The sequence below is a fragment of the Larus michahellis genome, chromosome 12 (genome assembly GCF_964199755.1).
Source record: "Larus michahellis chromosome 12, bLarMic1.1, whole genome shotgun sequence".
Classification (NCBI taxonomy): Eukaryota; Metazoa; Chordata; class Aves; order Charadriiformes; family Laridae; genus Larus; species Larus michahellis.
This window is the reverse complement of record NC_133907.1, coordinates 13,453,770-13,594,090: the sequence shown is the minus strand read 5'-3', so window position 1 is coordinate 13,594,090 and position 140,321 is coordinate 13,453,770. Positions and strand designations below refer to the sequence as shown.

General features: G+C 51.2%; 5 protein-coding genes across 31 annotated transcripts; 1 reads left to right on the top strand and 4 right to left on the bottom strand.

Moving 5' to 3' along the window:
- Window positions 1-62,080: 62,080 nt before the first annotated feature.
- Window positions 62,081-76,509, bottom strand: MYBL2 (MYB proto-oncogene like 2). 2 transcript variants are annotated; one of them, XM_074605785.1, is made up of 14 exons: window positions 76,429-76,463; window positions 75,595-75,688; window positions 74,164-74,235; window positions 73,702-73,794; window positions 71,732-71,952; window positions 71,415-71,571; window positions 70,366-70,635; window positions 68,706-69,092; window positions 66,903-67,042; window positions 65,975-66,074; window positions 65,307-65,420; window positions 64,654-64,770; window positions 64,276-64,422; window positions 62,081-62,861 (listed from the first exon to the last, which is right to left on the bottom strand). In XM_074605785.1, the coding sequence occupies exons 1-14, from the start codon at window positions 76,446-76,448 to the stop codon at window positions 62,733-62,735; spliced, it is 2,061 nt and encodes a 686-aa protein (XP_074461886.1). In that variant the 5' UTR covers window positions 76,449-76,463; the 3' UTR covers window positions 62,081-62,732. The 2 variants fall into 2 exon arrangements, with proteins under 2 accessions (XP_074461886.1, XP_074461888.1); XM_074605787.1 differs by having other exon boundaries at window positions 62,082-62,861; window positions 70,366-70,593; window positions 76,429-76,509.
- A 1,176-nt stretch (window positions 76,510-77,685) lies between these two features.
- On the top strand, window positions 77,686-79,801 carry LOC141750401 (uncharacterized). Its single transcript, XM_074605410.1, has 2 exons — window positions 77,686-77,776; window positions 78,698-79,801. The coding sequence occupies exon 2, from the start codon at window positions 78,744-78,746 to the stop codon at window positions 79,494-79,496; it is 753 nt and encodes a 250-aa protein (XP_074461511.1). The 5' UTR covers window positions 77,686-77,776; window positions 78,698-78,743; the 3' UTR covers window positions 79,497-79,801.
- A 2,103-nt stretch (window positions 79,802-81,904) lies between these two features.
- Window positions 81,905-94,716, bottom strand: IFT52 (intraflagellar transport 52). Of its 21 annotated transcripts, none has more exons than XM_074605790.1 (16): window positions 94,389-94,708; window positions 93,300-93,387; window positions 92,904-93,033; window positions 91,984-92,059; window positions 91,825-91,896; window positions 90,863-90,989; window positions 89,707-89,862; window positions 88,776-88,862; window positions 88,015-88,083; window positions 87,097-87,251; window positions 85,975-86,062; window positions 84,756-84,864; window positions 84,102-84,247; window positions 83,477-83,516; window positions 82,617-82,748; window positions 81,907-82,052 (listed from the first exon to the last, which is right to left on the bottom strand). In XM_074605790.1, exons 1-15 carry the CDS (start codon window positions 94,505-94,507, stop codon window positions 82,741-82,743), a joined length of 1,470 nt encoding a protein of 489 aa, XP_074461891.1. In that variant the 5' UTR covers window positions 94,508-94,708; the 3' UTR covers window positions 81,907-82,052; window positions 82,617-82,740. The 21 variants fall into 21 exon arrangements, with proteins under 21 accessions (XP_074461897.1, XP_074461891.1, XP_074461910.1 ...); XM_074605791.1 differs by having other exon boundaries at window positions 81,910-82,052; window positions 83,426-83,516; XM_074605788.1 differs by lacking the exon at window positions 81,907-82,052 and adding an exon at window positions 82,973-83,155 and having other exon boundaries at window positions 82,563-82,748.
- Window positions 94,717-95,111: 395 nt separating this feature from the next.
- SGK2 (serum/glucocorticoid regulated kinase 2) lies at window positions 95,112-114,866 on the bottom strand. Of its 5 annotated transcripts, none has more exons than XM_074605811.1 (15): window positions 114,745-114,866; window positions 110,513-110,672; window positions 105,294-105,363; window positions 103,997-104,054; window positions 103,110-103,159; window positions 102,439-102,496; window positions 101,792-101,875; window positions 101,370-101,501; window positions 100,431-100,543; window positions 99,703-99,739; window positions 99,030-99,116; window positions 97,550-97,645; window positions 97,120-97,275; window positions 96,640-96,729; window positions 95,112-96,412 (listed from the first exon to the last, which is right to left on the bottom strand). In XM_074605811.1, exons 2-15 carry the CDS (start codon window positions 110,562-110,564, stop codon window positions 96,257-96,259), a joined length of 1,239 nt encoding a protein of 412 aa, XP_074461912.1. In that variant the 5' UTR covers window positions 110,565-110,672; window positions 114,745-114,866; the 3' UTR covers window positions 95,112-96,256. The 5 variants fall into 5 exon arrangements, with proteins under 5 accessions (XP_074461912.1, XP_074461914.1, XP_074461916.1 ...); XM_074605813.1 differs by having other exon boundaries at window positions 110,563-110,672; XM_074605815.1 differs by lacking the exon at window positions 110,513-110,672 and having other exon boundaries at window positions 114,745-114,810.
- A 4,909-nt stretch (window positions 114,867-119,775) lies between these two features.
- Window positions 119,776-128,184, bottom strand: SLC32A1 (solute carrier family 32 member 1). Of its 2 annotated transcripts, none has more exons than XM_074605408.1 (3): window positions 127,707-128,184; window positions 122,979-123,783; window positions 119,776-121,966 (listed from the first exon to the last, which is right to left on the bottom strand). In XM_074605408.1, the coding sequence occupies exons 2-3, from the start codon at window positions 123,354-123,356 to the stop codon at window positions 120,779-120,781; spliced, it is 1,566 nt and encodes a 521-aa protein (XP_074461509.1). In that variant the 5' UTR covers window positions 123,357-123,783; window positions 127,707-128,184; the 3' UTR covers window positions 119,776-120,778. The 2 variants fall into 2 exon arrangements, with proteins under 2 accessions (XP_074461509.1, XP_074461508.1); XM_074605407.1 differs by lacking the exon at window positions 127,707-128,184 and adding an exon at window positions 126,792-126,961.
- Between the last annotated feature and the right edge of the window lie 12,137 nt (window positions 128,185-140,321).

Below are 140,321 nucleotides of genomic sequence, written 5' to 3'. Positions count from 1 at the left end.
GAAACATGTAACAGAAGAATAAACTAGATTTTGCTCCTGTGTCCACCGGGTGGTGTTTCCACATCTTCAGCAGTCACCTCACAGGTCTTGTACACCCTGAGGACCCCTTCAGCTGCTCTGCAGAAGGGGAGACCGTGCTGGCCTCTCTGCTCTGCTACGAACTTCAGCCCTTCTCCCAACAGCCCACCTGCTAAACAGGAGCCAGGATGAGACTTCAGTGCCTCTCTGCCCTGGGTACGCCCCTCAGTACTTCCCTCATTTAACCCTGCTGGGGATTTCAAACACTCCGCAGCAAACAGCCAACACCTGCCATATACGCCAAGTAATAATATGTTGGAAAAAAGATATCAAGTCTAGCTCCACTCTGAGAAGCCTTTTTTTTTTTAAGTGCACATTAAATTATAACTTCTATAGCAGCTATAATAAGGAACATAACACTTTCATACTGGGAAGTCTGCTGTTCTTCTTTAACTGTTGAATGGCTGCTTGGATTGAACAAGCCTCCCAGCCTGGCTCTGCACCCAAGAGCCTGACCCTGCGGCGCAGGGGGACGATTTGTCCCATTTTGGCCCCTGATCTCTGCAGAAGAGCCAGAAATGCACAATTCGGCCTCTTATTCTTTAAAAGACACCTCTGTCATGATAGATGCACAACCTATAATGTCTCATCACAGGCGTCAAATGGTTAATTATATTAATTGGTCAGCAGAATTAAGTTGGACTAGCTGAGGTCCATCTAGCCGCGTCTCTCACCCCTGTGTCAGAGGACTAAGTGTCCTGCCCAATTTGTACCCACTCCTGCAGTATCTTGCTGAGCAAGGCTGCCATGTGTTTTGCAACAGGAATTGGTGTCTTTGGTTGATCTACTTTACTGCAAGATACGCTCCCAGGCTGGAGAGGAACGAGCCAGCTGCTTGCAGGACCTCAACACTTAAGTTTTATTTGTTAACTCTGAAAATTAACCTACTGCTAGTACAAACTAATGCCTTGACCACCTGGAAGAGATGGCTCAGGGAGAGGTTTCCCCAGCTTCCAGTGGCAGAAGAAAACAGTGACAGTGCTCCCTTCTGGCCCAGGCCATGGAGCACAACCTCCTGGGACAGCCAGCACCTAATTTCAGAGAGCTTCAGTGGAAGAAAATGGGAACCAGGAGGTGAGAACTCAGGACAGCTCATTTTTGTCATGAACCAACTGGTCAGAAAAAAAAAGTTTGAAAAAAACTGAAGTCCCTGCTCTCACCTCCTCCAAAAAGCCAATAAACCTGGAGCTTTAGTCCTGTTAATTTTCAGTGAAATGTCCCAAAACCCCAGCTCCCCCAGTAAGCCATTTAGTGGGGTGTCTGGAGCTGTTAAAGCCAACCTCCAGTGCTTTTTTTTATGCTAAATCTGCTCTGCCCCAGGTAACCCAGCGCTGTATTAAGGCACAGCTATCAGATCATGCACCACATGCCAGCCTCCGCTCCCTTTTCAGGGTTGCCATTCTAGTCCATAGGATCACTTTTGGGGGGCTTTGCGGTGGCCGAGCAGGGTTGGTCACCATGGGCATTGTATAGAATGATGGGGGTTAGAAGGGACTCTGGAGATCGCCCCGTCCAACCCCCTGCCAGAGCAGGGTCACCCAGAGCAGGTTCCACAGGAACGCCTCCAGGCGGAGTTGGAATGTCTCCAGAGATGGAGACTCCACCACCTCTCTGGGCAGCCTGTGCCAGGGCTCTGCCACCCTCACAGTGAAGAAGTTCCTCCCCATGTTTAGGTGGAACTTCCTATGCTCGAGTTCGTGCCCGTTACCTCTTGTCCTGTCACTGGGCACCACTGAAAAGAGCCTGGCCCCATCCTCCTGACACCTGCCCACCCTGCACCAGCTGCCCCCCACTCCTCAAAAATGAGCACAGGCACCTGAGAAAGGGACCTTTGCATCACTGCACAATCTCCATAAGAGAGGTGGAAACCTGTGGTTTAGGTAAGATTTTACATAAATGTTCAAAGCAGGGAATATTTTGGAAGGAAATAAAAATTAACTCCTCCCTGCCCACCAGGCAAGGAGCCTGCTCTTCAGGCAGAAACAACCTTGGGCTCAGTAGCTACTTGGTCCTTTCCTGAGCTGTCCCAGTTTTCCAAAATTGTCTTGAATTTTGTACAAAAGAAAAAAGTGCAAATTCTCCTCCATTTCTTGACCTACATTCATTTATCAAATTGTAACTAAAAATAGAGCAAACTATGCAGAAATGGTATAAACTGTTTGCGCACTTTCTCTCTTTTACCAGCTATTTTAAGGCTGTTCTAGCACTTTTCAAAGCTATGGGTAAAACAGAGGAGGGCGGCGTGGTGGGTGGAGGAGGACATTGCCATCACATCAGTGAGGCCACTGGTGGCCCAGACCACAGCTGCTCCTCCAGCTCAGAGCCTGATCCCCAGCTAGAAGTGGATCAACATGACCTCCGCTCATATCCCAGAGACAGGGTTGAGGTGAACACCTGCAGTTTGGAAGTGCTCAGGTTTGGTTTAGATGGTGACCCTGCTTGTCTCCAGGCTCAGCTTGAGCTGAAGCATTTCTCCACCCCTTGTCTCCACCAGGGGCAGGAGAAGTCTGTTGTCACCTTGGTGTTCACTCATGGCAACCTTGAGCAAACATCATTTCCCTCTTACTGCCTCTTTCAGTGGCAGGGGAACTCCACAGCTAGCAGAGAGCCACGGGAGGCAGGAATCCCTCAAGTCACAGGGCAAAGCATCCCTCAGCCCCAACAACTTTGTAACATCTCCAGCAACACCCCGGACACCTCTTGAGCTCTTCATGGTGGAACACCCTTTCCCCACCCTTAGCAAACTTATGGGTGAAGCCCTTGGGAGCATTTGTTTGGATTTTAGATGAAGGGAGGAACGTTTTCTGCCTGCCTAGCTCTTAGAGGCCAGTTGACAGCACATTTGCAACCCATGAACAGCTCAGCTTGCCAACCATTTTCTGACAGCAGAAACCTGCATTATTTCCACACAAAAAATTAGCACTCTAAGAGGAGCAGAAAAGGGAGAATGACCACCTAACCTTGCTCAGGGAAGAAAAACCAGTGAGCATTTGGCCACAAAGGCTAGAGAGAAACTACCAAAGAAGTAGGTTAAAAACAAGTACTCCGCATGGAAAGAATCACAGAATTACTTTTGAGCAAGGCAGCTGCTGAGCTGAAGCGGAGGAGCTCTGGCAGGTCCATTACTGATCTCCCAGGTCCTCACACCCCTTACTTTTGCCGATGGTTTTGCAGCTGGTGGCAGCGCACAGGAGAAGGATCTCAGCCTGCAACAGGGCCTGGAGGAGCCATAAAACCTGGAATGATCTTACGCTTGCACTGCAGCAAAGTGCTTGGCATGCCTGTTATTACAGCTGTGCAGCTGGGACTTTTAACCTTTTCCTTTGGTTTCAATCACCTGGCCGCTATTCCCAGCTCTTCATCTTCCTTGAAAGCTCCGGACTGTGCCAGAGGAGCAGAGGGAATCTGCCAACCTGCCGCTTCTGAGGGAAGGGATTTGCCCTGCTGTTAAGCACGGGAGCTTCAGCCAGTCCCGAGTCTGGTTACAAGCACTGGTCAGCACCTTGGTGCATCCATAAAAACCACAGCAAGTTTCACCAAAAAGCGACTCAGCATCCCAGTTAAGAACACCGGTGTCTCATCTAAAGGTCTGAATTTGTGTTCCAGAGTGGTATTGGCCTTATCACACACTCGTCACCCCAGGTTTCATCACAAACACCCACAGCCCAGCCCTGCCCATCAAACCTTCATTTCCCTCCTCCTCTCCAGTCCCTCCCCAGCTCAGTGACACCAGCATCCCAGGCTCTCATAGGCGCCCAGCCAGTGCAGAAAGCAGCCGCAGCCCCAACAGCAGCCAGATTTGGCAACTAATCATCAGGCCAGCACAAGAGAGAGCAAACTAAAGTGCATTTCAGGGCCAGGTCTGGGCCGATAAAAGCAACTGTGGGCATCATTCAAGGCTACATGCATCTGAGGCCAGACACTGGAGGGACAACCACACATCTGACCAGGAGAGGAGCTCATGGAGGTGCAGCAACCCACAGGCCTGCCCAGGGTCCATGCCCAGCCCTTGTTTTGCACAAATCCCACCTGGCCAAGATGTGTCCAGGCAGCCTGCCCGAACCTTCCTCCTTCAGGGCCACAGCCCAACTCCACAGGAGCGGGCAGGACCAGTGCTCCCAGCAGCAGACATCTCTCCACAGCCCAAACCTCCGGCGCTGGACTGGGAGCTCAGCTGGTCACAGAAAGTAGCCACAGTGTGTGGGCAAACAGGGGGTTCGATAGAGCACTGTCAGGTGAGACAGGGAGAGCTGGGGGGGACTAAGCACTCTATCAGAGCAATCTCCCACATATTATAATACTTATTTAAAGAAACCAACCCTTTCAGTTAGCAGCTGGCAGCATCTCATTAAATGTGTCGGGTTACTGGGTGCACCGACCGCCTGCTGAACTGTTAGCTTCGTGTCACCTTATTACAATCCTCCGCCAGCTGCTTCCAGCTCTCCTTCCTTCCCCTCTGTTCATCTTTATTTTCACACTCTCTGCTTCCTCAGCTCTTTTCCCTCATTGTACCCATCCCTCCATGCCCCCATCAGTAGCTGTGCTGCAGAACGCGTCGCAGGCAGCCGCTGGTGCTTTAAAACTCTGCCAGCAGCTGGAAGAAGAGAGAGGGATCTCGCTCTGAGCCCTTAAAATCAGCTCCTAAATCCTGCAGCAGCCTGGCACTGCCAAGCCCTCAGCCTTCAGTGGGTGGGAACAGCAGGAAGGAAATATGGGGCGGGGGGAAAGCTAAGGAAAAACATTTCTTTACTCTGGGCAACTTCCACGTCCCACAGAGCGGGGTCTGCAGAGCACAGCAAGCATTGCTCACCTGGAAACGGTCCTGAGGGCACCAGGAGCTGCCAGAGTCACGGCAGTAACACATGGACCTCACAAGAGCCCCTTCCACCTACACAAACCCCACTCCTCCCCTCTCCCCAGGGTCTGCGCTGATGTTTGCCCTGCTGGCGGGTGGGTGCTCTCCCGGCCAAGCAGCGGATGAGACAACTTCAGGGAGAAACCGCACTGTATCTTGAAAGCGGCTCTTCCATTAATTAAAAAAAGCATTAAACAAAAACAAAATAAAACAAAAGCTGACCTACCTGGGGATGAAGCGTCAAGAAGCAGCAAGAGGAAGCAGCTCTGCAAAGCAAGATGCGCCAGGAGCCGAGGGCGACAGCAATCTCACCAACATGGGGCTCAGCGCCAGAGCAAGGAGAGACAGTTTTGGGGCAGTGATTGCCACCATGCAGGTCTGTAACAACAAAGAAGGTCCAAGGGCAACCCTGAAGCCAGGGCCAAGGGATAAGGTACAGCACCCACACAGCCCAGCCAAGGGAAGGCAGAAGGGCCAAGAGCCTGAGCTTAAATGCAGCCCCTGGCTAATGGCTGGAGGTGTGGGTGGGTGGGAACAGGCCCCAGGTGAGGCTGGTCAGGGTGATTAGAGCCTGGAGGTGCATGCAGACCTCCAGGAGAGCTTTCCTTCCTGGTCCTGGGGGTTTGGCCCTACCCCATTAGTGCTGATGCTGGGGCTTCACTGCTCTGCTCCCAGAGCAGCACAAGGCACCCCCCACGCGATGTGTAACCTCCCCCCTCCCGTCTTTGACTCCCTCCATAAAACTCATTTAGGGGTGATATTACAGAAGGCCCCCACAGCTGTACAGACCAGATGGGGTTTTACACTTGTACCTTCTCCTAGGAGCCAGGGTCCCACAGCCACCACAGTGGGAGGCTCCAGGACACCATTAAGCTCCTTCTATACCTAGAGAGTTGGTGTGCTCGGTCCCTGTGGTTAATTACAACCTATGTGCCCTAATTACACACCCAAATTCCAGGTTTGGGAGCTGAGTAATTATCAGTGCATTCCCTGCATAAGCTGTGCCCCGAGTCCTGCCTGGACAGGAGCGTGTCCCTCTGCTGCTCCCCAGACGCTGCTGTCACCCGGGAGCCACCAGCGTTTCCAGCCAAGAGCCATGGACAAATGCTGCTGTTAAATGAACAGAGGGGACGGTCCCCAGGCACCTTTTTAGTCCTTTTGCTGCCCTTGTGTGTTGCTGGAGGAATCGCTCTCCCTGCCCATGCATGGCCAGATGCAAAACCACAATTTTCCCAAATCCAGATGTCCTCTCCCAGCCCAGACGGGAGAGAGCACAGACCCACGGGTCGTGTGAGGGGGACGAGGGGACCAGCAGAGCATCCCCAGGGCTGGCAGTTGCCTCGGCAGAGGTTTAAATGTCCCCCACTGTCCCAGAATGGGGGGGTCAGTGTGAGCACCCCCGTCCCCCCTTCACCACGGCCATACATCCCGTTGCGCAGGGCTCTGAAATGTTGCTGAAACCCTTCTCCTCTGGCCACCTCTCCCCCGGCAGGTTTGTATTCATGCTGATTGTTTCCACTTGTGCTAAGCTTCGCTCCTTTACATTTCTTCTCTCCTTCGCTTTCTGGGCCCCCGTGAAACTCATCCACAATAAGCAGCTGTTAGTTTTCAGGCTGCACGTTTGAAATACAAACAGTCCAAACTCTCCCTCTTCCTTTAACAGAAAATAAGTAAATAAAAGGAAACAAACCCCTCCAAGCCCAGAACAAAATAGCTTTAACGGGAATGGCAGGTTTCAGGCAGACCCAGAGAAACCACCCCAGTTCTCTGGGTCGGGAGAGGGATAGGGCTGGGGTCCCCACGCTTGGACCAACCACCTTTGAAATGATCCTGCAGCTCTTAATGACGGTATGAGAACATGAGCCTTTGTGTTTAGAGAATTTTCTTTCAAAACCCTTTGGGTGCTTTAAAGGGCTCTAATTCATTAACCTTTCCTTGGCTGACCCCAGCAAATGGATATCCAGAAATACAAAAAAGCAATTAGACAAATTCATGGGGGAGGGGGGGAAAAAAAAGTCCGTCAACATTATTAAACACAGACTCTCAGGAAAGCGCCGGAGCTGCAGGTGGGGAGAGAACTGCGGGCTGGGGAAGTCCAGCCGTTGTTTTCCTTGAATTCAACCCATTCCCTTGTCCGGTTTTGGAGGTGAGGGTGCTGGGGTGGATCAATCTTTTCTCTCACAGGTAACCACCATCCCCCAATTAATATATTATTGATGGAAAAACCTTTCAGAGCCCTCACTCGACACAGAAAATATTAAAATTTTCATGTGGCCACAAGCTAGGTCCTACTGAGAGGGAGACCTGCTGGAGAAGGTCACTTTTGGGGTGGCTGGTCCAGCTCCTGCAGCAGCTCTGCCAGGCACAGCCTGCACATGGGCATCGCGTGTGGGCATGGTTGCCTTCTGTTATTCAGACATAACCATGAGAGATATCTTCAGGCTGGACCTCTGTCTTCCTCCCTACTGGAGAAATTCATGTCCATAAGGACACAGCACCACATGAGCGGTTGCGAGCTTGAAATTCGAGGATGACACAGGTTAACGGTGACAGCATTAATCCCATCTGAAGGAGCTCTCTCTGATGCGCAGCACCTCTCCAAGGAGACCCGCTACAAAGCAATCCATTCGTGGAAATGGGAACAAATGAGCAATGCTTAACATGAACACGAGCCCTCAGCCCTGAGCCAGGGCACGCGACAGCACCAGCTTTGTATGAATTCTCTGTCTTTCTAGGAAAAAATACACCACCTGCAAATGCACAGCCTGCTCTGCTAAAGTAACTCAACTGTGATGGACCTGGGGCGTGCGAAGAGGAGGGGGAGTGAAAATTAGGGGAATTTCTAAGGTCTTTTATGAGGCTTTTTTGAAGCTTGTCTACATGTGATGGTCTCCAGGGAGACCAAGTTATTATTAAACTAGAATGTGGCCTCCTCCTTCCAGGATGCCCACACCGGTTTCAGCTGTTTTTGCGATGCTGCGTAAGCCCAGGCTCTGGATACCATTCACGTCTCGCAGGGGAAAAGTTCCCTAAGTCCAAAAACCCCACTGGGTCCCAGACGGGGACAAACTGGAAGAACAAGTAAAAGGAAACACAAGCCAGAAGGAGGAACAGCTATCAGAAGTCTTTAACAAACAAAATAACCTATGGCAGCAGTGGGCTGTGTTTTCTGGATTTAATACGCCAGGTACCCAGACACCTCTGTGAACTGCCTCCTCTGGCAGTCAGCGCAACGTGGAGGGCATGAACGTGGCCATGACAAAAATGGGGGACACAAAAGCTCCATCTTCAGCCAGCGAGAGTAGGAGATTCCAGCTAAGGTTTCTGAGCTATCGCTTACGGAATTCGCCAGTTCTCTTGCACGATGGGCACAGATTCCTGCCAGCCAGGGCTACCCAATCCTGTCTCCATGAGGAGGGGCTGGCCTGATCCTTCCTGAGACCTCCTTCACTCCTCTTGTCTATACCCCTTATTCCATTTGCATTGCCCTGCAGTTTTCAGGTGGCAATAGCAGACATTCACCTGTTCCATCCAGACCTTTACCCAGAAGGTGAACAGATGAGCAGGCACTTAGGGATGTGAGTGGGAAACTACATCACTGGCTACCCCTGGGGGCTATTTCGGGGGTTGCTAAAAGCTGGTCAAGAGATGTGGATCTCTGCCAAAGGACTTCTGGACCAAACACAATGATTAATAGCCAGCTGGGAAATAATTGACCAGCTCCTTCAGATGAGTTATATCCCTGTAATACCTTAGGGAGATCTATGTAATCATAGCAGGGAGGCTGATGGCCACCAAAGCTGAGGCTGCAGGAGAGGTCTTCTGATTATGAAGGGAAGTCCCTATGTGAAAGGGACTAAAATTGGAGAAAAACAGATCTGTGTGTTCATGGAGGAAAGGCTGTAAGGAAGGAGCTGCTTCCAACAGTGTACAGACACAGAGAGGTGGGCACTGGTGGAGCAGTGGGCGTGAGGAGACATGCAACGGGCTGCAGTCGGTCCATGGGGTCCATGGCAGATATGTCCCCAGGAGCCACAGCTGGATGGATGGAGGCTTTCACCAACCAGCTTTGTTTCACCAACCACACACCCCAGGCGTGTGCTCTGTCCCAGCTGCCCAGCCCTGCTGGAGCACATGGAGGAGGGAGATGTCCACCTTCTCCTCCTGGCTGCTGCCACCGCCTGGGCAGGGGCTGCGGGGACTAAGAGGAAGAGGAGGGCTGATTACAGTCCAAAAACAAGCAGTTAGAAAGCACTAGAAGGGTGTTTTCTGAAAATGTTTGTGTCATTATTTAGCAGACGCAGAAGAAATGAAATCAACCAAAATGAAAACTCGAACTAAAAAATGCTTCGACGTTGAAACGAATTTTTTACAGTTGCAGCAAAAAGGCACTCTGGGAAGGGGTCCATGGCAGTGACAGCCTCTGCTGCCCTGTCCCCCAGCAGCAGTCCCGCTCACACCCCTGCCAGGCTCGGGGCGGGCAGGGGCAAGGTCACGTTCCTGCCTGCCAGCTCCAAAGTGCTCCAGCTTTGCTCAGAGCTCACCGCCAAAGGCTTTCACGTCGTGGCTCGGCTCTACTGCACCTTCGTTACTTTTTTTCCCTTCTTCCTTCCCCATTCCCCACTTTACATATCCCCACTTCATATCGTTCTTACCCCTATTTCTTATAAAAAATTCATGAGTTTAATTTCCCTCAGATACCCTCTTTGTATCACTTCAAAATTTCTTATTACGCATTCGGCATCGTGTGTATCTCAGTGCTGCTCCAGAGCCGACCTCCCTTGGCGCTCTCAGCAGCTGCTCTGTCTAGATACCTTTTTCCAAGTCGAAGCACATGCACATATTGGGTGGGCTGGTGTTCTGGTTGTTGGGGGGGGGTTTATCATAGTTTATGAAACATCTGCTGTCTATAAATTATTTCTTTTGAATGTCATAATCTTCTCAGTTGCGTGAGCCAACAAGCACCTCTGAGCAGCAGAAGAGCGTTGTTTGCACTTGGAATTGGCTTCTATTGCAAACGTTGCACTCGGCTGAGATGCGCAGACCCCCGTCCCCAAGCACACATGTGTGCATGCACACACACACACGCACACCCCTTCTTCATGCCATAGGAAACTCCTCAGAGTCACCTCCAATCCACAAAAAGCCCCAGAGATAACCACAACGTGGACATAAAATACAGCCTACATCAATCCTGACACCCAAGTCAGAGAATCACAGAATCATAGAATGGTTTAGGTCGGAAGGGACATTAAAGATCATCGCATTCCACCCCCCTGCCGTGGGCCGGGACACCTCCCACCAGACCAGGTTGCTCAAAGCCCCGTCCAACCTGGCCTTGAACCCCTCCAGGGATGGGGCAGCCACAGCTTCCCTGGGCAACCTGGGCCAGTGCCTCACCACCCTCACAGCAAAGAATTTCCTCCTGATATCTCATTTAATCTACCCTCCTTCAGTTTGAAACCATTACCCCTCATCCTATCTCTCCACTCCCTGATCAGGAGTCCCTCCCCGTCCTTCCTGTAGGCCCCCTTTAGGTACTGGAAGGCTGCTATAAGGTCTCCCTGGAGCCTTCTCTTCTCCAGTCCAGCATAGGCATACACAGTGAGACAGCGCACAAACACACACATTTTGGGAACTCATCAAAACATAGGTAAAACCTTATCAGATGGACTTGTCCAGGAGGAATGATCCCCCAAAGCAGATCCCCAAAAGCTTCTACGAGAAGTGTCCAGCCAAGAAACAATCCTACCCATACCCAGCCCAGCTCACGCGCCTCCATGCAGGGCTGGAGATGCTCATGGACCATTGAGGAGCTGTGCCTGCTACTGAAATCTGCCTGGGAAAAGTTAGGGAAGTGAACACAGGAAAATTATAAGGAAAAGAACCAAAACAAATAACTGATGCATTTGAACATCAAAGCACTCTCAGCCAGCTCTACCCCATTATTTATGGTTTACTCATGGGTTTAATTTTTCTGCTTTGTTTTTTGTTTATTCGTTGTTGTTATTTCCTTGAGAGAACAAGAGGAACAAGAGAACCCTCTGGGGGATCAGAAGATATTCTTGTTCTGCTTAGTGAAAATTCTCAAATTATTAAAAACAAGTCAAAATCAAGAGAGGATTATTATCTGCAGCGATTCAGCCACTATCTGCCCGAGTGACAGTGGCAGCTTTGCCATACTGTCCCCCCGACATTGGCTCCTAGCTCTGCTACCAAAGTGGAGAGGAAAGAGCAAGCGCTCCTTTTTCACCAAAGGAAGCATATTTTAACTTGCTTTTAACTCTGGACACAACCAGGGGTATTTCAGCCCCAGATCAAAATTTAGACCAGCTCCCTGAACATCGTTGCAGGTGGAGGACGGAAAAGCCAGCTGGAGCTTACACCAGCTGGTAGGAGCTATCTGGAACTAACTGGTTGGAGTTTACACCAGCTGGTAAGCCCAGGGCACGAGGGTCTTGCAGAGGACTCAGCAATTTGGTTGCTTCTTTGGAAGAGCCTCTAAGTCCCTCCGCAAAGGCAGCTGGAATAGGAGAAGAGAATCCATCCCTGCACTTCCAAACATATCCATTCACAGTCACAAAAGGCTGCTCCGTGGGTGATTTCCTTTTTTTATTTGCTTTCTTTTGGGGGGCGGGGGGGGGTGCCCCGTGAACAAAGACCAAGGTGTCAACACACAACAGCTTTTTGGAGGCAGGAGCAGATTTTGCAACTGCAGGTGGATTCTTTAGAGGCAAAGACAAATTCAATTACATAAACACCCACTGAAGGAGAAAAAATCACATTTATGCCCTAACCCTAAAACTCCTGCCAAGGATTTCTCATAGCGCAGCTTCTCTAGAGACACATCCCTTGTGCAGTGCAATATTGTCTCAGAAGCGAGTCAGGCAAGATGAGCACAAGAACAAAAAGGGATTAGAGGCCTTTCATGTAGGCAGAGGGGAGCTGACCCGCTGTAAGGGCCAAACCTCCCAGCCCTTGCTCTCAGGGAGGCTGAGGAGAGGTTTGTGTCAGAAAGGACTCTTCAGACGAGAAACGCATGCAAAAAAAAAAAAAACCAACCCCAAAATAAGTCTCTTGAATGTCTTCAAATAAAAGAGACTAAAGATATTTTACAAATAAAACAAACAACCAATGAATGAGGCATGGGAGGAGAGGGGATATAACGAATAATTAGACAATTAGGCTAATCCTCAGGAAATTAGCTAATTCCCAGGTAGATAGCAGCTGGGGACTGATTAATTGTTGTGCCCCAGGGAGGTACCATGCGGGAGACAAGACCTGCTTCGGATCTTCTGCTATGGGCTGGAAATGAGCTGGGAAAAGTACATCCTGGGGGTTTCTCCTCGCCTCCTCCTTCCTGGGACCCCGGGTGGTCCCTGGGGACCTGCCAGGGCTCAGCCCTCCTGCAGCGGAGGGAGGACGGAGGGGACGATGCTGCAGGAGGCCACCGCATGCCTCTGGAGAAGGAGCAGAGTTGGACTTGAGCAGTCACCCTGCCGAAGCGAATACTCCATGCAGCTGGGGTGAACTTCGCTTCAGTTGAGCTCGGTGGAAGTTATAGGACCAGAAGGCGTGTGCCCGGCAGGGTTGAGGCAACGCTTCCTGTGGACTAATGGCCAGGAAAAACAGCGGGAGCACCATCTTGCCAACAGGCATTGTTTTTATCTCCTCAAGATTAAGATGAAATGTTATTATCGTATTTATCTTGCATCAATGGAGATAAATTATGGACATAATAGAAGTGGAGTCTGGCATTCAGCACGTCAGAGCTGTGTTGTTATTCTTTATCGACTTCTTGTACAACATGATTAAGTAACATTATTTTAGACTCTTACCCTGAACATCCTCTCTGGGACGGATTCTCTGAGCTCTTGTGATTTTTTTTCAGTTAATTTCTGAGGGTCAGCACAGGCACACAAGGAATAGGCTGCCCCAAGTCACTGGGAAATCTGGCAGCTGGGTCTTTTTCTCCATTAGCCCAATCAAGAACACACTGATTAAGGCCCCAGCTCACCCAGCTAGTCATTTCGGATAAACAAAGAGAAGGCCAAATATCTAGAGCAATTCCTGCTAGAGCTGGCAGGCATTCCTCCGCTCCCAGGCGGAGGTACCAAAGCACACCAGGGAGCAGCAAAATGCATGATACAAGCACCAGGGTGAGGTGTTCTGTCCCTTCAGGGAGCCAACAGCTGCCAGTTGATGTGGCTCCTCGTTAAATTGCTCATTAATATGCCAGGCCTGTGCGATGGTCTGACTCCTGCTCACGCTGGCCCCCATTCCTGCTCCAGCGAGACCTCCCAACTCCGCACACCCAGACAGCAATTTTTAGTCTTTTTCAATGTACCCCTCACTATTTTTCCCAGCAGATAGAGTCTCCTGTAAGCAAATTGAAGCTCCTGGCAGTGGTTTTGTTTTGCTGTAGCTCTCATCATGCTCAGCTGCCTCCAGGCCAGAGCGCGGTCTCAAAACCAGAGCCGCAGTGACGGTTTGCTGTGACAGTGATGCCGGAGGCCACTGTGCCACCACCATGTCAGCAGACGCAGCCAAAAGCTTTTCCCAGGCTGGCCATGCAGCTGTAGCAGACAAAAGCCCAGCGTGGAGAGATGTCCTCATTGCAACCCCATCCTCTGCTGGAGCTGCCGACAGTTCAGCTCCTCGCTAAGGTGGAGAAGAAAGGGCTAACATTTCTTGGCTCCATCGTGAGGCTGAGGATTCATTCTAACTCTGATACAAGCTACAAGAACAAATTGTAAATTGGCTGTTTGGAGGAGAGGAATGGGTAAAGCCAAGGACACATTTGCTCATCGCACCTGCTTTGGGCGCGCAATGCCTGGCCATGGGCACAAGCATCCCAGAGTGAGCTCTTGTGTTTGATACAACGATAATGGTTTGAGAGATAACGAACACACCTCTTCCAGGACGGGAGTTCCTACATATTTGATAGTGATGCTGCAACGTTGATTATTTTCCATTTTTCTCTCTCTCCCATTTGAATAGCTTTCCCTTGCACAGCTGCTGAAAGCCTCTCTTGGAAATCTCCAGACACCGTGTGTCAAGAAGTGTGATAGAAATGTCTTTGAGCTAACACTAACACCTGACAAAACAACCAATCCTGTCATTATGTCAATGGCATAGGTCTTGTATTTACATTCATTTGCGTAAGGTCACCCAGAACGCCGAGCGCGGGGTAGTGTTGCCTTTGCCCCACAAGCAGCCAACTGGAAGGCAGCTGAACCCAGGTACCATACAGCTGGTAGGAGGCCAAAAAGCCTCCCTGTGCCTCCACCGCCGGGTCATACGCCCATGAAGACAGCCATGGTTGCTGCCGATGGGTGCTGAGCTGATGCGGGGAGGGTTTTCACAGATTTGGGCAGCTTTGCAAAGGAGCCAGGGTGGCAGGATGCTGGGGCAGGAGAGGGAGCTGGGATCTTGACACAATTGCTGGTGCAAAAAGACTTGCTTAGGGGTGTAACTTTCACTGGGGGCAGCTCTTCCACTTTGCATTCAAGTCCAGAAATAGTCTTTGCTGCCTCAAATCAAACTACATCCAGGCTTGTGACACAAACAAGGCACTCACAGGCCTTCAGCTGGAGCCTGGGACCCCCAAACTCACCTGAGTGTGGTCTCAGTTTGACAAAGGACAACACAGCTCTAGGAAGGGAAAATCAGCTTGTTCTTCAAATACACAAAGACGTCGACATGCTCTCTCCAGCAGCAGTGCCACCAGCTGTACTACTTGGGGCCATTATAGATAACAGTTTGATTAAGAATTTATACATGTGTTTTACCTTGTTTCTATTGCTGCTGGCAGAAGCAGCGCTCAGCTGAGAGCTAAAACCTCACTGCAGAGAAAATTCAGGTTTTAGCTAAAGGTAAACTCATTTCGGTTGGAAATCCCTCCAGGCTGAAGTTTTTGGATCATCTATCCAAGGGGAAGCAAGGTCCGTGCCATGGTGTAAGTTATGGGGAACGCCTTGGGCTCCCGCATCTGTGTGGGGATGGCAAAGCCAGTCTCGGGGGACTTGCCTTGAGTCCTGGGTGGGCAGCAGAGGTGGGATGTCCCTCTCCAGGGCTTACTGGGGACCTCAGAGGCCAGAGTCTCCCTGTCTCGTTCCCCACCTTACCCAGGGAAGGGAAAACCTGGCCCTAACCTGTGCCTGGGTGTGGCAAGGATGCAGCTGGAGAATCAAGAAGCCAAACAGGTGGTTTGACAGCGTGCTTTGTCTTGCCAAGATGAAAAACAAAACCCCAAACACAGCCACATACAAAAAAATTCAATAACCTTTTTTTTCTAATGAATGCCAGTAGGCTTGCTTTTGATTTGGTACTTTAGGCATTTACATATAAATTGCTCTATAATAGCTCTGCCCTCCTCCTCTCCAGCATTTGTTGTTAACGAGCTGTACAAAAGGTCAGGGGGCTGAGCTGAATGCTGCTTGGGGGCTGCAGTGTGGTCCCCTCCATCCAGCTGAGCTGCGGGTCCCTCCTTTCCCTCCCCGCTGGCTTGCTGAGCACTCAGCCTAGCCGGCACCCAAAAAAGCAAAGTCACCTTAAAGATTCAAGATGGGTCCTGTCCCACTAGCAGTTCATTGTGCACCCCATTCCCAGTGAGATTTGGTCCCATCATGTAGCTGACGGTGTGTTGTAGTGGCATGGCTGGTAAAGGGGCTTGGGCTCTGCTGGCATGAGTGACAAGGGGATTAAGGGGACCGGGGGACCCTTAAGGGGACCAGGCTGGATGAGGCTTTGAGCAGCCTGGTCTAGTGGGAGGTGTCCCTGCCCAGGGCAGGGCGTTGGAACTAGATGATCTTTAAGGTCCCTTCCAACCCGAACCATTCTGTGATTCTGTGAATTCAGTTTTTAATGTGCCCTCTCCAGCCCAGCGTGCTCGTTGCTGCCTCCCTGGCGAACCCCACCCGGTCAGGGTCCAGCATGACCTTGAATGACGACTTTTGCCCCAAGACACCTTGGGGCACCCTGAGATAAAAAGGAAAGAGCTGCCGGCCGGGCTCCAGCGCTGGAGGATGCAGGAGGCAGCAAGGGGAGGCTGATGGGTCCAGAACAGGATGCTCACTGGGGTGGGAAGGCTGGGGGGACCCCAGGTGCCTCCAAGCAGAACCTTGCCCCAGGGGATCCCCAAAGGCAGGAGGAGGGCGGCTGGCAGCCCTGTGCTGGCAGGGGAGGCGGGGGGCAGCCCCGTCCGCCCCACGCCGAGCACCGCGGAGCTGACCTAATTTCTGCCATCTCCCCGGGAAGTGCTTGTCTCCGGGACTTGGTAAGGCTCCCTTTGATCAAAGCAGACTTGTGCTAAAGTCAGCTTTTGTCCATAAAGAATTAAGGCGGCGGGCGCGGGAGGGAGAGGGGGGGCCGCAGCGCAATGGGAGAGGTGGGCGGGAAGGGGCTGGTGAGAAATGCCATTAAGGGCGACAGGCTTTGAAGTGACAGAGCCGGAAGGCCCGTGACACTCCCCAAATGCAGAAATGCCTGCAATGACTAGGAAAAAAAGAAATAAAAGGTGAAAAAAATAAGTAGCAGAGCAGCTTCGTCCTAGAGTCTAAGCTGGAGATTGCCTTTGGAGGGGGTAGATGCACCTGCAGGAGCAGGGCCCCCCATTTCACCAGCATCGCCTCATCGAAGATGAGCTGGTGCCTACAGCACATGGAGCCCCGGTGCCTGCCCCCTCATTGGCCAAGGGCTCATCGCAAAGATCCTTCTCTGCACTGTGCTTAAAAAGGGGCAATAATTAGCTGGCAGCCTGGACCGGAGGGAAGGTTTGATGGCACGGGACAGAGCAAGGGTCTATTTAAGAAAAGGCTGTGTTGATACTCAGTGGCTCCAGGACCCTGGGGGCATTGGTGCTTGCCTCACCTTAGGTCTTGCAGATGACTTATAACTTTAAAAGGAGGCAAGAGATAGTGATAGGAAAATCCAAAATTTTGGAATTGCCCTGAACTCTGGCCAATTCTACCACTTAGCCACCCTACCATACCTACGTTCCTGACATGGCCAGCACAACTCCACCACTCATCCATGAATCCCTCCCCAGCCCAGGGAGGACCATGAACCACAAACAAAAACTCTGCCAAAGAAGAGAAAAGAACCCCTCTGCCATTGGGCGAAGACGTTTCTGGGAAAATCCTGCATGGACAAAGTCAGACAGTCCATATGCTTATCTGTATCCCTTGAACACAAGGTGCTGCAATGCATTCGCAAGATACACAGTTGCAGAGTATTGAGAATTTTTGCAGAGAATAAGGGTTTATTTTTATTTTAATTGCAACATTGGTTTAATCTAATGCCTGCATTTTGTCAAAAACACATACCCTGTTCATTTTGATGAGTAAGTCTGAAGACAAAACCCTTAGCGGCAAAGCAGCAAAGGAGAAAGAGCATCCTATATCCTCCACAGGGAACATCTGGCCAAACAGGAAAACTGCAAAAAGGCAGCAAATATCCTTTTCCCTCTGCTCTAAGCCTAATTTAAGCCCCTGGGGGGCTTATGTAGGTGTTTCTGTAAAAACACATGCCAAAATGCTGCTGGCCTCTGCTAGGGAGGCTGTCAGCAGCACAACCAATTCTCCTCCCTCACACTGCGAAGGTTTATAGCAGATGAGCATGGTGCTCTTTGAATCCCACGTTTAGGATCAGAAGTCTAAGAGTGAGCAGGACTGGGGTGTACCTATCTATGGAAAAACTTGGTTGTCACCCTGGCGTTTTCTCCAGGTCACCTGCACTGTTCCCTTCTTCCCAAATGGAAAGATTTTTGCTTAGAGATATGCCCCGGCGGCTAATCAAGAAAAACTATATTCTGAATTCCTCCATACCAAAATATCCAGCTTCGGTACTTAACTGGCAAGGAAAAGAAAAACTCAAACTAAAAAAAAACGCTGGCATTATAATATCAAGACGACAGTCACCCCCACACTGAACAGACTCAACAGGGACGTTCAAAATTTGAGTTGTCTTTTAACAAGAAGATGGAACTAAACCTTATGCCTGAAAAATAGCCTGAAGGGGTGGGGGGGGGTGGGGGAAAGAACGGTTTCTTTTGCTTTCAGAGGGAAGACATACAACTGAGATAAATTTACAATAATAACTGGAAACCTCAACAGAGAGTTGAAAAAAAGAAAAAAAGGCAAGCAGGGAAAAGGCACCTGTGGGTGCTGAAGGCACACACCGCTTCAAGGCTCTGCCTCTCGTTTCCGAGCGAGAGAAACCTGCTGGGATGGGAAGGGAGAGACACCTTGTCCCTGTCCCCCGGCACAGCGCCAGCTGCACTCTCGCCCCGGGGGTGCTGGGGGCGGTTTTGCCCAGTTCCTGGGCTCTCCTTCCCACACAGATGTGCCCTGCACGGGACTTCTTACTCCTGAAGGATTCCTACAGCTACCCAAAGGGCAGTTTGAAGATGATTTTTCACCGTAAGGGCAAACTGTAACTATTGATACATAAAATATAATGTCCAGCTAGATACTAGCTAGGAAAAAAGGTCACCTGGGAGACTGGTGTAGCTTTGGGACAGGTCACCAGAGGTAGTGAAGTCTCCACTCTTGGAGGTTTCCAGGATGTGGCCACAGAGAGCCACGTCTGACCAGACCTAGTGGTGATGATAGTCCTTCTTCAAGCAGGAGATTGGGCTAGAGGCTTCTAGGTGACACTTCATAGAATTATAGAATAGAATCGTAGAATCATTTAGGTTGGAAAAGACCTTTAAGATCATTGAGTCCAACTGTAAACCTAACACTGCCAAGTCCACCACTACACCATGTCCCTCAGCACCACATCTACATGTCTTTTAAATACCTCCAAGGATGGTGACTACACCACTTCCCTGGGCAGCCTGTTACAATGCTTGGCAACCCTTTTGCTGAATAAAATGTTCCTAATATCCAATCTAAACCTCCCTTGGCACAATTTGAGGCTGTTTCCTTCTCATCCTATCACTAGCTACTTGGGAAAAGAGACCAACATCTACCTTGCTACACCCTCCTTTCAGGAAGTTGTAGAGAGCGATAAGGTCTCCCCTCAGCCTCCTTTTCTCCAGACTAAAGAATCCCAGTTCTCTCAGCCTCTCCTCAGAAGACTTGTTCTCCAGACGCTTCACCAGCTCGTTGTTCTTCTTTGGACAAAATTTTAGTTATCTTTTTCTTTTTTCTTCTTTTTTTTTGTTTTTATTTTTCATCTCAGGAAATAAATTCAACCAGGACGTTGGTTAAAAAGTCTGAAAAAATTCATTGCTGCACTACTTAAACCAAGTGGTACCAGGAGGGATCACAGAGATCACAGAATCACAGAATGGTTGGGGTTGGAAAGGACCTCTGGAGATCATCTAGTCCAACCCCCTGCCAGAGCAGCGTCACCCAGAGCAGGTCGCACAGGAACGCGTCAAGGAGGGTTTTGAATGTCTCCAGAGATGGAGACTCCCCCACCTCTCTGGGCAGCCTGTGCCAGGGCTCTGCCACCCTCACAGTGAAGAAGTTCCTCCTCGTGTTTAGGTGGAACTTCCTATGCTCAAGTTTGTGCCCGTTACCTCTTGTCCTGTCACTGGGCACCACTGAAAAGAGCCTGGCCCCATCCTCCTGACACCCATCCTTTAAATATTTATAAGTATTGAGAAGATTCCCCTCAGCTGTCTTTTTTCCAGACTGAAAAGACCCAAATCCCTCAGCCTTTCTTCATAAGAGAGATGTTCCAGTCCCCTAATCATCTTGGTAGCCCTTTGCTGCACCCTCTCCAGCAGTTCCCTGTCCTTCTTGAACCCAGGAGCCCAGAACTGGACACAGCAGAGATGTGGCACTTTATGCAGTGCTTCATTAACTTCACTATGGGTAACTCAGGAGTTCAGGAAAACAGGGAAAGCATGTAGGAAAAAGAAGATAACTTATAATAGATACCTGCTCCTTCTTCCTTGCAAATAAACTGGAGATGCCAGAAGTAGAAGCTCCCCCGGAGCTGCCAGGGAGCCAGACGCACTGGGGAGCAACCAGAGGACAGCAGGGATCAGGTCCCAGGTGCCCAGCCCCCTCAGGGTGCAGAGCTCTGGGGCGCTCTGGTCCCTCCAGGACTGCTCAGCCACAGAGCTGAGCATCCCCAAAAGCAGTCCCCGGCAGGAGGATTTGTAAACATCAAATTGCTACTGTATGAAGTGAGAAATATTACATAAATTACCACCAATTTAGTATAATTTAGAGGACAACCTTGTCCAAGAAGACAATCATTACTCAGAACAAAAAGGGAGGTAAACAGCCCGAACAATAGATTCCCAAAGCTGGCGAGAGTGTGAAATCCCTCTTTTTATCGGTCGTATCATAATATTGCAATTAAAATAGTTGCCTGAAGAAGGGAAAGGGAAGTTTTAACTAGCCCGTTGGATAATCCCACCAGACCTCTGGCAGGACACAGGGTCTCACTGGAAACCCAGACCCCCAAAAAGGCATCGAGGGAGCTGAGTGATGGTGATTTCCATGGAGACCACCAGCAACGTGGCCAAGGAGGTCACAGAAAACCCCAGGAGAAGCAGCCTGTGATGGCCATGGACACTAGAGAAGAGAAGGCTCTGGGGAGACCTTATACCAGCCTTCAGTAACCTAAAGGGGGCCTACAGGAAGGATGGGGAGGGACTCCTGATCAGGGAGTGGAGCGATAGGATGAGGGGTAACGGTTTCAAACTGAAGGAAGGTAGATTTAGATTAGATACTACGAAGAAATTCTTTCCTGTGAGGGTGGTGAGGCACTGGAACAGGTTGCCCAGGGAGGTTGTTTCTGCCCCATCCCTGGGAGTGTTCAAGGCCAGGTTGGATGGGACTTTGAGCAGCCTGGTCTAGTGGGAGGTGTCCCTGCCCAGGGCAGGAGGGTTGGAACTAGGTGGTCTTTAAGGTCCCTTCCAACCCAAACCATTCTATGATTCTATGACACCTCAGCCCTCCCTGACAGCAGGCAGCCAGGGGCCAACTGAGGACCCTAGAGAATGAACCAGAGCACAAACACCCAAGGCAAAGGGGTGCTTTGGATGACCAAGGATGTCCTAGTTAGCGCCTGGTGAGGGACACTCACGTCCCACTCATTACCCGTCTCCTGAACCCTCCCACCTCTCAGCTGATTAACAGAATTAGCAGAAAGCTCGTTTGAGAGGATCAGGGCTTCTCCCTCCCTTGCCCTCCCCCAGCAAACCCTCTTTGCTATAATTGATGGACACAATTCGCTGCAATTAGTATTTCAGCAGCAGGTAGTTAACCCTCAGGGCAGAGCGCGGTTGTCTCTATGTGGCTTGCGCTGCCTGGCCGTGAATGTGAATTTAGAGCAAGTTCTTTAGATTAGCGTTTGCTTGCGGAGCCATCAGAGCAGGCAACCCTCTCTGCTCCTCCAAGCGAAGAAAGCTCACTGGTCAGGGCAGTAAATGCTCCCTCGATCCCCCCTGGATGCCCAGCAAAATCCCTGGGCCACCATCGCCTGCCTGGCCCCGTAAGGAGGCTAAAGTCCTTTCCCTGCTAAAAGGAACCAACACGGGTCATAAAAGCAGGCACTAATGCAAAACACCTTAATAGCCCCGGCCTCCAGGCTGATATTTAGACAAAAAGTTATTTGTTTGTCCTTTAAGTTCCCGATAATCTGCATTTATTTTAATTGGCACTCATGGCAAGAGCATTTACAGACGGCAGCTGGGAAGGTATAATTATGTTGCTATCTTAGGCATACGTACAACCTAAGGCTTTTCTGCTCACAGACAAAAAAGAAAAAAAGAAAAAAAAAAAACAAGAGAAAGGAAAGGGACGGCCATGAAGCCATGGACTTCTTGTGATCTGGACCGGACCCAGGCCAGCACAGAGGGCTTCGCGTGTTGCAAAGGCGGCACGTCCAGTGCTGGGAAGAGAGTGATGTCTGCCAAGACCCCAAGGGCAGTGCTGCTGACGGGGCAGTCCCATCCACAAAACGCCACAAGGGAGGAGAAGACGTGGCAGAGAACCTTGCAGGGATTAAGAAACGCAGGGATTTCCCTGGAAGTGGTAAATGGAGAGTGGGGAATTTGGATCAGAAACAAAAGTCATGGAGAGCATGATCCCATGCTGTAGGATTACAGCAAGGAAGTGAAGTTTTGCAGGCAAAGGGTTGGCTTTGGGGGACTCTGCACGCCCCCCATGCCTGCACGATGCTCTCCTAGAAGATTTGTCACTCCCTGAGACCAGGAACGTGGCATCTACTCTGGGAAAGAGTGGTGGTCAAGGGAGAAAACCCTCTAGCCACGCATCCCCAGATGCAGCTAACTCCCCCACCATCGTCTTGGACCCTACTCCTGCTCTCCAAGACTCCTGCAGCCCTCCCCAGCTTCTCCTCTCCCACATGCTCGGTCGTGAGTCTTTCTGCCCACGCTACCCGCAGGCTGCCTGCAATATTTAAACATGGACACAAAGCCTGGGCTGGTGCTGCTCGCCTGCAATTACAGGAGCTGCACAGGCACTTCAAAAGTTGGGCTGGAAGCACCAGCACAATGTCCAGCCTCATGGCCACCCCCTCCATGCACAGGGCACAAAACCAGCCCTGTTCCTCTGCCAGAGGGGCAGGAAAACACCGGTATGTCCCATTTCTACCTCTGTATTGTGGCTCCTGGGTAGAGATCCCCCCGCTCCCCAACACAAGCCACGGTCCCCCCCCACCACGTAGACATTGTTCTTGTGGCAAAGAAAAACTGCCCGTAGGGAACACGACAGCGGCTGAGAGACGCTGCTGCGTACCCCCACCCCGCACGGCCCTCTGCAGAGGTGGGCTCTGTACCCATCAGGGTATTTCCAGTTATTTGACTAGAAAAAAAAAAATAATAATCTCCAAGCTTTCCAACTCTCATTTTCCAAGACTTTCTGCGTTGGGTGGATGCCTGACGACATGCAAACGCGTTCTGGCATTTCAGCGGGCTGCTGATCATCAGCTGAGCGCTCTCGCTCCAAATACAAGGTGAAGCCTGTTGACTTTCAACTTCAGGGAAGGCAACTTAAGGCAATACCTTGGGTTTTGCAGTTGTGTCAGTCTGAGAGGACCCAGAGCCCACGTGGCAGCTCATTGAGCTGCTGTTATCCAAACCACGTTTAATCGTGGTCATACCTTTCATATTTTAATAAGAGCTTGGATTTCTCTTCCCCCCACCACCACCCTCAGAAAATAAATGGCCTGTCTTCACCAGCTTAACTCTGCCCTAGAAAACTTTTTGCCTGCGAATAATAATTTATATCCACAGATTGTTTTTAACAATATCACAACACGCCTCAACAGCTGTCTTAAATCCTCTCTGTCCTGGATACGTTAACGATGCAGCCGAAAGCTAGCCTGGCCGGGATATTTAAAACTCAAGTGGAAAAAAAGCCCCAGGTTAATCACCAGTAACAAAACCATCACCCTGGACAAAAGCCAGGGGCCAAAAATAAACCACCGCTTGCCCAAATAAATACGAAGTGCCAGAATACAAACGGGGCGGGGGGGGAATTACCTGCATGAATTGCCTCAGACCCAAGGCACTGAACACCGGGGTCAGCCTGTTTGGGGGGTCAGACCGTTGTGTCCCCCCCCCGCCGCCTCCTCCCACCCAGCTCAGGCATCCCTGTGCCGCCACTGCGATGTCAGCCCGGCTCCGCGGAGCTGACTTCTAAAGCGTAATTTGTTATTCTGTTACGGTCATTTTCTATATTAATTTTATGCGGCATCAAAAGCCCTTTCATATGTTAAACTCTAATTCATATGCTAATACCCAATTTATGGCAAGGTAATTATTTTTCGTCAAATGTATTATTTGGCGTTCGCTGAGGAAGGGGGAGGCGGGCAGGGGGTGAATTTTGGCACTAGACGGTGTGGATGGGAAGGACACGGAGCCAGGTACCACCCTCCCACTTCCCGAGTGTCAACCGGAGCGGGCACACCACCACTGCCTCCTGCCGAAACCCACTCCCGAATCCCCACTCCGGGGATACTGGCATCCCACTACCAGCTATTTATTTCCTTACTGGTGGCATCTCTGGCAGACAGCTCAGAAAAGTCTGCTCCAAAGCTGTCCCCCCTCCAGGGCTTGGGCTGAGGACTTGTCTAACGGCTGCAGGGAAGCAGGGATGGGATTGACTGAGACGACGGGATTTTCAAAAGATAAAGTGAGGAGTACCGGAGCGATCCAGGCAGAAAACTAAACAAGCACCCACCTCTGCTCACAGCAGTCACAGTTTTGTGCTGCTTTGTACAATGGCCATGGAATGGGGGCTGTATTTCACCCTGAACAACCGGCTCTCAGCTGCCCGGGACAGGGACAGCCAGGGATGCCCCAGTCCCTGACCTGAGCACGCAGCCCATGTGCAGCACGGTGCTTTACCCTCTCTCTCTCCCACCCCAGGAAGAGTTTTGCTTGTCAGCAAGAGCACCCACACCTCCGCCACCAGCCTGTGATCGGAGCTGCCTTCAACCGGACACGTGGGACACGTGCCCTCGCCAGCTTGTCCCCATGTCGCAGCCTGCCATGGCTGTGACCTGCCGTGGGTGGCATCGCCCGCCCCGGCACCACTCCAAGGGAGGAGATGCACAGAGAGGGCAGCGGAGCAGCGATGGGGAGCATATGCTGTACATAAAAAAAAAAAACCCAACACGATAGCAGTTTAGCCTTCACCAATTTACTTTTTTTTTTTAACAGTCTATTTTCTGCTTGAGGAAGCAGGTGCATTTCCCAGCTTTGCAGCATCCAGAGCCGACAGGCTGTCGGAGGTGTGATGGCTCCAGGACAGTTACACTGCCTCGGATTTCACATTCCTGACACATCCGATAATTATGCCAAATGAGCTCACCTCATCTTCAGCCTTCTGAGCCGCACATATTAAATTAAGCGAAAGCCGTTAGCGGCGCAGTGGTGAAAGGCGGGAGGGGAGAGGCACCAACCCGCCGTGATCAGAGGCTCCCCGGCGCCGCTGCCTTGGCAGACGACCCACCTCAAGGTCCTCAAGGACCGACCCTCTCCTTCCCCCAGCTCAAACCGTCACCAAACAGCTGCCCACAGCAGTGTCGGTGCGGGAACACCACGGTCCCACTCCCCCCTTCCCTGGGAGACAGGCAGCGGCTTCTCCCCATCTCCCCATCTCTCTTTTCAATTAACCCTTTTTCTCAAATCCTGCACTTAATCCCTCACGCCCCCCCATCCAGGGGATTTTGCACATATATATTTTTGGTTCTCTACCTTACATTTTTAGCATAAAAAACAACCACCCTACGATTTATTCCGACGATATGAACGAACTCCACTAGGCAAAATGAAGCTGTAACTCCCTCAAGCTAAACTCCAAATTCATTCCATAATCCTTAGATAAAAGCTTAGAAACCAGAATATTCATTACCAACCCAGGCTCCACGAGCAGCCGGGGTAGTAATGGAATGGAGCAGATTTGACACAGGGGATGTTGCTACAGAAATTAGCCTGTCATAAGATTACAGGGACTAAGTGTTATTGGGTGATAAGGTGTGATGTGTTAATATTAAATTATCTCGCTGGTTTAAAAAAAAAAAATTAAAAAAAAAAAAAAAGGCACTGATGAAACTCCCATTTATTAAAAGCCCTGAATACGATATTAAAAGATCTCAGATAAGCCAGTTTATTTCTGTGCTGGAGACCAAATTGAAAGAATTCTCCAGGAGGGATTTCTTTGAATGGAGCATTACAACTATAAAACAAAAAAAAGAGCCTTTAATAAATGTTGCAACTAAAGAAGCCTTGAAAATTCCAGACTAATCTCTCCGGGGAGGCTTCATTAACCCTTCATTCCCTTTCTCGTTGCATCAAAACAGGGATTAACCGGAGAGTGTTTCCATATGAAATAAAGCTCTGTACGTCCCAAGTTCTCTGCCTACAGCAAGAGGAGATTAACCCTGCTGCTCCGTGTGACACAAGGCTGGGGTAGAACGGTAACAAAGGTTTCTGGCAAAAAAAAAAATAAAATAAAGTGTAAACCACAAGCACAAAGCTTAAGTGATTTGTCCAAGTCACCGGGACCAGCGAGATAACAGTAGGGCCATATAGTAATCTAGAGTTTGCTTAAAAATGTGATTTGTTGCCGTCAGACAGCAACAAATAACACTGACACCCAATGCACATTTGTTCCGAAGCCACCTGGTTACATCCATCACGCACCAGCCGTACTCGCAAACTCGCCGGTTTAAGCCTGGAGTGGGAGGACGGGAGCTAAAGCTCGGCAGAATCCACGGGGGCGTTAGGGACGGGAGGGATTTACGAGGCAGCCGCCGAGCAGCCGGGCTGCGGTGAGGAGGCGGCGTCAACAACCCTGGATGGAGCCTCGGTGGCGGGTTTTAACCCGGATAACCCATAGATAACCACCACGGGCTCTGCGGTGGACCCGCTGCCCCACGGGGGCTGTGGGGCACCAGCCTGGCCTTGCCCGGGGGAGTTCAGCTGGAGTTACATCCAGGTCAGAAATTAGAAGAGGTTCTCTAATCTCTTGGAGCAGTAGAGCGAGAAATGTAATTAGCTTTAAAAGGCTGCTAAGTTCATTAAAATAAAGCATGAATCAGTACGTTCAAGTAGAGGAGATGGCAGCTCCACTGGCAAGGTCCCCAGGTGGCCAGTCCCCACGGGCACTTCCCTGTCCCTCCTGCTAACGGCGAGTTGTCATCCCCTGGGCAGCCGAGGGGTCTCTGGGAGGGGGTCTATAAAGGGGCTCTATAGTCCTAGACCCCCCTAGATCCCCAACAGGGCATCTAGGAAGGGGTCTGTAAAGTTTATAAAAAGTCCTAAATAACCACTTGTTATTTAACCACTTGTTATAATAACCACCTAAATAACAACACCCCCAGTGTTGTTGTGCTTGAGGATGGAGGTGATGGTGCTCACCACGGCGGAGGTTGTCCCCATGAGGGACACAGGGAGCAGCACCCTGCTGGGCGAGGGCAGAGGTGGGCAGAGAGACGGCAACTCCCTCCCTGCCCACCCTCAGCTGTTCCCACCACTCCAGGGGGCCCAGGGGAAGCTGGTTTTCAGGTGGGGGTCCAAATTATTGCATCCACCTCAGTTCCTGAACCTTGAAGTATTTTGTCCTGCTGTCACCACCACCTGATCTCTCCGTCCCATGAAGTTGCCCTCTCTTCTTGTTTAATCGCTTGCCGTTGTAGAGTTGAACTCAAGGCACGGACCCCTCTGCTGAGAGCTAAAACCACGTCGGTGGCACTTCTGCCCCGTCCGCACCCAGCCGGCAGCAGGGGCTGCCTGTGCCTGTGCCAGCATCCCTCCACGCAGGTAAAGGAAAGCCAAGGACCTTCCCCCACCTTCTGCCCCGGGATGAACCGCAGCCCTCCGCCGTTAACACAACTTCACAGGTACCACAAGCGGCACGTTCCGCCCATGACCCAGCCAACTAAATTGTTCAAATCTTTTCAAATCTGGCTGCATTACGTCTCCCTTCTCTTTGCTCTGATGCACTTCAGCACAGCTCTGGCTTCACGTGAGGCAGAGGAGCGGCAGAAACAAGCTCGCACTACTCCTCTGCTGCCTTCTGACCCGCAGATTACGCCATCCTGAGCCGGCAGAGAGCTGTCCTGAAATCAAACCGCTAGGAAAAAGAAGAGAATTTTTCTCCCTGGTTACAGCAAATTTTACAGCAGTGGGATGCTTCTGTTCTCGCCGTACAAAGGATTACGCTTTTTTTTAAATATTCTTTCTGTGAAATCTTTTCTGACCCATGAGCAGTATAAAAATGCAACTCAGGGACGCCGAACAAGGCTATATATCCATTGGGGGATTTGGAAGCGAACACAGTGTCGGCACTTAACAAATAATAAATAACCACCATTAATTATTGATCACAACCCCAGCTAATCAAGTTTCACCCCTGTGGTTACCATGATATCAACAGACCCCTTTGATACAGCCTGCGAACGGCCTTGCAGCCCCCCTCCCCTCCGCCGTGGGAGCCCGATGGCTGCGGAGTGGGGATTCAGGGAGGGGGTGAGAGCTGCTGCCCCCACGCACACACAGCGCGGCCACCGCCGGGATCCCAGAGGATGTCTGCACATCCAGAGCATGCAGAGTTTTTGGGGAAGCGATAGCATCCCAGAGCGCGGCAGGGCTGTAACAGGGTGGGAAAGTCTGGAATTACAGCGGGTGGTCTGCACTGCCGGGCTGAGCGCCGAGCCAGCGCCGGCTTCGGCTGCGATGGGGGATTTGGGTCGCGTAGCCTGGGAATGGGTCCGAGAGCATCCCCATGATCACATCCCGATGACAGCATCCCCATGAAAACATCCCCATGAGAGCACCCTGATGACCGCATCCCCATGAGAGCATCCCCATGACCATGAGGATGCCCAGTCCAGCCTCAACAAACCTCAGCTTCAAAGCCAGGCCCCACCACAGAGCCACAGCCACAGCCACCATGCCGCTTTTGGGTCAGGGCAACTCTCCACACCGGGGCGCGACACGGATTTGGCCCCTCCACTGCCCAGCAAAGCCCCGGCTTGCTCTCGGCACTTCTGTGGCAGCGGGTCCTGCTCCGTCCGGGAGGCAGGCAGGGATGGCATCACGCTCCGTCACCGCCTGACCTTATTTCACAAGCAATTTGTGAAAGTGTAATACAAGAAAACTCTATCTCGCGGTTCTGACAACAGACGACTGCCTGCTCCCTTTACAGGGACGTTAAATCCTGTTATTAAATGCAAGCCGTTATCAGGATGTCACCGGCATCTCTTGATGAAGCTACATACCTGTGTAGACAGCTAGCCCATGTTTGCTTATTTACTATTCATTATAAATGCTCTGGATTGATTTTCTTCACCTTTATCTCTCTGTAGCTCTAAGATTTCTTTTCTCTGTGTGAGTCCAGGGCACTAGACCTTGCTCCCTCCTCCCCAGGGGACACATAGGAACGCAAAGCTCTGCCATCGCCATCCTGCCCTAAAACCTGCCCGGTGTTCAGGCAGGTTGGTGAATCCACTGCCTCTGCTGTTTTGCTGATCCTTTGGTTGTGCAGAACAATGAGGAAACCATGGATCATTGGTTGCTTCCAACCAGTGTTTAAGGGCACTTCTCCCACCTCGTCCTGCAAGTAACTAAGCAGCTGCCACCTGCTCAGTGGAGTGGTGGGACCACCCAAAGGACACGCATCATTTAGGATGACAAGAAAAAAAAAACAACCAAACAAAAAAACCTCTTTTTTGGCTTCCGGAACCTCATGTCTACATGTTTTTTTCCAAGGAGGAGAAAAACCTTGAAAAAAAGAATCCAGAGCTGGAAGTCAGGAGAGCAAACAGGGTCCTACCAGGACCAGAACAGATGGGGACCTGAGCTCCATAGTCCTGCAACAGGACAAGCAGCAAGCCCAGCAACTATTCAGCAAAAAAAGAATAAAAGCCAGAAGCATTCGCTGAAGGAAGAGTTAAATACATACTGCAAGTCCTAAAAGCAACATTTCTGGCAGCTTTGATAACTCTGCAAATAGAAGATAGTGCAAATGTTTTACCCACATTCATATTTCCCAGTAGACGCATCCATCCCCCAGACAATTTATGAGCCCTCATCCAAACCAAACATCCATCTTTCTTTTCAGTGACATCGTGACCCTTCCCAAAATCTTCTTGAAAATGTGCCTTTCAGTGATTCTTGCTCGCTGGAAGCAATAAGGCCGACTCCCAGAGCTAAAAGCCCATCAATCAGACCATCCCAAAGTGCATGGGATGGGGTTAAAAACCAGGGGGATTTCACATGACTTGCTTTTTAGGACACCATGGGTTCCCAAGACAGGATTTAACTTAAATAAATGCTCTCCCCACGCCTGGGCTCCCCTCTGGCCCCCAGCCCTGGTGGAAGGGCAGTGCTGGCCACAGGTACCTGTCGGGGAGATGGGAACCTGCCAGTCCTCATCCTTCCCTCTTACAGGAAAGGGCAAAGGCATCTTTTGCAAGCCATGCGTAGCTTTTTAACCACGCGTCGTTTTTAACCCTCCTCTACTGATTTCTAAGCCCCCACCGCTGCTTCTCACGCTGGGGAGTTCCTCCCGACACACCACCAACCACGAGCGCGGCCATAGGTTTAAATTTGCTGTTTCCCGGGCGTGTTGGGGAAGCTGCTTCAGGGGCACATCCCAGCGAGGGACCCAGACACAGTGACACATCCGTCTCCGAGAAATCGGGACGGGAAGGACGGCAGTCCCGGGGAGAAGAGCTGCTTCCTGCGTTATACAAGTTTCCCAACCGAACTGTATTCCCTCCTGCTCAGGCAGCACGCACTTGCTAATTTGTGCTGGAAAGGAGGGAATTAAGTATTCCCCTCCCTCGCTGCGTAGGGAATAGCCCCAATTTCCCAGAAATCTCCCTTGGCTTGTCCTTTAAATAAAGCTTAAATAATGCCACACTGTCCTTTAGGCAGCTTATGGCTGAATATTAAGTAATACAAACAAATATATACTTACATACGGACAAATATATATACAATACCCTCCTTCAAGCTGCCCAGTAAGTACAGTAGGCAATCTCACCAGTCTTCAAATACCTACAAATGACTACTGTGGGACAGGCCGTTAACCCTTCTTTACCCCCGCAGAATCCCAGACAGACCCCTTGGGCTCCATTGCCGCCCGCTGGCCCTGAGCAGCCCCATCCCCCTTATTATCCACAAGGTCAGGCAAAACGCTATCAAAAATGCTCTGATTATTTCCTAGAAGGGAGCATAAGCAGCCTTTCAGCCTGGGCGACCTTGGGGGCTTTATCTTCCATCAGATAAGTAATCCCCCCTGGCTGGAGGGAGGCAGCGAGGGGCTGAGACCCTCTGGCTCCATGGAGGGGTCCTGGCCAACCCCTCCAGGTCCTGGCCTTTGGGGCCACGACCCTCCTTTCTAGTAGCCATCGGCTGTCAAAGTCCCTGCAGCACCCCATACATCTGGGTCTCTTAATAAAGTCTTCCCCAGTGTCTAACCCCCCGTGGGAAAAGCGCATCCCGGTCCCCACGGGGCAGGAGAAGGGTGCTGGAGGCACAGATGCTGCAGGGAGGGGTTGGGATAGGGATGCACAGGGACGAGGTACCATTTGCGATCCCCCTTCCCACCCAAGCCGTAGCATTTTACCCTCCACAGCAGGAACGGGAATTTTCCCTTTCCTCATGGCTTTGGTCCGTGGTGCATCCCCAAGCTCCACAGATCTCATGTCGCTCCAGGGTTTAAGGCAGATTCTTGCTGCCTGACTCAAGGGATGTGGAAATAAGCATAAAATGGGATTTAAGAGAGCAAAGCTGTTACTAGGGATAACTGAGAGCAGAACAGGGGATGCCTCTCGAAGCCAAGGATCCTGCCCGGGTGCACACTGTGCTGCCGCCTTCCCGTGCAGGGGATTTCACTTTGGCACAACATGGATGTGGGGAAGGAAGAAGGCATCCAGGAGGGCATTTTCCCCAGCCCACAGACCAGCAGCCTCCTGCCCCGGTGTCCCCGCTCAGCTCAGACCCAGGGGACAGGCACCCACCAAGCCCTGGCTCCCGCAGGAGGAGAGCGGGGAAGCGCCCGGCGTGAGCAGGCACTTTTCTCTCAACGGCATCGATTACTTCTGTAATCAGCACCTCGCTGCCGAAACCGAACATCCATTATTACAGGATTCCAAAACAAAAATAACCCAAGGGAGGGGAACAAGATATAATTCAGAAGCTGTCCTGCTCCCGAGCCGTGCACGTTGGGTCAGTGCCATCTAGAGGCAGCAAACCAGCCAAAAGCACCCAAAAGCACCCACAGCCCGGGGTTCACTTAGCACCCAGTGGCCCCAACATGTCGGGGATGGAGAACCAAGAGGGGATGCTGTGTCTTGCCCCGGGGCTGCCGAGCCACCGGCCCCGCTGGCCGCTGCCCCATGGGACACGCAGGCGGGGAGCCACGCCGCAGCCTGGCAGCCCTGGGGAGCAGCCAGCACTGCATCCATCCCGCGTCCCGCATCCCGCATCCCTGCCCCGCACGGCATGGCAGCGGGGCAGCCACAGCCCCGCGCCACCAAGGCATGGCCGAACGCTCGCAAGCAGCCCGGTATTAATGTGCACGCAGCTGTATTAATAGAGCTGGCTAAACACCGCCTCGGGCCAGAGGAATATTTCAGCATTTTGTTTTCATCCCAAATTAGACTGAAACAGCTAAACAGGAACTTTTTTTTTTCCCCCCTCACCACCGATGGAAAGTTCAGGAAAAATATCAAATGAGAAAATGAGAGATGAGAAAATATCACGTCTTTCCCGTTGGTGGGATCCAGGCTGGGGGTGTATCTGCCCCATGGGTCGGCTCCTGCTCGTGCTCACACACTTTTACGGCTGATGCCCTTCTTTCAGTCTGACAAATCTGCCCAAGGGACCAAACTGTATCCCCGAGTCTGGCATCGCCCCCCCCGCCAGGTGGCTGCAGCCACCCCCGGAGTTTATAGCCAGGCTGTAGATAAGGCCGGGACAAAGCTCGCACCAAACGCAGATGCAGATGGGGATGGTGACACCAGCTCCAAAACTGGGACCAAACCCTGTGCCGTCACCAAGACCAACGTACCCTCCGTCACGGCCCCGTGGTCCCTGCCTCCGTCCCCCCAGGAGCAGTGAGCGTCTCCGAAAGCGTCTTGGTGGTAGAAACCTTCCCATTCACTTTTGTTTGCTTCCTTTTTTAAAAAAAACATGAATTTCTCTTCAACATACTTAAGGGCGAGCAGCCTGCATAATGAAAGAATAAAATTGCTTTCTATCCCTGGAAACCCTGTCCTATTTTGCAATGATTAACCAACTGTATTTGCATACTGTCCATTCCTGGTTAAAGACTCAGGGGGACCATTTCCCAACACTTTCTAATCTTGCACAGAGCCGGCACGCGGTGTTGTCATTTCCTGACAACCCCCAGCGTGGCTGCATCTGGCAAGCCCCACTTTTAGCTGACTTTTATTAATATTATCTCATATTTCCGTCGCCGGCTTGCCCACAGCCAGGGCCCCGCCGTGCTGGATGCTGGACTAATGAGAAGGATGATGCCTTCCTCGCCGCGGAACGTTGCTACATAAATCAAACGGTGTTTGCGCGAGCAGGAGGCTGCCAGGACCTGCACAGGCACATGAGAACATCACGGGGTTTGCTGAGTTTTTATGCCTGTGCTCCCAGTTGGGGTATTAGGGTCACTGGGAATAACTTCTGCTTTTCTCCCCCCTGGGGTTTGCAGGCTGTCCCAGGACGGGGTCTCGCTGGCACGCACCCAAGCCAACGGGCTCTTCAAACCACCCAAACCCCCCGAGATGGTGCCCATCTACTGGTACCTATGGATGAAGCAGCAATGGGTCAGCCCATACAGCCCCTAATTAAAGGACATAAACCCTAGACTGTACCTCAAGGCAAACGCAGAAACTTTGGTGATTTTGGGGCTGGGGACGCAATCGGAAATCAAAAGGTTTGGGGACTCGGTAATCACCATAGCAGGGTTTTATTAAGCAAATTATTACTGAGCAAGTAAATAAAGCAGCGGGAATCAAAGCGGCGATCGATAGCACAGTTCGATCCAAGGCAGCCTGAGCACGGCCCCGCGCGTGATCCCGCGGTGCCACCAAAGCCGGGGGCCGCAGGCAGCGCTGAGCGGGGGGACACCCCATCCCACAGGTGCTTGAGTGGGAGCCAAGTGGAGACTAAACCAACAAACACCCCAAAAAGCAGCTGGACAAGCACAGGCTGGGATAGGAGTGGCTCGGGAGGGTCTTTGCTCTCTTTTCCATCCCACATTACATGCTGGCCCCATCACGACACAGCCCCCCCCCCGACCCCGCGTCGTGGCAGTGCCATGGGGCAGCATGTGAGCCCCGCAAGTCCTTTTTCTGCTGACAAAAGCACCAGCGGCACGGGTCAGCTGTCCTCTGACGCAGCACCCCTTGGCACAGGGCCCTTCCCGCCTGGGGATAAAGGGAAGGAGCCACGCTGCAGTTTGCAGAGCTTGTCATCTCCCGCAGAGGCTCCCGTGTTGCGCTTTCTCCCCCGTGCACACGCAGTGGCCATCATGGAGCGCTGAAAAAACCTCCCACCGCGGAGGAAAGCGCCCGAGGGAAAAGTTTCCCGTCTCTGGGCAAACTGGACCTCAGCTTCCTCGCGTGGCTGGATGGCGGCGTGGGGCTTTGCTTCCCTGCGCAAACGGCCACCCCACGAGCAAAGAGCATCCCACAGTCACAGCCCCCTCCTGCCCGGTGCCCTCAGGGCTGACCCAAAACCCTCCGCGGAGGCCGGCACCAACGCAACTCCCCTTGGCATGTATTTATGGGACTGAAGGTGATCCAATCCCCAATATCTGTTAATAAAGCACGACAGGAGCGAGAGACGTCTCTCTGCCCTGGCGGGGATACATCATCGCCGGCTCTGACACCTGGAATTTATGCGCTTGATTTGTGCAGGCTGCATTACTCATCGACAGCAACACAAAAGCGCGGCCGAGCCCAAGGACATAAATCTGCGTGGGACTGACCTGTGCCCACGGGGAGCAGTCCTGGACGGGGACTTTGTCACAGCCCGGGAACGTGAGCGTTGGATGTGGACACGTTCACCCTCACAGCCACGTACCCACCACCAGCCCAGCGAGCGGCTGCGATGTTTCCCATCATCATCCTTTTTTTTTTTTTTTTTTCCTATCTGTTATTTTTCCCTACTTCCTTTAGCAAAGGAGACCAGCAGCCATGATCTCAAAGGGAAAGGGTCACCATTTCTCCCAGGACCATACGAACACAAAGAGGTCTCCCGTTCTCCGACACGCACACCGACAGCCACGCACTGCTTGATGCTGTCGGGAAGCGTCGGTGTCCAATATGTCCCGAATTTCCTGCTGCACCAGCCCAGCTGTAATCAGCTTTGGATTACCACAGTCATCTAAAGTACCAGGCTCTGATAACATCCCTTCTGTTACCAAATCTCTAAATCTCCCCAGTCACGCAGATGGTTTCCCCCCAGCAACCCAGCACCAATTGCCAGGAAGTGAAAAGGACCCCAAAATAGGAAAAAACCAGTTAATAATCAGGTGAAAGCCAGACACTGTTGCAACAAGCAGCTGGTGGCTGCTTTTTGGCAGCTGCACAAGGAGATATAGAGTGAAATCAGGCAGCGGTGAAATAAAAACTGACCACTTTCCCATAACGTTACCATTAACCTCTGGGAGATGCTGCCGCAAATTGACTCTGAGGTTTCGGTGGTGCAGGGCTCGAGCTGATCAGATGTTCAGATTGATGGCGAGAGGCCACCTGAAGCACAAGAGAAAAAAATGATGTATAGGTTACAGAGGTTCGTCCTTCAGGACACAGGCCAAGTACTGGCTAAGTACATGAAGAATTTCCCTCTTAATTTCTTAATTTCCCTCACCATTTTTCCCATCCTTTCCTTAAAACTGCTGGCGCTTGCGGCAGCAAGAACATCCTCTATGGTGGCTGGTCCTGCCCCAGGGTTTTGAGCTGCCTGGTGTGTACTTTTCATCTCTGATTTTCCAACAGGTCCCCAGAGGCTCCTCATCTGAGCTCCTTCTTCCACAGCAGGATGCCCTTTTGTCTCCAGCTTTCCAGAAGGCATCGTTTCCTAACGGGGATGTGCTTCGGTGAGGAGCTGCACCTACGCCAGCACAGCCCGTGCACCCACAGGGTCCCGGCACGCCAGGGCCGGCTCTTCTGCCCATCATCTATTGGAAAGTGGAGAACCTGAAAACCAGAGACTGTTGCTTTTTAACAGTGCTCCTCATTCCACCTAATTTTGGGTTTAAACAACCTTGCAGAAGGGTTTTCATCAAGCCGATTGCCTCGAGTGGTAAAACTCAGGTCATGAGAGAAAAAGACGGGGACCAAAAATAACTGCGGCAGCCAGAAAACAGAAATAGGTTAATGAATATTTTTATGAAATCTCTTTCTCCCTGCCAGCACGGTGCCCGGGCTGCATCCCACGCCAGGGGCACGGGGCAGCTCTGCTGCAAACAGCCCCGGCACGGAGGCAAAGCCTGCCATCTCCCACCCACCCAGGACAAGGGCAGCGACAACTGTCCCCAGTGACCACGTTTTGCAGCACAAACTGGTACTTAAAAGCCCCCAAGTGCCTGAATCCCATTGCGACGCGCTGGAGACCAGATCTTCAAGGTGTGGGTATGGCTCATGGTCTCCTGAGCAGAACACAGTCACATGGGGACATGTCGGTCCCCGGGGCTGTAGAAAAGCTTCACCTCCCAGGTCACATCAGTGTCTGTGTGGCTCACAGCGAGCGTCGCAGCCTCCAGGGAGGGTGGCAGGGCCACCCCAGGACACGTGGCAGGGCCACCACTAACAAAGCCCCGGGAAGGCTCCTCCGGTGACCCTGCGCTGGCCACTTGGCATCCTTCTGAGCACCGAGGGCAGAGGGCAGCCGGGAACAAAGAGGACTTCACAGCCCAGCCAAGCGCAAAGGAAATAAACGAGGGGAAAAAAAAAAAGAAAAAGAGCTGACCGAGTGTGGAGAGAGACACTTTACAGGTTCTTGCTTTCATCCCTTTCCTCTTGCTCTACGGTGAATGGGAAAGGACAAAGAGAAAAGCTGGCGCTCGCCGTGACACGGCGGGCATCGGCCCTGCCGCTGCACATCATTTTCCTCGGGGTAAGTCAGCCCCCGGTTTTAAACTCTCTAACATTTTTCAAAAGACCGATAAGATAAATCCTCCAGGCCCCGAGCAAGGCTCCCGCTGGACCCCACAGGAGTTTTGCCTGAATGATGCGGGATTATTATGACGAAAATGTTTCTGTGGATTCAAATCTGAGCCTTTTCTTATACAGCCTGTAGCTGCAAGTTTTGTCAGTGAATGGCCCTGATAAAGCCTTCATGATTTTACCCCCATTTTAATATAATTGGCATTTCTCTCCCTGTAATCCAGACAACAACTTTTCTATGCCATTTCCCACCAGCACCGGGGATTTACTTTTTGCCTTACAAAAGGGAAAAAAAAAAAAATCAGTTTCTCCACCCTGTGCCCCAAAATGCTCCTGAAGGAGCTGCTCTTAAGGTGCCAAGATGGACCCAGGAACCCCAAAGCTGACATGGGGAGAGACCAGCGACCTGATTCCCGCTGCATCGCACCCCCCTGCCCTGCTCCCAGTGGGACGGAAAAAACAGAAGGGAGTTTTGGAGGCACCATCCATGTGTTAAGTCGCTGCCCGACAGAGCCTGGCCATGCCGACGGAGGTGTAGGGGCAGCCCCAGATGGCTTTGTGAGGCTGGGGTGACCCCAGGAGCTGCGTCCATCGCACCCCCTGAGGCTCGGGGCCAGGGCGGTGACAAGCCAGCCCTGCCTGGGAGGACGGCGCTGGGGACAGGGGCTCACTGGTCACACCCTGGCCCAGCTGCTGTGGGTTTTCCAGCCATCAGAATTAAGTCTATCCATTGGGCTTAGTGCCTTGAGCTGCTCAGCGGCTTCGCCAGCTCATTCTGCAGGGCAAGGGGTGAGGACCTTGCCGCCTGGCAAGGGATGCTGAAGCAGCGTCTGGAGGAAGGAATTTCTTCTTGGTGGTTTCTTTTAGGTCATCAGCACTCGTGACACCTCCTCTTAGCGATGCCCTGAGACACGCCATCACCCAGCAAAGAGGGGGAGCTTGGAAGTTTCCTTAAGAAATTCCTGTCCCCTTCAAACCCTTGCTTTCTCTGTGTCTGATTGCAAGGCGGTACTAGGGAGAGGTTGCAGCGGGTGTTCTCTGTCTCCTATGTATTGCCACAGTGGAAAAATCGAGCCTGGAAGGAGGAAAATAAATTTCTCTGCTGGCACAGTGCTGTTCTACACCAGGCTCTGTGAACGAGCTTCACCCTGAAGGTGTGAGCCTGGCCCGGGGGGGCCACACTGCAGCTGCGCCAGCATTTCCCTGCTCCCCTTCCCAGGAAATGAGGGAATAGCTCCTGGAATACAGGCCAGCAGAACCCCAAAGCAAATGGAAAAGAAGAGGAGTGAGGCTGCAAACCTCAGGTGAACGTCTAAATCAGCAATGCAGCAGCTCAATAGCATTTCCCTACAAATCCAGCGGGCCACGCTTACAAACGCCTCCAATTTAAAGGCAGATTTCTCATCAGCTCAGCAACCAGCCCTCGTCAAGGCACAGGCTTGGGCTGAACAGCCTGTGCCTGCCTGGGCTGGGAGAGAAATAGCAGCTGTAGTCGCAGAGATGAAGCCTCAATGGTCCCCAAAGCTACCCAAGTGAGAAGCTGGAGGCAACCCTAATGTTCCTGCCAACATGTATTTTGGTGCCCGACCCTCCCTGGTGCCTCTTAGCCAGGGGCTGCGTGGGGCTCCTTCTGCCCGCATCGCACAGGGCCATCTAGGGACTGCCTACATTAGGGTAGGGGAAAAAAAGGGGTATATACATAGAGGAAATAGCAATTTTGCTAGCAGGTTGTTTCAGCCAGGCTGCTGCTCAGCAGGGTGTATCAGCCCAGACCAGTTGGGCTGCACAGCATCCGATCCCCAAACCTGGTTAAGGTACTGCGCAGCATCGCGCCGAGCAGGACAGCATGTCCCAAGGAGGGGCATCACCTCTGGGTCTGGCACTCTGTCCCCTTGTGTGTGCGGAGCCGGGGCCAGTCCCTGCTCCGGGAGGCCAGCCTGAAGCTGGAGGCTGGCGCTCGGCTCCCGGGGCAGCCGGCATCCCTCCCTCCCTCCTGCCAACCGCTCCTCCTTGCCGCCGCTCCCCAGCTTCTTAAAAACACATTAACCTTCTGGGTTCAATTTAGCTTCAGCCCCACTGTGGCTAGTGGTGAAAAGTACAGTGCTCCCCTTCCACCCATAAAAGTCAAACTCCAGCTTATCGCTTAAGATTTTTATATTCCTCCGCATTTCAGAAATGATGAAATACAGCCACTGCGTGCTTATGCCTGTGGCCGTGAGTACCACGCTGGTGGCGATGGCATCCCTCTACCCGTGAGGAGCGCTTGCTTCCACTGTGGCTGTGAACAAAAGCTTCGCGGGCACAGCAAGGCATTTCAGCCTTACACTTATTACCGCTATACTTTTACAGCAAAGAGATGCTACAAAAACAGAGTGCTGTGCACTCCCCGGCATGGCCCCTGTGCCCGAGATCCCATCTCCTGGTCTTCGCCCACGTCCCACAGAACATACCTATAGTCTGCTGTCCACTACCTACATTTGAAGAGCCTCCCAAAAAGACATATGGGATTTGAAGTCGAATAGTAAGGAAAAGCAGTTTGGAAAATTGGAAATAAGCTGCAACGGGTGCTTCAAAGGAGTGGAGACCCCCACTATGCTCCATGGGCTGTGTGCGGGCAATGGACCGCAGAGTCCCTCCTTGGTGGACAAGTTTCCACCCTAGAGATGAGCTATGACCACCAAAACAATTAAGCCCCTAACATCTAGAAAAGTTGCTTATTGGCCATAAAATTACTCCACACTTGGCCAAAGAAGCTATATACAGCTTTGATTTCCCTCAGTAGAGATGGGAAAACTGTGGTTAACGACACTCTGCAGCAGAAGATCCTTCAACTGACTTATCCTAAAATTGCCCACTCGTTCTCTCAGTCAGGGGATTGCATGTGTGCCCACTGGAAGGGACCAACAAGAAGAACTGGGGAGCTCCACCAAGCATCATCTCCTTCCTGACAGGGGGACAGGAGGAGAGCAGATGCTGATATTTGCTATGTCTGTGAATCACAGAATGGTCGGGGTTGGAAGGGACCTCTGGAGATCATCTAGTCCAACCCCCTGCCAGAGCAGGGTCACCCAGAGCAGGTCGCACAGGAACATGTCCAGGAGGGTTTTGAGTATCTCCAGAGATGGAGACTTCACCACTTTGCTGGGCAGCCTGTGCCAGGGCTCTGCCACCCTCACAGTGAAGAAGTTCCTCCTCATGTTTAGGTGGAACTTCCTATGCTCAAGTTTGTATCTTGTATCTCAGGGATCAGGGACGCCAAGCACAGAGCACTGAGCAGCACGGTCCCAGCCCAAGGAGCTTGCTGGAATGCCATCAGCGACCCTCCTTGCTAAACAGAACTCATTTTTTATTTGGTTTTATTAACCTTCACATGGCTAGACACAAGGGCTACTATTTACAGCTCACACACAGGAAAATACAAAATGGCCACATCTCCCTGTTTAAGATGCTTGCAATCACGGTGTGCAATCTGCCCCATTATTAAATGCTGGTCCCAAATTCCCTGACGCAGGGGAAGCAATTTCCTAGAAGGTGGGAGAGCCCAGCTAACCCTCCCCTCCCACATCCAACACCGCACTCCTGGCAGTTGGCATTGCCTCGCACATCACCCCGCGCAGCTATCTCCCCAGCCCCGGCCACGATCGCATTCCTGATATGGGGAGACATCACTTCTCATTTATTGCATTCCAGAGGGAGAAGGAATTTAAAACACAAGCTTCTATCCAGAAAAAAAATCTTTTGAAATGTTTCTGCATCTCTCCCTTTGTCCCCACCATGCCAAAAGCCTGCGACTTGTTTTGAGTGGAAGAGGTAGTTTTGGGGCAGTTTGCAGCCATCCCCAGGGCGCTGCAGAAGCCAAGAAGCAGAACTAAAGTGCACCTTTAGTGCACTTGAAGGTGCGGCCTCGTGCATCCTTTTCAAGCACCTGCATCTTGATGACTTCAGAGAGCGAATTTCTGACACTGGAAATGCAGCTAAACTAGCTGGGGTGTCTTTCGTGCCTTCTTAGCTCATTTTGCCACTGGCTCCTTCAAAGCAAACCATGAAGCCAAAAACATTTCCTTTAATGCACCTGATAGGGATTTGATGCAAGTGGTGGGCTCTTTCATCTGCTGCTTCTTCAAAAAAAGGATGTAGATAGAAAGATGAAAGGAAAAGGAAACCTCGTGCACAGAAGCATTGCGCCGAGAGACTCGCTTGCTCTGCACTTGCTCCTTTAGCACAGCCCATGTCCTCACACCTCGCGATTTCACCTCGCTGCTCCGAGCTGGGGGAGGCAGCACCCTGCCCGTCCTGGTGGCCTTTGCCCACGGGACAGGGCTCCTCCATCACGGCCAGCTGAAATATCAAAATCGTGGCCAGGATGGGGACAAGGCCAGCCAACTTGTCCTGCTGGGACAGGTCCCCAAGCATTCCTTCCTCGCAGAGCTACACGGGGGTTCTTGAACACTGAGGTGTCCCTCCCTGAGCCAGCTTGGACATTTCCACAGCATCTCAGCTCACCCAGACCATGCTGACATAGCCCTGCTCCCCCAAAGATGACACCTCGCCAGCAGGACAGGGACCCCCCAGTCCCTCCTCCCCTCAACCTCCCCCCACTGCCTCTCAGGGATTCATTTGCAGTTCTACCCGCTTTCCTCAAGGTCTAAAGGGTCAGCCTCACCCAGGGAGAGGGCTTGAAAGGAGACTCTCTCATCCTCCTGCCGCTAAGGAGCCAAGCAAACAGGACCAAAGAGCATGAGGACACGGGTCAGGCCAGAGCAGGGCACCATCCCTACCTCAAAGTCTCGTCTCACACTGCTCGTGGCCACGGGGACCCAAAGCATCCTCTCGTGCCTCCCTGCATGTCTGGGGGCAGATTCTCCACCTTGCCACCATGCATGCCTCATGAAACAGGCAGGATTTCACAGAATCACAGAATGGCAGGGGTTGGAAGGGACCTCTGGAGATCATCTAGTCCAACCCCCTGCCAGACCAGGGTCACCCAGAGCAGGTTCCACAGGAACGCATCCAGGCGGGTTTGGAACGTCTCCAGAGACAGAGACTCCACCAGCTCTCTGGGCAGCCTGCGCCAGGGCTCTGCCACCCTCACAGTGAAGAAGTTCCTCCCCATGTTTAGGTGGAACTTCCTATGTTTGAGTTTATGCCCATTACCTCTTGTCCTGTCACTGGGCACCACTGAAAAGAGCCTGGCCCCGTCCTCCTGACACCCACCCTTTAAATATTTATAAGATCACCCTTCAGTCTTCTCTTCTCCAGATGAAAAAGACCCAGTCCCTCAGCCTTTCCTCCTAAGAGAGATGTTCCAGTCCCCTAATCATCTTGGTAGCCCTTTGCTGTCCCCTCTCCAGCAGTTCCCTGTCCTTCTGGAACCGGGGAGCCCAGAACTGGACAAACTACTCCAGACGCAGCTTCAACAGGACAGAGTAGAGGGGGAGGATTTCAAGTGTGCACGCAGCATATTCACCCTCACCGTGGCTTTCGAGCAACACCCTGGGCTGTGTACGCGTTATTTGAGCCCAGCAAAGGTCGCATGAAAAGGGGCTGTTTGTTTTCCCTGCCCTGTCTGAGCATTACCCAGCACCCGAGCGCTGCCACCCTTCCCTCATGGGTACCCACCGGCTGCCAAGGGAGCATCAGCCAGGGCCAGGTACGCGCATCTCCTTCCTAGGAACAGAACAGGGGAGGGAGAGGAGCAAATTGGAGAGGACAGATCAGCATGAGAAGATATGAGAGCTGACAGCACCCTCATCTATCACCGCAGGTCTTAGCCTCTGTGTTCATTAAAGCCCCGGGTCTTCAAGTCATGTGAATTAGAAATGGTAAAAAAAGAAAAAAAAAACAAACCCAAACCAACCTCTAATGGAATGGTTTCTTGCAGAACAAAGAAACGGCACTTCTGTTGAAAAGTGAAAAAAATCTGTTATGACTTGAAAATCTTTTGCTATTGTAAGTGAAACAGAGAGGTAAATACATTTCATTTAGGTTTTATCTCTACAACTCATTCTGACATTTACATTGTATTAAAGTTTTAATATTAATACTGTGCTGCTATATAATATTTAATACAAAAATTAAATATATATATTTAAGTTAATATTTCATATGCTAAAATCCAAATGGCAAAATCCCTTTGCTCCATCAAAGATAAAAGCACCCAGCACTAATTAAAAGTTACCTGATGCTACCGAGGCTCAGGACCAAAAGCGGCACCAAATAAATCCCCTGGAAACAAATCCCAGTGATGGCAGTAAGGTTTGCAAGAGCATCTCAAGGGCTCTTCACTGACCTGTACTGATGTGGGGACTGGGTAGAAGACGACCCGTCTTGCTCTTCACACCTTTGTGCATCGCTCACCGTGAAAGCGGAGCAGGAGCAGCAGCGTGAAGAACACAGGGAGAAGGCACAAGGAGGAGCAATCGATGGTATTTGGCAGGAAAAATGTTACCCATGTAAGCAAGTCACCTCCAGCCAAGGTTCAACAGCTCTGGGCTATCCATTGCAGAGGGTTGGGGTCCCACAGAAGGGAGTTTGGACCAGACACCACCGCTGTCCCCATCATCTCCCCCAGGCCACCACCGAGATGTATTTCTTAACCATACACATTAATAAGGCGAGCTGCCATGAAGCCCACACAAGAAATCAGGAGGAACTGTTCAATCCTACAGCAAAACCACCACCAGGTCCCAGGCCGGCCGGTCTAGAGCAAGTGTGGGGCCACCCTATGCAGTGTCGCAGCCAGCAGAAAAGGGAGGCTGGCGCTGACAACAGCAGTCTCAAACACCCAACCCACAGACCCCAGGCCAAGCCATGCATGGGTCTTTGGGTCTTAGGAGGCAGGAGAGTGCCCACTTTTCCTTGTAATCCACAGCTCACCAGACACCTTAAAACCTTGGGGCTATCCAGAATGTACCTCCCCATCTGCACAACCGTCTCACCTATGGCATGGCCCTGGATCCTACCCAGGTCTGAAGAGTCCAGATGTTACAGCCCATTGACACGCTCTGAAAGTCAGAGATGTTCTCAGGACACCACCTTTTATTCCCCCAAATTCTCAAGCCCTTGATCCCATCAGCAATATTCCACCGGTCCCCAGTTGTTCCAGTGCACATTACCTCCAAACCTCTCCTGATGCCTCAGGCCTCTGGTCTCCACCAGCCTGGAGACCACCTTAAGCTTCCTTCATGCTGCGGAACCAATCTGGGGTAATTCACCACCTGCCGGTGGGACCACAGCCATCCTGCCCATGGCTGGACAGAGGCTCATTCCCACCAGGGAGGAGCTGCAGATGCACGGAGCTGCTCCATGGGTCCCCCTTCTCCCCACAAGCTCCGGTTCTCCAACCACCTCTGCTTAATTGGAGGCCAGCTTTGAACTGCCTGTGGTTAACAGGGCCTACTCTTCAAACTGAATATATTTAATAGGGCCTGATCTTCATAATGGCTGTGTCTGAGGCCCTGGATTTCAAAGCAGTTCCACTTAACAGGACTTTGTCTGGAAGCTGCAACCATATAATAGGGCCTGGTTTTAAACCAGGAGTGTTTAATAGGATCTGATGTTTAAAGTGCACATATCTAATTGGACCTAATCTTTATAATCCTCCTTTCCTCCCCCTTTGCTGGCGCTTTTTCTCCTCCTTTGCTCTCTCCCTGCCTCCAACACCGAGACCCCCATCCCTGCCTCTGCCAGGAGCCCCACCAGGGCCACGAGCTGCTCCCGAAGGGACTGTCCCAAAGCAACCGTCACTTTGAGCTGTCCCATTTGAAAACCCTCCAGGGTTTCCCAAACCGCCTCCTAATTCTGCTCTCATCACCACCTCCTCAGGAGCTCGCCCAGACCTGGTCAGTCCCAGGGATACAGGCACAAGCCCATCATTAAAAGCTTGTTTTAACAGGAACGTCAACAGTAGCAAAAAACACAAACACCTGATTTGGTGAATAGAAAACGTGTGGACTTCTTCCGTCCTGCTCTGTAAGAATCACCAGTCTCAGACTGTTTTATTTCAGTATTGCCTTCCCCAGTGCTATGAGAGAAGATGCACATTTTGGAAGGAAAAAGTCCTCTCCCAGGAGCTGCCAAGACGCTCAGTTTCAGAGAGTTGTAACCGAAAGGCTGAAGCAACAATTTCTTTTGCCTCCCCGCTTGTCAAATGGGAAAATATTATTTTAACTTTCTCCAAATCAACTCTCAAATCAGCCTCCCTTCCAAGCAAAGCAGCCTTAAATACACCCGCAGAGTGTTTCCGCAACAGCTCTGCATAGCCCCATGCCCGTCTACATCCAAGTCTCAGACATGCCCCCCGCTAAGTCCAGCAAAGCCCCTCAGCTGACGCTGCCAGAAACACCGCACCTCCCGGGATTTCAAGGCATTCAAGTCGTCCCATGTAGTTTCTGTCATACACAAATATTTCAAGGCACTTTCTTCTCCCATTGACGGATATGACAGGTGGTGCTTTTGGTCGGTACAAAGCGAAGGACGAGTCATGGACACCGTGCTCTACCCTCACATCGCCTTTCTGCTGCTGGCGCCCCTTTCCAAAATTCCTCTGAGGTTGCAAAAGCTTCAACAGTCAATTTTAATACCTGCGTTGACTGTGCTTTAAATTGTACTGTCTGCAGGTCAAGTGGTTTTTTTAGCACATCTCACATCTAAGGAAGGACACTGTAGCCAAGCCATAAAGTTTACTGTTCCCAGTGCTCCCAGCTGGCTGTGGATCACGGAGCACAAGGAACGGAGCTTGATGGGTTCCGTCGCCTCCCCAGCCTGATCTCTGCCACTGGCACAACCGCTCTCTGTAAAGACTTATTTAATTCCCGAAGTGCCGCTGCAGGTCCCCCCCAAGCTCAGCCGAGGCTGCCCGGGGGTCACAGCAGCCCACCCTGCACCTCGGACGTCATCTGGCAGCTCGTTAGCAATCACAGAGTTAAACAAGCCTGTGTCCAGCACGATCTTGGATCTCCTTTTCTGATGGTCCCTGGAACTTGTGCTTTTGCCCAGGTACCACAAACTGTCCACGCGAAGTCCTGCCCGCGGGCAGAGGCAGGGATGCGGCCATGCACAAGCCCTGTGGGAGGTTGGACCCTGGGCAGAGCCCTGTGCCTCAGTTTCCCCCAGCCACCTCCCTGCAGTACTGGAAGCAGACAAGCCCCAGGAGGAACTTGTACTTTATGGCCCATGGCTATAAGACCTTTCAGCAGTGCTCCTCAGAGCCATCCTCCTGCCATGTGGAGAAAACATAGAGAAAAATATTCTTGACCCCAGCTGACCAAGAGAAATTAAAGCAGAGAGAAACCAGTGGGTGGTTCAAAGGTTCATAGAATCACAGAATGGTTTGGGTTGGAAGGGACCTTAAAGACCATCCAGTGCCACCCCCTGCCCTGGGCAGGGACACCTCCCATCAGACCAGGTTGCTCCAAGCCCCGTCCAACCTGGCCTTGAACCCCTCCAGGGATGGGGCAGCCACAGCTTCTCTGGGCAACCTGGGCCAGGGGCTCACCACCCTCAGTGAAAAATTTTTTCCTGATATCTAACCTAAATCTACTCTCTCCCACTGCAAAGCCCTCTCTAGCTTTCTTGTAAGCCCCCTTCAGATACTGGAAAGCTGCTGTAAGGTCTCCCTGGTTGAGGGGGATCAAAGGCTGAGGAAGGATGGAGCGTGCAGCAAAGCCAACACGGGGCAGATCTCCTCCAGTGTCTACACAGCCTGAATGGGAGGACGTCTCCCGTTTCCAGTCTCTCGGCTGATCAATAAACCCATACCGAGAAATACACATCCCTCCCACCCTCCCTGTGCCCACCCAGCACCTCCCCGGATGGGGTGGCCCAGCTCCAGCCACACCACGGGGTGAGGCACCCCCTGCCCACACCTCTGCCGTCGTTCACCGCCCGCCAAATTAATTCTCCACGTTTTATTTGCAGTTGAAGCCAGCTCTGGCACTGCCCTAAGATTTATGCTCCACGCAAGCCTTATTGACAGACAGCGGGGTTGGGAGGTTAGAGAAGCAATATTTCCAGAATTTGCATAAAACAAGGGCACTTCATAATTTAGCTGATGCAGATTTGGATAAGATGAAATTGTTGGCCATTTTATAATTAGATGGCTAATCATAAAATAACCTTTGCGAGTCATCAAAAACCATTATTATACAAATGAATTCCTGCTCTGTACTAAACTTACTTTACCCTCGTCCTTGAGGATCAGAGACGGCGAAAGAAGAGCTTTTTTGGTAGAATTCATTCGGCAGCCATCCCCCCGTTGTTACGATGTTTTATGGATCACAAATGCTTAATCAATAATGCAGCGCTTTCGGGAATGATGTTCTTTCTCGTGTCTTTCCGTGGCTGGAACAGTTTGGCTGGCTGCTCGCAAATCTTTTAACGGGGATTCATTGTTTTGGAGATACCCTTTCTCTGCATCTCAGGGCAGATTCATCAGCCGAGCTAGAAGGAGGGAAAAAGTTTATTGGGGTAAAAAGAGACGTCCTGGCAAGCCGCTAGAATCATTGCTCTGGGTTCGCTGGGTGACTCGTCAGGTTAATGAATGGCCCTAGGAAGCCATTAAGTATGCAGCGGCTGGAAGATCCCTCCTTCAGCAAATAAAACCAAAGCGCCTCCTCCCACATGCCGGGGCGGCTTTTCTCAGAAAGCCGGGCTCAGAAAGGCGATTCCTGCGAAGGGACCCCCTCCGGGCCTGGGACCCCTGCGCATCCCTCGCTCCCTGCCCAGCCCTGGCGATGCCGCTTCCCCAACAGCAGACATCCCGGCCCGCCCCAGGGCACACCCCGCATCACCACCTGGGTGCCGAGATGGAATTTTCCAGAAATTCAAGTTTTCCTCCGCAGTGTTTTTCCCTACACTCGATTTTCTGTCCCATTACGGAGGGGCAGACACGTTGCTCCATGGTTAGAGCTGAAGAGGCGGGGCCCCAGGCTCCCCAGCGCAGACCCACACACACCTCGTCCCCCCTCACATCGTAGTATTTCTCTGCCTTCTTGTGAGAACAACCCCTATTAAGCAGCTCACAAAAAAAAACCCCTGCACCGACACTGGGGACTTAGCTCAGCTCCAGGCCAGCCCTGGCCCAAAACTCACACCGAGCTTCAGCAGCACGCAGAGCTTGGGCTCCTGCTCCATCTTCTGCGACTCACGCTTTGCTGCAGCATCAAAGCTCGGGGGAAGGAGGCAGTTTGAACAGGCACAACTGCTTGGAGAGGGAAGAAAACGGCAGAAAATGGTTGGACGTTTACGCATCTGGAGGCAAAGCGACAGCCGTGGTCTGCAGGGCAGCCCCTGCCCAGCAAAGGTGGTAAGAAACTTCCTTGGGAATAGTCTGTGGGAAATAGAGAGCCACCTAATTCCTGCCCTCTCTGTTTAATTTTCCATGCTCATTATAAGAGGAATTATCTATTGTAGTTCACCCTTAATTTGTGTGCCAATGTGTTTAACAGGTGTGCTGACCATGTTTGACTTTGCCACCTGAGTAAATGTTGAATGCGCTCAGGCCTCATGGACGAGCAAGAACAGGGAAGAGCGAACTGCGTGTGGCTCGTTACACAAACCATCTAAGGCTGCATTTTTCCTGCAATGATCTCAAAGCACTTTGGCAAACAGTGATTAAACTGAGCCCCCCCACACCTCCAGTTTGCAGGTGGGGGCGAGCAGATAGTCGGCTCACAGAGGGTGCTGCAGGAGAGGAGTCACCGAGGAGCAGGAGAGGCTGCAGGTCCCGGGCCACCTCCTTGCCACCGCTAGCTCACGCCCGGTCACTGCTCCCCGAAGCGGCTGGGTCAGCCCATCCCTCCCCAAACATGACAACCAGCACCCTGAGACACAATTTCAGGATAAACTGAACCGAGATCTTATCCCCAGCTCTGCTCCGAGGGCTGTAGCCTCCAGTATGACCCCAGGTTGGAGCGGGAGCTTCCTTCACAGCAGCACAAGGACCACCAATGCTGCAGGTCGGGTAGCCAAAACCAGCGGGGCGAGCCCAGGGGTTTCCATTTCCAGTTGCTGCAGGAGCATTAACTCTCTATCATCAACTATGCAAACAGTGCATTTCAAGGTCCGTTGCACAAGCACCTTCTCACTGCAGCATACTTATATTTTAATTAGTGGCTTATGCACTGATTACCCTATTGGTATCCGGCAGGCTCTGCAGCGCGGCTGGCAGGCTCCCAGCAGGCAGGTAGGCAGCCAGCAGGCAGGCTGCCCACGCTCACTGCCTGGTAGTCAACTGCAGGGTGCCAACGGCACCCCTCGCCATGCACCCATCGCTCATTGCTCCAGGGTCTTCTTCCTTGAGGGCCTCCTTCCTACGGGACAGGAGACAGTCCCTGCGGGGATGCAGGAGGGAGCTTTCTCAGGGGGGTTGTGCTGGCTGAGCTCCTGTCTGAAGGATCATCCCTGTGCTCCTGAGGTCAACGGTATTCAAAGGAAAAGAGAGAAGAAGCAGGAAAGGATGGGGGAAAGGAAGAGGTGATGACAATGACCCCGGAGATGAAGGGGGTAGGAAAGGTTTTGTCACCATGACAAAGGCTTCATGATGCAGCTCCGCAGAGGGAGGCGGGGTCTCGCCCTCTCTCCGTTACACCAAGCGACTTGAAGTGCAGCAACACGCGGGGACTCCTTGGCCCCCACCCGCAGCCCGCCGAGGGAGCAGTGGCTTGTGTTAGCCACGTCAGCCCAGGCGGCAGGGTGAGAGCAATTATCCGTGCCCAGGGTCGGCTGGCAAAACTTTGCAGTGTTACAAAACGATGGGATAAAGTCAGGCTGGAGGCGTCTCATCCAACCTTCTGCTCAACAAAGCGTTAGCACTGGCGTCAGACCAGGCCAGGCTGGTATAAGCATCAAACATGTCAGGAAGGCGCTGTGCCAGCCACAAGGTGCTCTACCCTTACACAAACACCATCTGCAGAGCCCAGCACCCACAGCACGCATCTCTCCGTGTACTACAAGACAGGAGGAAGACGTACACCCTGGTTCAGCAATTAGATACAGAGTCCTGGCCAACTCATCCAGATGATTCATCCCCACATCAAACCACTTTCAGAAAGAACATGTTTAAAGCCAATGCTGCTCCATCACTTTCTGCATGGAGGCCACCTGAGACCAAGGGGCTCTCCAGGCTCGACTCTGCGGGCAGAGCTGGCCCTTCTCTCAGCCTTGGACATGGCAGGTGTTCCAGTCCTATCATCTGTGGCTGCTACAGGGCTGGGACACCAGGTTGAAAAGCAAACTGAGGGGTGCCACCTCCAGAGAGTTCTCCACTATTTGGACTATATGGTCTTACCCTAAGTTCGGAGGGAACTGAAGACTTTGAGGAACTTCCCTTCCTTCAACCCCCAAGTGAGGTCACTGCAAAATAGCCTTTAGGTACAACCGTGACAGGAGCCAGAGCTCAAGATGGGCCAGTACCCACAAGAGTATCACAGCTGCCCTTGCAAACATCATGGGTTTCCTCAGCTGCAGCTCACGTGTGGAGTTCCATTATCTCTGAGTCTCAGCAACCCTCCGTTGGGACATGAGATGTCACCAACACCTCAGTTGCCAGTTCGCCCCTGCAACACATCAAGCAGGCAATTCATAAAATAACGTGAAGTTTAGGGAGCTGGGCCATCTCACCCAAAAACATCATTTACCTGATAAAGCAAAAGTCTTTGTTTTGTCCTAAATAAGAGGGATTAAATAAATTGAGGCAGGTGGGAGAGAAGAGGATTAAGTCTTTAACCTTCATATCTAAGTAGTAAACATATTTTTTTAAAAACTTCAAAATGTGGGTCATATGTCATTTACTGCAACCTATCTGCCTACATCCGCACACCGCAGCTCAGACATGCATGGGGATCCTCTTCTAAACCTGGTGCTAATCCTAAAAGCCTAAAAACTGTTGACCCATCATTGTTAATTAGCTTGCTGGTACGGAAATACCTGCGTAAGATGATCACGTTATTAATTTCTGTGCAACCTGCTGTGACGCCGTCTTGGGCAGGGGGAGCTGGACGGAAAGACTGCTGAAGGATTTCCCTCCCACGCCCCGGGAATCAGCTGCTCGCCCAGCGCAGAATTCCAGCTTGGCTGTGGTCTCATCCACAGCGCAGGATAGCGTGTCGCCATAGCAAGTGTGTAATAAACATAATTATAGAAGAAACTTATGATTATTCAGAAGCATGTGTGGGCAGAAGCAAGCACTAAGTGATGTAAAAGCACTTCAGTAACTGCAGCAGCGCTTTCAAAATCTCCTAATTCCATCTTTTATCAGAAGAACAGTGGGAGACACCAGTGGAGGATCTAACAGACCTTCCTCTTTAACCTCAATACTGCCACCAAAAGCTCAGGCTAAGCAGAGTTTACTCACACCTCCTGCTACACACGGCTGTCTGAGCGTCACACAGTGGATGGCACTCAGCTCTTTACTCCAAGGTTTGCTTCCAGAAACTGTATTGCTTTTTTCCAAGAAAAAGATGCACCGATCGCTTCCCGCTTGGCTTTGCCTCTCCCACCACCCAAAGGAGAAGCCCCACTGGGGAGCAGGGCAAGCAGCCCCACCGACAGCAGGCAGATGTCCCAGTAAAGCTCACCTGGGAGGGCGTCCTGCCTGCGAGGACACCAGGCTCTGTCACACAGCCCCAGCCTGGGCTGGGAGCCCCCCCGGCCACCCCGGACCGCTGTTCAGCCCGTGGTCTGAGGCTGCCTGTGAGCCCCGACAGGCTGGTGGTGCCTTTGATTCACATTATTTACGGCGTGGGTGATGCGAAGCGTTACCAGACGTAGACTCTGCGACACCAAGAGCTGACGTGCCATGCCCGGGGCGTGTTTCCTAACAGAGCTATTATGGATTTAAATGATAGCATTTTCCAAGCACTTGCACCGAGATGCTTTCAAAAGCCCCATGTGCTAAGCCTTAGCTGAATAGCTGAATGATCTCTTGCAGAGATGGGGGAAGGCAGAAAGGAGGAATTTAGTAGATTCCTTATCAGTAACACCCAAAAGGGCTTTTTTTTTTTTTTTCCCCCCAGGAGGACTTATCCTCAGAAGCAGCAGCTTTGCCTTCCTCGTCTTTGCTGGCTGATACAGAGTTGGAGCTCTTTGTCCTTACTGAGTTATCCTGCTGTGTTCTCACCAGCTTCCCACCCCGATCTGGCTCCTGGTCATCTCCACCTCCCAAAGTCATTCTGATGTCCTGGCCATTGCCCTTGTCCCAGGGACGTGGCCCCAGGGGCAGGAGGGGAAAGCAGCCAGCCCAGAGCCAGATGGGCACGGGTAAAACCCCCGACTAGAATCTTAAACAAGATAAGGGAGAGAGATGGGGAAAGTTTTGTATTTCATTATGGCTTGTTCCTAATAACAGAGGAAACTTAGCAGGTCTCCAGCCAGCCACAGAATAGTCCAAAAGACCCTCGACAGACACAGCATGGCATTTTACCAAGCAGAAAATGGGTTCATCTCCCTTCACTTTATCTTAAAAGACACCTCTCGAGGTCACTTACCCAGAAAAAAACAACAGAAGGAATAACACAAAAACATTTTACGCTTAAGCTGCCTTTTCTAACATAAATACCACGTGTTAATCCCCTGCCTGATGCAAAACCAGGGCAAAATTTCTTGGGGAGCATCCCCTGGGCCACTGAGGTTTGTAGCCCAGCAACTCAAGGCAAACCAAACCCAGCACACGGGCAGTCCATGAGCCCCCTGCCCCAGCACAAGCCATCCTCCCCGGGGCCACAACCTCTGCTCCCGCAGACCAAGAGCCAGCACGGCGCCGGCTCAGGCCTTTCTCCTCGGGATTTCACAGTCCTCCCTTCTATCACCTGTGGGTGAGGAGGAGGAGGAGGGCAGGGAAGAAATAGGATCTCGCTGCCTTCTCCTGTGCATCACATAAAATAAGTCCAAGATGGATCGGTGACCTACTTCATCTGAGAGGCAATAAATAATATGTAGTGTAACCGATTGCCCTTCAGACCCCCCCAGCTACGGGTAACAGATAAATCTACCTGGGCAAAGGAAGCTTTCCCGTGGCACACCATTGCCGGATCACGGTCATAGTCTCAGAAAGCCCTAAGGAATGGACCAATGAGAGGTAGATGCCAGAGACATGCAAAGCTGGAGATGCTCAGCAGGTCCGGGGTTGATGGACAGGAGCTGGGAGAAGGGGAAGATGGGCTGGATGGAGGTATCTGCCACGCAGGCACAGAACCAGCTCAGGGGGAAGCTCAGCTGAGCTGAGGTGCTGATCTTAGAATCATGGAATGGTTTGGGTTGGAAGGGACCTTTGTGGTGGTGTGCTTCTCCCCTTCCCCATCCCCCCCGGCTCCAGCTCCAGCCATAACCATCAGCGGGAGTTGTTAGGAGTTGCACCTGGACTTTGGGGGATGGCAGGCAGCACAGTCAAAACACTGTCTGGAGTGGGGACCTAAATATTTTGTTCCCATGGGAATACGACCATAAATCAACTATCTTACTCTATAAACAGTGGGCAGCCCAAGAGCCCTTTGAGCTCTGCTGCACGGCAGAGGGCTGCAGGCCAGCACCTCCCCTTGAGTGGGGACACTCGCTTAAGGTTCTGTTCCTCGAGGCTGAGGGATTCCTTGCCGCAACAGATTCTCAGTAGGTGACTAATAGCACGCTAAACTTTGAAATCTTATCTAAGTGATCTAAGGGTTGGTTGCGCATATGTAATCCTTTAGACATAAACCGTTGACCAAGTCTGGGACTAGGATTGGATCCAGACGCACCCAGACTCCTCTCTGAGAAGTTCAGAAAGCCGGGGGGTCCTTTCTGAACCTTGTGCCTCAACAGGAGGGTCTCCCTGACAGTTCGTCTGACCCTGGCCTCTAGGCAGTAAATAACCAAGGGGTACCTTGCCATCAAATCTCGTAAAACATTTTTCTCTACTAACTTTGTTAAATCACTGTTTTATGTTAATAAATATTTCACTACTACTCTCTTACGAGTGAAGTTAATCACTCCACCCGCGACAGACCTTAAAGATCATCTAGTTCCAACCCCCCTGCCCTGGGCAGGGACACCTCCCACTAGACCAGGCTGCTCAAAGCCCCATCCAGATGTCCGGACTGCTGTGCTTGTGCATAACTGCCTGACTTCTAAATAAGGTCCAGTCAACACGAAGGAGTTTTTGGTACAGGATGCAGGGTATTGACGTGTAACAGAGCTCCCACTGTCTGGGTAACGCACGGGAAGGCACCAACACAAAGCTGATCTGGGCTTCACTGAGCCACCAGAAAGGCTCTGCGTGATGTGCTCACAAGGGTTTGGGAAAGACAAACGTAGCCCTTAGAGAGACTTCCTCAGCAACGCCTTTCCTGACATGCCAGCAACATTCCCATGGCCAAGAGCCAGACGTGGCCAAGCTGGGTAGCCAAGACACAGAGGGGCTCAAGAGTCATCCGCAGGTATGAAGCCTCTCCAGGGAGCTCACCCCGCTGCCGCCGATCCAGATAGGTCCCTTTCACGCTGGGCAGCAGTGATCATCATAGCCCTTTGTTTTACACCTGCTTTGAAAGTGCCAGAAGGTTGTGCTCGAAGGCGGCACGGGATTACGGCTTTCTCCCTCCTCCTCCTCACCTCACCTTCCCTTCCCTGGGAGCTGGAGGTTTCTGCCGGCGCCAGCTTTGAAGCAACCCCTGGCAAAGCTCCCCTGGCCAGCTTACACAGAGGCGACGCAGCAGAAACGCGTTTCACAAGGAGCTGGCAGGTTTTCTAACCTGCTGTATTTTCCTGCCCCCAGGCTGTGCTCCCATTTACCCGCCTGTGAGATGGATATGGCAGCTCCTTCCAGTGCAGAGCAAACAGCGCTGTGGGAAGAGCTCTCGGTTTCACGGACAAGTGTTTATAAGATGTTCGTGCCGGAGCCTGTGCTTCACCCACCTGTTTTATTTTTAATCCTCGTTTCATAGAGCTCAGACAATTCTTTCAAGGTTCCCATGAATGATCTTTATCCCTTTTGCAGCTCATTCCAATTCTGTGAATAAAATCCCTGGGTGGCCCTGGAAGAAGAGAAAAAGGATGACATTTGAAATGAAATAAGAAACTGAAAACAGAACGTATTTTTAAGGAAAACTCACAACTCTAACTCCAGCAAGTCATAAACAATCGTGTTTGGCATCTGTAGACCCCCAAGCCCTTTGTAGGGAGAGGTAAAAAAATTACATGAATGGGGTTATTTGCATTTCATAGGCAAAGGGACAGAAGTCCTAACGAGGGAAAGGGTTGAATGGCATATACATATCTAGTGTATCTCATAGGGCAGGGAAATAACCTTGAGGTCAACGTGAGCACATAAATTATGACATGAGTATCAGCCCCTGCGAAAGTGCCCGAAAGCAGAGATCCTGAGCTGCCCTGCCCCAACAAGTGACTAACCCCCGTTTTTAACTCTCTTCTCCAGGCAGGGAGGGACCACTTCCACAGCAGGCTTTGCAGCATTTCTTCTCTTCTTATTCCACCCGCTCCTGTTGCAGGAAAGCCCATTTCACCAGACTGTCCATCCACCTGCCTCCATCCCCATCACAGTCTCCCAGCTCTTCATCAGCATCCATCCTCCTCAGGCCTCAAAGAGCTCTGTGGGTCAACTGCTCTCTCTCCAGCCAGTGCTACAGGCTTGGGAAAAAGTGGCTGGAGAGCTGCCCAGCAGAAAAGGTCCCGATAGCCAGCTGAACATGAGCCAGCAGTGTGCCCAGGTGGCCAACAGCATCCTGGCCTGTGTCAGGAATAGCGTGGCCAGCAGGAGCAGGGCAGTGATGGTCCCCCTGTACTCAGCACTGGTGAGGCACCACCTCAAACACTGTGTCCAGTTTGGGGCCCCTCACCACAGAAAAGACATTGAGATGCTGGAGCGTGTCCAGAGAAGGGCAATGGAGCTGGTGAGGGGTCTGGAGGACAAGTCTGGTGAGGAGCGGCTGAGGGAGCTGGGGGTGTTCAGCCTGGAGAAGAGGAGGCTGAGGGGAGACCTTCTCGCTCTCTACAGCTCCCTGAAAGGAGGGGGTAGTGAGGGGGGGTTGGTCTCTTCTCCCAAGTAACAAGCGATAGGACAAGAGGAAATGGCCTCAAGTTGCACCAGGGGAGGTTTAGATTGGGTATCAGGAAAAATTTCTTTACCAAAAGGGTTGTCAAAGGAACAGGCTGCCCAGGGAAGTGGTAGAGTCGCCCTCCCTGGAGGCATTTAAAAGACCTGTAGATGTGGTGCTGAGGGACATGGTTTAGCGGTGGTTTTGGCAGCGTTGGGGTAACCGTTGGGCTCGATGATCTTAGAGGTCCCTTCCAACCACAACCATTCTACGATTCTAAGATGCCAAACCCACCTGGTTACAAGGGAATGATACTTGCCGTCGTTGCCCAAGACCGAAAATCGCGTCACTCCCCCCTTCCATGCAAAGCACGGGGGCATTTCCCCGCGCCCCGGGCGATGCGGTGCCCAGCCCCGCACCCCCGCCCGTCCCGAAGCCCCGGAGGGGAAGCGGCTGCGGGGAGGGACGGGACCCGCCGCCCCGCTCCGTCCCGGCTCTGCGGCGTGGCAACACCCCCCCTTAGCGGCGGGAGCCGAGAATAAGCCTTCAGACCAGAAATAAACTCTAATAGAAGAGATAAAATGATCTGGCTCAACCTGGCTCCGGCGTGTAAATCGGGGTGTTAACCCGGCTGCGCTTCCACGGCGTGGTACTTCTCACCGCCCTCTAAATAAAGATGCCCGACAGCAAGAGGGGGGAGAAAAAAGGTTTTCTTCCTTGCAAGGGAAGGATGCTGTGTGCGCCCCTGAAGGCGGAGCAGGGTTGGGTTTGGAGAAGGGATTGCAGCTGCCAGCAGCCCCAGTCCTGGGGGGAAGGCAGGCTTTTCTCACCTTCCCTCTCCACGGCAGCCCAGGATCCACAGGCGGGAGGCAGCCGTGGGGCAGGATACGGCCCCATGCCAGGGAAGGCTCCAGAGACCCCTGGCTGCAGGGATTATTAGGCAGAAATTAATCTGTAAAGAAAACTTAGCAACAGTTAGAGAACATTGATTTTGTGTTTGTCTGCTTCTGCAAGGCCTGAGAAATGGCAGCTTTAGACATTAACTCGGGCTGTTTTGGCTTAATTCAAACCTCAATTTATACTAACCCCGGGAACAGACGAGTACATCAGCAGAGCTGAATCTAAAATTGTTACTTTTTCTTTTCCCTTTCCAGTTATCTAGTCCTTTTGGGCAGATCTGACACCAATTTTGGCACCCATTACCTGCTGCACAATTACAGATAACAGGTTTTATTTTTGCAGGGCTGCAGATTCTAATTTGATAGTGGAGTTTGTAGACCAGCAGTCTCTCCGGACGGAGGCACTTGGCAGCATCATCCCCAGCGCCACTGCTGTGACAGTTTTGCAGATGCAGGATGGTAAAAACACAGCTTTTATGCACCAGGTTTCGCATCCGATTATCACCTGACAATGTGGTGAACGTCAGCACAACATGCTGGAGCATCTTCCCATCCAAAGTGAGATGCTGCCCTGGGTCATCGCCCGGAGCACAGCCAAGAGCTGGGCTCTCCCTCGCTGGATGGATCCAGGTGTTTTCGGCAGCTTGGTGCCCCTGGACAAAGTCAGGACAGGACAATGTGCATTCACAAAAGGAAAAAAGGAAAAAAGAAAAAAAAAGGAAAAAAGGAAAAAAGAAAAAGAGAGAAAGAGAGAAAGAGAGAAAGAGAGAAAGAGAGAAAGAGAGAAAGAGAGAAAAAAGAAAAAAAGAAAAAAAGAAAAAAGAAAAGAAAAAAGAAAAAAGAAAAAAGAAAAAAGAAAAAAGAAAAAAGAAAAAAGAAAAAAGAAAAAAGAAAAAAGAAAAAAGAAAAAAAGAAAAAAAGAAAAAAAGAAAAAAAGAAAAAAAGAAAAAAAGAAAAAAAGAAAAAAAGAAAAAAAGAAAAAAAGAAAAAAAGAAAAAAAGAAAAAAATCGCACCTTAAGAGGCACCACTGTACCACAGTGATACAAGGCATCCCTCCCCCTGGGCTGGCTACCTCACTCGAAGCCAAAGCTTTGGGTGAGATTTGCAAAACCAATCAACAACAAAAAAAAAAAATCTCTAGGGGAGTTAGGAATGCAATTTCTATTTATTTTCCTACCACATCTGTCTAGTATTTTGAAAAAAACCCAAGAAAAACAACAACAACAAAAACAAACAAACAAAAAAAACCACCAGAAAAAGCAAGCAAACAAAAAAACCTTAATGCGTTTACAAATAAAACCCCTATAAAGTTTTAAATTTGCCTTTCATGAGCTATTATGTCACTAGGTTGCATATGGTCCAGGTGATGGTACAAGCCAGACTGCCCTCACTTGGCCCCTGCAGGGCCATTTCCATTTGGAAAACATTAGAAAAGAGAAGTTTCAGGGAGTTAACCCCCAAATGGCCAAATCATTTCCCAACCCGAACCCTTCGGTTTCCACAGCGAAATGTTTTCCCTGACCTCGTGCCATATTTTAACCTCATTATTCTGTACTGGCGGAGATGAAGAATTGCAGTTTCCCCGCTCCAGAAACAGGGCAGGGGGTAGAATTTTAAAGCTCAATTAGTTTCCTGTCCAGCTGCAGCCAGCTCTCAACACCCGTGGTCTCCATCTCCCACAAGATCTAGGAGCTGCTCAGCTAATCCTCAGCACGCACCTACCAGGCTAAAATCGTCCTTTTAATTTCCTAAACCTTTAAACCCACAGGTTAGAGCGTCAAAAAAAAAAAAAAGAAGCACATGGGAAATTTTACAAGGTTATTGCTTAGCAACTGCTCAATAAATACCATAAGTAAAGGGGGGAGAGGAGGCACTTTGCCGCTTTGAATGATCACCAGGGTCAAAGGGTTTTTTGGCAAAGCAGAAGCCCCAGCCATCCACCCCGTGCTCAGCATCCCCTTGCCCCCATCACGGGGTCCAACGCGGCCTCCCGTCCTGCACCGAGCTGCGATAAAGCTGGTGAAACGTTTCCAACTAGCTCAGGTTGCTCAGAGCCCCCGTCCAACCCGGACTCAGACTTTTATTTCCTTTAGCCACAGGAAATACCCCAAAATAGGAAAAAAAAGCCACTTGATTCATTGTTTGCATCCCTCCGTGGCTGCGTGCGAGGATGGGTCTCCCCACGGGTCCTGTGCCAAAGAGCCCCCTGTGAGTAACCTGCTGTTTGTGCAGCGCTTTAGCAGAATTATCTGTGAAAATAAGATAAAAAGGCTGGGAAATCCCTCCAACCGGCAGGAAGAAGCCCCGCAGCCCAGAGGCCTTTGAGGGACAGGCAGCGGCTCCCGGGCTGCGGAGCTGAGCAGGCTCAGCACCACCCAGCTCCATCCTGAAGGAAGCCTGCCAGTAAAAAACCCTGGACGTCCCCTCTTTTTTCACCCCTTACCCCGATATTTTTGCACTCTCCAGGTTTTCCAGGGCTCGTCCCAGCTGGAAGCGACATCCCGCATGCAGTTTGGGCACTGCCATGACCCAGGAGCTCCAGCTCCGCTATTCCCCTCCCGTCCCTGCTAAAAATCAGTCCTTTTTCCATGTCTGGATTCAAAGAAGGGGTCATCTGCTCTGTTGAGGAATGCAAAATTCCAAAAGCAAATACAAAGTTTAAAATAAAGCAGGAGCTCAGGGTTTCTGCAGCTTTCCAGCAAGCCAGGCCACGGGAAGAGATTCCTCTCCCACATGGAAGAGGCTCCTGGGACTCTTTCATCCCGACCTTTCGTTTAAAGCTAAATTAAATCTCCAGATTTCCTTTTGTGAAAGACGGTTGTGCAGCATGAGAGGGCTGTGTTACTGCAGAGGCTTCAAAGGGACAACGGTCAGGGCACAGCCGGCGACATGGAGCCCCAGACCGAGAGGGGTCTCCAGCTCCAGCCCAGGGACTCCACAGCCACTGGGAAGTTCAACCTCTATGAGGTTTTTACTGGGAATAAAGCAGAGCATCCAAATTAACAGAAAAACAAAGCAAGCGTGGTGTGGCTGCTCAGTGGATGAGGAAGTGGTTGGATGGTGGCATTCATTGATCCATGGCTCAATGTCCAAATGGAGATCGGTCCCTTAGAGGTCCATACTGGGACCAGTGCTGTTCAATATCTTCATCAGTGACATGGACAGTGGGACCGAGTGCACCCTCATCAAGTTCACAGATGACACCAAGCTGAGTGGTGCCATTGACACACCTGAGGGACAGGATGCCATCTAGAGGGACCTGGCCAGGCTGGAGAAATGGGCCCATGTGAACCTCATGAGGTTCAACAAGGCCTAGTGGAGGGTCCTGCACCTGGGTCAGGGCAACCCCCCATCCCAGCACAGGCTGAGGGATGGAGAGCAGCCCTGCCAAGGACTTGGGGGTGCTAGTGGGTGAAAAGCTGGACATGAGCCGTCAACACACACTGGCAGCCTAGAAAGCCCCCAGCATCCCGGGCTGCACCCCCAGCAGCGTGGCCAGCAGGGTGAGGGGGGGGGGATCCTGCCCCTCTGCTCTGGGGACACCCCTGCAGTGCTGCCTCCAGCTCCAGGGCCACCAATAGCAGAAGGACACGGACCTGTTGGAGCGGGGCCAGAGGAGGCCATGGAGATGCTGGGAGGGCTGGAGCCCCTCTGCTGTGAGGACAGGCTGGGAGAGCTGGGGGGGTTCAGCCTGGAGAAGAGAAGGCTCCAGGGAGACCTTAAAGCCCCTTCCAGTCCCTAAAGGGAGCTTATAAGAAAGACGATAAACTTTTTAGCAAGGTCTGTTGCAACAGGACAAGGGGTAATGGCTTTAAATTAAGAGAGGGAAGATTCAGACTAGATATAAGGGAGAAATATTTTACACTGAGGGTGGTGAGACACTGGCCCAGGTTGCCCAGAGAGGTGGCAGATGCCCCATCCCTGGAAACATTCAAGGTCAGGTTGGACGGGGCTCTGAGCGACCCGATCTAGTTGAAGATGTCCCTGCTCATTGCGGGCGGTTGGACTAGATGGACCTCTAAAGGAGGTCCATTCCAACCCAAATCATTCTATGATTTTAAGTAGGGCCTTTTTCCCCCACCGCCAGCAGAGCAGCGCGTATTCCCAAGCCCCAGGACAGCCAAGCTGGGCTGGTACCATCCACACTAGGAGTTCCATTTCCCAATCAAAAGCTAATTGCCTTCTTACTCATTAACCATGCCCATGCCAGGCCTTAGTGATTTTCCTTGGTATTTTTCTGCCCCTCAGTCTTTCTTAATGAACACTCTGCAACGCAGGAGACCCGGCGCTATCTGGATTTACAGCATCAGAGCAGCAGTTAATACTTCTCAGCTTCATAATCCTTTAATTTAGGGGCAGCTCCCAAACATATGTGCCAGGCTCACACGCTGATTTACTCCCCAGCAGACACTGCCTGCTCAGGACTCCCGGCTCATGTCGTCTCCGGGAAGGAAAAGCAAGACTAAGCTTAGCTTTGGAAAGTGACCTAGTGCAGGAACAGCTGAGCCTGCTAAAACCTGAGCAGAGAGGGATGGGTTTATGATGATTTCTCTTAAAATAACAACAGGAATTGAAACAGCTAAAGCCAGGCTTTCAGACAAGTGGTCCCAGCCGTCTTTCCAAAGCAAACATTGCAGCGCTGAGAAACAGAAATAAAAATGACTTCACGGATTTACTTTGGCCCAGAGCTTGTAGAAATGAAAAATGAGCTGGGTTTCGAAAACTCCCTTATTTCCCAGGATCCAAGGTTTTATTAACAAGTTTGTCAGTAAAGACTTTTTTTTTTTTTTTTTTTTTTACTGTTTCCAATGTAAGCCACAACTTTAAAAAAAAAAAAAAAAGATTTCTACAGCCCTGCTGTTTTTCCACCCTGCGAAGGGACTGCAGACACTGACCCCATTAGGGGGCACAGGGCTGAACGGACCCTCTTATTTGCACCCAGCCAGAGGCAGATCTGCCACCATGGCTTTGGTGGCTTACAAAGGATGGCACATCACAGCCCCGGAGCTCACCCAAAGAGCTGTTCATCTGCTGCTCTAACCAGCGAGTCGCTCTTCAGTTTTTTCCAGCACCTTTCCAACTGCAAAAGCTAATATACTGCAATATAAAAAAGCTAATATACTGCTACAATTGACAAATTCCATCCTTGGCTATGTCAAAACAGGACACTGTACTACTGTTACCGCACTGAAACAGCTACATGGATGCAGCGTTGGCCTCCGAAGGGAGGACAGAAGAGGCTCTGCTACATCACGCGCTCCTGGTGCCGTTCTCCAGCCCACGGCTCTCTGCAGCCTCCACCAACTCCTGCAGCTTTGCAGAGATCCCAGCCACACTAAGCTCAAACACCTTCCCATGAAGTAGCCAAAACCATTTTGAAACAGCTGATGAACCTACTAAGGGTTGGGGGGAAACCATCCCTTTCTCCCCCCACACTGAGAAGCTAAAAAGAATTCAGCCATTTGCCAGCAAGTAAAAGATCCCACATGAAAACCCGTGCTTTGCTGCACCTCGCCGCACCGGCACAGCACTGCCTCCCCCCGAGCGTGGTGAGGCCCCAGGCAGAGTCAGAGTCGGAGCAACAGGGTGATGTTAGCACCATCGTTTATTTGGAGAGGGAGCACAGCCCTGAGGAGAGGCACCCACCGCTCCCCCCCTCCCCGCAGCACGGCAGTACAAACAGCCCCACAGGGAGCAAAGGGCCGACGCCAAACACAGGTCACCCCGAAGCACATCTCCCACAAGTGCACAACACCCTCCCTCTTCCTTGAGTGAGGGGGAACCGCTTCATCCCCGGGAAGGCCAGAAGGTGGGACACAAGACATGCAGGAACCTTCACAAAAGCCATTCCAAGGTACCAGAGCAGCCAACGTGAAATCCAGGCAGGCTGCGAGGCCGGTCTCCGCCGCCTGCTGCACACGCTGCTCCAAGGTGGAACACGGCCGCCTGTTTCTACTTTTGCAGAGCCCAGGTCTTGCACAGAGAGGTCTTGCCATTAGCTCTCCATCCATCCATCCCCTCCCTCATTTGCCTTTCTGTAATGATCCCAAAATTTGCATTCCACACATTAGCCAGCAGTTAGCCCAATTTATTACAATATAGACCTACCTGGGAACGGAAGGAAAGAAACCACCCATACATACTATAGCCTGGCAGAGGATATTTTTTCCTGTGGCTCCCCCTCCCCTTATAAAAACATTTTAAAAAAATAAAATAAAAAAAAAAAGCAGAACAATCCTTCATGATAAGATTAAGGTCCTTGATGTGTGACTCTGTTTCAACATGCCCAAAAATTGTCGAGCTTTCTCCTGCATGAAGAGTTGGTCTCGGGTTCCACCACAGGCCACCGCTTTCCAAGCCCTGGTCATCTACAAAGGGAAAAGAAAGCACATGTACAACACAGTTAAGGGAGAGGACAAACACAATGTCAATATCCTGTTTTAAAAGGCTGCAAAAATAAATAAAACTAACAGCTATCTTCTACCCAAGGGAAATAAAACTTGGGACTTAGGAGCACCCATCTTGCAGCCAGGAGGAACTTGCTCCTGACAGCCGAGATGGCCATTTCTAGCAAAGGCGGGCAGGGTACATTCAGCAGTTTCCCAGGTGGGTGCTCCATTTCAAGACAACCCATGTATCCTTTCAGGGTTTTCCCCTCACTTGGCTTGAGACAAAACCCCCAAAGCACAAACCCAGTGAAGCTCCTTGTGCTACAGATTCCAGAGGGATAGAAGGGATTCAAGAACAGCTTTGGGGTTTATTCAATTCCTACATGAGCTGCTCATCTCCAAGTCTAGATTGGTCAAAGACCATCCTTAACAGCAATCCGATGCCTGTAGTTTCAGCAACTGCATGCAAAAAGGGCTCCCATGAGGCGCCTTGAACCTCTAGGAAAACCCCTGCAAATCCTCTGATAAACGCAGCCAAGAGATACACAGTTCCCTGGACTGGAAATACCCGTTTAACGTGCACTGCAAACACCCAGAGCTTGAGCTTCAGCATCTGCTTACAGTAACAACACCTCATGCGGCCATAGCATGGCTCTGGGACTGCTTTAGGTTCAGCCCACAGCCAGGTGAGCTTCCTTAATAAATAACTGCCACTGCTAGCAACACCAGTCTGGCACAATAAATCCTGAGAGCCTAACAACATCGCAGACAGCTCTGCTGGTTTTGGGCAATGGGATTTCACTGCACGCCATGCAAGCTGCCTTACTGTCACCTTCAAGTCATTCCCAAAGCTTTATTTATACAGATCTATTAGCTCTCTGGAAAATACAACCCTGCTTAGGACAGGAGGAGAAATGGAAGTGTTTAAGTAGGGTTTATTTTGAGGAGAGGAAGGAATTACTCTGGCTCAGGAGTACTTATTTGTCAGGAGAAAGAGCTTTCACAACAGACAGCTCTAATCCAGGGACGGCTGCAACCCTCCTTGCTGCAGTGTTTAGTGAAAGTTGAGCCAAGGCTGCTCAGTGAAGACAACACTGTAACTGGGCTCTTCCTGGGACCTGAAAACACCCCCACACTTGGCCCCAGTTGCAGTTTCACGCCCTGCCCTGGAGAGCACGTATTTCCATCCTCATTCATGCTACCAGAGCACTCCCATGACTTGACCCAAGCCTGGGCGCAAAGACAGCCCTGACAGCATGGAGGATTGTCTCAGGACAGGACTCTATGCAGGACTGCACAGAGCTTTGTCCCCTTGTTCCTCCTCCCAAGGAGGGACCAGGGCTGCACTACCAGCTAACCTTCTGACTGGGAGGGCAGTGGCTGCAGGGCTTACCGGTGCTGGTGGTCTGAAATGGCTCGGCATTTTCGTGTAGGACATTTTCTCTGGTTGCACTTGCACGAAGGCTCTGTTGAGCAAACCACTGTCGTTCTTCCTGCTTGAGGAGGAGAGGTTCAGGGACCTCGACAGGAAATTCACAGGCTGCAAAGCAGGGGAGGAGGAGAGGGGGCGAAATAAGGAAACAAGTTAATTTGCCCGAACAGCACTGATATTTGGCCTGGCCAAAAGGCCAGCTAACAAATCCAGCCCTTCATCCACATGCACTGTTCAAAGGCAGCTGCAGGTGGCACAGCTCCTGCTGCTGCTTTGCATGGGGTTTCTTTGGAGCAGAAGCCAGCTCCACCCCTGCTCCGAGCACAGTTATCCCCTCACCTGGGCTCTTTTGAAACAGATAGTCTTGGGGAGGGCAGGCGTATTTTGCGTCACATCTTCATCCACAATATCCAGGGCCAGAGACTTGCGGACCTTCTTGATGGGACTCCTGCGCAACTGGGGGACACAGAAATACGAGTGTCAGCATGCATCAACCCGGTGAATTGACATCCTCAGGGTTCAGGGTGCACACCAAGCCCACATCACCCCAGCTCTGCAGTGCACCAGCACCTCAGGAAGAAGGTACGCTGCAGCCTTCTCTGCCAAAGGGCACAGCAGCTTCCAATGCTCTCCTCCTGGCACCAAGAGACACCAATTTAGAGGAAGAAGACCCTTTCAGCAGGAAAGGAAGGCCACCAGGGCAATTGAGACAAGAGACACTGCGCATCAGCCCACAGCCTTCTGGGAGCCCAACTTGCTGCAGACGCTTCAAGTGTGCCATGAGTCCCTCCTGTAGGTTAGGGACACGGGATCTCCTAGCATGCCTGAGTTTAGCACAAGCCAGGACACATCTGGTAGTATTTTAAGCAGGCCTTAATCACAGGCACCTCTTCAAACCCAAACTTTCTGACATTAACAGCAGGATGAACAAAACACCCCTCAACAGCACAGGGCAGCGCTGCAGCAGGTATTGTATGCAAAAATCAGCTCACCCCTTGTTTCCTCTTCTGTTTCTCAGGCTTCATGTCATCCTCTATGATAAGTTCGATGCCAGCTTCGCTTCGGAGCACTTCTTTCAAGTCTTCTTCCAGGTGAGGAGTCTGCGGCTGGTGCGAAAAGGAGGACAGAGACCACAGGACAAAATAATTTCTATGCTGGGCAGACTCCCTACTATTTCCCTCAATGGATAACGGAGCCAGGGGAGCCCACAGTGGGAGAATGAACATGAGAGACTCTTATCATCTGAACCCCAAACATGCCATCAAAGACCAGCATGCACAGAAGGCCTGGGATACTGGAAACTGCCATCCCCACAACACCCGCATTAAAAGACCCAGTTCACAGGGATGCCTAGGTAGATCATTTCCTTGCTTTTCCTCAAGGTCATAAGGAGCCAAGCACTGCAGCCTGATTAAAGGGCAGGTTTTGCCATTTTTAGCTGATTTACAGAGGAGCTAGAAGTCCTGTAGCTACTTAACATGACATATTCACTGTGATAATGTCCCCTTCACCCTCCCATCTCAGCTTAGCACTACCAAACTGTACTTTGTTACGCCACAGATAACGGCTGTTTCACAGCTCCACTGCAATCTACCCCACGTCCCATTTGCATTAATTATCTCTCATCCACCAGCAAGCAGCAGACCTGCCCAATACTCACCAGAGGCCTAATTGGTCCATATTTCTCCAGGGCATTTTTGAAAGGTGTCGGGGTGTGAGGTGTGTTGTCCACCACATACTTCTGATCTGGTGTGACAAACCTGGCAGCAGAGAGGGAAAGATGAAGGATGAGACATGCTGTAACCCACACAAAGTAACCCCCATCCTTCTGAGCCCTCTCATTACATGAGCCAACTGCAGAGTCTCAATGTGGTGGCAGCAGAAGCCACCTGCCTGGCTGGAGTGCTTCTGGGGTGCGAGCAGGGCAAACAGGCACAGAGGAGCCTTTAGCCGAGAAAACATCCTTCAGACATACCAACTATGCTGCTCCATCCTGCCAGCTGCCAAGCACCCTCATCAGAAAGCGGTACAGCACCTCTGAACCACGCAACACGCAGCTCTGCAGGCCAGCCCTGCTCTGCAATGCTTCCTGGGCTTGTGACAGTCACAGCTGAACCAGCACAAGTCCTGGGCGCAAATGCACTTAGAGCAGCCAAGCCAGCTTGCACCTCCTGGACAGGGGAGCTGTTCCGGACCAGGCTGACAGAGCCGTTTCACTAGCACAGCCAGCACCCCCAAACACGGTGCTGCTTCAGTCCACCAGCAAAACACTCTCTGTGCAGACCACCCCTTCCCGCCTGCCTGGTACAGTGCCTCGGGTAATCATTGCCCTGGACGGCCCTTCAGGTCAGGCAGAGCAGAGGGTGCAGTGCTAAAGGGATGGATCTGGACAGCTCTTGAGAAAATCAAATCCCTTCTCTGCTGGCACAGGGCTCACAGCGCTCTGTTTCCCAGGGCGACGTGCACAGAAGGCAACAGCCCACCCAGCAGCTGAGCACAATGGTGGTCACTTGGCTGCAGACTCCTGTGTGGAAAAGGACACTGGTCAGGTGGGGATGGGGGAGAAGGAGGAAGAAGAAAGGACTTACGCTGAGTTCTTCTGGAGCAGAGGGGTTTTGTCCCTGTGCAGAGGGGTGGTGACAATCACCTTCTGACTGCACACAGGTGTGGAGGTCAGAGACGGGTTCTCCAGTTCTAGTGTATCTTGTTTGGTCCAAAAGTTTAAGAACTGCACAGCACAGGACAGAAAGAAAAGAAACTCAGTCTCAAGCATCCCAGCATAGTATCACAAGTCATTACTTTTTCCTAAATATGGTGGAAAACCTGAGTAGGGGCCATCCTCCCATACAGAGTAGCACAAGAGGGATCTCTCCCAATATAAATCAAGATGGCTGTTACAGACTGAGTCCTGTACATGGATACACACGACACGCGTGGAAGCTGCCAGAAGATGCCTCACTCCTATAAATATTATTCACTTCCCATAAGGGATGAGCTGATATGACCACAAGCAGCTACAGGGTGGGAGCGGAGTCTTTCCCAGCACTGATCCAGATAAGGCCAAACAAAATAGTGAAGGAGAGGTAATGCCAGCCCACCAAAGGTCTCTTCTGACCTCAGGTTAGCAAACGTGAGTGAAGTCCATGTAACACAACAGTGTACAATTTAACAGAATTTGCATTGAGCTGTCTTCAGCCTAAACTGTGAGAAAATGACAAACTGTCTCATCTCTGCTAGGATTTTATTTCACAACAGCTAGTAAGTGACAACTTTACTCCCATGAGGAATGAGGTTTCTAGCCTTGGGAGAGAACTGGGAGAAGAGCTGTGTGTGTTACATTCACTGATGGTTGACGCTCAGCCCGAGAAGCAGGACATGCCATTTGCCTTCTCAGATTCACTCCAGGCCTTCCAGCCTTTTACACTCTGCAGAGACACACATTTTGGGTCCCACTCTGATTTCCCAGTTCTTGTTGGCCTTGCACTTAAGGTCCACTTGAACCTGAGCATTAGACTGTCCTCTGGTGCTCTCTCGTGTGCCACCCAGGGCTGCAATAACAGCAGAAGTAATGGCCTGGAAGGCACAAGTAGACAGGGTCTGAACAACAGAGCAGCTGTAGGAACTGTGCTGGAGAACGCAGCAGCCTTTATTCTGTTTTATAGACAGAACTCCTCCACATCAATACCCCAGTGGGTTTGAACACCACAGTGCTACAAGATGATGTATATTAGAGACCATGTGTGCACACGTGCGTGGAAACTGTAGGAGTCATGACAAAGGCTGAAATATCCTGAGTCTCTTCTGCAACAAAGACAAGCCCAGGAGTATTTTCCTAAGCACAGCAACTCGAGATCTGCACAAGGCGTGTGCTGCTGAGCCTGTCTGCCTCACTTAACTGGAAACAAACAGGGAAAGCCACTTTCCCCCGTTGCCACTCTGCTACCCACAACTGGGTAATGCCCTGGGGGACAGTAATGCCCTGTTTGGGGGACAGAAGCATCGGGCTCTCCAGCGATTGTGCAGCAGGCAAGCATGTAGATCTGCACAGTGCTTTTCCTTCCTCACAGCAAGCACGTGTCCTGTCCTTCACACAGGGCAGCTGGGCTTCCCCGACACTGCAAGTGCTCCCAGAGGCAGACACAGGCTGCTGCTCCCACAGGAAGGGCATCAGTGAAGACGAGCAGAGCCAAAACCCAGCTCTGCACCTTGTTTTAGCAGACACACACTCTGTGCACTGGCACTGCCTCATTCAAGGGAGAAGAAACACAAAGCTGGCAGAGCTGATGGGAATACGAGGATTATGGCAAGCAGATAGAGCACTAACATACTTATTAGCTCATTACGAAGCCCAAGCAGGTGAGCACAGACTGGGCTCTGCCATTGCTCCATACCTGAGATGGAGAGAAGGGCAATGTCTTGACAGGGGTGCTCTTGGGCGTCATGCTGTTGCAGGAGTCAAGGAAGGAAAGGCTGGTGCTGGTGGCATTCTCGGTGACAGGGGAGAGGGAGATCTTCCTCTTCTTCTGCCTCTTCAGCACAGAGGGCGGAGTGCCAAAGCTCACCTCTGCGTGCGGAGAGATGGGGATGAGCTCCCCCTTGCTGCTCTTGCTCAGGTCAGAGATGGTGTGGCCGTCCAGGCGGTACTCAGTCACATTGGGCAGGGACGGCAACGGCTTGCTGGGGGTTTGCCTCACTGGGCTGTTGCTGCTACTGCTGCTGCCGGCAGATGGTTCCTCAGGGAGGTCAAACTGGGTCAGATCACACCACCCATCTGGGTCCTGCAGACAAGGGAAACCATTAGAAGCAGCCCAGGAAGGAAAGCTGAGCAGCCAACTGGTGCAGGTGCAGAGATGAACTAGGAGGTGAAATAAGTGGGTGTATGAGATTGCACTGGCTTTTGCAAGGAGCCTGGCTAAAGAAGGGCTCAAGTCCTCCTCCCATCTGCTGCCAGCACAGCTGAGAACCAGACCAGGGAACTGACCCAGCCAAAAGCTGCTGCTTGTGCATAGGGCAGATTTTTCTATTTACGCAAGGTTGGTTTCCCAGTTCAGTTCACAGCACAGCTGCACAAACAGCTGCATCCCCACACAGAGGGGACAAAAAAAGCAGCTGGGGATAGGTCTGGGGACAGGGGCTGAATGAAGCGACTGTCACCCAACACCAAACCACAGTCTTGGGCACACCAACACAGCTGGACACAGGGCTCTGCCGTAACACCCACTGCTAGAAGTAGATTAAAAATAACCAGACCAGTTCAGAGATCCGATGCTTCGCAGCTCAACCCCACCAATACCCCAAGTACCATACAAGCAGGCCCCTAAGGACCCACAGATGGGCCTTTAAGCCTTGGGCAGAGACTCTCTGTCCTTCTATACACTTGCAAAGTGGATCCTTCGCAGATAATCAGCTCATAAGTTCCTCAGGCAGGATGGGGACTGCAGTGACATTTGCCTCTGATGTCAGCAAAGTGCTCTGTTGATTCTAGCCAGCCTCCTGCCCTAGTGTCACTCCATCACCCTGGGGACCACAGCACTGCTGGACTGGCCCAAAATTACTAGTTTCAGTGAAGCTACCTCCACTGAAAGCAAGTGGTAGCATCACCCCAGTGTGAAGGGGTCTGTCCTACCAACAGGTGGGCCTGGCCTGTTCGTAGTCTGTCCTGTGCTATCCCATCCCATAACAGGAGGGAAAGGAAAGCCCACGAGCATGGGCCTGAACTGCTATGAAAAGGGGAGCTGGGGTCACTCTGGCTGATAGAGGAGAGCTTGAGATCAGGTTTGCCAGCACCTACAGCCTCCCACACCACCAGAGTCCATGCACAAGGACACCCACCTAGGGGAATCTGCAAGCCCAGAGCAGTACTGTCAGAGCTGGAAAGGCCTAATCCAGCCTTGGAAAAGAAACAGTGGGAAGTCGCAAGCCAGTGACAGACCCAGCCCTCCCCAGAATGCCCATGGTGATGAGCAAGGGGACCCAATAAGTTCACTCAAGGGAAAAGGGTAGCAATCAGTCTCCCTATATTAGCTGCGGAAGCAAGGGTCTGTTACTTACAGATTCAATCATGTCCAGAGCTTCATTGAAGGCTGGCACAGATGTTGGGTACAAGTAGTTGGCAGCTTCGACGACCCATTTGTACGGTGATGTGACAAATGAAGAGGCATCCTCAGGCACCGCATCATCTGGGGTCCCCTCAGCGTTATGCTCTGCTAGTTCGGCAGCTGGCAGCTCCGAGGGCAACTCCTGCACACCCGTCACTTCCTCATCACTGACGTCTTCTTCCTTTATTTCAGAGATATTGACTGGCCAGTTTGGCAGGACAGTCTTTGTGCACACGACAAAGAAAGTCCAGCCATTAGTAGAAACCAAGGGCACAATATCAAGTTCTTGGAGACAAAAAGCAAGGGTCCCTGGACACATTCAGCTCCGCCTGCTCTCCTACCTGCTATTCAGTTTGTTTCACATCCCCATTCTCCCTCACTTCTCTGTCCCACACACCATCCAAGCAGGAGTCCATGCAACAGAATGAGCACAGGACTACTTAATTGAAGATTTTGCTTAATAGTATCCCAGGAAAGAGTTGAACGAAGGCTCAGCAGGTACCACTAATTCTGCATTTCCTACTTTTCAAGAGTCTGCCTTTGAAAACTACATGCCTTCTTCATGAAAGAACAAATGGGTGTACTTCCCCTACTTCCTTTTTTAGAGAAAAGGAACACAATACCTCTTCACCATGTCCCCCACACTGTCTGCAGCAACCTCCTTCTCCCACCAGCAACAGCACAACAGAGCCAAAAAAATCTTCGGTCTCCAAGACAGACCCGATGCTGGGATTGGCAAGGTAACAGCGCTAGCAGACTGCTGTCCTCTGCCTGGATAGCACACTCAGGCTCACAGTACTCCTCTAGCTCCTGGAGGGAGAGATCTCCCAAGAATCGGAGTCTTGGAGAAGGCTGGGAGAAGGCACAGACTGTCTATGTAGACACAAGGCTGTGGCAAAGGCAGCGTGAGAGGCAGCAGAAGGGTGGACGAGCAGCTCTGATACGCATTAGCAGAGCAGGGGACTGACCCGGCTGCCTGCTGCAAATGTGCTGGTGCAGTACCTGGCTCCCAGCTCTCGTTTGACTTTGGCTCTCCTTGTCATCTACCTCCACGAGCAAGTACAGTGACTTGGACTTCTTAGTTTCATTGAGGAAGCCTCCTGTGTCCACCTTCCGCTTGATGGTGGAGTTCCAGTGATTTTTCACAGCATTGTCGGTCCTGCAGAGAAAGCAGAAGGAAATAGAAATCACCATTTGCAGCAGCTTTAAAGCACAGCTAACAGCTCCTACATGCTCTCCAGCCCCATCCTGTGAGCCCAACACATGGATCTCCACAGGCCACCCAGCTGTGAAGGCATCAGCAAGCAAAGAGGTCCTACCTCCCTGGCAGCAGCTTGGCAATCTCTGCCCAACGGTTCCCCAGGACCTTGTGGGCCTCAAAAATGATGCGATCCTCCTCCTCTGTCCACGAGGACTTCTTCACCTCAGGGTTCAGGTGGTTATGCCAGCGTTCCCGGCACTGCTTCCCTAACCGCCCTTTCAGGTGCTTGGCTATCAGCGTCCATTGTTTGGTGCCATATTTTTTAACCAGTTCAATTACCTTCGAAGAGAGAGGGAGGGAAATAAGGAAAAGGAATAAAGGAGGGGAAGGTCAATACAGTCATCTTCAGGTTTTGCTCTTCACCTCTCTTGGGACCAGGTAAGGGCAAACAGAAAAAGCTGGAGGGATCCAGCACTGACACTCAGGTGTACTAACACTTGTGAGCAACAACTCAGTCGAATGTCGGAAAGAGGCTATCTCCACACAGACATTTTGCCACATGGCACGTCAATGCAGATCACCGCTCACAGAAGATGAGGTGGAGACCGGCAGGTGCACCAGAGGCAGAGGTGCCCAGATTTAGACACACATGCCTGCTTCTGAGTGAGGGCCAAGCTCCTCTGCCCTCCCTCCTACCAATGACCTGGCCACATAACAGTCCCCATGAGCTCTGCACGATCTGCCCGCTGGGACAGAGGGGCACAGCCTCCCTATAACAGAGGGTGCTATACCTAGGACATGCCAGGGCCTGCAGCTCCATGCCCCACTGGCACCAGGACACATAGTGAAAACTCCAAAGCAAGAACTAACAATATTTACTTAAGAGCCATTCACTTTGCCACTTCCCCTTCACCCAGCGCTTTCTCACTTCTGCCTGAGGCTCAGTGCAAATGCTTCTGTGCAGGGAATCTGTTCTGAGGCCCCCAGATACATCCACAGCAGTGTCAGAACAAAACAATCTATTGCCTGCAACTTTCAGCCCATCAAAATCTTAGAGAGGAGGCTGAAGGGTTCTCAAAAAGCATTTCTACCCTGGTCAGCTGCGCCCAGCTGAAAGGTACGGTAGCCAGGTGATGCTCACAGTGCTCTTGGCCTATAACAAATGTCCCTACCACAAAATCCTGATTATCAAGCACAGACAAATGGACAAAAGACACCAAACTGAAGGACAGGCCAAGGAGGTGGAGTGCTTGCAGGGCAAAGCAATGTGCAGTGTCAGGAGGAGAAAGCTGGAGCCCAGCCTGGCCAGGATGGCAGCAGGCACCATGACTGGGTAGGCTGTCAGTGTCAGGACACGCAAAGGGAAGGGGAAAGCAGGCAGCTATTGCTCTGCTGTAGGAAGGTGGAAGGACATCATGATAAGCTTCCTTAGGATGTGCTTGACATAACACGCAGATGGCAGGCAAAAGGGACTGTAACAGCCTGTAATGGGATCAAGAGGGAATGAATTAGGGGAGCAGAAGTGTTAGAGAGACTATGACAAACTAGTAAATTTTGCAGCAGAAAACCTTGGTAGAAGTTGGAATTCATTCCAACTTTTCTTAAGTACATCAAGATGAGTCTATCTGAGCTGTTCCTTCTCAGCTCACTCTGGAATCAGCAAAGAAACAGGCTCGCAGAAGTCATGATTCACCAAGCCAACCTCAGACGTCCACTTCAGGCACAGAACTCTACTGTGGCACAGGAAATGCCAATTTTATTTTTCTCTTAAGTCAACATGGCCAGGTCAGGTAGAGATCTGCCAGCAGGCAGATGAATTAATTCCCTTTTCTGTCTCTCCCTTGGCAGCCTACTGTAGCAGTACTGTGTGAAAGGGAGAAGGTGTTTAGCTAAAGAGGCCTAGACCCGTTTATGCTCGTCATGACCATGGCCGCATTAGTCTCTCAGAACAGGTCAGAATGCTGCTCTCATGGGGACCCACCATTGGGAAGAATTACCCAAAGTTCACAAGAAAAGACATGAGGGTCTGACACCTCCATCTTCTCTGCAGAAAGTCCAATGCTCAGATCCTCTCCTGCCCCGACTCACCTTTTGGTCCTCTTCTTTGGTCCAAGGGCCCTTAACCAAGTCCGGATTCAGCACTCTCAGCCACCGGTACTGACACTGCTGATCGCTGCGGTTCTAGGAAAGGAATGAGAGTGTCACGCATTAGACCAGAGACTCCAAAAACCCCTGAAGCAACAGCAGTCCACACACACAGAGAAAACCTGCAGAAGCACAAGGAGAACACAGACTAGGGCACTGGGCACAGAAAACAGGGACAGGAACCTCAATTCCTCATCCCAGCTCCAACAGATTTGCCCTTGAAAGTCCTGTATGCAAGGATATCTCCCCTGCCCTGAAGGAGCACCGTTTCACAGCCTGGAGCTGCAGTCACAGAACAGAGTCCCACTGTGCAAGGTGCTGCACAGTCACAGAGGAACCAGCGCACTGAGCACAAGCAGCAACATGCAAACACTATGATTCCCAGCTGGGCAAGGGGTCACTTACAGGAAAGTGACTGGCCAGGAACTTCCAGTCATTCTGCCCGTAATGTCTTACTAACATCTTCAGCTGCTCATCCTGCAAAGAACAAAGACATGCACTTTCACATACATTGAGGCAACACACGCCACAGGCACCCCTGGGCTGACAGCATCAAGAGAACAAGCTACGCATTTCGAACTGTCAAGAAGGTTTTTTTTGTCGTTTCGAAGGTACTCCGTCCTTTAGCAACACTCCACTGCATGGAGCCCAACTGGAACAGATTGTTTGGTTCTGGGCTCTGTACTAGGACAAACTCATACAGTGAGTAGAAAACAAAAGCTCAGCTCTGTTCCAGTACAGTCTGGCTCAAACCGTGTGGCCAAGGCTACTTGCTTATCCAGCCCCAATACATCCCTGACCAGACAGTCCATCTCCCAGCTCAGCCACTGCTTTTGCCTGGCCAAGGAAGCTGACTGGTTTAAGTGTATCACCATTAGTCCAGTGGTCTACTGTCTTTCAGTGCTACTGGGCTCTACAGCATTTCTTTCATGAACCCCGCTATAGCCCAGGCTTGACAACTCTTACAGCTCACAAAAAGCCTGCCAGAGGTGTCGTTGCCCATGTGCTCTGGCTGGACAAACAGAAGCACGAAATAATTCCCTGCCAAACACAAGCCCAAGGCTTTGATCTCCACACACCACACTACTGGGTGTTCAGACCCCTCGGAAGAGAAATGAGGTTGTAGTGAGGTGGCAGTTGGTCTCTTCTCCCAAGTAACAAGCAACAGAACAAGAAGAAATGGCCTCAAGCTGCAACAGGGGAGGTTTAGATTGGATATTAGGAAAAACTTTTTCACTGAAAGGGTTGTCAAGCATTGGAACAGGCTGCCCAGGGAGGCAGTTGAATTGCCATCCCTGGAGGTATTTAAAAGATGGGTAGATGTGGTGCTGAGGAACGTGGTTTAGTGGTGGACTTGGCAGTCCTAGGTTAACTGTTGGACTCAATGATCTTAAAGGTCCCTTCTAACCATAATGATTCTATGAATATCGCAACTAATTTGGGCTCTCGGCCAGGATGACTAAGCCACGAGTCTCAATGCTCCCTGCTTTTGCTACAGAAAAGGGAGGACATTTCCACTGCACAATTCAGCTTTCTAGAGGCCTCAGACATCCTCTGGGAAGCCTCTCTGCTCACAAGAGCATTGCAGGATGCAAATGCCTCACTCAAGGCTTAAAGCTAAAGTGGTTGGAGCTGTTGCTTTCCAGGCTACACTTCAAAGTCCCAGCCTCATTAAGACCTCGGCTCACATCAGCAAAACAGATACATGATCTTCTCCAGTAGCAAGACAGCAGGAGGTCATGTCACGGCCAGTGGGAGATGGCCATGCCCCAGGTGCCATGCCAGAGGCCTTGTCCCAAAGCACCCGCTCCCAGCAAGCATCGGGCTCTCACTCACCTCTTCTTGTGTCCACTTGACTTTGCACCTCCCATCCCGCTGCTCCGGCACATCCGAGTCGGTATCCTGGTAATGCAGCTCATCCTGGTCCTCACTAGAGGATAAACAAAGGTTATATTTTCCACCTCTGATGAAAATGCAGCAGAGAGCACAACCTCCACCATGTAGAGCAGAGCTCCAGAGAGCAGCCTGCAGAGCAGCGCTCCAGATCTACTCTCTTCCAGCACTGGACCCTGACATCTTACAGGCATTCCGATGGACACTCCAGGTTTAAAGGGCTCCCTCAGCTTTGGGCTCCCGGTGCACACTAGCAATTTTAATGCTGCCGAAAGCAGGGGAAGGAGCATTTGTCTTCATTTCTGCTCCCTTCTGTCCCTCTGGGTGGGCTTTGTGTCTAGGGACTGGCACCATGTCCCCTCTCTACAGCTCACCAGTCTCCCGCACTGCTGGAGCGGACAGAAGGGACAGGAGAAGCAGCCAGGAGCCGGCCAGCGAGTGCCGGGAGTGCGGCACATCACCCGCCGGACCCCCCCGGCCTGCCCGGCCACCCCCCCGCGCCCGAGCGGGCAACGCCAGGCCCACCCCCGGCTCCCGGGTGGGGCCAGGAGGAGCCCTTAGAGCGGGGGCCCGCAGAACGCGGAGCCCGAAGATACGGGCCCAGGGGTGCGGGCCCCTCCCGCCACCCGGCCGGAGAGCGGGAACGGGCCGTCCGGGGCGGGGGTAGAGGTGGCCGCGCGGCGGTGAGGCACAGGGCTGCCCCACACCCCCCTTCACGCCCACCCCGGTGGAACCGGCAGACGGAGCCCCGGTGGCCGCGGCGGGGCCCGCACTCACCCGCGGCTGCGGCGCGCCATGGCGGGGCCGGGCGGCACTGGCACTTTCCTATCTCGCGCCAACGGCGCCCCCCCGCCCGCGCGGGGCCGGGCCGCGCATGCGCGCTGCCGCCTCCCGCCCGCACAAAGAGGCGCGCGCGGGAGGGCGCCCGCCCGCCCCGCCCCCGGGGGGACAGTGGGGACCCCCGGTGAGATCCCTACGGCCCGGGGGGGGGCGGGGACACCGAGCCGAGCCCCCCGAAACGACCGCAGCAGGCAGCCCTGGGCGCGGGCAGGAGGATCCCCCCTCCTCCCGGTCACCTGCCGCCCCCCAAAACCCGCAGCAGCCCCGCCGGGATGGCGGCTGGGGGTGCACCGGGAACCCCCTCAGTTCACGGCGTTGCCGAGCTGTGGGAAGGGGTTCGCTTCTGTCACCGCGCTGCTGGGGGGTCACCTCACGCCACGGACAACAACCGGCCACGGGGCCCCCCGCAGCCGGTTCCCATCAAAAAGGGCGAAAAAAGAGCAAATTGACATCAAACGCCTTCCCCACGTGGCTCTTGCGGCACGTCCCGCTCCGGGGGTGCGCCGTGGGGTCCCCGCGGGACAGCTCGGGCCTGGCGCTGCCGGGGAGGCAACATCGCGTCACCACACCCCCGGCTTCTTTTGCCTCTGGAATCCCCTAATAAAAGTTAAACCATTTTTGTGGGTTTGTTGTGGTGGTTTTTTCCCCTTACAGAAGTGGCTAAACGTACAATCTCTCATCATAAATAATTATGGCTGTAAAACCCTTGTCTTCTATGCAGTGCCGGGTGGTGGCACTGTCCCACTGTCAATGTCACACTGTCCCACCACGTAGGGGAAGCGGGAGGGAGCAGCCACCCCTGTGACATCGGGTCCCTGGTGGCTCCGTACACCCGCACTGAGGATCCCTGGTGGTTCCGTGCTCTGCCTGCACCTGCCCGTGTCCCTGTCCCAACTGGAACGTCCATACTCAACCTGCACACAGGGAGCTAACAAAACTTAAGAGACATGTCACCTTGTTGGGGACCCTCCCCAAGTGTTGTGCCTGGGTAGAAAAGCTCCGTGTGTCCTCCTCCTCCCACAGCAGAGGACCACGGCTCCTGCTCTCCAGGTTGCCCGGCCAAACACACACCCCAGCCCTGGCAGGACCCCGTTTGCCCCCAGCAGTTGCCCACAGCCCACAGTCACTGCCCCTGCGCTTCAAAGGGAACAGACAAAGACCCCACCCTCTCCCAAACTAGCTTAATTAGGAAATTAGCCTGTTAATTAACCACCAGAACTATAAAACCGCCATAAGTAACACTAGCAAAAAAGGATCCAGATCTTGAAGGGGATCTCTACAGAAGGTAAGTAGTGCTTTTTAGTCTATCCTCTTAGCATGTGCCTGTTATTTCCCTGGTACTTCTTGCATACTAACTTATTTAAGTTATCTTTTAAGAAAAAAAAGAGTATTTAAATCTCTTAAAGAAAATTTTCCTCCTAGTCTGACCATACAGTCCCCTTTTGTAGTAAATCTACTAGCTTTTTATCTCTGCTTTTAATGCATTCAGTGTAAGAAATGGCTTCAGACCATACTAGATGCCTTCCCCTTCCCTGACCTGCTCCATTCCCTCTGGGACGGCAGCTGCTGGCTGAGCCTGTGGTGAGAACTTCCCTCCTGGGTGGAGAGGGAGCATGAAGGCAGTTCCTGCCCATGGAGTAGAAGGCTCCAAAGACCTTCCTCAGTGCCCTGTGTGGGTGGTGGGACCCTACAGGTGGGGGATACCACATGTGGGACTGAAGCTAAGCTTAAGAGCTGCTCTCCCATCTTAACCAGAGACCAGCTTTAGAATCCTAAAAGGACTCAACTTTAATTGGTTAATGGAACCTAATAGTCCTCTGACTCAAGGAACATGGATAAAGTGTCTTGTACCTCCAGGGAAAACCAGCTCCATCTTAGTACTGTGAGCAGATGGAGTGGTTTACTGAGACTTTCCACACCCAGGGGTACAAAGCTAAAAGTAGTGGTATACAAGCTGAGGCTGAATAAACACTACTCTAGGGATGCTCTGTGATGACCTCTGAGCAATAAACAGGCCTTGGTGCAACTGTGTTGATCTAGAAGACAATGAGAGGCTGGATGCTCACCAACCCGTCCTGGATCCCACTCAGCTCCTTACTCTCCTAAGCAAGACTGAGACGGGATTCTGCAGCAGATCAGTTCAGCTACTCTAAGCTTGCAACTCATTAGTGAACAGTAATGAACAATAGCATGTTTTTTCTAACAGGGACATCCTGGTCTCCATAAGCCTGACAGTGGTGGGATTCTGCACCATGCTGTCCACCAAGAGGCACGGTACCAGCATCCTGACCATAAAGGAAGTCCTGGATAATGGGTTTGTGGCTGGGGCCTCCAGCTATGCCCATTCTTCTCCCATTTGCACTTATTATGTAGACAATAGCAATGCCTCCAAACCAGACAGCTGGGAGTTTCTCATGGACTTGGACAATGCAGCAAAAGGCAGTTCTGTGTGTGTTGTCAAGCAGTCAGAGTCTCTGAGCAGCTGTGTGAAGACTGACCTGCACAGCCTGACCCAGGGCATCTCCGACCACAGTCTTGTCTGCTTCTGCAAGACCCACCACTGCCAGGCTGCCTTTGACCTGTCCAGTTTGCCCTGTGAGCACCCCAGCAGAGCCGGCTGCCTGATGGACGTGGCATCGCAGAACACCTCCACGCCATGCAAGAAAGAAAAGCAGCCCAAGCAGCTGGAGAGCCTGCTCTCCAAGAGCATCGAGCTCATTGGCGACCTCTCAACCCTTGGGAAGATGCCTACACCCAGTTGGGAGATCTCATCAATAAAAGCCCCCCTGGATACCAGCCTGTCCCTTGATGTGAGCACTGAGGAGTTACGGTTACTGGGATGCTCCAAACCAGACGCGTCATCCCTGGAGACCTCTGTAGTAATTCCTCTGGCTTGGCCTGGAGCCTTCAAGAGGCACCCCGTGCTGATCCACAGGTCTGCCACCCCCGAGTCCCAGCCGAGCAACCTCGAGCCTGTCCCCGTGTTCTTCCATCAGGCTCTGTGATGCTGCCAGCCGGGGACCCTCTGTGCTGTGGAGGGGCAGGGGGCTGCCACCCCCGGTGCAGCACAGAGGATGAAGCCCTCCTGCCCTGAGCTCGCTGGCTGGTGGCACCGCATGGTGGACCGCATGGTGGTTCAATCCCCCAGCCTGGGGCGGCTGAAACGCCTCTGCTGGGTGGAGGAAGCTTCGGCTGTTGGTGGCAGCAGCCTCGAAAGCCAGCACCAGCTGAGCAGCAAGCCCTGCTGCCCCCCCCCCCTCCCTCCGCGGTCTCTGTCTTTTGTATTAATGCAATAAAGATTTAAATTTCACTCTGTCTGTGGTCTCTGCTCTCTGCCCGCCCGCCCGGCCCACGGCTGCGCTCCGCCGCACACGGGTGCAGGGCCCGGCCCCAGCCGGGCCGAGGTAAACAGGCCGAGCTGCCGGTAAAACAGCCGCCTCCGGCGCTTCCCCACCCGCGAGGGGGGCCCTACTGCCGACACGGAGCTCCAGGCGAGGGGGCCCGGGCGTCTCCCGTCGCGGCTGGCTGAGGAGCGGCGAGACGCCGCGGCAAAATGGCCGGGCCCCGCGGCAGCCGCCTGCCCGCCCGCCCCCGTTACCTGGCTGAGGGTCCCGGGGAGGTCTCGGTGAAGGAAGGCTGCGGGAGCGCGGCCCCCGGCGCCGGGCCATGGCGGGGCCGGCCGGGCCCGGCGCTGCCCGCGGGAGGCGGCGGCGAGGCTGGGCTGGGGATCCCTCTTCTGGCACGCTGTGAGAAAAGCAGGCTGGGAGCGGGCCGGGGAAGGCGACGGGGGGGTCCTGAGCCCCATTTTACACTTTTATGCAGGATTTTAATCCTTGTCCCAGCTGGAGGAGCTCAGCCTCGTGGGCAGAGCTGCGGGAGGGTTCTCTGTGTGACCCCCACGGCCTGGGACACGCAGTCTAGGCCAGTGGGCTCAGGACAGTGGTGTGAGGGTCAAGGTGCCCAAGTGCCAGCTCCTGCACCTGGGTCACAACCACTCCACAAATGCCACAAGCTTGGGGAAAAGAGGGGCTGGAAACAGAAAAGGTCCTGGGGGTGTTGAATACGAGCCAGCAGTGTGCCCAGGTGGCCAACAGCATCCTGGCCTGTGTCAGGAATACCGTGGCCAGCAGGAGCAGGGCAGTGATGGTCCCCCTGTACTCAGCACTGGTGAGGCACCACCTCAAACACTGTGTCCAGTTTGGGGCCCCTCACCACAGAAAAGACATTGAGATGCTGGAGCGTGGCCAGAGAAGGGCAACGGAGCTGGTGAGGGGTCTGGAGGACAAGTCTTGTGAGGAGCGGCTGAGGGAGCTGGGGGTGTTCAGCCTGGAGAAGAGGAGGCTGAGGGGAGACCTTCTCGCTCTATACAACTCCCTGAAAGGAGGGGGTAGTGAGGGGGGGTTGGTCTCTTCTCCCAAGTAACAAGCGATAGGACAAGAGGAAATGGCCTCAAGTTGCACCAGGGGAGGTTTAGATTGGGTATCAGGAAAAATTTCTTTACCAAAAGGGTTGTCAAAGGAACAGGCTGCCCAGGGAAGTGGTAGAGTCGCCCTCCCTGGAGGCATTTAAAAGACCTGTAGATGTGGTGCTGAGGGACACGGTTTAGCGGTGGTTTTGGCAGTGTTGGGGTAGCCATTGGACTCGATGATCTAAAAGGTCTTTTCCAACCATAACGATTCTGATTCTATCAAAGGAACACAGCCACCCCTCTTACCGATTTTCTTGCTCTCCCAGTAGAGCTCCCCACCTTCCACAGCCACTTGCTCCCCTTCGTTTTTTCCCCTCTCCCATCGCTGCTTACAGCAGACACAAAGGCATGGAGAATTACTCGTTAAAACCAGCCTTCCAGGGCATTTACAGTTTGCTGAGGAACCACTATACCCTCCCCCCTCTTCTGTTAGGGATGGATTACAGGATGAGAAGTCATGTTGCATGAGAGGGCAGGGACAAAAACAGGGAAAGCAACAGTTGCTTGGAGCCAACTTTTGTAAATTACAGCAATAATTTCATTTGTATATAAACCCCGTGGCTAGCTGCATGCCTAACCCTACAGTGGCTGAGCCTCACTTCTTGAAAGCCCTCACCTCAAAATTATGGCAATCAGCCATAAACTTTAAGCGTACCATATTCCCATGACCAAAGTAAGCATGTCCATTTACAAAATAACAGTTTAGAGGGCCAAAGGAACAGCTTCGACAGAGAGATGCAAGCTGTTGCTTCCACATACATTTCACACTAGAGCTTCTAGCCAAAAAAGCATCCATTCAGTGAAAAAAAATCTGTTCTTTTGCTTCAGCTGTCAGAGTGGCATCACAGACAAACAGTAAACAGGGCGCTGCTTGTATTCTCCCTCTGCTCAGATGACTTTTTTCTAAACCATGTTACAACAGCAGGAACAGGTGACAAAACAACTCAGAAAAAGGGCCCGGAAAGAGAATGTATTTACAGTTTGAAGTATAAACACTGCAGAAGGGTACAAACCAGATCTATAATTAGGAAGAGGATTGCACAGTTGTTTGGTTCAACTGCAGTCTGTGCCGGTTGACTGATTGGTGTTGATACTGCAGAGGAAAGATTAAGCTTATTGTGTAAATCTGTAGCTGGAATGTACAAAGTACTCTGTGTCACAAACACAACCATGCCCTAAAGAAAAATAAGTGAAAGAGGAAATTAAAAATTTCAAACATGCTGCTATGGAAAAGGAATGTCTGCAGTGGAAGAAGAGATACTGTGTGCTAATAAAATGTTAGCAGAAATGGTTGCAAATTTGCAGGTGTTTTGGGGCACCTCCTTTAGAAAAACCTGTGCCAAGCTGTCACCCAAAGCATAAAGCAATGTAAAATGAAATGACTTTTTGTGGGGTGAAAGATGAACAGGTCTTTTGGAAAAAACAGCTTTGACATTAAAAAGGCATGGCAGAGCAAGATAAAGCACAGGTGGCACAAAGTCTGCATAGAAGGCTTGAGTTGGGGAAGAATTTAAGCTTCACAGTTTGGGTGTCAGATTAAATACAAATTTTTTTGGATGTCAAAGTGCAATCTCAGTGTTGGTATAAAAAAAGAGTCATTGCAACACAGACACGCAGTGTTAATGGTGTTGACAAATCTTTTCTTCTCACCACTCACCACTCCCTGGCTGTATTTTTGCTGTGCCTTGAGCTTCAACATTCTGTGGTCAATTAATTTCACTTGAATTTTCATTATTCTTGTGCATTATCTAGGCTCGCTATCTCTGGGAATAGGCTGGATATCAAATAACTGTAAGTAAAAATATTTCTGAGTTTCTGCACAGTATCACATTTTCTTAATAATGATCCATTAAATCTTAAAGTCATTTCCACCCAAATGCCCTCCCTTCTTTTCAAAATTATGTACTTCCAATCTTATATGAGACAGCAATCTGCAACAAAGTCATTATTGCTTGATTTTGACTCCTTGCCTCCCTTGGAAGAAATGTTTTCCTTCTACAGTAACAAACCCACCTCTCCTTGGTTCTCTTTGGCAGAGAGACAAAAGGAGACTGCCTCAGGGTGACAGTCTGACATAATTTCAGCAGCTCCTGTGTTTATTGCTGTATTTTCTTTCCCACAGTTCACAAAACAACAGTCTTCCCACAGTGCAATTAAGGACTCCAGGTACACCAGGAAAACTGGCAGTAAGCCTTACTGCAAGAAAATCAATATTGGAGCCAGAAAGACCAAACCCACATTTTCTTAATATAAGATTTTTTTCATATATTACAAAATTACAGTTTCAATAAAGAAGTAGAAAAATAGGAAAATATTTGGAAAGTGCTTGCAAAATACAAGCACTTCCTCAAAAAGGCATTAGTTGTCCAAACTACTACACAGAAATGACCCGAATGTTCAGTGAACTACTGAGATGGTCCCAATCAGTATACTGAACACAGAGGCTGAAAAAAAATGGAAAAGTACGTTTTTACTAAAAGGTCTGTCTCAAACTGGGGAAAGCCAGGTCTCAGTTACCATTCTGGAATCCAGCTTCACTTGTGTCAGTATCATGCTCCTTGGGAAAGGAGAAAGGAGAAAAAAGAAAAAAAAAAAGAATTTTAACAATAGGGTAGAAATGGCAGGGTTTTGTCTTATCTAGACTATTTGAGAAACAGGGAATACTTGTTAGTAGAAACAGCTGATGTGCCAGTATGTTCCAAACAGACTCTGAAGCATCAAATTTACTATAAAGAATTATTTCAACACAGTACTGCCTGTGAGTAATAAAGCTGGTTTCATGGTTTCACGTCTACATTTAGCGTTAGCAAGCACTGTGAACATTCATGAGGGCACACTGCTGTTACACAATGCACCATTCATGAACCATATTGAGCTGACATTACCAAAACTACACTTGCATGTATTAATCCCCCAATTAAAATAAATGAGAGACTTAATAAATTGAGCACTACGCATTCTATACAGATTAACAGTCGTAAGTATTCTGGATTACACTTCACTGGTCTAATTTATTATACAACAAATGTCTTAACACATCACTGTACCTCTTGCCTGTGACAAATGTGGCTGCTACAAAGATATATCGCTCCCAGTGCAGACACCATCAACTATTCACTCGCAATTCTGTAATTAAAAATACCTGATTCAGTTTCTTAAACTCAACCACTTGGAAGAAGATGTGCTCCAGGATATGTTTGGCATCTTGCTTCTCTTTTGGGAGTTTACTTGTTACTCCTAGAATATCGCCGCATTTTCGTACATAAAACTCCAGGTCATCATCAGTACCTAAACAAAAATCCCAAGGAAGAAAGCAGTTGAATATCACACCTATCCGTATCAGCTGGGCAAAAACTTACTACAAAGCTCCATTTCCTGTTGGCATTCTGGAAGGTTAAATCCTACAACTAAATTCAGTGGACTAGCCATGACGTATTCCTGCAGCTAGTACTTTCTCATCTTGATTAGACTTAAGGAGTGTTTAGAATAATCTTAACATTTTAACTTCAAAGCATAAAAAGATGCAAAATTAATCAGCAAGACTGTGCAAAGCAGTTTATGCATGATATAGGAAACAGCAGGCAGAAACATAATAAAATGTCATGTAACAAACAAAATGTCATGGTACATAGTCATGTTATCGATTTCCAAGGCCTTCCAATTTCTTGGCCCAGGACGAGACCAGTGGATTTTCATTAATGAGGCCCATGTTTTAAAATTAAACATAACGACAATTTTCCTCCAAGAACTTGGACTTTATATATAAATGTGTAAACAATCAGCCTGCTCTGCTTACATTTGTTTGTAATCTCTGCAAGACGAGCTTTCTCAGAAGAAAAAGTTTCATCCAAGTCAAACAGCTCCAGAGGGGGAGGAGGCAATTCTCTGAAAGCAGGTGGAAAAACCTTGAAGAGAATAATTAGCATGGTTTATTGCCAAATATTTTTCTTACACTTTACAGATCTCCCAGACAACCATTTTAGACTTACACTGGACTTGAAGAAACTGTTTATAAAGTAAAAAGCAACTCCAAAGACCACAGTACAGAGGTACACCTTTTTAAAAATTCTGCTTGTATTTTGCAAAAATAGGTGAATATTCCAAAAGAGTTTAGTCACAAGCATGCCAGAATTATCAGCTAGCATCATAACTAGACACACTGCATTTGCTGTCTGGCTTTAGTTTTTCTCCATGAGACCCAGGTGACAGCCGAGACAGCTGAGGTACTAAGCTCACCATAACAGTTCACCTTGGAAACGTATTCATGTTAATTCCGATAAGGGTATTTTCTTTTTCATGCAGTCACCACTTATGTCACAAGCTGGACTTGTGTTTTTAAAGAGCAGCACATGAGACACTACTTTCAGTTGCACCCCTGCAGCTGTAAGGATCCCAGTGACGATTCCTCAGTGGCCGAGGTAAAGAAGGATGGTGCCATGATGGCAAAACTCAAAGATACTCAAAAATACCTGCTTTTCAAAATAAGTTTGACACTGCTGTAGCACGCGCTGTTGCTGCCAGCCCAAGTCTCTGCTGGTAAAAGTTTGGCCAGCCCTTGCTATAAAAGGCCAGTGCTCCACTTTCTACTTCCCTAAAGGAGATGGGAGATGGAAGAGCAGGACAGATGGGCTCCTCCCCTGGCAGCAGCCGGTGTATTGCTTACAGCACTGCTGCTTTCTGAAATACCACATTCTCTTTGCACAGTGAAGGTGGAACCAGCACCTCACCGGACTGGGAGCAGCTACGCAGCTGAAGGCTTGTATACAGACGGTATTCTCCTATGGTACCAGATGGAACATTTTCAAGCTCTGTTGATAAACTTTAAAAGCGTAAATAAGTGTTCTTTCCTAAACAATAATCCCTGCAATGTATTCAACTCCCAAGGGACTAATTATTACAAGAGCATTTATCAATTTTTATTTTTTTTTTGAAAGGACTACGGAAATGACACACAGAGGTTTTACATGAAACAGAAGGATTCTCCGTGTGCTGTATGAGTGAGAAGATGTACTCACAGCTGGCTGGAGGACAGGTAGCGGAGTCTCAAATTGAGGCTGAATGAGTTGGAGGGGTTCATGCTTCACATTCAGCTGTTCATAAGCTCTGCACACAGAGGAGGACACAGTATGAGACAAGAAACGATACAACATCCATTTCCACTTGCATGCCATAAAGGCTATAGAGATGAATTTTTATGAAGACACCAGGGTCAACGTTATGCACAGTCATAGCATTAAAAAAATGCAATGTCTAATTTTAGAAGGACCCCAGAGAACTAGGTATCAATAATAACTGACTTCTACAGCAAGTAAATTAGTTAAAATTATGACAGAGAAGAAGATAATGATAGGTGGATATATAAGATGGTAGAAGAGAAGGAAGTCACACCTCTTCAAGCAACTTTTAAAGGGATGAACGAGCATGAGGAAAAAATGATACCGTTCAAAAAGAGCAGACTTGGGATTTCAGAAAGGTTTTTCAGGAAGTCCATAACCAAAAGCTATTTTAAAATGTTACTTGTTATGGGATGAGAAGGGAGATCCCACTATGAATTCACATCTAGCAAAAATACAAGAATAGAGTAAGAAGAAAGAGTGTCCACAACAGAGTGGAGTTTCATGGAATCTGTGTTAAGCCTGCTACTACTCAACGTGTTCATACATGATGTGGGTAACAGCTGCGTTATGAGGGACAAAGCCGCTAGTGATACAAAACTCGTAAAACTGAGCAGCAGATAAATCTCAAGACACAATTATTGGTAAATGCAAAGATGAATGAAATGCAGCTTCAGTAAAGGCCAAGTAATTCAAAAGTGGAAAAACAACGAGCTCTCAGTTATCACTCCACAAAGTACCCAACATAACTGCAGACAGTTACACTAAAAGTATCGGGCCACTCAATCAGCAATAGTCAGAAAAAAACAGAAAACCACGTCAGAAACTACAGCTAAGACAAGAAGCAAGGAAAAACATCACTGTCACACTGCGCAAATCAATCTTCTGGTATCTCCATATTCAGAATGCTGCCTATAGCTCAGCCTCTTCTGCTCTTAGGCAGACACAGTTAAGCACAAACAGAAAATGCAGAATGCACAATGGAAAAATAAATAAATAAATCAATAAATCACAGCTGCTGACTTGATAACTGAAGGGAGGGCAGTTGTATCCAGCTGATACAGGGATGTATCAAACAGCTTTGTGAAGTCTCTTGGGTTCTCATCTCCTTCTTGCAGACAGACTCGCAGTTGCTCAGACAGCGCGGCTGTGTCTGGGAGCATGGTATAGTCTGAAATCTGAACACACACACACACACAGAGGTACACACACCTATGATTTAAAAAGACCAACCCATTGACATAGTCTCTTTCTAGTTTATCTCTCACCTAAAATCTCATCTAGAAATAATTACTTCCCTCTTTATCAGCTATGACCATTTGCAGTGCAGCTTACTACATTAGTAGACTGGGCAAACTCTATTCTATTAGCTATAAAGCTACTCACCACATGGACATTCTATCTGGATTTCTGTTAATTCTTTAAAATTAAGAGACAGCTTACTAGTCAACTGTGCAAGACTGTTAATTCTTTTTATGCAGAATATACAATTTTAACACAGATATTCCCAAATAAAAATAGTATTTGCATACATCCGTTAAAAAAAGAACTAAAGTTGATACACAGGTTGATCCCCACTCATATACAGAAAGCCTGCTTTCACTTCATGGACATTCCTCTTGTCCGAAGACTCAGAGCGAAGTGGAAACTTATTAAGCTGGAGCAGCAAATGATCTCATAAAGATGGGCAAATTGGGAAGAGTCTTTCACAAATGAAGTCTGCTAATGAACAGCAATCCAAGTCTGACAGAGATACAATGCCATTATTTTTTTTTATGCCTAGTCCATCTGTCTACTCAATCTCAGACCCTGAATAAAGGGTCTGCAACAACAACAGTATCCATGTAGCTGTTAAGCATTTTGTGCCAAATACATGGTTTGCCAAAACCTGTGCTGCTGGATCACACTATTACTTACTTCCTCGTGATGGATCTCTCTTACCTCAGGGTCCTCCATATCCATCTGGTTTAAATGGATATCTGATGTTGTGAGCCACTGGAAAAGCACATCCTGGAGAAGGACAAGACTTAATTTCTAGAGGGTCCAAGTAATCTATTATAATGCTTAAACATTCATATTAAATCTATTAAATAACACAGCATAAAGGAAGAAAAAAAAAGGTAATAAATCAAAGAATATCTGGGGAGAAAATACAACCTTTATTTGTATTTACATCTGGAACCAATGCTTCATGGCAATGAGCATACTTTGTATGAGGCACATACTTTCAGGAACGCCTCAGCAGGAAACTCCCCGTCTTACACATAACAACATTACATACCCCACTTTGGAAAGCGCATTACAATCTCCAGGTATCAGGAGCTACATATGCAAACGTTTATTATTAATCATGTAGCCATAATCAAGGGCTAAGGAAGCTATGAAAAAGTAGTAAACAAAAAAAAAAAATCCCCTACTGAATATTAAATTTTTAAAAACAATAAAGTAGCAAACAGAAGTTGGAAAAGCTTTTCAGAGTCCTGTAACATAAATAATAAGCTATATCTTTAAAAACTCTTTCCTGCTACTTGTGCTCTAACAAATTCCTCAGGATGGTAGTATTGGGTTAGAATCTCCATACTGAATCCATTTCATAGCTGCCTTGCTCTAAAACGAAGCCAGTGAACTTGGATTGCTTTGCAAGTGATGAGGATATCCACTAAGAAAACTTAAAAAAAACCAAACCAAAACAAACAACTTACCATGATCTTACCATTTTCTTCTTTATCTAAATACTGATCACTGAACATGTGGGAAGATCCCAGCGCTGCCATCTTTCCACCTTGACTCTACCAACAAAGAATACAATATAGCAAAAAATCCTTCAAAACCACAGTTTTAGAGGCAATTGTTAATGCTAATTACAAAGTGATTTAAAGAAATATGAAATTTCAGAATAAGTAGTGACAAAAGAAGTTTCAAACTTCGCAAGCTCACAAGAGCACAGCAGCATCGTAGGTGTATATGCTTTTAAGGTTCATAAATTTATTAAAAATACTGATCTGCATTTCATAAGAGTAGGCAGACAACTGGCTGGCAGTCAAAAAAAAAAAACAGAGAATATAATCAAAACCAGCTGCACTTAGGTTATTTTTGCAGAAAAAGAACACTCTTTTTTTTTTTTTCAATCAAGCGAAAAAGAAAAGCGAACGCATTAGTAACTTTCTGCAACCCATTCTTCCGTGTTCAGAATGTCAACCTAGCGGCTAGTGACCTGCATGTCAATATAGCACGTAGTCATATCAGGTAATGAGAGAAGAGTCTGGTAATTTTATTATTTGTAAGATAAAAAAGTAAAATGCAAAATATTTTAATTTAGCTAAATTAAACATGCATGAAAACACATTCATGAAACATCTTTGGAATACTTCTCTAAGATTACCCCTTAATCCTTCCACATAAGAAATAGTCAGTTTTCAACAGAACAAGAAACCTGTAATGCTCCCTGCACCAACTGTGAAACTCATAGCATAATATAACAATGGATACTGCTGTAACAAATTTGAAGATACATCAAACAAAGCTCCAGTTTGTTTAACAAATTTCTGATGTTCCATGTTTTGCAAGGTTTTAACCTGAATTCTACGTGCTTTACCCACAATAGCATAACTAGGTAGCATCCTCTGCTCTTACTTTCCATTCCTTCACCTTCTGTTGCTCTTCTTTACCATATCTCTCTTTCTCTCCATGAGATCTTGTTTTCCTTCTACCAAGTTTCTCTGCTCTGCTTGGGAGACAACCTCTGTCTCTGGCTTCATCTTCTACCCCTGTGTCTATAACTTCCTTGAGCTAGATAGGAAAAATGATGCCATCTAGTTGACACTCATGTCATGGTATCGTATCAAATGAAGAACTATCAGTATGATGTGTAATTGTTTCCACAGCACAAACCTATCACGCGTCAGTGATCAATCCATGCAGCACACTTCATGAAAGTCCAAGCAAGTTATATGGATTTCCCTTACTGCTTAATTTAGTTGTTATAATTCTTAAAAAAAAAAAAAACGCTCCTCTCCATACCGATTAGGTGAAGCACATGAGACCCCACATAAATAGGCACATCACGTGTGCAAAGTTAGGCATGAGTCTATGGGTCCATTGGATCTATGTGCAAATGTTGTGTGGGTGGAGGGATTTTATTATATCTTACTCTGACAGCTGCAGATAAAACGTGAGCAGCAAGTGCAACTCTAAGTTCACCTCACGTTGCTGTATTTGCTTTGATTTATAGGGTTTATTTCAGCTACAATATGGGGGAATGAAGATATCAAAAAACACAGTAGTGTTACAGATTAATCAACATAGTAAAAATGTGTCAATGTGTTTATGTTCATAACAATATTAATTCTTTGTACCCATAAACCACTACTAGAGTTTTTTATAAATTGACAGGGTTGGACGTGTAAGATAACTTAAAAATCTACTATTTCCAAAGTGATAGTCCTCTTCCTTAACTCAGTATGGCATATTTATGAAGCTAATAATAACCTTTCTTACTGAGCGATCAATAAAACAGTGGGGAAAAAAAAAAAACCAACTTTAAAGAACTAAAAATATCCATTTGTCAACCAAATAAATATATAATCTGTGCTGACCATCAAATTAATTCTCCTCTAAACCCCATGCAAAGAAGTTTTCCATAAAAGAGGGAGGAGTCACTAGGCTCATCTGGAGTTTGCAGATGCATCAAAAAATAGCAGTGGGTTTGTAAGTACTCCCAGAAAATCCACTCACAATTTCCGTGTGGGGCAGGGGGAGAATGCAGGGTTTGTTACACACAGAATCATACCTCGTGCTGATAAAAAGCAAGAATAGGCCTGTTGAGCGGGAAGCAGACAGATCCCGTTGACAGAATAGCCACCGCTGGTTTCATCACATTCAGTGTGGCACCAAATGGATACACAAAAGTGAGCGCTCTGCAGGAAATACGGGAACTCCATAAGTACCTGCACATATCAGGTAGGCCAGACATATTTATAAAATATGACCAACCGTAATTGCGGAATGCCAAGAGGCATGGTTTCAAACATTCAGATCGTTATAATGACATTTTAGTCTCTTTCTACAGGTTTTTCCGGATTCCTTAAATAAGGAACAAAGAACACTCTTGATTTCTGGATGCACACTCTGTATCCGAGAGAAGGGTAGTTAACTCAAAGAAGAATACATATTCTGGAACAAAACTACATAAAATGTTTTTAAACTTACATTTTTCCTTGTAATCGACCACATGGCCATTTATTAGTCTAAAATCTAGCTGCAAGGAAGAATACAGACATTTCTAGTTATTTACTGAAAAGCTGCGTTCTTCTCAACGCCTTTTCACTCCTCTGCAGCACAGACAGATGGAAAGCTAAAAACTGCAGTAAATATCTATCTTACCCTGGATTAAGGCTCTTTAAAGATGTAGGATTGCTCGTGCCTGCAGCCAGACCACTTACTATCTAGAGGTTATTCATATTTACATTGTTTAATCAAATTCAAATCCACAGACAAGGGACAAAAACAGATCTGGTCAGGAGAGTAGTAATTCCCTTCAAAACCTCTCACTCTTGCTCCTCTATTGGTTATCAGGCGTTATTAAACACATTCTCCTTTCCAGATAGAACCTTGAGGAGCAAGAAGCTGATGTAAGAAATACATCAGAAAACCTCAACACAAGCACAACACGCTCCTGCTAGATTGCAAACCTGCTAATTCTGAATTATTCTAAATCTTTTCACATTAGCTTCCTCAAAGGAAAACACTTACTGTGAGTCACGTCCACTTCCATCTTCATCTGTTGTCTCAAGCAGTGTTTTTCTTGCAGCTTCACTGATTCCCCTACGGGATGTTGAAAAGCAAAACTTACTGAAAACAATACGGATTCTAAGAGTTTACTGCAAAGATTTATATACCCCAAATATTTACCTATTCAAAACTCCATCAGAGATCAATGCTTCTTTTGGGTGGTGGTACTTGTAATATACATTTCGTACTACAGCATCTTGAACAAAGCAAGAAAATAAAGAAATTTACATCTTAGCCAATCGATCTGCTAGATATAGCAAAGAAAAATGAGTTTAGCTCTCAGAATTCCTAAGTGTTTGCTTCTAACACCACAAAGCTGGCATGGGGCTCCCAAAAGAATTCAGATCAGCCTTCTCTACTGTTTTCTTTTGGACGTACAGATTTAGAACAGGAAAATATTTGCAAGTTCAAATAAAAATGAGTACGTCTCCATGTCTTCTGCAAAGCAAATTCAAATTCTTTTTTTAGACACCTTCCAAAAGCACGATGAATCTAATACCGCTGATGCAAAAACACAGGCATAGTCTAGAAATGCCACCAAAGACCCTAAAAACATTTTATGTACACTGAGACACAGTTGTTTTCTTTTTTTCTTTTTTTTTTCCCCACATTGCCAGAAAAAAAACTTAATGAATGGCATTTTATTGATCTGCTAAAGAAAAGTGCCACTCTTTATTCAGGGTGAGCATGAAGTGATTCAACTCATTCAAAAACATAGAAATAATGTCTGAAATGAAAGGCTTTTTAACCAAGAAATGCCACTAGAATTATTTCTTACTAGTAAATACCATTAAAATTGACAACTATGGCAAAGGAATGGAGATGGCCAAGCTGTTATCAAGGTACTGTCTCCATGGAAAGCCCTTGTTGTGCTTCAGTTTTACTCTGCCATGTACCTGTAGGTTTCAAGAAGAAATACCTCTTCGACCAACAGGGACTTTGTGACAGGGATCTGCTTGGCTTCTATCTACAAAGGCTGAACCCGCTCTTTAGATTTTGTTGACAACAGAAGAATAAAAGTTATCAGTGAGACCCATTACCATTATTGAAAACGATCCCATATTCTTCTAACAAAAAGTTAATATTTGTGCCATATCGTGTCTCTCCGCCTTCTCTGAGCATCACCAGGATGGCTCCACCATCCTCCAGGAATTTCTTCAGAACTGAAAACTAGAAGACAGCAAAGATCCAGAAAAAAATACATGTGAAAGAAGCTACACACAAGACTGCAGGAAAGTTATATGGAGATGAGGGAAAGTAAATGATTCCATTTACTTGCAATGAATATGATCCTATCAGAAAAGCACTCAAACCTCAATTAGTGTAAACTCACATACAGCAGTACTATTCCATATTCCTCTGTGATGTTCTTTTCTATTTCACATTAAGCAGATCTTGAAACGTGACTAATTTGCAAACGATTATTGACTTCTTACCTCAGCAGCACTGAACTTTTCTCTTGGCCCTGCTGTAATCCACAATTTTACCCCAAACAGTTTCTCAGATGTGATCTCATCTTTCAAGCTATGAATAGATTAATAAAGACATGTGTTATTCTTGGATATAGTCCTGAACCACAACTTAATTTCCTTTTTTTCTTTTTTTTTTTTTAAGTAGCAGCAAATAAACACAAAGCAATCACTTCAGTCACTTCACATCCTTTTCTGAGTTTAAAGTTGACAGTTCCAGTGAAAATAACCCTTACACATTTCAACCCATTAAATAGTAAAGCCCCTCTAACGAGGTACTGTGGCAGATCCAGAACTGGTATAAACTGTCATAGCTGCTATTAAACTTTGCACCTGAGGAGCTTCCTCTTATTCTTTTTTCTCTTTTTGTGTAGTGGACAGATAAACAATATAATATCTACAAGAGGTGATTTCTTTTTATCCTAAACTCTAAATCAAGATAGACTCAAAAACTTGTATCAGGACTTTTATCCTTGTAACTTATGCTCTGTCTGTTCCACAGATAAAACAACAAAAAGCTCCAAAGACAACTATGCACAGCGTCCGACAGTGAAATTACAGCTAATGCCACAGAGTGCAGTCAATGCAAGAGAGATGTTCGCTTACGACAGCCACTCAAGACACTCTGGGTATTGGATGCAGACCACGAACCAGTTTCAGTCTCTCTCCGGGGACCGCGGGTGCCCTGACTCCTTTCCCGGGCTGCGGCCCCTTCTCTCGGGAAGCGGAGGTGAGGACGGGGAGGTGAGGCGCATCCACACATCCAGGCCAGGCTTGATGAGGCTCCCAGCAACCTGATCTAGTTAAAGATGTCCTGCTCACTGCAGGGGGGTTGGACTAGATGACCTTTAAAGGCCCCTTCCAACCCAACACATTCTATGATTCTATTCTATGATCCTGGGCTGAGGGAGGCCTCTCCTCCACCAGCTGCGAGGAGCCCAGGTGCGACTTCGGCCCTGCAGGTAACGGCCCCTCCGGCCGCGGAAAGGCGGCCCCTCTCCCGCCCCAGCGCTCCCGGGCAAGCTGCCGGGAGGGACTGGGAAACCCGCCCCTCACCTCTGGATCTTCCAGTTACCGCGAAGCCTTTTCCGCAAGGCTTTGTAGCTGTTGGCGAGGGTGAACGCCTCCCCTTTGGAGGCATTGAAGACTATGGCGTTCCGCAGGCCACTCTCCATAGGGTTACCCGGGGAGGGGGTGGGCTACCGAAGGACGCCAGCTCTGGGGACGCCAAGCGAGCCTCCCACGCCCCTGCTCCCCGGCGGGAACCGTGGGGCCGGGGTCGGAGGCCGGGTCGGGGCCCTGCCCGCCGCAGCGGCGGGGAGAGCAGGCCCGGCGGCCGTTACCCGGCGCGCTCCGCCTGGCAACGGGACGGCAGCAAGGGCGCATGCGCGGAGGGCGCTGCCATGGCCTGCTCCACTGGGGGGGCGGCCGGACGGTACCACTGTGGCGGGCGGGGGGGAACGGACGGATAACGGAGCCCGCGCACCGGACGGGCCCCGCGGCGGGAGGCCCCGGCTGCTCGCGCGCCGGGCAAGGCCGGGAACCGCCCGCGCCTGCGCCGGACCAGGCCCCCCCCGCCCCCTGGAACATATTTCTGGGCCCGGGTAAAAGCAAAAAATCCCAATCGTATTAGCCTAAAGTAGGGAGGTTCTATTTAATTAAAAAAAAAAATAAAACACAACAGCAAGACGACACGTGTCGCGGTACAGCTGCTCACAGGAACAGGCGTCCCCGTCTCTTCACCCTCCCTTACACACACAGGACAGAGGTAGACATATATCTGTGTATGCTCTTTAATATAAACTGTGTCATGTTTCTGACAACTTCAGCATGTACAAGATAAAGTCAGATAAAAAAAAAATAAGTTGTTCCAGCATGAGCATCATCATCACACAGCTTTAGCCCCCTGTGGCAGGTGGAAGCTCTTCATCCCCTTTCTGCTCCCCACAGCAATAGAACAAAACAAATAAGAAAAGGGAAGTGGCATGCCAGGAATATACCAGCATTTAAATTAAGGCAGAATAAATAACTGTTCTACATGAGTGACGGGTGTTTTCAGAGGGGTGCTGGAGGCCTCACGCAAGGTCCCAGGGCCACCCCAACGCTCCCCTGGATTGTGCTCATTTCACCAGTGTCAGTGTGTCTTTCACAAGCTGTGACAGGATCCCCCACCCCAAGCAGGGGTTGGCCATAAGGTTATTCTTATTTTGCCAAGCAGAGCTCAGCCTCTTCCCCACCCATTTTATCTGGGATTTCTCCACACACATACCAGCTCCTCCATAACAGCCTCCTTGTTGCCTAAGCAGCATCCCAATCCTGGGCAAGAGATGATCCACTCGCATTGGGGAGGCACTTGGCTGGCACCAAAGTCCACAGCACAATTCAGGATTTACAGACCTGAACAGTAACCGATGAACTGTTTCTGAGCCCAGCTCAGTCTGGGATGAGCAGCTTAACTGGCACAGTCCATTTAAAGGAAGCAAGCCACTGCTTCTGGTAGAGTGAAGAGTTGCCCTTTGTATGGGGGGGACAAAGCAGTTGGACAGAGCTGCTCCACCAAAAGAAAAAGGAATGGCCAGTTAGAGGGACATGGCTGTTGATGTGAATGATGGTACATACCTCAACCATAAATGCAACCACAGAGTGAATACAATTCTGCCCAGTAGCACAAAACACTCAGGGAGGGAAAAAAAAAAACAATAATAAGTGTCCCACTTTCCCTGCCAGGGGAACAGTCATTTAGAGGGAAATCCACCAAGCAGCAAAAGTTAAGAGCTCTGTTCCATCCCAACCAGTTAGTGTATTAGCCCCAATTTCCTTAAACCATGAGGAAGGGACAGTACCAATCCTTTCAAAAAAAAAAAAAACCCCAAACATAAAACCACATTCAGTTAAAATCTGGCTTCTCAAAGCCTTTATAAAACCTAGATGTCCTCTTCAGTTGGTGCATAAGAAAATCCTAAAAATGCATCTGAGGCACTGGAGCTGCTGGCTGCTAGGTCAGGCGTGTGGGTGATGGAGGTGGAGATGGCTTCTTGGGTGAACTCTGGGTCAAAGTGTCGCAGATCAGCTGGACCAGCCTAAGCCAAGGAGCAGAAAGGCACATTGTCATTTCCAGTGAGCAGACCCCAACCAACCACTTGTGCTCAGACAGTATAAACACAGCTGCTCTCCCAAAAGAGTTACCACCACCGCATTTGCAGTTCCTAACCTCCATTTCAGCATCCCTCAGTATCAGCATAAGACATCTGGAGAGGATTCCTTTTGTACCACTGTATAACAGACACCAACAGAAATATCCACTTACCACATTGGGGTTAAACGGAGGAGTAATCCGCTTGTGGTACAAGTCGTCCCAGTTTATTGGACTGAAGAATACATGGTTCTTTATCTCAAGCTGCATAGAAAGCAAGGGGGAAAAAGAGTCACTCTTCTGCCAACCCTCCTTTTCCAGCACCCACCAGCTGGAAAAGTGGCTGAAGCAAAACTTGGAGCTACCACATTTCCACATAGGGGCTACGTAGCAAATCCTTAATACATGAGGGTCATGGTCCAGTAATCCCTTGAAGTGAGATGCCACCATCACGTGTTGGTGTCCTAGTTTGCCACCAACCCTTTCCCTTTGGAAATCCAAGTCAACCCCATAGGGCCCTTTTAGGGGGCTGGAGAGACATCAACCTGCACGGAAAGCTCTTCCCCAAAGCCATACTATTATCATTAAAGAAAGGCTCAGAATAGAAAGGTTTCCTATCCATCCTCCCTCCTGATCATAATGGAGGCCACCTACAAAGTCTGTCTTGGCACCCAGCCTCCTCTTCTGGTCCTTGTGAAGAAGTCCCTGGAGGATGTCGCAAGCTGCCACAGTCTTGGTTCCCTGGATCTGGAGTGGCTTGTGAAGAATGTTGTCGTACATCTGAGACACATCTCGGCTGTAAAAGGGAGGCTAATTTGAAAGAGAGGAGAAGCAGCCTGGTAAAACATCAGCTACCATAAGGAACCACGCATCGCAGGTAAAGATGAGTCTTGCAGCAAGTACGTGAGGGGGACCTGCCGTATCTTTGTTAAAAGGGCAATGGCATTATTGAACCATGTCATCTAATTCAGGATTCAGTTGTCTGCATCAGGCACCATGTGAACAGCAGACCAACCTCACACCACTACTTTGGAAAATAAATTCTCCACCATGTAAACTAAAAACAGACAGCTTCCAAACTTACCAGTCCAAACAGCATCTCATAGAGGACGGCTCCCAGGCACCACCAGTCTACTGTCCTGTCATACGGCTGCTTCTTTAGCACCTCAGGAGCCAAGTACTGAGAAGAGTCAGAAGCAAATATTTGAGTCAAATTATAAAGCAAGGGCTTCTTCCTCATAAGTACACAAACCTGGGTGCAGTTCAAGCCGAGCAACTGCATTAGGAAGCACACAGATGCAGTTCCTACTATGCTTTAATGGACTCTCCACTTGCTTCAGAGAAGTGGGGTTGAAAGACACCCACCAAACCCCCTAAAGTGTTTTTCTGGGCTGCAGAAGGTTGTCTTCCTATAGAAGACTTGTACAAGGATTCGCCACCCACCACAACTCAACAACCAAACCTGTCCTGCACTGACACATTACACCTCCAAGACGCTTCTGCGGTTTTGAGAAAGCTGGAGTTTTCAGCCCCAGTAAGTGCCCGAGGCAGCAAAACTACCAATAACCACCACCAAGGAGGCACCAACCACCACCAACAGGCAAGAATCCAGGTGGCCTGCAGAACAAGCAGCACATCAAGGCTGGTCTCACACAGCATTATCTCTGTGTACTATCAGGCTCCCTGTCTAGGGCAGGGAAAAACCAACGCACACCAAAAAAAAAAAACCCCCCCACAAAAACAAAGCTCAAACATTCCTGCTTGGTTCATGCTGTACTATTGCATAAGCAGGTCCCCATTGCAAGCCAAGGGCCACCACCAGGAAATTCTGCCCACTTCTACTGAGCTGGAATGCTGAAATGTATCTCGTTTACAGACCTTTCCTCAAGCTACCTGAGGAAGGGCAGCAGGACAGGGGTATTACCTAGGCCAAAGTGCTACCAAAATCCCCATCTCGGTAAGAAGCAGGAAAAAAGCCTCCAAGAAGCCAAATTGGAGATAGGTTTTAGCAAAACCTATTTGAGGCACATCAGGGGTTAAAAAAAAAAAAAAGCATTTCCTCCACTCTAAGCATTTTTCACATTGCTGAGGAGAACCTGGTCCTCTCGTCTGCACAGGGTGTTTCGCAGCTCCTGCGTGCCAAGGACACGCAGAAGGGCATAGCAAGGTCCTGTGTGTGTCAGTACCAGCAGGCTCCAGGGTGTCAGAGCAGGTAAACAGCCTGCTTACACGCTTGCTCACGGGCTCCCAGGGTCAAGGTTGTCTCCACAGCCACCTGGAGCAGCCCCAGTTTCACAGAACTGGCCATTTCTAAGCGCAGGGATCCCTGCCACGGACAACACAGCAGATTCAGAGTACGCATGGCCTGGCACAGCAGGGAAGGCTTATCTAAACTCCAACTAGCTAGTTGTCCAGCTGACGACCTCCAAGAGCCCAAGATGATCTAATTCACAGAGCCCATGTTTTGAGATGCTGAGCACCCATGCAAGCCTGAGACCCAGAGCAGCGAGTCTCTGGAGGTTTCCAGCCCCCAGGTCACAGCAAAACCCCAGCACGTGCTGTACCTCAGGAGTGCCACAAAAAGTAGAAGTTGTCTCCTCTTGCTCCATTCCTTCTTTGCAGAGTCCAAAGTCTGTCAATACTATATGTCCCTAAAAGAAGGGGGAGAAATTTCAGCTTGGCCCACCCTTTTTAGAGAGGAGACAGGATTTCCAAGCATTGGTCTTCACTTTGCATCTTGTGTTTATTTTAGTTCCCCACTGCTCATCTGCTTCCCCTCCCTCACCTTCTGGGCATCCTATAGTACAAGTACAGGAGCCTATAGAAAGTAGAGTCTAGATTATTTTTTTTTTTAATATTTGTCTACAACTGCATAGCTTTGAAGAGATCCAGCACTGCTGTGCTTTGCCACTGATTTATCCCAGAGCCACTTTATATGGTTTCATATGGTGGTCACCCACCAGAGCAGCAGCAGTGACTTGCTCTTTACATCCCTGATCCCTGCCCAAAAGCCAGGTCCCAGCTCTTGGGAACAAGCTGAGAGGTCCCTAAGCGTGTGGTTCCACAGAGGGCGGGTTCTCTCCCTCCTGCAGGGTCTGCACAGAAACGCAGTGGTGCACACATACAAAACCCAGGCAATGAAGTGAGCTATAGCCCAGCTGGCAGGACCATAGCCCTCTGCTTATGGTCCTGATGCTTTTAAAGCCAGAAGGAAGGCAGTACAAGCTGTGAACGTACCTGGCAATCCAGGAGGATGTTCTCAGGTTTTAAGTCCCTGCAAGACAAAGAGTGCTGTTTGAGAAGATTTGGCCAGATATTTAGAAAAGCCGGATCTGAAACAGCATCAGCTAAGAACAGGAGCTAAAAAAAACCAAAACAAACACACGCTTCCCAAGCCAGTTCACCGAGACTTCCCTAAAGTGCAGATCCCCAGCACTGCTGTGTGTCAACATGCAACACACACAAACACAGGAAGACTGCTGTCATTCTAGGTTGGGTTGGATGAGGCTCTGAGCAACCTGATCGGGTTGAAGATATCCCTGCTCATTGCAGGGGGGTTGGACTAGATGACCTTTAAAGGTCCCTTCCAACCCCAACTATTCTGTGATTCTATGGGGTGTTAGCCTGCATTTTCCTGCATTATCTAAGCATAAATTGCTACTGAGAGACAATTTCTAAAATAAACCTAGCTCAATAAGTAAGATCTTTACACTTAACCCTTCTCTCTCCTTCCCACTGTCAGGCTGGGAGTATTTATTGTCCATCAGGTCCCATGCAGATGGCACCCCTTCTGCAGGGTAAGTGCCAGCAGTGCATTGTCTTGTCTGGGGTAGGACATTCTTCAGCTACTCCTGTCATGCATTTTGCAGGACCCCAGTGAAGCCCTTTTCCTCCCCAGCACTGCACACAGCCTGGCTGGGCAGACTTGGTGTCCCTGCTGTCCCCAGAGAGGACATGTGCCTTACCTGTAAATGATGTTTAAAGAATGCAGGTACCCAATTGCACTAGCGACTTCTGCAGCATAGAATCGGGCCCGGGGCTCACGGAAACAACGCTCCCTTTGCAAGTGGAAGAAGAGCTACAAACAGATCATAAGGGTGATAATTTCTTCCCTGAAAAAAAATCTGAAGGATATCAAGAGCAAGCCTGAAAGCTGGCTACTCAACTGAAAACTGATTTGCAGCAAATGACACAAGAACCACACCAAGTAAGTCCAATCCAAGTGATTTTAAGCATTCTAAACACCTTTCTAGAAACTGCTTCTTTTGTCCTCCTCTTATATCACCATCTCACTGAAGAATTCACACCCAAAAACATGGTCATCTGCTGATCTAGTTAAGCTTCCTAGCTTGCTACAACTCACAGGCCAGTTATAGTGGTAGTCCAGCCATGAAAAGTGATACATGCAGAGCTGAGCAGACCAAGATCCCCAATATGAGTTCTATTTGGGCAAGACATCAATGTTAACAGTTTCTCCCAGCCAGTTTCAGATAGCACAGAAAGACAGCTGAAAAAAGGTAAGCTTCTGCAGGACAGAAAAAAGAAATCTAGCATCCTGCAGTGGCATCACCCAAGCACTACGCTGGGATCCAGAACTGTCCCACAAGTGGGTTTTGCCTAAAGCTCACCAACATCAGTATTTCCCTTATTCTCCATAGGATTTTAAAACACCCCTAACACATGCTTAGCATCCTTGCCATGGGAATCATCTGACTCAGGCATAGCCAGCAAGATCTTCACTCAATTTACAGGTGAGCTACTCCTGGCTGGTCCTTGCCAGCAGTCAAAGCAACATCCTACTTCAACATCATTGTCTTCTGACAAGAAACAGTTTTACACAATAAAGCAGCATGTTTGGGAAGGACCAAATAGAGGATTAAGGTAAAGCCTGTAAACACACTCACCTCTCCTCCATTTACATAGTCAAGCACAAAGTAAAGCTTCTCCGAGGTCTGGAAGGAATAATGGAGTCCCACAAGGAAGGGATGCTTGACATTTTTCAGGAGCACATTACGCTCTGCCATGATGTGGTTTTGCTATCAAAAAAACAGGCAAGACAGAGTTTCAGGCAAGGGTCTAGTCCAGTCTGCTGTAGGGGCTCACTGCTGTTTTAAAAACAAGTGGAAGCCCAGGAGGGTCATCTCCAGGCCCAGAAAGGGAACCACACTCTGTCTGACTTGATTCGTCTCCATGTCCCTGTGGCACAGGGAAAACTAACACATGAGCTGTCTATAAGAATGCCAGCCACAAGATATCTCAATTGCATTACAACGATTGCTCATAGATGACCACTATTCGCAGAAGTAGCCAAGGAGAGCAGTCATACCTCCTTTTTCTTTAGGATGGTTTTCTTATGCAAGACTTTCACAGCATAGAAAGTCCCATCACACTTGCGTTTGGCCAGGAGAACCTGCAACAGAAAGTCCTGGTCACAGGTTTGAGTCTCTCACCTTCTACCACTTGCATTTCCTTAGCTGAGCACTCTTGTGAATGACCATACACAGATTACAGCTTCAGAGGGTCAGGTTTTAAAGACCAAGCTCCATCCCACTGAATTCCCGGAAAGAAGGCACACAACACCTCCACATACATCTCTTACACACCCAATAGGAAGTAGTTTTGGAGCATCTGGGGACAGTCCCATTTGAAGTGGACCTTTGCTATCTCAAAAGGCACAGTTTTGTCTAGGGATCTTTTGCTAGCTGAACAAGTCTGAGGCTTATTTTAAATCAAGTACTGCTCCTCACCGTCACTACCCTGAGGACAAAACACCTCACTCTTCTGTCCTTCGAGGTTGCAGGCTGGCTCAAAGTAAGAATGGACTATGAAAACTCCCCTGGTCTCAGGCCCACTCAAGCCAAACTCCCCAGGAGAGGTGCAAGCAAAGGACACAGCTTGGAACTCCTTCAGCAAGGACATCTCTTTCCAAGCTGCCTCTGAAGAGCTACAGCCCACCTGTACAAATCCACTTACTTTTCCAAAGCTTCCTTTGCCAATAACCTTCAGGAAGTCAAAGTCTGTTGGCTTGGCACTGTTGGGCAAGAATGAAGCAAGTTAATGTTTCTGGGAGAGAACCATGCAACAGCAACGCTACCATCAGAGCAGTGGTCCTTCTTGTATACACGGGTGTTTGTGAAAGGGATTAAAGGGCACTGGACAGGTGACCCTCGCTCCCAGCTGCCAGCAAGTGAAGGGCTTGCACCACCTATGTCGGTGTGCCCAGCAGAGGATGAGCGATACCTCAGCACCCCACCTGCTGAACACAGGAGCAGGTGAAAGCACCTGCCAGGACCAACTGGCACCTTTACAGGGGACACAGTTTATCCCCATTTCTAGAGAGAAAGGTGGTCAGGGAGCCAGCAGTGATGAGGAAGATCTTCCCTTACTACCTCTGAAGAGAGATGGCACAAGGGGCTGCAGTCCTGGGCAGGAGAGGATTATGATAACAGGGACCAGCTATAGCTAAATGTCTTGAGAGCTGGTGTGTTGATGATACACATTGTATTAAAGGCCAAGTAATGTAATTGTTAGGACTTTCGCAGGCACCACCCATGCAGGACACAGGGAGCAACTGCATTCCCCTGCCAGATCTCTTCACTGCAAGCTCCGGCTCACACCCTACCTGGCTTTTGCAGGGAGCTTACTTTGGATTAGCAGAAGGTCCAAGGTTGATGTTGTCAGTTGGTGTTGAAGGCTAGGGAGGATAACAATCACATTAGTCACAAAGACCTCGCTGCAGGTTGTGCTTTCCTTTCCTCAATGCAGCATCACTTGCACAGAGCCATTGATAAGCATCCATCAGCAAGAGACAAGAGTGGATGCTTTGGCAAGCTTTTGAGTGATGGGGAAAGGGAGAACAGAGCTGTGCACTACAGCAATATCATCCCCAAGCTGGAGGCTGTACTAAGCTAGTCTGTGCTGAAGTCCTTGTCCCATACTAGCACAAAGAAAAAGAGTACTAAGCGACTGCTTGGCTCCTGACCTGAGGCTTTCAAGACCTGCTGTGCCGTCACAGAAAAAAGGCACTGTGTGGCTCCATCGCTCACCGCAGCACCGAGACAAAAGTCTGTGCTTCTGCCTGTGCTCAGCAAGAAGCCCTGTGCACAGCTCTGAGACGGAGGAGTACTCCTGCAGCAGGACATCAGCATACCCCCAGACCCTGCAGCCCTCTGCCCACTCCCATTAAACCCCAAAACTGCCAAGTCTGGAGCCGTGCAGGTGGCTTTATGCACACCCAGCACCACAGAGCTGCAGCCTCCCTATGTATATATACGCACAGTCTTCCTCCTGTTCCTGCTCCCTTGGAATCATCCCCTCCCCAGACCCTGAGAGCATTATGCCTTGTCCAAAAGGCTATATAGGGTCTCTGTGCTCTCCTTTTTTTCCACCCAGCATCACCCACAGGGACAAGGCAGCAGTAAGACTCCCAGCCAGCTAACACAGGCTCTCCTCCTTGCTTTTCTCCTACAGGCACCAGCCCCTCTCTTCATCCCAATGGTGAGGACTTGCTGGCTCAGAGCCATGATCTCACCTGGCTGCTTTTGTCCGGGCTCCGGGAACGATCCATTAAAAAAGCAACTCGTTCAGCACTTGGGAAAAGAAGAGCAAGCCAGTATTGGAAACAAAAATCCAAGAGAGAAACAGCTTCGCACCATTAACCTGCCAGGGATCAGCACAGACCCCAGCGCATGCTCCCCTCCTTCACAGGAGACCTCAGATGAGTTCCCCAGCTGCCCCCAAGGTGGGGGCATGCTGACAGGATATGGGGGGGGAAAGGTGCCTGGGTGCACAAGTGATTTGAACAAGCACAAGCATATTTAATGCCACAATTAGCCCTAGATTTGGAATGGCAGCAACGAGTTAGGACACTGATACGTGAAGACCAGCACAGCCCCAGCAGTGACACAGCATCAGGGCCAGACGAGGCTGCAGCCCTCCTGGCCATGGCCAGATACAGCCCCCACCCCCCCCCACAGGGATGCTGTGGCACCCAGACCTGCAACCCAACAAGCGTCCCCACAGGGCAGCCAGGAGGGTCCAGCTGGGTCCCACCACCACGTGCCATCCAGGCTGGCAGCAGCCAGAGGTTGCCCCCCCGGACCAGGGCAGGCTAAGGCAGTTTGGGGCTGTTGACACTGCAGGGAAGAGGGGCTGGCTGTGGCAGCCAGGGTTTGCCCAGGGAGCAGCAGCGTTAAAGCACAGGGCTCTCATCTTGCCCAGTGCAGCTGGGGCTGGAAAAGTTGGACTTGAACACTCGTTGGTTGGGACCCTCCCTGCTCAAGCATCGCTGGGGAGGGAGAGGTCCTGCCACCCCAGGGATTCCTCCCCCTGGTTTGAAGGGTTCCCCCACACTCCTTGCAAAAGCTGGGATTAAAGAGATGACAGAAGAAAGAAAAAAGCTCTGTATCCTTCTCCCCTGCCCCAGAGAGCTCTGTCCATCCCCCACCTCAGCCCCACCAAGCTCTCATACATCCCAGGGAGGCTTTGAAGGCCCCTGTCCCCCCCAGCCACCCTCTGCCCTGCCCCTTCCAAAAAAAGGGGCCCAAAGATGTCACCAGCCTCCCCCAGATCTCACCTGTGGGTGCTCCCCCTCTCTGTCCCCACGCACCGCCAGGCAGAGACCCACGGCCATCCCAGAGCCCCCCTGCTCCCCGGCCGGGCTGACCATGGCAGGAGATGCTGGGCGGCAGCGGGTACTGGCGGCTGTCCCCAGGGACTGCCCACATCTGGCCGGTGCCAGCCAGCTCCATTCACCACCCAGCCAGCCCGGGGTGATCAGGATGAGCTTTTAAAGGGCTCTCATCCCACTGGGAGCCTTTTGTACTCACTACGAGCAGAGCCTGGAGCCGGAGGCCTTGATGGTTTGTCCTAACCTCTCGCGGCCGTGCTTGATGAGTTCTGCGAGGAAAGTTGGAGCACCGATGCCGATTAGCTGGCGGCGCGATCACAAGCGCACAGAGGCACATTTGTTCTTCACTGACCTTGCTCTTCTCTCCACAGCTGCCCTCCTCCCCCTTCCACCCACATACCGAAATAACCAGGAAATTATAGGAACCAGGACAGCTCCCCTCCCAGCCCCGCCAGGAGCCCTCAATAGCTCACAGGACAGGGAGAAGTCCCACAAAACAGACACCATCTCCCATGGCAGAGGGGACTCAGGCTAAAGCATCACTGCCAAGCCTCCCTGAGCCACCCCTGGGTCCCCAGGAGGGATGAGGAGAGTGCTCACAAGGACAATGTTGTACTAAGATACGTCACACACTTGGCACATCCACTGCCCCTTTCATTCAGGACTCTGCGAGTAATTAGGGACATGAATGAAACCTTTCAGGGCCCTGCAGGAGGTAAGCCAGCACGCACACGTCGCAGCAAGTAAGTGACTTGCCCAAGGACACACAGCCAGTGCCAGACGCAGGGATTCCCACCGTGGAGCATCCTTGCTGCTCAGCCATGCAAGTGGTTGCCATCACCCATCATCGACACCTCTCCTTTCGCAGAGAGGCAAAGCCCTGAGCCCGCTCCTCCCAGCACAGGGCCAGCAAGAGAAGAGCCTGAGAAGTGCAACCTGTACCGAGGAGTTCCTTGTTTTGCTTTAGGAGCAGATAACAAAAATATTCCAAGACTCAGTTTTACTCCCTGGCTCAGCCCTAGTTTTGCTACTGGAAGGAAAGAATCAAAACATTCACAGAAACATATGTGCCAAAAAAAGGTGCCTTTGTAGACACAAGCAAGTTTTCGTCCTGAAATAGCTCTTCTATGGGCCAAGGACTTGGCAGCACTGGGTGCCAAAGCCCATCTCCCCATGCAAGGGGTTTGTATGACAAGTTTTGAGGTAAACATAAGCCCATTTACAGAGCTCTTCCCGCAGGATCTGCCAGATGGAAGGACCTGCACACTCCAGAGAGCTACTGAACCGGGCAGCACCAGCAGTTCTGGGACCTGGGGGCAGATTTAATGAGGAGCCAAAAACCAGGCTGTGATTTTAGAGTCTCTGAATGGACAGGGAGGAGAAAGCAGGAATCGAAAGAAAAACCCACAAACCATTCAGTGGGTGAGCTTACAACATCAGGCTGGCCTGAGACCCTGACCTTGTCGGATACTTTGCCCTGCAGCAGGTAGGAGAACTTGTCCCAGCAGGCACCCACCAGTTAGGGACAGTATGTGGGCAGCACCCAGACAGATCAATCCCCATCTCCTCCCACCGGGCATAGTCCTTATTCCCCTGACAGTCTGGCTCTCCTCGGCTCACCGAGCCCTACTGAAGGTCATCCAATGCCTGCCTAGGGGCTGCGTCTGTCCCACAGGCTGCTCCACAGACCAGCCAATATCACGGTCACAGCAGAGGGACACCAACCCTGACCTCCAAATCTGAACCCCTCCGCATGCTTGGGTTTGGCCCTGGGCTCAGCTTGCTGCCATAGACACGGTTCTCATCCCAGACTCAGGGGAACATAAGAGACTCCCTTCAGGCTCAGGTGGGCATGTCACAGCTCCGGCATTGTGGGGAGCACATGGGCTCATGGAAACACATCCATCTGCCTTGGGGGCATCTGCTGGCAGCACGGGATGCAGGACAAGTTCCTGGCTTGCTGCGAGGGGCTTGGACAAGGCTGCTTTAGCAAGGTCTCCGCAACTGCGGCTGGGCAGGAGCATCGCTGCTGAGCAAAGCTTCCAGGGCCACAGCCCAGCAGCCCTTTCATGCTTCCCTCCACCAGCCCCGTCCTGCTCCGCTGCTGCTTTCCTGGAACTGCAGCTACTCAACAAGTCCCTGCTGACCAAGGGCAGCGTTTTCCAGCAACGCTATTTCATTCAAAGCACTTGCTCTGAGACAAGACTTCCTTTCTGCAATGAAGTATCCCACACATTTAAGATAACGTATATCCCCATCCTGTATCGCTTTCTCTTCAGGCTCAGAGCCACCTTCTCCAGCCCAAGTCCACCTCCAAAGCCAGGTCAGCTTCCAGTTTAAATCTCCTGAGCAGCCAGACTTTTCCTTATCACTAACAAACCCTACTCCCCCTGAAGCACAAAGATTTCCTGAGCGCACACACGCTGAACAACAGAATCAGAAGTAGGTCACGAAAATACGCTGGAATCCTTGGTTATACATGCCCGGCTGCATCCCGCCTCGTGCCTACTGGGGCAGCAGGGATGCTTCAGGCACAGCCAGGGCCACAGAGAGCATCAGCAAGCAAACCGAGGAGTTTCCTGATACGATGTGACTATTACACACCAGGAACAAACCGCTGCACCCCACAGCCCCCTCCTCAAAGACCATTTCACCCCAACGCCCAGACCAGAGGCGTCCCCCAGGCAGCAGGCACCCGCTCGCACAACATAAAGCTGCTACTTACAAGTTGGAGACGTTACTGCCGCTAAATCCCCCCCCACCAAACATCCCTCAGTAACATACGTTTTCTTCCCAGCACAGCAGAAGCAGCTCCCTCTTCCTTCACCAGTTCTGCCAGCAGTGACCCACATTCCCATGCTAGCCCAGCGTTATTTGCTACAAACACATTACTAATGCAACGCGTACCTTGCACGGAGCAGCAACCTCATAGACTCGTCATCTGCAAGCTGCCTCCCACCCTCTTCCCTGATGTCACCGCTCTCAGCATCCTTCCCTACCTAACCTAGATTGCAAACCCCTCCGAGCAAGTGCCTCGTCCTCTCCTGCTCCTGGAAGGGCTGGTTGCCAGCACGGAGAGGCAAGGAGGCCTGGCAGGCTGTCACCAGGATGGCAGGCAACACTTTGGAAGAAGCGCGGGGTTTGGAGGAGCGAGGCTGAGAGAGGGGTACCGAAGGCAGCACACAGCTTTCACCCAGCAGAGGGGCTGCATGCAGCGAAAGGGGGAGATGCCCCAGTTTCAGCCCAGAGAAGGAGCGCAGGGGGAGGTAGGAAGGAGGATTCCTGCAAACACATGCTTTTACTGGCAAGAAAAAAAAAGCCAAGCTTTCCCCTGGTACACATCTAAGAGGTAGCTCCAGGCCAGTACTGAGCTCCACTTTCATTCCCATTGAGACACTACAGCAAGCCCAGGAAGAGGTTAGGAAAGACTTTAAAGGCCTTCTTCGCTTGGGGAAGCTTTCTTAGCTGCCCTTTGCAGAGCTTCTGGCTTGCCCCATTTTCTCTTGAAGATCCTTACCCCTACACCCCAGGACACCACAATCCAGAGCAGGAACCCCAGCTAAGCAGCCCTGGCTCTGAGCAAGCTGGAGCCCACAGGCAAACAACCTTCCATACTTTAGAGAAAAGCTACGTGCAGAGCTGAGGAAAAAAAAAAAAAAAGTAGGTGGCTAAAGCTTGCAGCATTTTGCAGAAAATCCAATCCCATGAAAACAGAGAACAAAGCATCCAACAAACCTGGGAGCACGTCTACCAGCAGAGGCTGCATCCTGAAGCACGGGAAGCAGTTCCCAGCCAGTGAGCACAGAGACCCCTCACTCCCCATCCTCACACCAGCCCACCCCACCACACCCAGAGCCCAAGGCTCTTTCCTAAAACTCAGAGGGGACCAGCTTTGTTTCCTGCAGCAGTTCATTTAACCCACAAACACCCCCACCTTCCCAGGACAAGCATGCTACTGCTGCTAGCTCACCGCAGCCCTTTAAAGAGAGGAGGAAAAGCTGATCAGCTGCAAAAAATGAAGAGACACCACCCAAGGAGTGAGAATTTAGGTGGGGGTGGTAGGTTTGGATGAGGAGGGAGGGGTGCAGGTGGTGGGTAGGAGCCAATTACACACTGGCTGCTATCCCAGGTGTTCATAACAAATTTTTACACATGGTAATAAGCTGGAAATTTGTCCCCTGTCCTGTAGTTTGGAGGAAGGTCAAAACTGTCATTTGGTTCAGGTCAAACCCAGAAGAAGCTGCTCTTTCCAACATTCTCCACCGACCCGGGGAGGTTGCAGCCCAGGGCAGCCACACCGGCACTTTGCAGCAGTATTAAATGCAAACATAAACACGCACGGAGGGGGAAACCTGGTGTCAGAGGCATGCAGTGATTTGAGAGAACAGAGACTAAGCGCTGAGCAAAAGGAGCTGGTGTCTTCTCTCTTCTCTTCATTAAAAATAAAACATTATCTTTTTGCTTCTGTTGTCATTTCTTATAAAATCTCCCATGTGTGGCTGCAGCAGGAGAAAATCCAGCTTTCCCGGGGGAGCGGAGGGGCTGATCACTGTGGGACAGGTCCCCAACCCCAGACTGTAGCTACCAGGAGGAAAATATCTGAAACATCCAATGTGCTCGTTGCCGTGTGTAACGAGAGAGGGAATGCAGTGTGTTGCTTGAAATATTGTTCTCTCTCAGGTCAAAGCCTGAATTTTTTGCTCAGCCAACATCCTCAAGCTGTTAGCATTGTCAGCTTTTAAAAGTATCTCCTATTATGTGTTTATTTTCTCTGGTTTTGCCTCAGCTTTCATTGAAATGGTCAAGTTTCAGAATACTTTCAGCAGCTAACTTACATTTTCAAATCAATATCTGCTGCTTTTGTTTTGTTCAATAAAAACCTTGGTATTAGCAACAAAATCTACTTGATTTGATTTTCCACAGAAAGCCATCTTTCATTAAAAACCCGTTTTCTATCCAAAGAAGAGAAAGCAGAAGGGTCCTGCAAGGAAACTTTTTTACCAGCTAGAATACATAAAATGCCTGATCTGGAGTGTGGCCAGTAGTGATAATGGTTACTGATGGACGAAGCAATGGTGGGGCTGGTTTTGTCCATCCTGCCCGCTCCGTCTGTAAGGATCGCTGGCACACATGGGCTGTGGGGGCACGGGCTGTAGCTCAGGGCCAGACGCGCGATGGGAAGCTGCCACCCTCCGTACACACAACCACCTCCCGGCTCCCCCGTGGGTCCCATGGGAGCCCGTGCTGGGAAGGGTGAGCCCCGCTGGAGCCCACCTGGAAGGCGCACAATGGGGCTCTGCCCTCTGCCAGCTGCTCCGCAACCCAACGCTGGCAGGAGACCTCCATGGGGAAGCCTCCTCCATGCTCTCACCATCCCTGGGGGGGGGTCAGTGACACCATACCAGCCAGGAGCATTACCCTTTGTCTTCCCCAGGGCAGTGGAGGTGGGCTCCATCCAGGCCACGTACATAAAAGCAGTTGAAATAGTCCCCTCTCCTTAGGGCTGTGATGGGAGCTCAGCCACCGGCACCGGGCGTCCTCAGGAAGCAGTGCATGCAGACCCCCAATGTTCCTCCGGCTGCAAAGGCGAAGGGCAGAGGAGTAAGAGGAGAAAAAAGCTCTGGGGTGCAGTGCTGGCTGCCCACCAGCTGGGTAAACAGCTCCAGGACACGGGGCCGGCTCCCTGAGCCTCGTCTGGCCAGCACCCACCCAGCGCTCGGTCTGGTGGAGATCATCGGGGTGCTGTGCCACCCCTCCGGTATCCCTCTCTTTGCACTCCTCTGGAAAGCGCTCTGGGACTGGCCGATGGAGGGCACTGGAGGAGAGCTGGGTGGTACTGGTTGGTTGTTTGACTTCTGTGCAACAGAAGAAATTTACCCTACGACTGTTAAATTCACAGATTTCTGGTCTCGGGAAAGGATTTTGTTGTTTGATGGTTTTGAGGAGCTGAGACCCAATTCATCCTCCCTGTACCCACGGTGACTGCCCTGGCACTGGTGGCTCCCTGGCACAGGAGAAGGCATTCCCTGGAAGCACACAGGACACATGGACTGCCACTAAATCCCCAGCATAGGGCAGGTCCTCACCTGAGGATTCAACACCAGATGCCACCAGATGCCTGGGGCAACTGCAGAGGGCTTTGCCCTGGAGAGCCCCATGACTCGCCCTGGAGAGGTGACCTGGGCAAGAGGTTGTCCCCATGGTGGAGGACGTGAGTGGGACAGGTAGATGTGAGCAGGGTCAGCCTCCAGTGTGCTGCCCACCCGGGCAGCCCTCCCCACGTGCAAGAGGTGAGACTTTCCCCCTTGCCCACAGCCAGCAGCAGCAATCGCCCCTTGCCCAGCGCTGCCCCTTGCCCATCACAGGACACCTTAGTGCCATGTTGAACGAGCTGCTGGATGTGGGAGCGCTTGCAAGGCACATAGACTATACCGGCACGCAGGTACCCCTCCCTACGGGTACTGCTGGACATGGCCGTGCACCCCTTACGCTGCGCTGGGCTTGGCCTGTTCCCCTGCCCAGCACCCACACGCTCCAAAATTAATCAATTCTAGTAAAGCCAGAGGCCAGCTTGTGTCAGCGTTAGCTTTTGCCAGCACTGCTGTCTTCTTCGGTGCGGGGGCGGTGTTCCCCTGCCCTCCAGAGAGCACATCCGTGCCAGGAAAACTTCTGGCTGGATCAGGGTCCAGAGGCGCTGAGCAGCTCTCGGGTGGTTTAACCCCTTCTGTGCGCTGGGCTGGGCTCCCTCAGGCCACGGGGGCAAAATCAGGCAAAGTGGGAACAAGCCCTGGGCACAGAAATGTGATTTTTTCAGCTGCACGGAGCCTCCAGATGTTGCCTGTGCTTGGAAACATTTTCCCTTTACCCCGAGGGAGGAAAGCTGCCTCCACTTCCCCAAGCCCTGTAGAGGGTCGAGGGCTGCGTGGCCCCTCGAGCTGTGGCCGCTGGTCCCTCCTTGGCCAGTGCCGCTCACCCTGGGGAAGCCACGTTTGCAGCTTCTCGGGGGCTGGACAACAGGTCCAGCCTGTTGCCTCTACACGCAGAGAAGTGTATAACATTTTATACGCTATGCATATATGCTACTTTATAGGAAAAGATGTACTATCTTAATGTCCTTATCTAGCAATATCCATAACCATAATCATAAACGTGTCACTGAAGTGGAGCCGTGCAGTCCTGAGCAATCGGAATTGCAGGGAAAGGTCCAGATAAGATTAAAACAAATATTTCTCTAGAGGGCACACAGCAAGTTTCCATCGACCTGCAGTGAAAGGTGACCCGAAATGTTTGGCTACTCACTTATCTCTGTTGGGTAAGGAACAGGATAGGCATGGGATGGGATGGGATGGGATGGGATAGGATAGGATAGGATAGGATAGGATAGGATAGGATAGGATAGGATAGGATAGGGTATTCTTTGAAAGGTCAGAGCCTATTTCTTTATCTTAAGAGGATTCAAGAAAGATTAAATAGACTTTCGATGACTGGTGGGGTTCTTTAAAATATATTTCCCTCCCTCTCTATATTTTTCTTTTAGCTTCAAAAAGCCAGGGTTCTGCATTGCCCTTGATTTTGCCACGGAGTCCCACATGGGTGCTGGGAATTTTCCGTGTTTTAGTGAAAGGAGCCAAGAGGAGGGCACTGGGAATCAGGTTTTTATTCTGAAGGATGGCTGAAGTGGGCTTGAGCAACTCTCGCAACTTTCTGTGCCTCCATTTCTACAAATATGAACGTGGCAGAATATTATGGATCTCTTTTAAAGCCTTTACATCTTCAGAGGAATAAACGCCTGATCTTATTATTGCCATTAAATTAGTTAGCTGGGACTTCCTTGCCCCCGAGTGTTTTTTAAGTGTAGGCACAGTCTCAGTGAATAAATAACACGAAGCAGCCTGACTCTAAGGGACACTTCCTCTGCTGACTGGCCAGCCTTGTCCTCCGAGAAGGTGCAAGGAGAGGTGTCCGCTCTTCTCCTCCCCAGCAGGACTTCAGGACACATTACAGCCTATGTTTTAGAGCCCTTTTTTTTTAAAAAAAAAAAAAAGTGCTATTTTTTGGGTCTGAGCCCCCCTTGTCTCCTGCAGCGCAGTCAGCCTGGCACAGGGTGCACGCTCAGGGCCACCACCCATGGCTCAAGCCAGGAGTGTGACCGGCCTGGCAGGGACAAGGGCAGAGAGGCAGTTTCCCGGCCGGATTGAACAAGGCTTAGCAGCTCGGAGACGGCTCAGAGAGCCCGAAACCAGGCCCCTCACTGCTGGCACAGCGCTGGCTTCCTTAGGAAAGCTTGTGAGTGAAGCGTCCCTGGGAATGCCTCCACTCCACCCTGCTCGAGCCACGGCATGGGATGCATGTTTTCACCCCTTTTTATCCACATGCAAAACCTGGGAAGCAACTGGTGCCAGCACAGCCAGAGATTGTCTCCAGCAGAGCTATATAGTTGTTCAGCCTGGAGAAGAGAAGGCTCCGGGGAGACCTTAGAGCCCCTTCCAGTTCCTAAAGGGGCTCCAGGAGAGATGGGGAGGGACTCTGGATCAGGGAGGGGAACGATGGGACGAGGGGGAACAGTTTTAAACTGGAAGAGGGGAGATTTAGATCAGATATTAGGAAGAAATAGGTGGTGAGGCACTGGCCCAGGTTGCCCAGAGAAGCTGTGGATGCCCCATTCTTGGAGGTGTTCAGGGTTGGATGGGGCTTTGAGCAACCTGGTCTAGTGGGAGGTGTCCCTGCCCATCCAGGGTGGTGGAACTGGATGATCGTAAAGGCGTCTTCCAACACAAACCATTCTATTATTCTATATCTACTGGATCCAGCGGGCAGCCCAGTCCAAACTGGGCCAAGCACTGCTCAAGGCATTGTCGGGACCCCTGAGCCCCTGTGGAAGAGCAGCAGATTCGAGCTGAAATGTGCTGAGCCCGTCTCTGTTCCCTGCTCTGGCACCGAGCAGCAGCAGCCCTCCCTGTCCTGCCAGCAAGGGATGAAGGAATGTCCCGTTAAAGGGATGCTGGACACAGCACCCCTGAGCCCGGCCACAGAGACGCAGCCCGGGAGACCACGGCCAAAACCACCTGGAATTCCTGGTGCAACCCTCACCCTGCTGGTGCTGGCTGCAAAAGCCCAGTGCAGCCCGAGCCTCCTTTCCCTGTGCAGGTGGCTCAGGGATGTGGGGACATGCACGGTCAGTCACCAGCTACCTCTGCTCATCTGCCAGCTCCTGAAATTACCTTGGAAACACTCGTGGCTGCTCCCCACGGGAGCTCACCCAGGGAGGTGAGCTGGTGCAGGGCTGCGGACACAAGCAGATTGATGGAAGCTCCTTGTGATGGAAGTTTCCTGAGGGAGGCACAGTTAATACAAGAAACCTTTCCAACCTAGTACAATATTTCCAGGGGGAGCAAAGAGGCTGATCGTCTTCTCTCTGGATTCCTCCACCGCTGGGAAAGAAACCCACTGCTGGAAATCAAACCCCCTCCTCTTCAAGCTGCTGTCCCTGAGGCAGACCCCTGGGGAGCAGCTCTCCCGCCGGCCAGCTGGGTCCCTGGCAGCGAGGGACGAGTCCTTCACAAACCCCTCTGCTTCTACCAAACAGCTTCTGGACCTCATTAAGAGAAGGGAAAGGCGCGATAGTCACAGAGAAAGTAAATCGGCATTACCTGCGGAGAGCGAGGATCCTGGGCTGCAGCAGCGGGGCCGGCAGGCACGGCCACCTCCAGCGCGGGACGCAGCCCGCACCCCTCTCCCTCCCCTTGTTTTTATTTTGGCGATTCGGTCTGAAGGTCAAAGGAAAAGTCCGAAGGAGTGGCTTGTGGCAGGAAGTAAATGATTACCCTGCTGGCACTCTCCAAGGGGACGGAGGTAGCGGGAGCCGGGGTGGGAGAGGAAAATCCCTCCTTGGGGGGGATTAGAGGGCAGCTCGCCGCGGGGAAGTGCAAAGGGTGAGAACAAAGTGCTCTGTTCGCCGGTGGCTGCGCCGGGTCACATGCCGGGTCCCAGCAGAGGTAATGAGGCACGGCTCACCTCCCAGACGCCAGCAAGACCTCCTGCATGGGGATGCAACCCATTGTCGGTCCACCAGAAGTCCACAGAGCTTGGCAGCAAGGAAGGAGCTGGGCAAGGTGGAGCCTTGTCCCCTGGCAGGAGGGACTGCGTCCAGGGTGGGAGACCCAGGCACTTCTACATGCTTGAACTTTGCAGGTGCAACAGTCCTACAGCCCTATACAGAAAAGATGTGGACAGGCTGGAGAAGGTCCAGAGAAGGGCCACCAAGATGATCAAAGGACTGGAAAGCCTGCTGTATGAGGAAAGGCTGAGAGAACTGGGTTTGTTCAGCCTTGAGAGAGGAAGGCTTAAGGGAGACCTTATCACTGTGTTCCAGAGGGTGGCTACAAAGATGGAGGCTCCCTTTTTACAAGGAGTCACATGGAAAAGACGAGGGGTAATGGGTAGAAGTTATTCCTGGGGAGATTCCAATTGGATACAAGAGGAAATTTTTTCACGATGAAAACTATTGGGATAATCTCCCCAGGGAAGTGCTGGATTCCCCAACACTGGACACTTTTAAGATTCAGCTGGACAGAGTGCTGGGCCATCTTGTCTAGTCCATGCTTTTGCCAAGAAAGGTTGGACCAGATGATCCTTGAGGTCCCTTCCAACCAGGTATTCCATGTTTCTGTGTTTCTATGAACCCCACTTCTGCCTCCTGCGTGCCCCTCCTCTGGCTCCACGCTCCCTGCCCTGGGGCACACATACACAGAAACAAGCATCTGAGCAGCCGACGAGGACCAAGCCCCAGGGACACATGAGAGCTGAGCCCAGAGGAGCCCCTCTTGGAGCCAAAATCTAGTGCACTCCATCCATGCCCTCCACCATTTTCTCCCTGTTCCTCTCCCTTCCCTTCTGCAGGGGTCACTTCATCTCTGCGTGGGTGGGTGCCCAAGTAACGGTTTGATGGTTGAACATGCTGGTGGAGCCACTGCTGGTCGCTGGTGGAGCCTCCAGCTCCTCACCCAAAATACAAACTTCACACGTACAGGGTGTTTTCTGATTATGGAGGAGGGTTTCTTTCACCCTCAAAAGCCCTTTTGCTCCTGCCCCTCTCGTGGGAGTGGACCACGATGTCATTGTTTGATAGGTCCCACAGCTCTGAGAAGAGAGGAATGGCAGCAGAGTTCCTCCAGCATTTGTCAAGCTACTGACCTCTCGCCGTCGGCGTGTGCCTGTCCCAGCCAGGCGTGTGGATCCCAAAGCAGAAAGGAGAAAGAAAAAGGGTCACTGGAGAGGGGGGCCATTGCAAAAGCAAAGGGGTGAGCTGAGGTGGGATTTGAGTACACAGATGGGTACAAAGATGTAGGTGGAGAACATCGATGCTGCCATCAAAATAAGCTTTTTCTGAAACAGTCTGGAATACGTGATGTGGAGCATCCAAGGTTCATGAGGCCGAGACAGCCAGCTGTGGCCACAGCCAAGGTCTCTGTCTCCATGAGCGTGGGGAGAAGGCAGTGCCATACCTGCCCCTCTCTGAGCTCCGGCACCAGCAGCAGCACGTGGAGAGGAGCAGGCTCAGCCCTCACCTCGCTCCAGCTCCCACCGATGTCTCATGGGGTGGCACGGCGGTCCCATTGGGTGACATGGCAGTCCCATGGGGTGGCACAGCCATGCGGGTGCATGAGGATAACAGACATTTGACATTGCCCTCATGTCTCAGGGAACAGACCCAAATAGAGGTCCCCATTGTACTTGAGGAACCATAAAGACACAGAGAGAGAAATAAATCTGTTCCCTGGTGGTGCAGAGGGGGCCTTTGTTTGTCTCGGTTTCAGAATGAGAAGGTTTAGAGGATTGCTGCAGCACATGACCAGAAGCTACGAAGCTGCAGACAAAAGCCATTTGGAGCAGAGCTCAGACTTTGCCACGGCGCTGGCTTTTCAGAAGATTTCTGCTTTGTCCACGTTAAACCTGCTGCTCTTTGGGCATTTATTTTGCTCACTCTGCTGCATCCCCTGCTTTAAAGGCTGCACATCTCCCACGACACTGGGTCGACGTCCGCTTCCAGTAGCACCAGCACAGCATCAAAATGTCTGCTGTGGCAGGCTGGAGGGGGCCGCCTGCCTTTCAAGCCCATGTCACAAGGATTGCACCAACAGCCACGCTCGTTCCAGCCCTGGACAAGTTTAGAGGGCAAAGCCTCGGCTTCTCGCTCGGCTTTGCTGAGCGGGCTCGTTTCGCAGGCTCGTGGCACGGCAGCCGCCAGCCTGCATCGGCAGAAACGCGCAGGGAAGCGCTTGAGCAGAACTGACAGCGAGACAAAGCCCGTTGGGGCTCTCTGGATCATCGCTGGCTTCACCGCGGACGAAAACCACGGCCAGCCAGATGCTGGGATGCCCTGTCGTCCCTGCGCAGCCTGCTGCCAGGCGTCACGGGGGAGGCAGAAATGCCAGGCACAGTTCCTGCTCCCCGGGAAGCTGGGGCTTGGAGGGGCTGTGCCTGGGCAGGACTGGGGGATTTGAGGTGCAGGGGCTCAGAGCACGCTCTGCTCCTGCAGCCCTGCTCTGCACCCTGCGGGACCAGGGCAAGGAGCCCTTGGCTGCCCTGACTTTCCCCTCATTGTCACAAAAAAAGGCACAAATCGTCTTACAGCCTCAAATATACTCAAGCAGGAGCCGTTTCTGTTCACAAGGGCCGGGGGGGGGAAATGCTGAATTACATTTAAAATCTCTGCAAAGTTAAAGCTTCATAAAACGGTTTCCTTCATCATGTGCCCTGAACCAGAGAAGCTTTGGCCCCTGAAAAACACAAAGACACGGGACAGCTCGGTCTGTGAGCATCCCGCATCCGCGCGCAGGCAGCTGCCCGCAACGAGAGGCGAGCAAGGAGCGCGCTGCGCTGCCGCTGCGGCATGGCAGCCGTCCGGGCTGCCTCCGTTGGCGCCCTGCCATCCCGATGGGCAACACGGAGGGGGAAAGGACCCTAAAATCACCGCCTGAGAAGCGGATGCGAACCACAGACGTGTTGACCTCCTAGGGCTCCTCAGCTCCCTACTTTCTCCCAGGATCCCAGCGGTTCTCTCATCCCACACGGGGCAGGGAGAACACGGGCTGGATCTCCTCCCGTGCTGGTCCCTTCCCAGCTCCCTGGGGAGAAACCTGGAGCAGAGAGCTGCCGGCACGAGAAAAGCAGCAGGTAGCCACGAAGGAGCGGCTCCTCGCCCAGCTCTACCGGCCGGGCGGGCTCCCCGCAGGCCGGGCCGGGCCGCGCCGTCGGGCGAGGGCGCTGCGCCGCCGCCGGGAGCCGGGCTGTGCCGGGGGGCGGGTACGGGGCGGGGGGGGCGGAGCGGGCTGCGGTGTCTGCGGGCGGGGAGGGGATCGCGGGACACCTGCACCGGGACGGGGATGGGAGCGAGGATGAGGATGGGTGTGGGGATGAGGATGGAGATGGGGGTGAGGATAAGAATGGGGATGGGGATGAGCATGAGGATGGAGATGGGGTGGCAATGAAGATGAATGGGGATGGGGGTGAGGATGAGGGTGAGGATGAGGATAGGGATGGAAATGAGGATGAGAATGGGGCTGGGGATGAAGATGAATGGGGATGGAGGTGAGGATGGATATGGACATGGATATGGGGATGGGGATGAGGAAGAAGATGGATGGGATGGGGGTGAAGATGATGGTGAGGATGAGGATGGGAACGAGGATGAGGATGGGGCTGGGGATGAAGATGGGGATGGGTGTGAATATAGTGATAGGGAACTATAGGGATAGGGAAGGGTTGGGTTGGGAATGAGGATGAAGATGGGGCTGGGGATGAAGATGGGGATGGGGACAGGGACGGGTGTGAGGATAGGGATAGGGATGGGGGATGAGGATGGAGATGGAGACAGGGCGCAGCTGCATCCCCCCAGAAAAGGGGGCCAGCATGGAGGGAAACACGACTCATCGGGGGGGGGCACGATGCCCCCCACCCCCACCCATGACACCGCATGTCCCTGCCCCTACGTGTAATAAACCCCACAGCTCCCCTGCGCTTTCCTTTCGGAAGCTTCCCAGGAAACCACCCAAAATACTGTTCTCACTGGGAAAGAGCATCACCCCCCTCCTGCCCACAGCCCCTTTCCCCGGCTTGTGCTAAACGCCCCCCCCCCGCCTCCTCCCCGGTACCGCATTGCGGAACTGCCCGTTACCATCGGGGGCGAGGAGGGGAGTCCCAAGGTGGGGGTCGACACGATTTAGGGGCAATAAGAGGAACCCCGCGGGGACCTCTGCTGTGCCCGGGCTGCCGGTGGACGTCATGAGTCCCCCCTCCATATCCATCTCCATCATCTCCATCTCCATCCCCATCCCGATCCCCTCTGTACAGCGGTAATGGGTGGGCAACGAATTAGTTGTTGGGGCTTTTAAATTGGTGTAAATGGAGGTGGTTTTAGTCACGGGTGCAGAGCGTGGGGCTGATCCCTGCCGCGGGGGCGGCCGCCCCCGCGGCAGGGATCAGCCCCACGCTCCGCACCCGTGGGCAGGGCGGAATGAGTTTAATTCAAGCCAGGGGGGACCCCCAGCCCATAACTTCGTTTATTTCCCCTCCCCTCCCCTGCATTTTTTTGTTTGAAAAGATTCCCCCTCCTTTTTCACAAGAACCTCCCCCTGCCCATCTCCTCTGAGCCCCCCCCCTCCACGAACCAAGCCAGCCTCGTCCGACTATGTTTTCTCTTTATTGTTCGATATATTTATGTACCACATTATATGTTAAAGATAGAATTATTTTTTTTTTTCTGATATACATTTTTTTTCATCTTATTTACCACAATGACACCACACGTACATTGGAAACAGCTCCACGGATCTGGTAGATTGCACAGAATGAATTGTGTCGTAGTTTTGTTCCTGTATCCTGAACGACGTCAAATCCAACAATATATTAATTATTTTTTATATATTTTTTTCTTTTAACTTTTCATAATTTAGAAGTAACGATCGTTAAAACAAAACAAAAGTCACCGAGAAGCGGACTCCCCGGGTTTTCCATGCCAACCAGAGGCAAAATCGTTGTAATCGATGGGAAGCGCCGTTCCTCGGTGGGAATCCGGATGGAAGAATTAAGCAGTCCTGACATCTATGTGACTACGGTGTAAACATTGCAGGTAACTGGCATCGCTGGTCATCAGCCGCTGCTCGGACTTGTTGGGCTGGTCGTACAATCTAGGTCTCACCTACATCCATCTCACACAGTGTAAAAACGAAGGTCCCTGCTCCCAGCACCCACAGCTGGTTGGCTTCCCTCTGTGGGCGCGGTAACCCAATCCCATGGGATCGGCACCTGTGTTTCAGCTCCTGAAACACTGAATTGCATATCTGTAAGGAGTAGTGAAAACTGCGACTGTTTCCCAACAGGTCATTCGCGGGGGGGCCAAGCTTCAGGCAACAAGTGAGGAGATAAGGGTGGGCCACCGGATAATTTCCTTCAAAAAATTCTAAATAACAAAAAAATATATTTAACTCTCAGCTTATTTAAAAAGACACTAGGGCGAACAATTTCATCTCTTCTTATTTCCTTTAATTTGCAGATTCTATGACATAGAATTTGTTGGATGCACATAACGAAAATAATGACTCTTTCCATTAAAGGGATGCAGAATTATTTGGCTGTGCAGATGTTCGATGCGATTCTCCTACTGCAACCAGCTCTGGCCTCTCCTTAGTCTTCAGCGTTGGTTCTGAAGGCCTCTATGAGGCCTTCTAAAGAGTGGATGAACCCAGAGACGCTGCAGATACCGCCTATAACGAAAATGGCGACATCGAAGAAGACGTGGTGCCACAAGAGCTTCCTCCACAAGAGTTTGAGGTGGAAAAGACTGGGGAGCAGGAAACAGAGCCCTGCGCCTGTGAGGCTCCCAGTAAGACCCATCAAGAGGGCAAAATGCGGGACATAGATAGCCATGAGCAGGGTGAAAACTACCAGGGCACATCTGAGGGTGAGTCCCCAGGATTTGAGACGCCCGTCACCCCCATAGCAGTTGGGGAAGAACGCCCTGTTTCCATCTTGGAAAAGGGACCGCTCCAGGACTTCCACGGCCGCAAAGAACGGCAGGGGGTACGATAGCAAGGCTTTGGCCACCAAGAAAATGTTGACTACTGCCCTAATGGTGGATGGCAAGTTGTCTGTAATGACTTCCTTGGTCTCATCAGCCCAGGTCAGATAGGCGACCAAGGCAAAGAGTCCCTTAAGGATACAAGCTGCTATGTGAGTCCAGTTCATCATGCAATGAAACTCCTTGGGGTTCTGCATGTTCCCCTCCAAGGAAGGCAGAAAGATCTGGGAGGTGTAGCTGAAGACAATGATGCCAATGGAGATGGGAAACTTCTTCACATCAATGTAAAACTTGACTTTGTCCCAGGCCCAGTCGCGTGCCCTGGAGAGGCAGTAGGCAATCACCAAGATGTTGATCACAAAATGGGCTAAGGTGCAGAGCAAGCTGAACTTGGAGACTGCCTTGAGGTTCTTCAAGAACGCACAAGGCAGGAGCACTGCCGTGGCAATGATGGACCACGACTTCTGGGAGACGGGCAAGTTGGGGAAGCTGTTGTACATCAGGTTCCCACTGACCACCACATAAAGAATGCAGGTCATGACCAGTTCAATGATCTGAGCCACGTTCACAATTCTGCCTCCGAGGGTGGGGAAGCGAGGCGCGCAGCACGCGTTCGCTATGTCCACGTAGGAGTCTCTCACCCTGACTATCTCCCCATCCTCATTCTCTTCATAAAGACAGGCAATTAGGATTTTCCCAGTGTAGCAGCAAACCACTGCAGCGAAAATTATTAAAAAGAGTCCTAGGTATCCACCATGAAGGATGGCATAGGGCAGGCCCAGAACAAACATCCCCTAGAAAGAGACAAAATGGAAACCGTGTTGCTCGTCTGACGGAGGGGCCGGAGCAGGCACCCGTACCCCGGCATACGCAGTCACGCGGTGGCAGTCGCATGCCCGCGCTCGCTGTCTCGCTTGCACACCATCACACCCACGCAATCGGTCACACAGTCACGCCATGCAATCACGGCCACACACCATTACACACACCCCCCGCCATTTCTCTCTGACGTAGCACCCACACACACACAATCACACCCCCGCAATCACACCCGCACACTCACGCACACCCGCATAATCTCACCCTGGAGCACCCAGAACAAGTGAGACAATTTCGGCGCCTGGGCTTTGTCCCAGTCTCTGCCCTCTCTGTCCCCAGACTCCCAAGACCCCCAAGAACCAGTGGGGGGCCGGCCATGGCCCACCCTGGCGCAGCACCCCCCCGGGGTCTCCCCTCGCCCCTGGCACATATGGGGGGGCAACCCCATGGGGTGGGGGGGACACCCGCCAGCCCGTCCCCATGGGGAGCAGCAGGACAGGGCTTGGGGCCCAGCGACCCTCCCTGGCTCTGCGCCATACTCTGGGGGTGGGGGGTGGGCAAAGCAGAGAGCCAGGTTTGGGGTTTTTCCTTTCCTTTTTTAAATCTTTTTTTTTCTTTATAATTTCCCCCCCTTTTTTTTTTAATTTTAGTTTTTATGCCTTTCCCCTACTTTTTTTTCCTTCCCCTCCTTTTTTCCCTCTTTTTTCTTCTATTTTTCCGTATTTCCCCCCTATTTTTTCTTTCTTTTTCCCCCTTTTTCTCTTTTTTCTTCTATTTTTCTCCATCTTTTCCCTATTTTTTCTTTCCTTTTTCTCCTCACCCCCTCCCCTTTTTTTTTTTCCCCTTTTTTCCCCCAATGGCTTTGCGATCTCCCGGGCGCTACGGGCGCGACAGGCGGGGAGCGGGGAGCGGGGACGGTCGCGGGGCGGGGGGGGGGGCGGTCGCGCTCCGCGGTGCCCGCGGGTGGCGGCGCGGCGGGGGTCGTACCTGGATGGCGTTGGTGACATTCCAACCCGCCTCCCAGGCCGTGATCTTGGGCTTGCCCTGCCCGGAGAGCTCGGAGCAGACCCCCCCTTCCTTGGAGGCGGAGGGCGGCAGGGGGCCGGTGCCGTCCCGCTGGTAGTGGATGTCCCCTTCCAGGGGGGGCTCGGCGCCCTCCTCCCCGCCGTCGGACTTGAGGATGTCCATCTGCAGCCCCTGCCGGTGCTCCATGTCCAGGTCGTCGCAGTGGGCGAACCCCACCGCCTCCTCGTCGGTGGCCGCCTGGAAGCCCATCCTGGCGAACATGCCGCTCATCTTCGCCTGGGACTTGTTGGACACTGAGGTGGCCACGTTGGAAAGCTTGCTGCGGAGGAGGGTGGCCATGGTGGCAGCTGGGCTGGCTCCGCGGCTGGGCGATGGAGAGACCCGACGGGGCGGGGGAGCGGCGGGGCGGCGGAGGGGGGTTCAGCGCCCGCCGAGGGTCGGTGGCCGCTGCGGGGGGGTGTAAGGGGGGGGCTGCTCCGAGCCGCTACCTCCGTGTCCCGGCGCAGTGCGAGCGGCTCCCCGCCGGGCTGCCCAGGGGCATGACACCGCTGCGGGGGGCTGCGGGCCCCGCCGCCCGCTCCGCGCTGCTCCGCGCTGCTCCGCGCCGCTCCCCGCGGCGGGATGGGGTGGTGGGGTGGGGGTTGGGGGGGGGCGAGTTCGGGCGGGGATGGGCGAGTGGGGGGCTGTCAGCAGCCGGTGGCTGTCACCAGACGGGCAGCGCAAGCCCCTGGCAGAGCGCTCGGCGTCTCCATCGCAGTGCGCCCACCTCGCGGAGAGAAGAGGGAGAGGGGAGAGAATTGCTGCATTTCTGGGGGAGGTACCAGCCTCCCCGGCCAAGCCCAGCCTTCCCCCCCCCTCCCCGATATCCACCCCTCCCCCGCCCCACCCACGCCCGCCGGGCCCCGCCGGCAGCGCTGCAGAGTGGACCCCCCCCCCCTCTTGGGCTCCGCAGCCCCCTGCGCTGCCCACCCTGCCCCACACCCGGCCCCACAGCCTGCCCCACAGCCGCGCCGCCGGCCCCCGGCCTCCAGCCCCGTCCCCACGGCGAAACAAAAGAGTCCCACCGAAGGGGCGGACAACCCGCTCTCCACCGGGGTTTAATGCAATTTTCCTCCCCGCACCCCTTCCTTTTTCTTTTTTCTCCCCCTCCCCCCCAAAAAAGCCCCATTCGGAGGCTGGGGACAGCAGCGAGTCCGGCCATGGCTGCGGGGCGCAGCGGTGTGCGTGGAAATCCGCGCACAGGGAAGAAGATTTCGGGCTCTCTAACGACTCCTGTGATCTCCGAGCCCCGAAACCGGAGGGAAACGGATTCCCGGTCCCGGCCGGGGCTCGCAGCCCGGCGGCAGCGCCTCTGCTCCGCCGGGTGGCTCCGGGCCCCCCCCGTGGCTGCGGGACACCGGCACCCTGCGGGGATGCCGGGCTGCAGGCTTCTCCTCTGGGTCCCCGCCACCTAATGTAGACATTCTCCCTTCTTTAAAAAACCAATACCGCTATTTTCGTTTTGCTTCCAAATACTTCTACTCGTTTGTAATTCAAAAGCCCTACGAGTCTTTCTTTATTTAAAATATTTCCCAGGTGAGCTGCCAACAACGGCAAAAAACGAGAAATGCCTGTCCCGCCCTGTGGCAGACAAGTGCAGGGTGGCAGGGGGAGCGGTGGCATTTTGGGGCAGTGTGTGTGCCAGCACGTCCCCCTCCGCTGCGGGGGGAATGTTTGAATCGTTGTTTAAAAAAAATAAATAGATATTTCTTAAAGGGCGGGGGGGGGGGGGGGAATCTGTATTTCGTTTGCCGCTTTAGCAAGTAAAAAAAAGGACATTTTTTTTATCTACAGATGGGCGGAAAAGCCAGCGCTAAATTATTTCCTAATATCGTTGTTGAGGGAGCGGGGAGGGAGCGCTCGGGCGGCGGTTGCAGGTGGGATGCGGCACCGAGCAGAGGTGGGGAACGAATTCCCCGCCGCCCTCCCCCCCCGCGCCGCGTCCTAGGAAAAAAGCCTTTAGACACCTGTATTTTTATATTTTTTTTTTCTACCAGAATCCAAAAGGAATTTGGGTGCAAAGCGGCTGAAATGCGTCCAAAAAAAATTTAAAATATATGTATCCCCGGTGAGGGCTTTACCCCTAAGGAAAAGCCCAGGCCGGCGGGGCTGCTGCGGCAGATGCCTCCTCCCCCCCGCAAAAAACGGGGCTGTTTTTACAGAACCGCTCCTCCGCGAGGGGAGGAAGGCGGCTAAACGAGGCGCATCCTTGGCTTTGCGGAGGAATTATTACATATCAGTGCACAAATAGGTCGAGAAGCCGCTGCTTTCGCCCCGGGTTCAGCAGCGTCCTGCCCGCGGCCGGGGCCGGGCTTGAACCGGGGAAAATTAACATCCAGCGGGGCAGGACGCGGGGGGCTGGGGGCCATCACCGCTGCCCTCGGCTGCCGCAGCGTCGGCTGGAAAACGACTTTCCAGTCCTGGAAAACGACTGCTACGATGAACACCTCGGGGGGTTAATTCAACCATTTCTTCCCCCCCCCCCTTTTGTTTTGCTTTCCTTTTTTCAATTTTTTATTTTATTTCATTAATTTAGCCTAAGACAAGTTCATTGTGAAAGAAGACGCGAAGGAGACCTATTTCTGGAGGCTGCAGGGGGCATCAGGGAGGAAGGAACGAAAATTCACCCAAACCGCTGTCTGGTGCGTGAATATTTCCTAAAATCCTCCCGGCACATCCCCCCCCCCCCGCCCCGGCACCCCCAAACCCGGGTCCTGCCCCGGCTGGGAGCCGTCGGGGCACAACAGCGGCCCTCAGTAGCCCCAATGCCTGTCCCCCCCCTCAACTCCAGCACCCCTCGATGCCGGGGAGGGGAAGGGGGTCCCAGCCACCGGCATCATTCCAAGGGTTGGGGAGACGGGCTTTGGGCTGCTCGTTGAGCATCCAGAGTGTTAGGGATGTGCCGGGCTCGGGAGACACCTCTTAGGTTAAAAAAAAAAAAAAACCAAACAACAAAACAATAAAAACAAAACAAAAATCCCCAATCCAAATTAAAAAGCCCCCCAAAACCAAACGAAGAAAAAAAAACAACAACGACCCCCCCCCCCCCCCCCAAAACTACAGGGAGATTAAAAATAAGCCCCGCTTCGCCGAGAAGCGTGACCCGAGGGAGGGGATCCCCGCGCGGGCCGTGGGACCCCCCCGTCCCCGCCTGCCCGAGGGACCCCTCAGCCTGACACCCCCGGCAAAGCACCGACTGCCTGCCGAGCCTTGACGGACACCGGGGGGGGAATGGGATATGGGGGGGGTGCAGGGGATGCCAGGGGGATGCGGGGGATGCTGAGGAGCTCGGGGGGGTGCAGGGGATGCTGGAGATGGGGGAGCGGGGGGTGCCGGGGGTGCCTCTCGGGAATCCCACGCCCCGTTCTAACGCTGGGAAGCTGAGCCCGTACCCGCCGCCTCCGCCCGCCGCTGGTGGGGGGCACTTCGGAGCCGCCCCCCCCCCCCCTCCCCAGCAGCACCCTGCCTGGCCAGAAACACCTCCCCGGGGATCCCGCTGCCCCCGGGACGGCGGCTCGCTCCCGTCCCCATTCCAGAGGAGGAAGAAAAAGACTTTTTGCAGCAGCGGCTGGGGAAAAAAGATTAAAAAAAAAGACCCCCATAATTTCTGCCGGCGGCTAAAAGCGGGGATAAAGCACACCGAGAAAGCGGGGGAGGGGGGGAATAAAGGAAAGAGGCAAAGGAAGAAAGGAGAGAGAAGCCCGGAGAGAGGGAGAGGAGGGTCGGGGCATTTACCTCTGCTTCTCTCCCCATCGCCGCCCGCAGCGCGCCGCTCCGCCGGGGAGCCGGAGCGGAGAGAGCAGGGGGGAGGCTGGAGGGGCGGGTGGAGGGATGGATGGGATGGAGGGATGGGATGGAGGGATGGAGGGATGGATGGGATGGAGGCAGCCGCGTCACTCCTGGGCTCCCCCTAACTCCTAATTAACCCAAGCAGGATAACGGTGCCAAACCTTATCCAAAGGTTAGCTGCTCTCAGGGGGGCGTTTGAGCTGCAAATCATTTCAGATGAAGCTAAAAAGGAGAGAGAGCGCTTGCTAACGAGACGGACCCCCCCACACACCCCCCCAACCTCTGCCCGGGGCTGACGCTGGGGGTTTCTGGCACTAACTGCTCTCTCTGCAGCGGCTCTCTGGGGCGGGCGGAGGGTCTCATGTCCCCCCCCCGCCCCGCCCCGGACAGCCCTGGCAGGGCTCGGGGGGTGCAGCCCTGCTCCTGCGGGGAACGGCTCGCCCAGACCCCCCCCATCCTCCCCAGGCACCAGTAGATCCAGCCAGAGGAGTGACTCTGCCTTATCTCTTCTGAGCAGGCTCGGGGGAGGGGGGCGGAGGGGGTTGTGGTTGGGTCTTCTGATTAATAAAGTGAGGGAAAAGAGCTATTCAGGCTTAAAAATCATTTAAGGCAGGCAGGAAAGGTCAAGCCCGGGTGGGCTGCCTTTCTGCAGCCCCTCTCCAGGCTGCTGGGCTGCAGAGTGCAGCAGCAGTTGCATGAAGGTGTAATTATTTGGGAGCGGGACAAGCATCAGGCTCCCAAACCCCAAAGGATTTGATTTTCATGGGCTTCGGTGGGCTGTGAACTGCCTCAAACACACTGTCCTGCAAATCGTGTCTGTATGAAAAAGGGGACTTGCAATTGCCGCTCTGTAATACTCACGACAAGCGTGGGCGTCCGAATGCAGGTGAGCATCCCCCCAGTTCCCGCGCAGCCTCCTTGCTCGTGTCACAATATTTCCCCACGCCCCTAAACCCCACTGCCAGCCACCATCAGAGCTGCCAGCTGCAGAGAGGGAAAGGCCGGGGAGGGCACCTTCTGTCTGACCATCCGAGAAGCTTCCCCGGCCACATCTGCCCAAGGACCAGCCTGCCCAGAGCAGACCTAACGCACGTCAGCCCAGTCGCTCGCCCTTGGAGAAGCAGCCACCCCTCCCGGACACATAATGCCTACGTAGAGATGTGATGGCAGGAGTCAGAAGCGGTCCACCTTGCCCCCAGCCCTTGCTAAAAGCACCTCCTGGGTTTATTTATTGCCCAGGCCCTGACCGTTGCCGCAGCATCCGAGATGCACAAGCTCGTCCTCCTCTCTTGGCCGCGCCGCAGCGAGCTTCATCCCGGCTCTGCCTCCCCGTCCCCCCTCCGGCACCGCACAGGGCAATGCTGACAGGATAATAAAGAGTTGCACAATATACTATAAAAAGGCAATTAGCTAAACTGCTGGATTGGGACCAGCTCCCGTGACCTAGTTAATAGCTCTGGGAATTTGGGGAGGGGAGGGAGGGAAAAGGCAGCGGTGTCAGTCGGTGGTGCAGGGTTTTGGAGGGAGGAAGGGCTCCGGGAACACCCCCAAAAAGCACCCCCCAGAGTGTAGCAAACATCCCTGCCTTGGCTTACACCTTCTTCTTGCCCATGGTTAGAGCTCGCCATCAGCACTCAGGGTATAAAGCGAAAACGCTGGATATAGAGTCCAGTCTCCCACAAGCTGCTGTTCGGTTCATGCCCTGGATGTCGAGGCTGAACTCACACACAGCGTGGTGTTCAAGACAAAGACAGCGGTAGCCAGAACCGCAGATACTGTGCACTAAGATCACCATAATGGAGTAAATTCCAAAAGCAAAGTCTCCAGGAGAAAGCCCGCAATAGATGTCCCCTCCTTATTTCATTTTTTTTTTTTTAACTGAACACAAAATGGCTGCCTAAATTATAGAGACATAAAACAAAGAGCATATAAAAGGCTGGGAGTATCATAATTTTAGATTAACATGTGTTGCAGTAAGAAAATTCACCTGAAGAATACATGAAAACTAAATAAAGGCTTCTGGATTTAACCTCACTGTTCCTAAAATAGATGATTTCAGATCTGTAATTTGGGAGACGGTTTGTACACGGATTTCTGTGATTTTCATTTCTCGGGAAAAGCCCTGATAAACCATTATCGTCTATAAACTAGAAATTCATTTGCAATTTCACCAGGAACGTGTTTTCAAATATGCTTCCACTAAGTTGGAATTAAATTTAACTCCGAGTTTGTCTTTATTGTCGACATAAAAATTAAGTGATAGCCATTGGTTACTTGCGATGCCAAATTCCCAGCTCGCTGTGCAAGTAGCATTGTTCCCACGAGCTTAACAGCATTTTCATTGACTTAATATATAAAGCTTCATCACTGTCAAATTAAATATTCATATATGTACATGCTCTTGTATTTCATAGGAAACGATTACGGACCAGGGAAGCCAAGCGCTTGCTTGCGACATGCCAAGCTTTTTAAGGTCAACTTGCAAAATAGAAAGCCCTTCTCTCCTGCTACAGCTGTACAGACCAAGGGCTGCTTTTTAAAATTAGATTGTTGTGTTCTCCAGCCCCAGATTGTCTGCTTTCCTCCAGCATAAAGTTATCTTTTGGTTGTATTTTTTCCTTTTTCTTCGTGATTTTAAACAAAACGGGTGGCAGAGAACTGAGCGTTACGGATAGCTACGGGATGCACAGCAGCATCCCTGCCTGTCTCCCCCAGCGCAGCCCGGCGTATTCCCAGCTGAAGCAGGGACCGGCAGCCTGCCCGGGAGGGCACGTGTGTGGCCACTGGGCTCGGTCAAGGGGCAAGCGCTTACGTTGTCCCTTGCTTGCTCTGCTGACCCCGGCCCGGCTCCCCGCCGTGAGCTCGGCTCCTCGCACAGCCGCCTCCGCACCCAGCCACCGCTGCTGCATCCCGCCCACCGCCTCCTGCTCCCACCCCTGCTCCAATCCTGGCTGGGAAATGATGCTTCAGAGCATGGAAAAAAACACTGCTGTAATGAGTGGTGACTGGTCTCTACAGGAAATTTCTCCTTAAGCAGCCTGCGGTCAGGTGATGCCCCAGTACCGGAGAGTTTTTATATCATATGTAGGTTTTTTTTTTTCTTATGTTTTTTCTACTTTTTTTTTTTTTTTTAATGATTTTTTCTTAATTTTTTTAATCAGAGCAGGCCTTTTAATCAGAGCAGGAAGGGCCTCTCGGAGCAGAGGGACGGCGCCAGCAGCCAGCTCGCCTTTGGGGTGTTTCTTGTCAGAAGGGCTCAATCTCAGCCGGCTCCATCCCCATCTGCCCCTTTTCCTTCCCCGTTTTGTGTCCCTTTTCTGACGAAGGCGAGTCGATGACACAGAGCGTTGCTGACACCTCTTGCAAACATCTCCCAGCCCCGTGCAAAAGCCACGACCGGCCCATTGAGAAAACCTGGCCCCGGCTTTGCAATATTCCTGGCAATTCAGCCATGGATAACAAGGCAGCAGGCTCAGGCTTGTGTATCTTCCTTTACCAGGACCTCGCTCAGTATTTGGGAGTGATTTACACCTAAGCCAGGCTCTGGTGGTACCGGCAAAATTGCAGTCGGGTCTCTGAACCCAGCCCCTGCATCGCTCTGCGGAGCCTGGCAGGAAGGATGCTATTCCCAGAGGCAGGATTGGGATGCGCAGCCTCTGCCTGCTGATATCATCAATTAGTTTGTTGGGTTTGTTTGGTTTTTTTTTTTTTGCCAGGGGCCAAAAATAAAAGCCACGTAAAGGATACAGTCAAAATCTGAGCCGAGAAAAATGCCACGCGAGGCTGTTGCGGTGTTGTAAGGAAAACCAAAGGGCGAAGCGAGGTACGTCATTGCTAGAGCCGAAGGGAATAGATGGCTCAGCCCACTGCAACGCTCCCAGCGCCGCTGCGTCCGCTGCTGGGGAGGACGGGACGGAAAACCTCACCTCGTGCTGGTGTTTGGGAGTCCTCTGCATGCCCACGGCCGGCAACTGAGACACGGGTGCTCGCGGGCGAGGACGGGGCGCTGCCTTTGCTCAGCAGGGCGGGCACAGTCCTGCTCTTAAACAAAATAACAATAAAGCAAAGGGGGGAAAAAAAAAAAAAGAAAACCTTTTTTTTTTTTTTTTTTTTCCAGAAAGGCTGCACACGCATCGTTCTCTTTCATCCCACACGTACCAGTGTGAGCACTGCGATGCACAGCGCTGGGAAAACAGCCCAGGGAGGGGGAGAGTCCCAAAGGGGCTTCCTCCCCGGGGCTACTGGTGTAACTGGGGGTAAAGGCAAGGAAATAGGGTTTACCCACGTCTAACGCAAACAATAGAGAACCTGCTTCTTTCTCACACGGCTCAAAGAGACCAGCTAATCACGGTGTCTCAGTTTGCCATTGCATCCTGCCTCCGGCCAGCGTCTAATCCTCAGCACGGCGGAGCAGCCCGTCATCCCACGCCACAGCCGGCTCCTCCGCGCTGCCTCCCGACCCGGGCACAGCACGGGTTCAGTACGGTGTAAATGTAGCATTTCTATACAGTTTATCAAATACCCTGGCCTGGAAATCTTTCCTGCCAGCACTTGCGAGTAGGAAAACTGGGACGGGGGAATATTCATCGTCCTTACGAGCAGGCGAGCAGTGAGCCACGCTGCGGGAGCCGCTCCAAAGGGCACCGACGGAATCCAGCCCGCACCAGGGGGCTCAGCATCAGCCCCACATACAGGGAAGACCGGACCATTGCAGAGAGGCTCCTCTTCTTTCATCTAGTGTAACGTACAGAAAAAAACCCCAGCTATTGGGATGTGATTGAAATTATCCCTTGCCAGGAGACAAGAAGCAGGGAACAGACCACGAGCTGTGAATCACAGCTGTAGCAGAGGATGTATTTTTTTCGGTGACTCAGCAGCACGCACACCGTGCGGCTCACATTGACCCGCAGCAAATAGTTCACCAAAATAGACATTTCACCTCTTACCACTGCTGAAAACCCCGCGGGAGGTTCGCTGCCAGGCTTCCAGGTGAGATGCCCCGCAGCGGGGAGAGGCCAAAATGGTCCCAGGAGCGTGCGAGGTGCAGGCAGGACGGTCCTCCCCAGGGGTCGGCTGCCAGGAGCCCAAAGGTACCCGGGTTAATGTATGTTACAAGGTCAACTTTTGTGCCCTTCCATGAATCTGCCTTAAACCTTTGAATTAAGAGAAGGCAAACAGGATTTAAAAAAATACTTACAAATAGTAGTGCTTGGCACCCTCCCCCCATTCAAAAATATCAGATATATATATAAATGTGCATACACAGGCATATATATACCCATCGTGACACGTACCTCCTTGCACATGCAAAACCTCTCCTATTGCCATCAAGAAAGCTAAAAACCCAAGAACTCGCACCCGGGGGATGCTGATTCCCGGCTCTCTGGCCCCGTCCTGTGCTGGCTCTGCCCAGAGGTGTTTTTTCGGCCCCCACCCCAGCGCTGCCCGGGCGTTTCACGGGGACGCTGCATCGTGCTGCCGGCACTGCCGTGTGGGAGGGAAGCACTATTATTCTGCCTTTCAGACGCGATAAATGGAGGCATGAAGAGACAGGTACAGCGGGTACACACGCATCGAACTCCCACATTCCCCCCTGCAGAAAACTGCAGTTAAGCACTTCATTATGTATATACATTTTGGCCTAAATTACTAGTACAGACAGAGTATTTTTTTTCCCCTGATGCCAGACATCACACTAATAACGTCTGAATCCCAAGCCTGTGCCTTTGTCACAGAAGCACCCACTTCAGCCATTGGCTCTGATTCCTTTTTTATATGCCCTCCTTTTCCACAGCCTGAAAAAAAGTTTTTAAAAAACTATTTTTTGTTTGTTTGTTTGTTTCTTGCATTTTCTTTCTATTGCATTGACCCTATTTTAGCTTTAAAACCCCATCGCGGCAAACAGCCCGCCAGAGCAGTGGTCACACAGTAGCCTGGGCTACCTTCTGCGCACCTCAGCAGCATTTCTGCTTGCTCTCTCCATCCCTGCTGGCGAGCACAGGGTGGCTGCCCGAGGCTCAGAGATGCTCGTGGTGCCACTGAGGCCACTGTCACCCCTCCACTGAGCAGACCAGGAGCCCAGCCCAGCGCGGCCCATCCGTTCGGGACACTCCACAGGTTTTGGAGAGGATTTTACCCTCCCGTGCTGCTGCTCTTCCATGTTACCCCACGCTGCAGGCTCAAACGCTGGGGAATCTTGCTGCACTGATTTGCTGTTCCCCCCCACCGCACTCTCCCTGGGGAAGCTCCCGATAGAAACAGGGGGACACGCTGCTTCGTGAAGGGCATCGTGTGTCCCATGAAAGAGTCCATGAGTGCACCAGCCGGGCTCACTGCCTTCGTGGCTCAGGAGCTTTCCAAAGCCACTCGGGACCACGACCCTGCAGGTGTCCGCACGGCTGCAGACAGCAATTCAGGATCAGTTATGGCTGTCCAGACAATTCCTGTTGATAACTGCCCTGTGAAGAGCAGCAGGCTCTTGGGTTCTCAATGACCATGGAGCTTTAAGGCTAAACGGGACTGAGATTCCCTCTCAGAGCGTATTTTAGAGGACCGTAAGGCCCATCACCCTGAATTTATTCAAACGCTGCTAATGCTCGGGTGACCAGACTGGCTTGTGTGGTTTCCTTGGCACAGTTCCTGGAGGAGAAAACAGTTTCCCAGCCCCTTTGAGTCTCCAGTTCTGCTGGAAACCCCAAAGGGAAGCAGGGGTAGGAATTTATGGACTGCTCCATCTCTCTAGCATCTCAAGTGATGTCTCCATCACAAAACAGAATGAAAGGCAGAGATCCCAAAGTACTAAAGGCTCAAAGTCATAAGTCCAAAAACCAGAGCTTTGACTTACCAGTGTGTGCCGCTGTGGTCTAACCACGTCAACCCACCCCAGAAGCAGGTCTGGTGAGGTGTTGCGCTGGGCTGAAACCATGCCGTATAAACACCAGAATTAAAGTTGCATTTGATTTGATCCAAAACGTTATCGTCCCGTCAATGAATGCCCATCAAGACTCCAGTTACCACTCCTGCTCTGCACAGGGATCCAAGGGTCTTCAGCAAATACAGTAACCAATCTTTTAGCCACCTTTATAAATTTTCACCTATTTGTACCTCAGTTTATACCTCTGTAAATGTAAAAATACTACTTTCACAAGGGAGTCTTAAGCATAGTCAAAGCCTTTAAACTTTGAAGAGAAGATAGCTGCTTGTAAACTCAAAGTATTACTATTAAACAGACAATTCTCATAGTAAACCTTTTGGCATCATAACACTATCTTATTTTAATAGAAAAGTACTTCTTAAGCAATTTAGTTAATTTGATTTATGAAAAAAGAAAATTTGGAGAGTGGAAAACCTCAGGAAAAGAACAGCAGGGAAGGGAGCTCTGTGATTACCTCCCCCTGCACACATGTAAACTGTGGCTGAGATAAATTAATGATGAGACTTAAAGTTACTACGTCTCCACGGAGCACGTCAGAAAACAGAGTGAAAGATGACTGCAAGCCTGGGAAAGATGAGGGCTGTGAGGTCTTGTCCTGGCCTGAGTGCAGGACCGTGATGCAGGAACTCTCTTCCAATACCGAACCACCTAATCTTATGATTAACTTATTGATTAAACTTATTTTGGTGATAGCTAATTAAACTTATTTTGGCGATTGCATGGGGTAGAAGACCTTCAGAACTTGTTCCTCAAGACTTGCAGGTGTTGTTAGACTTAGAGCTGAGCACGGCACTCACTCAACATCTTCAGGAGGAGCTGGCAACCTTCTCACCATGTCAGGTCTGGGGCTGATAAAGCTGGAGGCTTCGTTTTACCAAAAACTGCTTTACGTGTTACGAACCCCCAGTGGGGAAGGGGCCACCTGGGATCCCAGACTCGGCCAGCTTGTACCGATTTCCCTCTGATATTCCCTCTAACCTCTGGCTGGCTGCCATCCCAAACAGAGCCCTCCGCAGGGATCCCCTCCTCGCCCAACAGTTCCGCCTGGCTCAACCACTAGCCGTGCTGGAGGCTTGTGCCCATCCCAGTTCATCCTCCCCCTCCCACTGTCACGTCTGCTCTGCCCCAGGAGGTATCATCCATGATGTCCCCACTCCTAACACACGTGAGGTGACCTGAGTGATACTGCTAAACTAGAGGGGCCAAAGGCAATGTTGACTTGTTCTCATTAACAGGTAATTACTGAGGGGTCTGAAGCTGACATATCGGATACATGGACATTAAAATATTCCTGATCTTCTTTCATTTTTCCAGTTTCATTCAGAACAGGGCTCTGCTCACTGAGTCCCAGCCTGGGAGGACTGAGGGTTACCTTATAAGTCCCCATATCACAGATGAAACGCTTGAAGTAGCACCTCCTCTTGCTCTGAGTCAAACCTAATATCTGTTCAGATCATCACCCATGGTTTCTCAGTTGTGTTTGTACCCATCAGTCAAATCGTTCTGAGAAAATGCAATCTTTAAAATGATTTTCCCATTAACCTTCACCACAGAAAGCCACCTGAAAGAGCAGTAAAACCTTTGAAACTGGCTCTCAGGGCAACCAAACAGCTGTGACGTGGCATCTCCCTGGGGCAACGTGAGAGGCTACAGCAGCCAGAAAGTGACCATTACTGAAAAAAACTTCTTGAAAGCACAGTTGTGAAGCGGGGAGGAGTTCAGAGCAGATACGTCCATGTCCCCAGGAGTTCAGGTGTTGCCCCACGAGGAGACAAGGGTGTCCGCAGAACCATCGCTAGGGCTGAAAGCAGGGACATAAGTCATTAATGGTGTAATCAGCGGCATCTTACTTTTTTTAAAATGAACCTGTAGGAAGAGGATTTCCCCCAGCGCCCTTCCTCTCCTCTTTTTCCAGAGCTCATCTTTCACTTTGTCATGCAATTCCCAGCTGGCCGGCTGCAGCCTGCCTCGCTCCCTTTCCCATTACACACTCGGCTGAGCTGAGGACGAAAGGGCCCCTGGATTCCAGCGAGAAGGTAATTAATTGACTTTCTGCTCTCGTTGCTATGCGGCAAAGGTGGAAGCCGCAGCAGCCACAGTTCATTTTTAATCCTGGAAGATTAGTCACAAATAGCATCATTACGGAGACGATGAGCTGCCCGCAATAAAGACGCTGGCTCGACGAAGGGGTGCTCTCAGGACAAGAAGGGACGTAACGAAGAGACTGGGAGCCGTGAGTAACGCACACCCTGTTAGCCCATCAGCCAGGTATTGGTATTTCCAGCTCCTCTCCTGGGCAGTCTTTCTCCTTTTCATCTTAAACCTCTCCTTAAGCTCCGGGTTGGGCAGAGATCAGAGCCACCGCCGCTTTGGTGGCTGGTGTCACCCCCCAGCCGTGCACTACAGGTCAGAGCAAAAAATATCACCTTTTGGAGCCGTAGGTGAAATAAGTGGCGGATTCTGCACCGTGCCCAGCTGAGGTGAGCGCCTTTCCCCACTGTGAGAGCAGTGCCGTGCCCACAGACATCCCCAAGATCAGCTGCTTAGCGCGATGCAACCGAGGATTCCACTGAAGTTTGTTAAGAAGATCATTTTTCAGCTGAAAATACCAAAAACTATCCCGTAACCTGAGCCAGCAGGACCCCTCACACGCAGAAAATTACACATATGCTGAAAATATGTTTGAATTTCAACTCTGGGCTCACACTGGAAATGAATTCCTCTCTCTTCAGCAGCAATGAGTAACAGCAAAAATAAAACCATTTTGCTGCTGGAAGGAAAACTGCTAACCCAGGGGGATGCTTCCATCCTAAGCTTTAAAAAGTTTCTAGTAAACCTGAATAAGAGCAATTGTCTTGTTAATTGTGCAAAAGATTTTACTCTTCAAGAGTTACGCATTTGCCTGATGGTTTTCACCTAAGCTGCTCTTCCCTATCTGCTAAGTCACTGTTTAAGCACTTGATCAGCAACCGCGTTCCAGATTTAAAGCAATTTGATAAGGAAGTCCCCTGGGGCAGGGGACTGGGGACACTCCGGCATCACAGGGATGCCCAAAACTCTTCCTGATGGTGTCTCCAACCCGCGCCAGCACCTCTCCTCCCGCAGCCAAAGCCAGGCGGGGAACGATGGCTTCTTTGGCCAGACCTCACTCAAAATCCAAGGGGGTTATTTGGGCACGTTCATCCAGATAAGGCCTTCTCACTGCGCTGGAATTTGGGGAATTCATCATGCCTGCGCTGAGCAATCAGCTGCTGCTCCACAGCCCTCTCCGGCTTGCAGTGATTTCTCAGGTCCCCTCAGGGTCTGGAGCGCTATTTGCCTGAGAAGGTCAGCAGCAGAACAAATATTTGCCCTTCCTGCGTCTCATTCAAGGGTTTATAAGAATTAAAGTTTTATTTTATGATCAAAATCTGTATCTCTTTTTTTTTTCTTTTTTTTTTTTTTTTCTGGTTCCCTGTTACTCTGGGACCTTTTCCTTTGATTTTCAGTTAATACCAATGCCTTTTTTGCCACCACACGCAAAAACTTGACAAGCATTTTGTTAACCTAATAGTTCGGGATGTCAGCGTCAGCCTAAGAGTTGAGCCCTAAACGCAGCTTTTATGGCCTGAACTCGAAGCAAACCTGCTTAAGTAGCAGCATTTAAGCGCACGAGTGCATGCTGAGGCAACGGCAACGTTACAAAGGAGGAGTGAGGGGTGTCAGGTCAGACCGAAGAAGTCACGCTATGGACAGACGATGGCAGTAAGTGGGTTACGAGAGCAAAGTTACCACCCATCACCCAAACCTCAGCAGCCAGCTGGGCAGCCAGCCCCAGCCTATTCCTGTTGCACAACAAACCCTGTTGGCTTCAACCATCACCGCTGGAGACCTGATGGTTCAAAAGCACCTGCAGGTGCCTTCAAGCCACCCCAGAGAGCTCTCTGCAGGGTGTTCCCCACATGCAACCAGACCCCACGCTCACATCAATAACCGCAGAAAGGCTTTTTCTACTTGTGTGCCTTGTCCTCAACAGCAGGTTCAGCCTCTTCCACTCACCGGTGTCCCAAGACAGACTTGTTGGTCAACCTTCCTGGTCAACCTCTGCAGCCCGGCGTGAGGAGCGTGCAGGGGTTCCCGTGGAACGAGCTGAGGAAGGATGGAGGGATGGAGGGAAGGATGGAGGGATGGAGGGAGGGAGGGATGGAGGGAGGGAGGGTTTACCAGCCACAAGGTGAAATCTGTCACTGGAAACAAGGCAGGGATCCTCCTCTTGTTTCTGCTCGGGGCCATCACCAAATTTACAACGCCTGTAAAAGCGCAAGGCTGGCTCCCCTGCCAGCCATCTCATTTCGCCGAGGTGACAACTGCTCTCCCACATGGACCCGAGCACAAACATCGCACACGGGGAGCTGCGGAGGGGTCTCAGCTGCAACAACACCAGAAGTAAAAGCACATTGTTAAAGGTGTCAGTTTACAGCATATGGCTGGGTCAAGGCAGAGATTCATTTTCACCTTTCTGAAATCGTTGCAAAGCCTAAAAGTAATCTCCTTCGCTATTCTTTGAGCATCGTGAACTGCTGCCTTCATCCCTGTATGGTGTTTACCCTGAAACTTAATGAGGGTGACCTGTATGTCCAAGTTACTTGCAAACAGCTGTTTTTCTGGACTCCTCGCAAACCATGTGGCTGCATAATCAGTGGTTCAGCAGCAGGAAAGTGTGCAGAGAGCAGCAGCATCCCACAAAGGTACCTTCAGATGGTCCCAACCCCCCTATCCATCACCACGTCCAAGGGATTTCTGCTTGTGTCATCAATAGCATTAATATACTTACCTGCATCATCGCTGTGCTTCCCCCGTCTGCTCCCCAGCACTCTGCTATCAGAAACCGGAGAACAGCTCTGAGGTGTTCTCTAGAGTGATACTGAAAAAATACTGAAAAAAATTCAAAGCTGAAATGCGCTTTGCTGTTTGAACGTTTATCGCCTCACACGGGTCTCATCAGCTTTGAATCTCCAACCCACTGCACATTTCCCATGCTTGAACAGACATGCCGCGAGTTGTGGTTTGCATCCAGCTGCCCGACCGGAGCGTTTCGCTGTGCCCGCGGTGAGACGGGTGGAATGGCTGTGCCGTGTCTCCAGGTGTGATTTGCATCAGCCAAAAACGATGCCTGAGGCTGTAAAGAGGCGTTTCCGAATGGGCACGCACCCTCCGGCAGAGCACTGCCTTATGAAAGAAGCAAGTTTATTGCCTGAGACGTAGTAAAATGAATTGTGTCTTTTAAAACGTGGAGGTGGTGAAACATAGGGGTATGCCCTGTAGGTAGACGTAACTGCGGTATATATGAGAATACTTTGCGTACAGCGGCTCAGCTTTTTTCCCCATGGAGTTACGGTAGGGTACGATGCAGTTCATTTGTCTGATGCCCTTAGATTCTCTCCAGGGCGCTTCTCTGTAGGTTACCGGGCAGATACTGGAGGCACAGCTACTCATTACCATCCATCCATCCTTACTCCAGTTGTCCCTTTGCTCAAGGAATTGCGTGGCTCTTTGGGGGCCCATAACAGAGGAGCAGCCAGAGCCAACCCATGTCGTTCAAAACAGTTGAGCTGAGCCGATTCCGAGTGACGAGCCCAGAACATTTTGTTGTGCTGCTGATACGACACACCGGTATTGTTGTGAGGGACCGCCAAATGCTCGGCGTACACAGATGGAGGGGCTGCGATGGTGTAGATAGGAGGCCCGAAGCAGCAGGAGGCAAAGGGGAATTATTCCTTGCCTTATCTCCTCCATTCAGCGTACGTCATCATTTCTGCCGTTCCCCGATCTGGCAGGTCCCAGAAGGACTCATCTGCCACTGCTGCTCTCCTGATAAGGGAAGCTCCATCACGTACATTTGTAGTTTCTTTCCTTGCATACTCTGCATAGACACAACTGTTATTCTGTGTTTCTTACGTCTAAGGAGATGTAGAAGGAAGCATGTGCAACTGATTCTAATTAAAATGCGTACATTGGCTGCTGGTGTCACAGCATTCACAGTGGAGACCAGACCTGGAGACCTGAGAGTTGCACGTCACAGCGTAACACGTACGTTTATGCCGAATGCCGTGATATTTGGTGGGAAGCAATACGGTAATTACTCCAGAAAAGAAACGGTCTGCACAAAAAGGCGTGGGGCTCATTCCCCTCCCTGTCTCCCCCTTCCCCTTACTTTAACAGCAGAGATGAGATTTAGCGTAGGCGTTTTGAGATGCCCCATACAGAGCCGCCCATCCCCACGGGCACCATTTTCCCTGCCCAGCCTGCAGCACCCACCCCAGTCTGAGCGGGGGCCTCTGGTTTCCTCCTGCAGTTGGGGTACGCTGTCAATAACAAGCAGAGCATTTTAAGGTACCGTAACCTTTTCCCCAGCACATTCCTATGGCTGGGGACCACTGGTCTCCATCACCACTGACTCTGACGTCGAAACCAAAAAGCAAGCTACAAAACAGGTCAAATATTTATAGTTATGGACATATAGAATCCTTATCCTATGTACATAGTGCACGGGAATATCTACC

Bases quoted from the DNA above. Each gene is read 5' to 3' on its own strand.
- SLC32A1 (XM_074605408.1), bottom strand. From the start codon at position 123,356: ATGGCCACCCTCCTCCGCAGCAAGCTTTCCAACGTGGCCACCTCAGTG. The intron at 121,967-122,978 runs GTACGACCCCCG...GTCTCTTTCTAG, and splicing joins ATGTCACCAACGCCATCCAG to GGGATGTTTGTTCTGGGCCT.
- SGK2 (XM_074605810.1), bottom strand. From the start codon at position 109,007: ATGAACTGCTGCAGGAAACAAAGCTGGTCCCCTCTGAGTTTTAGGAAA. The intron at 105,364-108,829 runs GTTTGTTGGATG...CTTTCCTCGCAG, and splicing joins GCTGGTAGACGTGCTCCCAG to AACTCATCAAGCACGGCCGC. The intron at 103,160-103,996 runs GTGAGATCATGG...TATCCTCCCTAG, and splicing joins GCCCGGACAAAAGCAGCCAG to CCTTCAACACCAACTGACAA.
- LOC141750401 (XM_074605410.1), top strand. From the start codon at position 78,744: ATGCTGTCCACCAAGAGGCACGGTACCAGCATCCTGACCATAAAGGAA.
- MYBL2 (XM_074605785.1), bottom strand. From the start codon at position 76,448: ATGGCGCGCCGCAGCCGCGG. The intron at 75,689-76,428 runs GTGAGTGCGGGC...TTTATCCTCTAG, and splicing joins ATGGCGCGCCGCAGCCGCGG to TGAGGACCAGGATGAGCTGC. The intron at 73,795-74,163 runs GTAAGTGACCCC...TTCCTTTCCTAG, and splicing joins TCCTGGCCAGTCACTTTCCT to AACCGCAGCGATCAGCAGTG.
- IFT52 (XM_074605788.1), bottom strand. From the start codon at position 94,507: ATGGAGAGTGGCCTGCGGAACGCCATAGTCTTCAATGCCTCCAAAGGG. The intron at 92,060-92,903 runs GTAATGGGTCTC...GCTTTGTTCAAG, and splicing joins TGGGATCGTTTTCAATAATG to ATGCTGTAGTACGAAATGTA. The intron at 83,156-83,476 runs GTAACTGAGACC...ATTTTCTTGCAG, and splicing joins TGAAGCTGGATTCCAGAATG to TAAGGCTTACTGCCAGTTTT.